The sequence below is a fragment of the Pelodiscus sinensis genome, chromosome 2 (assembly GCF_049634645.1).
Source record: "Pelodiscus sinensis isolate JC-2024 chromosome 2, ASM4963464v1, whole genome shotgun sequence".
Lineage (NCBI taxonomy): Eukaryota > Metazoa > Chordata > Testudines > Trionychidae > Pelodiscus > Pelodiscus sinensis.
In genome coordinates this window covers 85,770,468-85,914,646 of record NC_134712.1, presented here as the reverse complement: position 1 = coordinate 85,914,646, position 144,179 = coordinate 85,770,468, and the positions used below count along the sequence as shown (strand labels likewise).

General features: G+C 42.9%; 3 long non-coding RNA genes across 9 annotated transcripts in view; 1 reads left to right on the top strand and 2 right to left on the bottom strand.

Annotated features, from left to right (window-relative positions):
* Window positions 1-25,679, top strand: part of LOC112544858 (uncharacterized) — a 25,807-nt gene extending 128 nt beyond the window's left edge. Inside the window, exons 2-7 of one of the 5 annotated variants that reach the window (XR_012900964.1) lie at window positions 868-916; window positions 1,839-1,891; window positions 9,832-9,934; window positions 10,819-10,848; window positions 23,970-24,074; window positions 25,110-25,679. This is a non-coding gene — a long non-coding RNA (uncharacterized LOC112544858). Of the gene's footprint in view, window positions 1-867; window positions 917-1,838; window positions 1,892-9,831; window positions 9,935-10,818; window positions 10,907-11,952; window positions 12,179-14,429; window positions 15,740-23,969; window positions 24,075-25,109 lie in introns of those variants that run through there. The other 4 variants (XR_012900965.1, XR_003088187.2, XR_003088189.2 and 1 more) reach the window with 4 other exon arrangements.
* A 6,998-nt stretch (window positions 25,680-32,677) lies between these two features.
* Window positions 32,678-83,048, bottom strand: LOC142826741 (uncharacterized). 2 transcript variants are annotated; one of them, XR_012900962.1, is made up of 3 exons: window positions 82,821-83,048; window positions 33,737-33,908; window positions 32,678-33,081 (listed from the first exon to the last, which is right to left on the bottom strand). It is a non-coding gene; the product is annotated as an uncharacterized LOC142826741 (long non-coding RNA). The 2 variants fall into 2 exon arrangements; XR_012900963.1 differs by having other exon boundaries at window positions 33,752-33,908.
* A 2,110-nt stretch (window positions 83,049-85,158) lies between these two features.
* LOC142827122 (uncharacterized) lies at window positions 85,159-107,383 on the bottom strand. 2 transcript variants are annotated; one of them, XR_012901554.1, is made up of 4 exons: window positions 107,234-107,383; window positions 94,287-94,437; window positions 90,448-90,577; window positions 85,159-88,987 (listed from the first exon to the last, which is right to left on the bottom strand). It is a non-coding gene; the product is annotated as an uncharacterized LOC142827122 (long non-coding RNA). The 2 variants fall into 2 exon arrangements; XR_012901553.1 differs by having other exon boundaries at window positions 85,159-90,577.
* Window positions 107,384-144,179: the final 36,796 nt, after the last annotated feature.

Sequence of the window (144,179 nt, the reverse complement as noted above, 5' to 3'; positions counted from 1 at the left end):
CCTTGTGTAAATGATAGCTCAGAGCTGCAGGTTAAAATTCCTACCCAGAGTAGTAGAGAGAGACCAAAAGTTGTTACCATGTGATGGCTATTCAGTTCTCTGTACAGTGAGTTTGGTGATCTCAGGCCAGTTGCCAGTGAGCCTCTGTCTACATCACAAGTACGAATGTCAGTATTCACAGCACAGAGCCGCTCCTTGGAGTTAATAGCAAAATTACCATAAGATCAACTGTGGCTTTGACACCAGTCTTGAGTAAGGTCCAGCTTGTGTGCGGCCCCAAAGCACACTAAGAGAATCACAGTCTGGTCTCCCTCCCTTGCTCCTGTATTTGGCCCAGATCCTTCCCCTGCCACCATGGGCGGCCGGTATGCTAGGTGGGGGAAGGTGGGGTTGACTACAGAGATTCCCTCCAGGGAAGGCACTTTGGGATGGAAGGTGCGGGGGGGGGTCGATATAACAGGGGTAGCCTGAACTATTGCTGCTCATTCCATGCTTTGTGTATCAAGAGAATTTCAGGTCTGGATCCTCAAAGGATTTAGGTGCCTAACTCCCATTGATCTGGGCATCAGCCCCTTGGCCAGTCAACTCTAGCATTCTTCGTGGACATTAAATTCACACACAACCAGTAAAAGAGAGAGATTTTGCACAATATTGTACAAAATTTTGTAACAGACCTGGGAAAACATACACATTCTGGGACCAGCTCTGACTCTGATGTGTTTTTATAGCACCTATTGGCTTTCCTGGGAGCCCTGTACATGTATGATGGGGCTGGATTAAGCTCCCTGGGCACATGCTACGTAGATAATCACCATCGTAAAGAAAGCCCCTAATATTAATGCCCTCTCTTTTATCTTCATACAACAGATGGTGGTAAGCTGAAGATCTGCATTCATGAAAGAACTAAAATCACAAGGTAACTTGCTTCCAGCCACACATTGAAACAAAATGTAATGCTAGAGAAAATGGTCAAAATGAGAAAAACACATTTGCCAAACAAGCTTGACTGAAATTCTTATCTTTTAGTGTGACAATGTATCTCCCAATTAACAAGCTGTAGCTCTAAATTCTGCCTTCAGTAACATGTAAATCTGGAGGAGCTCCGCTGAGTCGCTGAAATCTGGAGTCACTTCACTGAGCCATTTGAGTGCTGGCAGGGTATGAAACTGGTGTTAGGAAGATCAGAGTCTGACTCATACACCACTTTGACACTGGTGTAACAACACTGACTCATTGAAGTCGTGTTGGATTCATTGGCATTATTTCAGAGTTACTCATGTAACTGAGGTCAGGATCAGGCATTTTATTATACTACCTCCTTGGAGTGAACAGACACCAGGTGACTGGTATGATCTCTTTTGTATTTCATGTGAGGAAAGCCAAAAATCTTTAAAAAAAAAAACCAAAAAACCCTCCACTGCTAGCTAGTATGTCTGAAAGAATCCTGCAGTTGTGCCTTATCTTTTCATAACTGCAAGCCAGCACATTTAAAATTTAATTATTTAGAGAGGAGGGAGGGGAAAAGATGCCTTTTGAAGAAAGTCCCACAAGTTTCCAAACACTTCAATATTTCATCATGGCAATCAGCCAGCTGCCAAACAAAATGCTGGTTTCCAGCAGGGATCTGACAGGTGGCCTTTTCAGAATTTACACACTAAAGTGAGAGCTGATGCTCTGTTGCTTATTTTTCTGCCTTTTAAGTTATCCTTTATTGGAACCAGACTGAACCCTTCTTTCCATGTAACAAAAGATAAGATCTCCCCTTGAACGTTTTGGGATTTCAGATGTGCTTTTCTTTTATCCATATTTATGTGGTGGATCATAATTCACACTTTCAGATGAAGAGATATTGCACGGGAGACAGAGAGAGAAAGAGAGAGACTAACTAAAGGTGAGCAATATAAAGCAACAGTAATAACACAGAGTCAGACTGAACATACATTCAGGACAGGAAACAATCCCACAAGGAGTTTCCTCTTCATTTTTCTGCTGCGAGGGGAATCTGTCCCTGCAGAGGAAAGCAAAGGTCTGGTCCACAAATTGTGGCTTCCCCCTAGTGTAGCTCCATTGAAACTCTATTACCTGGGATTTCCCAACCTGTCTCATCTCTGGGGCCCACGAGGTGGGAGGCCTTTACCATGGAGGGGCCTTGTTGTAGGAGGACCAAATACAGTTTCTGGCTGTATTAAACTACCTTTATCTGTACTGGATACAGGTTTCTCTCCTCACTTCTCTTGCCCCCTCCATGTGTGATCCACCAGACCCATAGACTGCTCTCTGCAACATCTAGGAGAAAAGGCAGGAAAAGTTGGAAGCTCTTCTATGGATGCAGCTGACCCCCACTTTTCATCTGGTTAGATTGAGGCCCTTATTAGCTAGGTCTCATTTATGCACAGGCGCAACTCTCCCAACGGTTCTACACAGGTGTAACTCCCTGGAAATTAGTGAGTTACTGCTGTTATGCAACAGGCATAAATGAGAAGTGAGTCAAACCCACTAATTACATGTAACCAAGAACAAGAAAACTTTACTCAAGTTGCCAGATTCGGGTCCCAGTTTACAGCAGTGTTGCAAATTGGACTAACGTCACTGAAGGCGATGGAGTTGCTCAGGAGGAGATGCCCCAGGTTAATGATATCAGTATGTAGCACCAGGTAATCAGACTTTATATATACCTTGCCTCTACAGGCTCTGATTACAAAAACTTCCCCAGAGTCTCAGATTCACTGACTTTAGGTGGTAGCTGCCGCCATCAAATGATTTTATCCCTAAAACCAGGGACAAACACTTGAATTCTCCAGCAAAGTTACCCCCAAGTTCTTTTGCCTCAAAAGAGCTTGAAAAAAGAAATGCAGACATACACAGACAGGCAGATCTCCTGTACTTTCCAGGACACAAGAATCAAATCACCACCTTAAAAAAGTGACTTTTATTGCAAACCAAAAGATATACTTGATAAAGCATACTTGATTGTTAGATGTTACAGAGCAACTAAGGAAAACAAATTAAAACACAGAGAAAATGTCTGGGAACAATTCTTAGATGGTAAATGGGGAGGGAAGGCATAGATTCACACAGAGCAGTTCAAACCAAACCACAAAATAAAGAAATATACCCTGATCACAACTAGATTCACTTTTCTCTCTTTATTTACTCATAATATTCTCTTTATTCAGTCTACTTCCATGCCCCGAATTCCTTGTAAGCATGGTAGTCCTGCTTGGGTTTGAATCATTCTGTGTCTTTCAACTCCTGATTTAACTCTTCCACACAAAGCAAGCAGGCAAAGTATCTATATCCAATTCAAATTTCAGCACTGTCGTCCAATTGGTTCTCCTGGCCCCCTGCCAACACCCTTGCTAGCTACAGGTATGTCTACACTACCACTCTAGTTCAAACTAGGGTGGTAATGTAGGCAACCGGAGTTGCAAATTTCCTGGGCTTCATTTGGGATTTGAATTTCCTGGGCTTCATTTGCATATTGCCAGGTGCCGCCATTTTTAAATGTCCGCTAGTGCGGACTCCGTGTCCCGCGGCTACACGCGGCACGGACTAGGTAGTTCGGATTAGGCTTCCTATTCCGAACTACCTAGTCTGTGCTGTGTGTAGCTGTGGGGTTCGGAGTCTGCACTAGCGGACATTTAAAAATGGCGACGCCCGGCAATATGCAAATGAAGCCTGGGAAATTCAAATCCCGGGCTTCATTTGCAACTCCGGTTGCCTACATTACCACCCTAGTTTGAACTAGGGTGGTAGTGTAGACATACCCTACCTGAGTTTAATCCCGTAGGGTACGTCTACACTACAGCGCTAGTTCGAACTAACTTAGTTCGAATTAGTTAATTCGAACTAAGCTAATTCGAACTAACGCGTCTAGAACTAAAAACTAGTTCGAATTAGCGTTTTGCTAATTCGAACTAGCAAGTCCACATTGAGTGGACCCTGAACAGGGCTTAAGGATGGCCGGAAGCAGTGCCGGCAGAGCATAAGAGGAGGACTTAGAGCATGGAGATGCTGTCTCAGGCTAGCCGAGGGCTGTGCTTAAAGGGTCCCGACCCCCACCCCGGACACACAGTTCTAAGGGGTGCCCCGCTTGCAAAGAAGTTCTGGCTTGGAGTGCCCGGAGTACCCACACTGGGCACATCACACCACTCGGCCATCAGCCCGGCTGCACTTGCAGCAGGCTGCCATCTGGGGAGAGGGAGTAATTGGGGGGCTGCAGGAGAGCTTCCACCCCCAGAAGCCCGCAGAGCCAGCCCAGTCCTCCCCATCGGGGGCTCGTACCCCATTCCTCCCTCACCTCCTTCCACTTACCCTTCCCTAGCCCCCCTTCTTATTGATGTACAAAATAAAGATAACGTTTCTTCCAACATTGACTCTGTCTTTATTGAACAAAACTGGGGGGAGACTGGGAAAAGGAGGTGGGAGAGGGGAAGAGAAAGGCTGGGAGAAGGGAGGGCAACTAACATGATCAGGGGTTGGGAACAGGTCCCAGATGAAGAAAGGCTACAGAGACTGGGACTGTTCAGCTTAGAAAAGAGGAGACGGAGGGGGGACAGGATAGAGGTCTCTAAAAGCAGGGGTTGGGTGGAGACGGTGCATTCAGAAAAGTTCTTCCTGAGTTCCCATAAAGAAGGATTAGAGGACACCAAAAGAAAGGAATGGGTAGCAGGCTTCAAACTAGTAAGAGAAAGTTGTTCTTCTTGACAAAGCAAATAGTTAACCTGCGGAACTCCTTGCTGCAGGAGGCTGTGAAGGATACAACTAGAACAGAGTTTAAAGGGAAGTGAGATCAAGTCATGGAGGTTGGGTCCATGGAGTGGTCTTAGCCAGGGGGTAGGAGTGGTGTCCCTGCCCAAAGTTTGTGGAAGGCTGGAGGGGGTTGGCACGAGACAAATGACTTGGTCACTGTCTTCGGTCCATCCCCTCCAGGGTCCCTAGGGTTGGCTGCTGTCGGCAGACAGGCTACTGGGCTAGATGGACCTTTGGTCTGACCCAGGACGGCCATTGTAAGCTCAGGGCTCAGGGTCGGGGGTCTCAGTGGACCCCCTTGATTTTCATGCACACCTGCTCCTGGGTGGCCAGGCTGGCAGCTCTCCTGCCCTAGCCGGCCACTTTCCTGTGCCTAGTGCGGAGATCGTGGACAAGGTCCACGATGTCCGCACTAGCCCAGGAAGGTGCCCGCCTCTTGCGGTCCAGGGTAAGCTCCCGGGAGCCGCCAGCCTGGTCCCGGGAAGAGGGAGTGGCCTGGGGGACATCGGGTGGGTGGCTCTGTGCCGTGCCAGGTGCAGGGTCTGCTGGCTGGGTGCTGGCAGGCTTGCACCTGGCACGGGCACCATAGCCAGCCCGTGCCCCTTTAAGGGCTCCGGGGCCGGGAGGGGGGCATAGAGTTTCCCTGGTGTTGGCCAGAGGGGCCACCAGGGAAACCTGGGGAGGGCTAGCCTCCCACTAGTTCGAATTAAGGGGCTACACACCCCTTAATTCGAACTAGCTAGTTCTAACTAGGCTTAATCCTCGTAAAATGAGGTTTACCTAGTTCGAACTAAGTGCTCCACTAGTTCGATTCAAATTCGAACTAGCGGAGCGCTAGTGTAGCGCCTATTAAAGTTAGTTCGAACTAACGTCTGTTAGTTCGAACTAACTTTGTAGTGTAGACATACCCCAAGTTACTGGGTGCTGGCCAACATTCCTCCTATCTATTAACAGTCACACTTAGTGGTATTCTTCCAGAAGTGCATCAAGGAACACAACTAACATTGTCACATGGTGTTTGTCCAGTCAGAGGAGAAATATGTGCAGTGAAATGTCTTGTTTTATAAATGTAGGCATAGACAAGGGACATTTCTGCAACCTTGCCTTGCACTTGGAATGAAAGGTGGTGAGGTCTGAGATGGTCCTTAATCCAGGGTGGGGGCGGGGACAAGTTCATTCCACAGTCTTGAACTGGTCTATGAGAAAGTTCTGTTTCCTGCCCAGATGAGTTTCACCCTCTTTTACAGAGTGTTCCATTGTTTCCGAGGAGCAAAGTTTTTTTGGCCACAGTCTACATCCCTACTTTTCTCTGCTGACATTTTGAGCCAAGAGCATATTACAAATTAAGGCTCATGCTCTGATATGGAGGTAAAATATTCTCTTTGTGAAATCTGGGCTACGCATTGTCCTTGCGGATATTGTCCTTAATCTCTTAAGGAAGCTCCTGCAGCAGGCTAGAATTATTTAGAGCAGCAGATCTAAAGAGAAACAACCTGACAGCCAGTCAGGAGACTTGGCAAATTAGGGCCCCTTGATAGTGCCAGGGTAATATAAAGGAACTTTAGTGTGAATGAGAAACTTTTTTCAAAGAGGGCCAGATTTGAAGAAGTGAACATGCGTGAGGCCCGTCCCCGCACTCTCAGCCCCAAGGCGGAGGGCCCACAGGGTCGGAGGTGGGCGGAGAGCGCAGGGTACGCCGGCCTCACGGTGGCCCCGGGGGCAGGGCGAACCCGCAGCCGAGCGGGGGAGCGGGGCTGCGGACGTGCCCTACAGGGCAGGCTCTAGGACCGCGGAGGCCATGGGCGGCGGCGGCGGCGGCGCGGCCGGAAGCGGCGCGCTGGGCGCGCCAGTTCAAAAGAGCGCCGGGGAGCCAGGAGAGGGGGAGGAAGCAGGGGCCGTATTAAATCGGAACACGGGCCGCAATTGGCCCGCAGGCCGGACTTTGGACATGCCTGCACTATACAAATTCTTCCAGCCCGCCCCCCTCCCCCCCACTAAAGTCAAGCTAGGCTGCATTTACTTCTTCCCCTTATCCACAAGACTGGTGACTCTGTCAAAGAAAGCAATGGGGTTGGCTTGAAACAATTTTGGTTTTGAAAAATTCATGCTGACCTTATCACCTTATTATCTTACGCTTACGCTCTTCTCTGCATCGATGTGTCAGTCTGAGCCAAGGAAAGCCAAGCCAGGGAGAATATTCTGGTGTTACTTCCTGGAGGTCACAGTGACCTCATCTGTTAGTGATGTATTTTCTTTTTCGTGTTCCATGTATTCAGTCAGCTTCATTGGCCTGACTTATATGTTTGGCTTGCTTTGCTAAGGCTTGGCTGTTTCTTCACACTGTTTGGCTTGCCCAGGCCTAGTAGCACTCGATCTATAAAAAAGGCTTTATTTTCCTAATTGGACAATTGTAAGTTGGAATCCATTGACGAAGGTTTGTTGTTACTATTTCTCCCTGTGTAGAAGCTTTATATATTTATCAATTGGTTCAGCCAGCTTGATGCTTTTGTAAAGTTGAACATGCAGCAGGAGCTGATCTAGGACTTTGCTTGGGACTGAGCAGGATGGAGCTGACTAATGCCATCATGACACCTAATTTAATCCCTTCTCAAAGGGTGCTCCTTCAATTGCCAACACCGCACAGCAACAGGCACATTTTCTGATAGGTTCATGGCAGGTTTCACCCCACCCTTTTATGGTGGGGTGAAACCTGCCATGAACCTACCAGAAAATGTGCCTGTTGCTGTGCAGTGTTGGCAATTGAAGGAGCACCCTTTGAGAAGGGATTAAATTAGGTGGACAAATTTAATCCATGGATGGACAAATACCAGCCCGTGACCCAGATTCGGTTCCCCAGAATAAGCCACTGACAGGCCTCTGCCACTATATTTACCTGCACCTCCACAGGTGTGGGCAATTGCAGCTCCTGTTGGCTGTCAGTCTTCCTGGCCAATGGGAATTATGGGAAGGAGTGTCCCATTCCATGCCACTTTCTGCAGCTCCCATTGGCCAGGAACGGCAATATGCAGCCAACAGGAACTGCAGTCATAGACTCATAGAACACTAGAACTGGAAGGGACCTCAAGTGATCATCAAGCCAAGTCTCCTGCCCTCACAGCAGGACCAAGCACCCGTACAGTGCAGCTATGCAGGTAAATATAGTGGTGGTGGCCCACTAGAGGCTAAACCTGCTGGACAACTGCCGTTTTATTGTCCAATCTTGTATCACACGTTACTAGTTGAGCCATTTCTCCATGCAACAGCTCATGCTCTGCTGCCTTGTCTCCACCTGAGAACACAAACAACCACGTTCATCTGAAACAATGGACCTGGATGCCCCATGGATCAAATTGTGAAAAGGAACATGTACAGCAGACACACTGTCCCCTCTCTAGCCAATCCGGTCACCCCTCCTCTTCAGAAAGCCCAAGTGCTCAACTGTCACAGCCCAACTACTGTCCGTACATCTGGGACTAGCAGTTCCTTCTCAAGCTGAGTATCCCTGACTTCCCTCTCGCCACTGTTTTATGCAGTCTCCAGAGGCCCTGATCAGAATTTGAGCCCTAGCATGCCGGGCACTGTACAATCCCAGAGGCAGACCACACACCTGCCCTAATGAGTTTGAAATCTAAACATTCCTGTTTCTTATTTCCATCTTTTTCTTTTCCTTTCTCCAAATTTCCTGTCTCTGCACTTTCTTCTTCTTCTCATGTCTCTGTATGTATCCTTCCCCAAGCCAGACTCCCAATTCTGATTCTTTCACTCCCTTCCCCTTCACCTCCCCTGTCATTTCACTGCCTGTCTCCTAACAAGAGCCCAGACCTTTAACCAGCCCTGGATAATGTAGAAGAAAAAAAGGTATCTTTGGAAATTCCCAAACTCTGTAGGCAGCAAGGATGAGGCCACTGGCACATGACTTTACAGCCTGTTCCCAGAAGTAGCCATTTGCACTCAGTAGCAAGTCCAGATGAAATACTAGTGTGAATTACTGATCAGGTAAGGAAACAAACCCTCTTTTGGCTCGAATCACATAATACAGTGGAAAGTGCTTCAAAGAGTCAGTCATTTTCAAAGATTTCTGTTTTCCTCTGATCCCAACCTGAAAGCTTTCTAAAAAAAGCCACAGCAGCAGAGAGAGTCACTTTCCAACCCTAAATGTTTATTTCAGGGTTTCATCAGGACTCTTTCAGTGCAAAAGTGCACATTAGGCTAAAGTTCTGCTTGCAACTATGCTCATCCAGATTCAGGACAGAATGGATATAACAGAGATCTTTCCCAGACCTGAAGAAGAACTCTGTATAGCTCAAATGCTTGACTCACCAAAAGTTGGTCCTATAAAAGATATGACCTCACCCGCCTTGTCTCTAACTGAGACACAAATTTTACCCAACACAGGCGTCTCAACCCCAAATGAGTGTGTGCTTCTTAAACCAGTGATTTACTAGATTAGCATGTACAGGGTTCCCTATTAGATTCTGAAGTTATTATTGTTCACAGACATTTAATTGCAGACAGTTTTCTGCCAGGGTGGAATTATAGTACAGCAGCACATTGTGAACACTATCTCTGTAATGCCAACAGGTTGGTTTGTTTTGAAATGAAAGCTCAGATGTGGTGCAAGGCATAATAAAACACAAAATCTTGGCAAATGCTGGAGGCCAGATCATGAGAGGCCCATGCTGGGTCAGACAGGAAACCTCTCCCCTTCCTTACACAACTAGGCAAGGGCCTTCCACAATAGCAGATCTGGTATCCCTGTGGCACTGGACGTGCAGGGGCAGCTCATTGCTGCTCTCCCCAAAAGGAACAGTACATTGAGAAGGGGGAGGAGAAGGGGAGGCCTAACTCACAGGCTATCCTTGCTTGTTCTAGGTCACTGTGGCTCTGTACTACCCACCTGCTCCAGGCTTGGCATAAAAGTCTGAATCTACCTGGTCCTTAACTCTCATAATCACTTTCCATTTTATTATATGATTCCAAAGGAAGTTTTTCTTCCAACCTGATATAAATCCTGCAGCACTGATTTTTAATCAGTGGGGGAGTCAGTGGATGTAGGTTTGTTTATTATGTGTCTTACAGTCGTACTTAGAGGCCCGCATCCAAGCATGGAGCACTGTTGTACCAAACACTGTACATGGAGCTGGAAGCAGTACCCTGCCCAAAGAGCTTAGAATCTAAACAGGCAAGAGCCAGCAGGGAACCAGAAGTGAAGTGACACTCCGACAGCAAGTTAGTAGCAATGCCAGGAATAGAGTCATAGGGTACGTCTAGACTACAGGCTTCTGTTGACAGAAGTTTTGTCGACAGATACTGTCGACAAAACTTCTGTCGACAAAGAGCGTCTAGACTACATTGAGTTCTGTCGACAAAGCAAGCTGCTTTGTCGACATGGTAGTGTAGACGCAAAGGAGAGTTTACATGCAATAACACCTTCTGTCGACAGAAGGCGTTATGCCTTGTAAAATGAGGTTTACCAGCGTCGACAAAACTGCTGAGTTCTGTCGACGTTATGTCGACAGAACTCAGTGGAAGTGTGGACGCAGGTATAGTTTTGTCGACAAAAGTCCACTTTTGTGGACAAAACCCTGTAGTCTAGACACATCCAGAGATTCCAAATTCAGAAGGAGCCACTGGGATCAGCTAGCCTGATCTTTCATATAGCACAAGCCTAAGAACTTTCCCCCAAAATACTTCCTATAGCAGTTCCTTTAGAAAATCATCCAGTCTTGATTTGACAATTGCCAACCATGACCTTTGGTAAATTGTTCCAGTGGTTACTCTCTCTCACTGTAAAAATTTACGCCTTCTTTCCAGTTTGAATTTGTCTACCTTCCACCTCCAGCCATGAGCTCTTGTTATACCTGTGTCTGCTCGACTGAAGAGCCCATCCATCAATATTTATTCCTATGTACTTGTAGAGTGTAATCAAGACATTCCTTGCCCTTTTCTTTGTTAAACTAAATAAATCTGTCGAGTCTTTCACCACAGGGCATGTTTACTAATCCTTTAATCTTTCTCTGATCTCTCTCCCATTTTTCAACTTCCTTCTTGCATCGTGAACACCAGAACAGGACACAGTATTCCAGCAATGGCCAGGTCAGTGCCAAATAAAGAAATCAAATAATTTCTCTACCCCTACTAGAGATTCCTCTTTTTATGCTCCCAAGTATAACATTGGCCATTTTGGCCACAGCCTCACACTGGGAACTCACGTCCAGCTGATAGCCCACTGCTTTCCAGGATAGAATCCAAGTAAACATGGCTTACATTCCTTGTTCCTAGATGTATACATTTACATTAAGCCATATTAAAACACGTGGTTTGCTTATGTCCAGTTTACCAAGTGACCTAAGTCAGGGCCGGCCCGAGCCCTTTTGGCACCCTGGGCGCATGGAGCATGCACAGGCTGGCCACGGCCGCTGGCACGCATCCTGGTGCCCGCCCCCCGGGTCGCACGGTGCATGTGCTGCCCAGCCTGGTCCGGCCACCGCTGCTGGTGCGCACACCGGGCCATGCAGGGCCCCGCAGCTGTGGGGGGAAGGGCACTGCTGGCCGGTGCTGCGGGGCCGACGCCGCGGGAACCAGGCATGCGGCACCTGATGGCAGCTGTAAGGGACACCGCGTGCCCTTACAGCTGCCATCAGGCGCCCCCCATTGGTTGGTGCCCCGGGCAGCTGCCCGGCTTCCCCATGCCTCAGTCTGGGCCTGATCTAAGTAACCTGTACCCCCATCCAGAGCCCTAACCACTAGATCACATTGCCTTGTAATAAGACAGAAGAATTTGGTCAATCCTATTTATAATCTGCTTCCCTTTTCTTCCTCCCCCATTCGATTATCCTACTGGATATTTGAAGGAAGATATAGAATTGCAAGCAATAAAAATCAATGAAAAAATAAAAGGTATTTTTATCTGGTGGTTTATTCCTTCAAGAGTTGTAATTATAGTTGAGAGATACATAAAACGGTATGTAAGACAGAAAGGATTGATTTTATCAATTTTTATAAACTGGCTTCACCACAGTTGACAACCTTTGTGCTTACCACTGTCCTGGTCCTAAACTGTGTCATAATCAGAATGGTACTAACAAATCTCTGTTTGAAACCATCCAAGTATGTGTCATTTTGTACCACACAGCAATGTTGGAAGACAATTGCATAATAATGAAATAGCTGACTGAGAATGCACACATTTCTCTCCAGCCACAGGATACATTTGTGGCTTTGTATGCAGAAATGCTGCCCAGAAAAAGAAGGATCAAGCCAATTAACACTCCACAATCAAGGGTCAACAACTGAAAAAACAGATCCATGGTCAAGACCACCAGCATTTCTCTGATCATTGTTATCCTGTTGATGAATAGTGTACTGGGAGAAAGAGGACTCTCCAAATCAATTCCAAGTTTAAATAAAACATAAGGATCTTGCACACTTATGCCCAGTAATATTATGAACATGCAACATTTATTCAGAAACTTGCATGCTTCTTAATATACACTCTCTATATACCCAACAGAACACCTTAATATGTATATTTCAGGAAATGAGACCTTCAAAAATAGCAGGCAAAGACATCTGCAGGAAGATTTGGCATGAGAAAGTTATAGGGAATGTAGCTGAAACTTTTAATGAAGAAACATTAATATCTTATGAGCAAACCCAGAAAAAAATACTGTCTGTACTTGCTCTGAATTCTAGAAAGGTCTACAACTTTGATTCTACAGAAAAAAAAGAGAGATTCATTAGGAAACCTGCATATCCCATAAGAAAACCAAACCCACTATGCAATTTTAACATATGCAAGATAACTTCATTGAAGCTGGAGTTTTTTTAACACTGGATTTTCTCCAGATCTTTTTAGTGTTTAATTCTTTAACATGAGTTACAAAAATAATCCATATACAGGAGCTGAACATCAGTTAAAATAAGAAGTAGAGAAATGGCAAAACCTTATAGCAAACAGACTCAGGGTCACCCTTGAGCAGTGTTTCTCAACCAATGGTACGAGTATCCTTAGGGATACTCGAGAGAAGACTGGGGGGTACTTCAACACAACAGAAATTTGGAAAAAACTGAATTTTGGTTTTAAGTTTTACAGCGCTTTATTATTTTTGTCCTTTTTACACCCAAAACTGTCATCGCCCACTCAGCTATGATTAAGTTGTTTAAACAAATGTATTACAATGGTAGAAAAAAAATTGTGTGTCTGAAAACGGTAGGAGCTGGGGATACTTTTTTTTTTTTTTGAGAAGGGGATACTTTATAAAAAAAATAAAATAAAATAAAAGGTTGAGAAACGCTGACCCAGAGGGCTATACTAAAACTTCTATACTCTAAAAATCAAATTTAAACTTCCATGAACTGCTGCAAAATATTCTGTGGGCTGCTGATAACCACTGGCATGATCAAGAAAAAAGAGGAATGCAGACATAGACTTGGGAAACTTCTTGGTGCAAGGTGAAAAAGAATGTGCAGGTTAGCAAAAGACTGGCAAGAAATTTCTCAAAGGCATAACAAACTCATTCTGGTGGGGAATGTACTCTTGGTCTGTGTCTACTCAGAGATCCCCAAACACATGCCGACTTTGGCAAAATTACAGCAATAGCTAATGATAACCATCTAATCCACAGACACTCCAAAGATAGAAACATACTTACCTATGGAGAATCATTACATTCGATGATGGGAATTGGATCAGAGGGAAAACCCATATATAGGCTCTATGGGTATGTCTAGACTACATGCCTCTGGCGACAGAGGCATGTAGATTAGGCTACCCGGCATAGGGAAATGAAGCAGTGATTTAAATAATCGCCGCTTCATTTAAATTTAAATGGCTGCCGTGCTGTGCCGATCAGCTGTTTGTCAGCTCAGTGCGCTAGTCTGGACGCTCTACAGTCGACATCAGAGGCATTTGTCGACCTCCCCGGTAAACCTCATCCCACGAGGCATGTAGTTTAGACATACCCTATGATACGTTATAAAATCTAAAACATTTTGACAATACAAATCCAAGAGAGGTAGACATCACATCATATTAGATTAATTGCTTTCCCCATAACCTCTGTTTGCTATAATCTGCACAGTGTTTTTTCAAGTATCACATAATAGCTTATGGCAAGCCAAAACATGGACACACAATCATACTATGAGGGTTTGTTTAAAAAACCATTTAAGTAGTGGAAAGACTTCCATCAACTTCAATGAGCTTGGGATCAGATCCTGAAAATCCACTTCAAGGAAATTCTAAAGAGAGATCGTGGGGAGGGAGCACGTGGGGTGATACTACATAGCACAATGAATCAACAAAATGATATTCTGCTAATAGATATCACTAAAATGAAAGTGCTGGTTCAATACTACGTCTGTCCATGATACTATAAGCCTTAAAACCACAAATCTGCCTCAAAAGTTTTCATTTTCAAAGCAGGGCTTTATGGAACAAACTGTTTAAACTAACCGGATACAGCAGGGGTCATAAGCCTTTCCACTGGGTAAATCTTGTATGTTATGTGACACACTAAGGCGGAATGCATATTGAGTTACTTTTATTGCTATTATGTGCTTCTTGTTATTATGTGGCTGATATAAAAGACCTATTACCTTAGCCAGCGCACAGTTAGTCTAAAAGAAAGTTGAATCACTCGATAATTGTCCTGTTCTGTTCATTCCCTTGGCAGTATCTGGCATTGGCCAGAAGACAGGATACTGGGCTAGATGGACCATGCGTCTGATGCAGTATGGCCACTCTTACGTTTTTATACTGAAAATACATAGCGGGAGTCAGCTTCCCATAAGCCAAGCTTGGCACCGTTTTCACACAGGCCCTGTCAGCTTCCCTTCCTCCTCATGACTACAAGGAATATCTGTACCGACCAGAGCCACTCTCAGCACTCAATTTAGCAGATCTTAGATAGACTTGCTAAATTGAATGCCAGAAGATCGATCTCCGGTGTGCAAGTGGAGACGTGGTCTTCGGTAGATGCAGTCCATTTCCATGTGGACAGGAATCCACATCACACCAACTAACGTCAGTAGCAGAGTTGACATTAAATTTAAAGTCTTGTTGGGTGTGGCATCAGCAAAGCCAAATACGGTTTCAGCAAAGAGAGGAGAGTATCCACTCACACTTAGCATGGCCCTTCTAGGACAGAGTTGAAGAAGAGAAGTGAGCCAGTATGGCTAAGATTTGGCACTGCCCCTACAAATACCATGCCTGATATACAGATGAAGGGCTTGCCATGCTGTGACAGTAAACAGGTACTTTTCAAGAGCACAAAATGCACTTTTTAAAAAGCAGAAGTCTGATGTAAATTACGAATCATCACAACATATTTTTCAACGCAAGATAAAAAATGAACAGTAAGGAGGGGTCATTTTGTTCTGTGTGATCATACATCGTCGGAATGATCTTTTAATAAGCACACCATCCGTCACTGGCCAGCAAGATTGCTTTTTGTTCCCAAGGTATGAGGCTAAATGCTATCACTGATAGAATGAGAAAAATGGTCGTCATCATGTTCATTCTGACTGTAAAAATCCATTAACACATACATTCAGCGTTGAGTGGAATCAGCTTCCTCTAGACTTCAGCAGGTTTAGCCAGACTGCAGAGCAGCTCATCTTTGGTAATAAAGAGAAGACAAACCATTCTGCTGCTCCAGAAGTCCACATACTAGCATTGTATGAAGCAACAGCATGGAACTGTGTTCCTATGTGCTACTTCTGTGTTTCCTGGTAAATATTACTTAGTACAATTGTGAATGGTGGGTAGTAGTGCTATTCCGAAACAGAGCAATAATGCAAAAAGGAGGCTTTCTTCTTTGTAGCATATTTAGAATCTGTGCTCAAATTAAATTTCAAAGCTGGTAACATAAGTGGCCAGAATGCCTGAAGCTGACAACTTAAACATTCATCCTGCCATAAGCTAAATTCCAACCATTTCAGAACATATTAGGTCTGATTTTACAGATAAGAAAACGATCACCCTCATGAGTATGTACATGTGGGACTGAGCCACAGCCATCTGAATGGTTGTCCACCAGCCTCAATAAAAAAGATTCACCATCAACAGGTTTTTCATCAGGCTCCTGCTGTGGCAGCACATGCACATCCACAAGCTGCACAGCTAGAACATGCATAACTGCAAGTAATTGCACCTGCATTTGCATAGCTAATGGTGTGTAAAATTGAGCCCACTGTGTACTAACTACCCAACCTCATGTTAGTTGTGGTTGAGACCATAGAAATTCATCCTAAGGCCCTATGATTTCTGTTAAAATCACCAGAAGGAGCGGGGCCAGGAGGCTTCCCATGTTCCCTCGCTCCCTGATTGGCCCGGGGGAGGGGGAAGTGCGTGAAGTCTTTGCTCCCACACCCTAGTGCCTAGAGAGAACCATTAGCTCCCCCGTCCCCTGGTCTTGATTGGCCTGGGGTGTGGGAGTATCAAGGTGGCTGTGGGTTGGATGAATTGGCTTGATGGACTGGATCTGGCTCACAGAGGCAGTCTTGCCCACCCCTGGGGTAAGGGATTTGGGTGCAGGAGGACCTGTGAGGTCTCGGAGGGAGTTTGGGTGAAGGAGGCAGTTGTGACCTGGGGCACAGGATTGGCGTGCAGGGGTTTGGGAGGGGGCATGGGCTCAGGAAGGGGGCAAAGGGTTTGGCTTATGTGGGGTCAGGGTAGGAATAGGAGTGGGGGAGCAGAGAGTTGGGGGAAGGAGGGGCTGCCAGAAGACTTACCAGGGAGACTCCCAGCCAGCAGCCCGCTCATTTCTCAGGCAGGAGCCTGCCCCACCCCCATCCAGTCTGCAGGGCCATGTGGTCTGTGAATAAGAGCCTGAGGGGAGGAGGGAGTGGTACTTCAGCACATTGCCTATTTTTCTAACAGTCATCTTCCATTGGCCAGAAACCAGCCAATGGGATTATGCTGGGAGCAGGAGCAGGAGCAGCCATGAAGCACCACTCCTCCCCCCTCCTCCCCACTGCCCTCGGGGCTCACAGTTTGTGGAACACAAACAGCCCCGCCGCGGCTTTTCTGCGTGGTGTGCAGAGCTGGGGCAAGCAGGGGAGCCTGCCCAAGACTCCCCACTACATCTGCAGGTTGGATCTGGCAGCTTGATGGGCTGGATCCAGCCGGTGGAGGGTATGATCAGCCCTGGCCTGATCTAGGTTCTAATATGGCTCTCACAAATGAGGAATGCGTGATTTCCTAAGTCACAACATGTTGGTTAAGAAATAAAGTACCTATAAGCAAGTGAAAATAGAACACTGCCCATGTATGTGCAGGCTGAACCTCCCAAATCCAGGACTCTCTGGTCCAGCAACATCCATGATTTGGCAAGGCCACAGATGTTGCTGGACCAAATTGCCCAGAGGCCTGGAGTGGTAACCAGCCTGGAAGACGCAGGATCTGGGGAGTCCCAGCTGAGCCAGCAGCAGCTGGTCTGGGGAACCCAGCACCCACCCGGTGTTAGCAGAGCCAGGTGACAGCTGGGGAGGCGGCAGCTGGGCAGCCCTGGCCAGGAAACCCTGGGAAATCCCCAGTGGCAGTGGGGCCAACAGTGGCCACACAGGGCTGGCTGTAGCAGGACATCCCACCAGGGGAACCCCATGGAACCCCTGGTGGCAGCAGGTGGGGAGCCTTGGCAGGGCCAGCATTAGTGGGAGAGCAGCAGTGTAGGGAGCCCCAGGCATGGGAGTCCCAGGGAGAGAAGCCAGCAGCGGGGTAGCCAGCAAGGGGGCATTGACCTCCCTTGATCTGGCAAACTCTCTGGTCGGGGACTGCTCAGGTCCCGAGGGTGCGGACCATGCAGGTTCAACTTGTAGCACATTTTCTTTATAGTTGGGGCCTCTAGACACTACCATAATATAAATGAGACTGATGATTAGAATAATAATGTTCTCATATCAGACAAAGCTCTGCATAAAAGAATCATACAGAGTAATTGGAAAAATCTGCATATGTGGAAGAGGGCCATGTGGGTGTTAAAATATCCATCATAATGCTACTCTACATTTTCTTCCCATTTAATTACAAGATAATACAATCCTCCTGCAAGATGTTGTCAGCAGCAAGGACTGGATTCTACTGCCTAAGTGTTTTTCTTAAACTTAATTTTAACCTCTCCAGCTCAACCCCACACCCAGCATATTCTCAACAGGTAACACTTCCCCCAGGCTATGTCTAGACTACGGGCTTCTTTCAGAAGAAGCGTTTCCAGAAGAGCTCTTGTGAAAAAGACTTCTGAAAGAGAGCGACTACACAGCAAAAGCGCATCAAAAAGCGACCTGCTTTTTTGACAGATAGCATCCACGCAATTGCAGTGTGCACGTGAGGGTTTTGGGGGAGGGAGGGTTCAGAAAAACAGCCGTTTTTTGGAAAAAGAGCTCTGTTGTGTAGACATACCCCGTCTCACAAGCACTGAGTCTGCATATAACATAAGAGAAACTTCACTAGGGACAAGATGACACCACATCATGTTTGGAAAATACAGCGATAACACACATAAATAAATGATATGTAACATTGCCATCTCTACTACATATTTGGTAATAACCCCTTAACTCAGTTCTCCATCCTGGGGTAGGAATATCCAATGTTAATGTGGATTTTTTTTTGTTGGGCCTCACTCATGTGTGGTGTCCTGGCACAGCACAGTCCCAGAATCTAGGAAGGCACCTGGGCAGACCTGTCTTCAGCCCTGATGGAAAGTACTCCTCGTCTGGTCCTCAGGCTCCACCACCTAACCCAGAGCCAGTGACTTCAGAAGTATTGGTGCTTACCAGAGGTCACTCAGTGCTGTTACTACGTTCTGTGGCTCCAACAGAGTGCCCCCACCTCCCCTCACCTTGGTGTCTCTCACTGGGAAGACACATCTGCATCATGTCTCATGGTATGTCACCTCTTTGCACAGTCTGCAGGGGAGAAGGGTCTCTGATCTGTAAAACACTAGAGCAGAGTCCTTGTCAGCAGATTTTTTTCCTTTCCCTCCCCAACCAAACTGGCATTTGTATACAATTCTTCTACCTGCATGGTGGTTTGGAGCACAAGTCTGAGGTGTCACTTCAAGGACTTCTGTGTAGAAAGCTTATGCAGATGAAGCTTTCTGTAGCTGTACTTGCCCTCTGCTCACTGTACAGGGTCACAGAGAACTGCTTATGGAGCTTCTAGAAGTAAGGGTATGTCTACACTACCCCGCTAGTGCGAACTAGCGGGGTAATGTATGCATACCGAACATGCAAATGAAGCCCGGGATTTGAATTTCCCGGGCTTTATTTGCATAAGCCGGCCGGCGCCATTTTTAAATGCCGGCTTGTTCGAACCCCGTGCCGCGCGGCTACACGCGGCACGGGCTAGATAGTTCGGACTAGCAAGCCACTCCGAACTATCTGTATGCCTCGTGGAAATTCAAATTCAAATCCCGGGCTTCATTTGCACGTTCGGTATGCATACATTACCCCACTAGTTCGCACTAGCGGGGTAGTATAGACATACCCTAATTCTTTCCCTCTACTCTGAGCTGATTAGGCCTCAAGTTGAGTATTGCATCAAGAAAGCTATGGAGAAATTGGAGAAGGTCCAGAGAAGAGCAACAAAAATGATGAAAGGCCTAGAAAACATGAACGATGAGAAAAGATTGTAAGAATTGAGTTTGTTTAGTTTGGAAAAGAGAAGACAGAGGGGACATCATAGCTTTCAAATGCCTAAAAGAGTGTTACAAGGAGAAAGGAGAAAAATTATTCTCTTTTAACCTCTGATGACAAGACAAGAAGCAATGGGCTTAAACTGCAGCCAGGGAGGTTTAGGTTGGATATTAGGAAAAACGTCCTAACTGTGAGGGTAATTAACTACTGAAATAAATTACCTAGATAGGTTGTGGAATCTCCATCATTGGATATTTTTAAGAGCAGGTTAGACAAGCTCGTATCACGGATGATCTATATCAGTGGTCCCCAACACGGTGCCTGCGGGTGCCATGGCGCCCACGGGAGCATTTGTGTGCGCCCACCAAGTGCTCGGGGCTGGCCTCACCCTGGGCGTGCTGCGCATATGCAGCACCAGCCCCGGGCACATGGGGAGCGCCGGCCCCGGGCGCATGGCGAATTGGCCTCCCCACCCCTGGGCGCGTGGCTATGGGGGGGTGCCAGCCCTGGGCACGTGGCTATGGGGGGGTGCCGGCCCCAGGATTGCGGCCAATGGGCGGCCCCGCCCATGGCCACGTGGCGCATGGTGTTGCTGGCCCCAAGCACGTGGTTCATGGGGGTGTGGCATATGCACTTCCCCACCCCCGGGCACGTGAGTGTCCTCGCCCCCTGGCACCCGGTGGGCAAACAGCCCCGCCCCCTGGCGCCCGGCAGCTCCAAATGGTTGGGGACCACTGATCTATATGGTGCTTGGTCATACCATGAGGACAGGGGACTTGATTTGAAGACCTCTCAAGGTCCCTTCCAGTTCTATGATTCTATTTATCTGGAGGTCTGGGTGTATAGCTGGGAAATTAAGCAATCCTTGGCATCTGCTCCCCCCTGTTCACCAATAGATGGTGGTGGAGAGCTCCTTCCCATATGGAGCATCTCTCTGTTACCCCCTGTTCACCAGATGGTAGTAGGGAGTGATAGCTTCAGGCTACAGAGCTTACAAAAACATTAAGAAAAGATTATGCAGACTCCAAGTAAAAGCAGTGAAATTTCCTGGCAGAGCAGCAACAAAATGTAGATAAACCTGCTTTTTTCCAAAACCCACAGTGAAGCCATCTTTGCAGCAATCACCACAGCGTCCAGTTCAGAAGATTGCGTCGCCTTTCTGTAACCTACAAGCCTTGAGATATTAATTCACTTTGCCTGTGCTTAATATCTCATGTAAAATTAGTAAGAAAGAAAAAGAGAATGATGTGCTAGTTAACCACCCCGTCCTTCTCAGCGGGAGGATGTAAAAGTTGAAGGCAGAGATAATATTACCTCCCTTGGGCATTAGGACGCTTGGTGTTTTGGAGGCATGTGCCTTTGATAATCAGCATCAGTATCTCTTTCATGTCACTGAACAGAAAATAGGGCCTCTTCAAAGAGACTAATTCAGAAAAGAAATTGTTAAACAGGCCTGACTGGGTTGAGCAATGCTGGAAATTAAGACCCCTGAAGGGCCAGGATTAGTGGGGGAGGTCAGCACTTTTAGGCAGGGCAATGGAATAAATTAATAGGCCTCTGTGCTGCGTTTGAAGCTCTGGTGGTTGTCACAGAATCCCCATGTGTCTCTCCCTCTCTCTTACTCCATATGCTTCCCTGATGATTAGAGTTTTGCTGCCTTGTCAGACTATAGCATGTATTAGTTGGTGGCTAGAAGCTTATTGGCCTAAACTGCTGCAGAACTTCAATTATACACCCTGTCGGATATATTTTTTTTAAACCCTGACTTTTTCTTAAAGTTAATTCACTAGTAGATACTTGTCCTTTATTTGAAACACCAGGATGTCCAAAAATACAGATGAAAGTATATGGAACTTTGTTCTTTTGCCATCAGGAATCCGGCCCGGTGCCTTTCAAATAGGGAATTACTTTATAATGATGGAGTTTGCTTTGCTTTAACCTTCTGTGGGCAAGTAACCAGCTGATCTTGAAGTCTGTACACTTCTGATGTAGGATCATCAGAAGAGAGAAATTACAATAAAATTAACCTTTCCAAATCTCATTAGAAAACCACCTATCATTTTGGTCTAGTGGTTTCAAAGGAGCCCAAGGAAATCAGTTTCTCAGAAGCTAGATGCTTAACTATCTTAGGTATCTTTGATCATCCCAGCTTTTCTGGATGTGAGTGGCAGTTCTCAAAAAATATCTATGTGATGACAGCAGCAAGAAGAGGAGGTCTCTCACTGAGACCAGCAATGATACCTCCGCCGTTGGCCCCTAATGAAAAGGGGGAAAACCCACACACAAGGCCTTTTTGTTTAGATTATTTAAAGAACTCCATCCCCAGCTCACCTCTCCCCAGCACAGAACCAAAACCCTCCGTCGATATCTGCCCTTGGGGTTGGGGGGTGGGGGGTGCCGATTGCATGGTTCGCCTAGGGCGCCAGTTGCTGGCAGCTAGTCTAGGGCCACCCCTGGTTATAGGTATTCCATTTAGACTTCATTCCAGTCTATGTTGCCCAAGGAGACCTTGCCAGATCTTTGTTAGGAAGAACCATGTTGAAACACAATTCTGAGTGACACAGCTTGAGCTGTAGTGTAGACGCCTTCTGAAAGACTCATTCTCTACCTGCAGATGTCTGTGTATGTGCTGATTGAATTATCTTAGGGTACGTCTAGACTACCGCGTTTTGTCGACAGAAGTTTTGTCGACAGATACTGTCGACAAAACTTCCGTCGACAAAGAGCGTCCGGACACATTGAGTTCTGTCGACAAAGCAAGCTGCTTTGTCAACAGAACTCCGTAGTCTGGACGCAACGTTACAGGCAATAACACCTTCTGTAGACAGAGTTCTGTCGACAGAAGGTGTTATGCCTCATAAAATGAGGTATACCAACTATACCAGGTAAAATGAGGTATACATATACGTTATGTCGACAGAACTCAGCGGTAGTGTGGACGCTGGTATAGTTTTGTCGACAAAAGTCCACTTTTGTCGACAAAACTAGGTAGTCTAGACACAAACTTAGGCAATTCAAGGATTTCTTGAGTAGACAAAGGAAGGTGAAAACACTCAAAAGTAAACAGAGAGCATTTCATACTCCACTAAGGCTCCCAGCTGTTTACTTACTCTCTCATTCTCCCTCTCTACTTCTCTCTCTGAATTCTTTTGCACATTCTGTCTCCATTCTCCCAAATATCAAATTTTTTGATTTATTCCAGGAGCACCTTCCTACTCTTTTAACTTCTCTTTTTGGTTTCCAAGACTCCAATAACCAATTCTCAAGCTTTGTTCCAAAGAGGCTCCTAAAACCAGGAGGAAACATGTTTTATAATAACAATAAATTCTGTCCAGGTTCACAAACCTGGTGAAGTTGCTGACGCAGAGGAGAACACATCATGGCTCACAGGTTCTTGACAATGCTGTGCAACATGCTGTCCGCATAAAAGACCAAGCCCCTGTTCATGCGCCCAGTGAAGGGGAGGTCCAGAGGGATTAGGAGAGAATGACTCTCCATGGCAAGCCTAAGAGCAGCAGTGCCATTCCACTAGTTTAGTGCAAAATCACAGGGGAGGGAATTGACTGGTGGAGCTGCATAACCCTGCTGCACGATGCCATTTTGAGGTGCACACATGTGTGAAATCTCTACCTGGGCTTCCCTCCACTTGTTGCCTTACTGCAGAGTGAGTGGCATGACTTCTCCCCTCAATTCACAGTTCAGTGTGTATTGAATAGCCAATGTTCAAAATGGCTCCTTAGCACAGAAATATTATATTTGTTACTACAGTCCTGACCTTTCACCTGAAGATCTCAAAGGGCTTTACAAACAATTAAGCCTTGCTGCATCCCTATGAAATATGTAATGGGAAACAGATGGGAAACTGAGGCATGGTGAAGCTAAGTGACTTGCCCAAGACCATGTAGATGGACAGTGGCAACACAAAGAACAGAGCTATCCTCACTACCTGTCCATACCACTGCAACTGTTAGAATGCTCTCAGCGCCACAAAGCTCAGGAGATTTCTCAGTTAAATCTGCATAGGGTTGTTTTTTTCCATCCTGTCTAATGTAACTGTGGATGTTCTTCATTATCCATATACATATTTAATCCTTGTTTGAATCCCACTGAGCTTTCAGCCTCAATGAACTATTATGGTGGTGGGTTCTACCGGTCAATTACTGTAGAATACTAGGCTTCTTTTTAACAGGCAAAGCAGCATGTGTTGCAAGTTCATCTAAAATTCAAGAAACCCCCTTGGACATGCCTATTCTAGTGTATGCATAAGGGATGCCATTCACCCCTGTGCAGAGGGCCAACACAAGACCCGTGATCTATGTTAGCCTAAGAGCATATGTGTGAAGTGAGCTGTGTAGAGGCCTTGTGCAAGGGCAGCCTTTCTACAGGGTAAATTTAATTCAAAATGAACTACTCTTATTTCTTTCTGATGTAACATGAAAGAAATCCTGTTCAGGAGCCAGAAGTGCTGGTAGGGCACTGGAATCTGATGGGCCACCTGGTTTTCTTTTATCCTCTGCTCTGAAAGGTGACACGAGTGGGATAGTACTGATTTTTTTTCCCCTTCTTCTCTACGCCAGATCCCTTTCACTCACTAGTGATGTTGAATCATAAATCCAGAGTTCTATCTGCTGGCATAGCAACTTGAGTGCTCACAATACTTCCTGGAATGCTGTTACAAAGAGGTGGGTGTCTCAGTCAAACTAGAAATATACAGGTAGTCCAGCATGTATTTTAATATTATCTGTCTCCTTGGGCTATATTTAGATGGATGAAAGAAGCTTTTAAATAAAAAGTTAGTTAATGCAATTAATAGTTTCTCTCCCCTTCACATTGTCCTTGTTACAAATAGAGATGTAAAATCCCATTTAAAAAGTTAACTGGTTTACATTACATTTAACCAGGATCCCACAGGCTGTGTAGCACTGGAACAGTCCTCCGCACCTATAAGGATGATGCTTACAAGTTAACAAGTTAGCCCTTTATATCCTTAGTTACAACACATACTACCCATGACATGCATCTGACGAAGTGGGTCTTTGCCCACGAAAGCTTAAGCTCCAATAAATCTGTTAGGGTATGTCTACACTACCCCGCTAGTTCGAACTAGGAGGGTAATGTAGGCATGCCGCACTTGCAAATGAAGCCCGGGATTTGAATTTCCCGGGCTTCATTTGCATAAGCGGGGAGCCGCCATTTTTAAAACCCCGCTGGTTCGAACCCCGTGCAGCGCGGCTACACGGGGCACGAACTAGGTAGTTCGAACTAGGCTTCCTAGTTCGAACTACCGTTACTCCTCGTGAAATGTGATCGACGAGATCCTCAACTCTTTATATAGAGATTGATTTCAGTGGACTTAGCACCTAAGGACCTGGTCCACAAAATCAGGAACTCTCTATGTTAACAGCTGCCAAGACAGTATATAAACTGGTTTTAAAAAACACATTCTGCTAACAGAGGTGACAATCTTATAAGTAATTTTCAGATCCCCTTTATCAAAGTTATGCTCCATCCACACCCGCCGGCTCAATCATGTCATCAGGAACTGTTTTTAAAAACGCTTGAAAATGGAGTAACTGTGGTATAGATGGAGCATAAATATAAACTCAGGTCAAAGTGTGAACTCAGTCAAGGTCTGATAGGGAATGTTAATCTAGCAGCCCACCATATTCCCACCAAGGCAAATACTTCCCTTTTCTCAGTCTGGTTCCATTTTGTAGGGAGCAACACTTGGGCACTCAGCATGACCATAGATCTTCTGAGGCATGCTGTTGAAGAGCCAGCTGAGATTTCTGGGGGAGCACACGGACAGGATGGGAATGGAACAGGACTGGGGACAGGAGAGCTGCAGATCCATCAGCCATTGGCGCTCTGAAGACGGTGTGCAAATAGGGTGGATGCTACTTCAGTCCTGACCTGAAGTAGAGTGACTGAACAGCTCTGCAACCGGAAGAGGAAATTTTCTTCCCTTCACCCCTTGGAAGGACTGCCCAGTGATGCTCAGGCTACGTGCTGGGGCGGGGCCAGGAATTTCACCAATGAGAGGTTGTGTTTATCTCTATTAGGGGCAATGGGTTAGAGAGCCTAAATCCAGAGGAGGAGAAATTGATTCTAGGCTAGATTCACAGCCCTGCATCACATCTGTTGCTCTGCTCCACTAACACAAAAAGAGAACGGAAACCTCCAGTCAATGCTGGTTCTTATGCCTGCACTTCCACAGACTCCAGTGCAAGGGATGTGTTGGGGTGAGGGGTGGGTGGAGTTAGCTTGTGTCCTACTTCTTTATTTTTGTTCTTCATGGGCATGTACAGTAATAGGTTTTTCCCAACACGAACCCATTGATAATAAATCTACAGGCAATATTCTTACATTCAAATACAGAAAGGGTATATGCATGCATATAGAATATGCACAGTCAGCAGATTACACCTTTTCAAATGATGCCTTAAACTGAGTATTTTGCATAAAGCATTTTCCACTTATGAATATTCATATGCATAAGCATATCGCCATAAAGAATATGAAGTGCACCATCACACACACACAGCACTGCTAACCCATCTGCACAAGGAAACGTACGGGACGACTAGCCTATGGCTCAGTGCAAACAAACCATGCTCACTTCTTCTGAGAGAGCTTGAATACACAATGCTTGTTACATACTGCAATCCTAGTACTTTTCCTTTTGGGGGCAGGGACTTCCCCTGTCCTCCTTTCCACCCTCCCTTCCCTGTCCCCCCTGCACTAACCCCTCTGCCAAAGTACACACACACACATGCACAAACATTGATGAAATAGTTCAAGTCCTACAAAGGACTAGAGCCATCCAGCCTAGCCCTGAAGGGCGAATTGACCCCGAAAAGGAATGCTAAGGGGTTCCAAGATAAATCTGTCAGTGCAGCTTGTGAGGAGGATTTGGTGCCACAGTCTCTGTTCATTCTTACATATTATTGCCTCTTAGAGCGGGATGAGTATCAGCACCGGGGGTGGTGGACCTTTGTCATGCACAAGGAATGTTAACATTATCCAGATTTAAACGGCTCTGTCTGAAGAGTGGCTCGTGTCCTGAAACTCATTTTTCATGTATACATCGTGAGCTCTTAATAAAATCTTTTTAAAGCCTCCTTTGTTGTCTTCTGTTCCCAACAGGGCTGTCTGCTGGCATTTTCCATCACTATTGTTGCATGCGGATTAGGCATTTGAAGTTTACAGTATCAGCCCTACCAAATGAAAGGGACTTAAAAAAACAAAAAACAAAATAAGCCCAAAAGAGAGGATTCATGTCTACTGGAAAAAAAATGCTTTAAGCGGCCTGGGGACTTTTGATGGTTCCCACCCTAACACCCCACCCCTCCACCCATTCCCTGCAGAATTATAGCACCTAGCACAGGACTTTTAATACAACTTCTCTAACTTCATTTAATTCAATAACTCATGTGTCCCAAGCAAAAGATTAACTAGAGAAGTGTGTGTATTTTTCTCCTTTGGGCCCTGATCTGTCATTATCCTAAGTTGTACTGAACCATTTAAAAAGTGCTGGAGAGCAGCCTTCAGTGAAATCCAGCCGTGCTGTTTGTCCCAACACCACTCAGTGTGGGTCATGTTGCAGAAAGACAGCCATTTGAGACAGAGCCCTTCAAAGTGCTTAACACAGCTACCAACGAGGGTCCCAATCCTGAACTGTGATGTATATGGGCAGAACCATGTACATCTCACAGCAGAACTGGGGCCTACATGCATATTGACACTATGTTTCCTTTCGGCCTACAAACCGGCTGAAGGGAACACTTACCTGGAATACACTGCAGCTGTTCTCTCCTGAGTGTGCAGTGCAGCATGCCCTAGGAAAAAAAGCAAGACTGGGGCCAGAGGAAAAGACAAAGCCTTTTTGTGTATTTCCAGCCTGGCCCAGATATCCCCTGAATCGCTACAGTTCTCCTATGTCAGTGCTATGCTTGGGACCTGCCCCAGCCATGGAAAGCGCAAGCCCCCAGCCCTTCAATAGTGTTCACAATGCACTGAATTTTTGAGTTTACTGCTACTAAAGCAGAGTTATTATCTTTTTCCCTGTTGCTGACGAACTGGCTGAGAAGGATCATCAGCAGATACTGAACTCCCTGCTCCCAAGGTCACATCCCTAATTTTCTGGAGTGCCCCACTTTTGTAGAATTAACAAAAAGGGGCTGATGTGGTTCTGTAGTGGGGTTGCATCTATTGCATAGTTACCTTTCCTAATTGTGCCATCACAGCTTACTGGCTACACAGCCAAGCTGCTTCTGCTCTTCTCACGCTGGGGAATAGAGAGACCCTCAGGCAGGAGCTGCCTCACAGTTTCAGCAATCATACAACAGCTTCAAGACAGGCAGAGAAAAAACCCATATCCAGTTAAAGCAGGGGTGGGGGACCTTTCTTTGGGTCAGGTGCCGCTGACCCCCATGCAAGTAGATTTTGTGTGCACCAGCCCCATGGTGGGAGAGCAGGGCGGCTGGAGTGCCAGTGTAGGCTCCCCAATGCTGGGGGGAGGGAGCCCAGAAGGAATAAATGAATGGAAAAGCGGTGTGGTTCAAAGGGGTTATATACCAGCGAAAAGGGGTGTAGCCTACTTAGTGCTCGGCGTTATCAGATGCGGCTCATTAACACTTGGTTACAGGTGCTTTGTATTAACATTACCCGCGGTTCATCTCCCGCGGGCTATATACGTGCGCGGGGTATACAAAACTTTTTTTACTCAATCAGGGAAAACCGTGAGTTATACACAGGTGTGGGTAATACTCATGCACGGGTTATATGCGCTAATTTATGGTACTCCCCAAAGTCATCCAAACTAAATACACCCCGGTGCTTCCTGGCGCTCTAAGTCAAGGTAGCATGCCCACATTAAGGGAGCCTGCCTTGGACTAATTTCAAGGCTTCCCTGTAGGTTTAGACCTGCCCTTTAGAAATAGTTATTTTGGGAATATTATTTTGATACAAGTTATTTATTTGCCCTAAATGGCTAGGATGTGATCAATTGCCTAATTTGGATTATGTGAAGGACACCAGATTCAGTATCCCATATCACGCAAAAAGCACTAGGGAATCTTCAAAGACCGGAAGACGTCTTTGAAGACCGGAAGATGCCCTGATATTACATCCCATCCAGGAGACTGATCTGGGCACTGTAGGCAAAGTATTTTTCAAATCAGAAACGGAAAGCCTAATTCAAATCTCACACCAGTATAACTCCTGAGACCCAATACTTTTCAAAACAGGCTTAAGGCTGGAATGCTGTGATGCTTTGTAAGAGGCTGTATTCTGCAGAACATGATAGGGAGGACTGGTTTGTGGATCAGCTAAGTAACAATGATAAAAATGAGATTGAATACCCATGAACCACACCATCAAATGATTGCAAAACAAAAATATTTGTTCTTGTCCCTCAGGTCCAGATTCTGCTACCTTTATTCACACAGAGTAGCAGTACCTTTGAAATCAACAGGACTCCTTCCAGTGGGAGGGCTACCAAAAGCAGGGTTTGGGAGAAAAACAGCAGTTAGCGCAACAGAGGAGAAATGGCAGAGCCACAGCAAGGCAACTTCTGACACTGGCTGTCTCCTAAGGAAATTAAATATTTCATTCACATATTTAATGGTTACTGGATGTGAATGGCAGCTGGCCCACAGAATGTGTTTGCACTTTGGTGAACATCATGAACCAAGGACCTTCTGCCAATATAATAAAACGAGTCATAAATATACACACTGGAAAACTCATTCTCCAAATGAAAAAAAAGTTTGTTTTGTTAATTACACTGGTTATTAAAAGAGGATCCCCCTGTTACAGAGACTCCCAATTCTCTTTACATTATTCTGTTAATCCTAGCACATATGAAGCCTGCCCCATGAGTAGTAAACTCAAAAATAATGTTTAAACTGGGAAAATGCAACTAGAATTCACTTAGAAATGGTACAAAGAGAGAGTGGTCAGGGAGAAAGGCCTCATTGTGGCAAATGGTCTTTTTCTACCCCCGTGGAGATGTCTGCTATACTTTCATGAAGGCTTCCAATCAAATTCACTCTACTATACGTTTCAGTGCCTGATTATGCAACATGAGGATGGCTGGGCCCATTATTGGAGTGTACCTGGATGCTTTAGAACAGTAACCCACACCCTCTGGGTATGTCTACACTACCCCGCTAGTTCGAACTAGCGGGGTAATGTATGCATACCGCACTTGCTAATGAAGCCCGGGATTTGAATTTCCCGGGCTTCATTAGCATAAGCGGGGAGCCGCCATTTTTAAATCCCCGCTGCTTCGAACCCCGTGTAGCGCGGCTACACGGGGCTCGAACTAGGTAGTTCGGACTAGGGTCCTATTCCGAACTACCGGTACTCCTCGTGAAACGAGGTGTACCGGTAGTTCGGAATAGGCACCCTAGTCCGAACTACCTAGTTCGAGCCCCGTGTAGCCGCGCTACACGGGGTTCGAAGCAGCGGGGATTTAAAAATGGCGGCTCCCCGCTTATGCTAATGAAGCCCGGGAAATTCAAATCCCGGGCTTCATTAGCAAGTGCGGTATGCATACATTACCCTCCTAGTTCGAACTAGGAGGGTAGTGTAGACATACCCTCAGTCTTTGTAGGAAACACTGGTGAGAAGCACCTCGTTTAAAGAGGAAAGCACTCTACCTTGCCTTTGCATAGTAATCCTGGTCGTGGTCCTGAAGGCTGGGAATGGAAGTCGGCGAACCGTTGCTATACCACTTTTTCCATTGGACTGAAGTGAAGAATCTAAATGATTTAGATACTAGTCTAGTCTCAATCATCCTAGAAGGCTTTTTCTACAACCCAATGTCTCTGGTCCTCTTAAATATCACCAACTAATGCAAAACTGATAATGACCAACTATGCATTACAAATCCTTCTACAGACATGAGCAATCATGGCAAATTATTAAACCAACCAAATATGCATCCTTCCATTGCACTCTGCAGTATAGGTTTATCACTGAGCAGCCAACGTGTAATTTTTTTGTAAGTGTTCCATTGTTAGTGCATCCTCCTCCTATACATAAATGCAATATTTGCCTTTGTCCCAAACTTTAGCATAGAAACATTTTTTATTGATGTTAGCACCTGGAATGTGCAGAGGCAAAAGAATAGACATTCTTTTCTTTCCAAAAGAAAAGGACAGAAATTTTGAAAAGCTTTGCTGATTTTTAATGCTTTATCTGCTCTAAATGGGAAACCTGCACAACTGGGTTAAGGCCATTACGAATGGAAAACACCTCTTTCACAGCACACATTTAGAGTTATGAAAATGTACATATTAAAATCCTAGTCTTCAATTTAACTTCACTGAGATATTGTTGGCGAACAGAGAGAGAGAGAGTCAGGGTTAAGTTCCAAAACCTAATGGGGATTCTTCCATAACCTGTACCTGGACTTAAGGAAGAATCATTACTGAGTTAATAGGCTGGACATTTACATTGTAATACAGAATCATGCAGGTGCTCTTCTTCCTACTGACAAAGCGCTTAGTCAGAGACTGGCGAGCTTAAGGGCTCTGACTTGCTGTGTGAGCAGGGGTAAAGGAGAAAGATTTTTGTTGAAGTCTGCCATTCACTTCCAGTCACAGAGTGCTGTGCTCCACACACCTGTCAGCTGATGATCTGGAATCCTTGAAAAGCAGCTTATGCTGTAAAGGCCTAGGCTGTTTCATAGGCGTACACACGTCTATAACTAATCTTTATAAACTTCTTAAACTAGACTGAGTGATGGACTGAAAACATCACAGCCTAATGATGTAGCTCAGAGTTATTACTTGTGAGGTGACCTCGTGGTCAGAGCTCCAAAGAAGAACAGGCAGCTCCAACTGAAGGGGGGGAAACGGATTGTCCCCCCCTGTGAATTGCACAACTCCCAGGGGGTATGGGGCCCAGCTACTGCTCTACCCCATCACTGCAGCTGAATTCACTGTCTTGTTCTCACTCCAGTCTCACTGTGGTCCTCCTAGTACAGTGACTATATTAGGTTTTGTTTCCAGTGGTTCCTGTTCATTCCAATAGATCTCAAAGGAACAGTAGATGCAGTTTGAAGCCTTGATTCCGCAAGATACTTTAACTGTCAGCATGTGTGGAACTATTCGCATACTTAAAGTTAGGCACATACTTAAGTTCCTTGCTGAAGTGGGTCCTCAAAGCAATATCACAAGAGTAATGGTAGTCTGCAAGAGTCAGCACTGAGCTTTTATACTTTAGAAACCGAGACAGAGGTGTGCTCTTTAAAAAAAGGGGGGGGGCAGGGGCTGCTGTGCCTAAATCAGGACATCTGGTCAACGATATTTTAACAGAACAAAGACCCTTTTCTCTGAGGTCTTTAATCTTTTTCCATATGAAAAAAATCTCATTCTTATCAAATATTGGTATATTGTAAAGACGCCTTTATCACCTCTTCCTTCTGATTGAAAGAGCTCCGATTAAGGCCAGCCAATATCAATAATGATGCCCTAAAACTAACACTAAAATCATCCCACAATCTTAGAAGGAATGTATTATTAGCCACATCTGAATAATGCACACAGATGATTACAGAATTTTCAAAACAAATACTGAAAAGCAAAGCTTCTCAGCTATAACATATACAGAGTTTATTTGTCTTTATCAGGCTGAACGATCTTTTTAAAACATTGATCACACGTTAAGTTGCCCAGACTTTCTGTATGCAAGCAGTTTTGGAGGATAAAACAAGAAACCTGGCCCACAATCTCTTCCCAAACAGGAATAAAAAAAGAATCATTTATGAAGTAATGTAAACTTTTCAAATGTTTGTCTCTCATCCCTTGTGGTTTTGGCTCTAAGATGCTAAAGTCATAGAAATACTTAGCACTGACATAGTACTCTATAGCTTCAAAGCCCTGGTCAGACATTAGCAATTGATGCTTGTACAGGGCTTTGAAGTTGCAAAGTTTTCCATATGTGCTAAGACCTAGATAATTATTGGTATTATGGTCAGGTAGTTAATTATACTCATCAACTATGGTCACAGCTGAGGACACAAAGGGCTCATCTAGACTATGCGGAATGGTCGAAAGAGGATATGCAAGTTCCAAAATGTTCAAAATGTTATTAAAAAAAAAACTTTTCTTGTAAATATAACAAAGTCTCTTTAACTGGGGAGAAGGGGGGATGTAAACCTGGAGGAGGAAGGGAGGTTTAGGGCTGAGGGTATCGCCTGGCCCACAAAAGTCTGCCACCTCGGGTCCGTGGCCTTAGACATGCTCAGGGTTGTGTGGGGCCTGGGACAGTAGGGGGCTGGGGAGGCGGGGGGGGGGGGGCTGCAGCTGGGTCTGTGATGGCATGGGGTGAGGGGGGCAGGGTTGGGGGAGGTCAGTGGGTAAGGGGGAGTTAGAGGGGGTGGGGGGGCAGGAGCAGATTGAGCAGGAGGAGCAGCAACAGGGACAGGACCTGGGACACCCATGGCCTCATTGATAGTGCCACAGATTGCTGACCACTGCTGAAGGAGCTCTTCCTGCAAGCAGTCATGCCACCGAGCCTCTTCCTCCATCCTCTTTGCCATGGTCTCCTCCATCCTGTCCAGGGCCTCAACGTGCCTGCGCATGAGGTCACTGTAGATCCGCCAGTGCCTGCGGCTTCCATGGGCCTGGGTGGGTGGTGGTACAGGTGTCACATGCTGGTCTGCTCTGGCAGGTCCGGCTGTGGAGGATAAGAGGGAGAAGTGGTCAGTTATGCATGCACACACCATCCCTGCTTGTGATCAGTGAATAAGTCCTTGGAACAAGGAACACCAGTGTTCTCACTGCAAGCCCATGTCTGGCTTGGCCAGCAGCCCTGGCCTCACAGGGGCCCCAAGGTGGCTAGGGCAATGCACCCCCCACCCCACAACACCTCCACCATAGCCATACAGCCCAGGGAAGTGTCCAGCCACAGTGGATCCCCAGGTGTAGGACAGGGGCCTGGAGCAGCTTGGGTCTCCCAGAGCTCCCACCCACCCACCACTTGCCTATGGCAGCACTGTTTGTGGGAGCGATTGTTGTGTTGCATGTGCATACGTGGCCGAGTGCTATGTGTGACACTTGCAGTGGTCTGTGTGGTGTCATGCATTTGCCCTTGTGACCAGCCTGTTTCCCACAGTGCCTGGGGGGGGGAGGGGTGGACAGCCCACTGTGGGGTCAGACACCCTCCCTGAGCTGTGAGCAGCTGCCCACGTGTGCCCTGGGACTGAACGTGCTTGCACATGCACAGAGAGGTTCAAGCTGTCCAGGAAGAGCATGACATGTGAAGATTGGCCCACATCCCCTGTGCTCCCACCTCCCCCGTTCTGTGTGTGTGGCAACCTGACCGCACTCACCTGATGTTCCCTCACCAGGGTCAGAAGATGCCTGCAAGGCCTCCTGGGTCTGGGGGACCGGCTCCAGGATCAGGGAGACAAGACTCCCGTTGGGGTCCTCCTCCTCCTCTTCCTCCTGCAGCTGCTGCTCTGGGTTGTCCTCAGCCACCTCCTGGCAGCGCTGGACCGATGTCTGCAACCCAGACTGGATGAGCACCCATGCAGAGACGGATTCCCCACCCCCCAGGATTCTGTCCAGCTCCTGATAGTAGGGGAAATAATGAGGCACTTCCTTGGAGGAGAAGCTGTGTTCACAAGCCCTGGCATAGCCCTGCCTCAGTTCTTTTACCTTGGCCTGCACTTGGTCCAAGGTTCTGGGGTGATGGCCTTTTTTGCCAGCCCTTCAGCCATGCAGGCGTAAATGTCTGCATTGCGGCGTTGGGAATGCAGAACCCGCAGGGATACCTCCTCTCCCCAAAATTCCAATAACATCAGGACCTCTGGTCCTCACCAGGCTGTAACTCGCCTCTTTGGCCCTCTTCATGGGTCGTGGGATGGCTCCCTGGAAGGTCCTTGGGAGCCTCGGGGGTCTTGCGCTTGTGCCATGCTTCCTTGGCAGACAGGCAGGGAGAGCCGTGTGGTCAGTGGCTTCCCCTGGCTGCCTTCCTGCCACAATGGCTGCCCAGGGTGCCTGTGCCTTTAAGACATGGCTACAGACAGGAACAATAGAGGTTTTTCCTGCAGATGGACAGGGCTTTTCTCTGGAGGTCTGTTTAAACCCCCCCCCCTCCCCCACATCCACACATGCCTTTTTTCGACGGATCTCTGTCAGAAAAAACATTCTTCTGTGTAAAACTAGGTTTACCGCTGTCGACAAAACCGCTGTGTTCTTTCAATTTACTTTCGAAAGAACGTGGCAGCAGTCAACAAGGGTGATGTTTTTTCGAAAAAACTGCGCAATCTAGACACACCCCAAAAATGAGGTTTACATGGCTTTTCGACAAGAAGGGGGTTTGCCGAAAAAGCCACATCTAAACTGTTTCCACTTTTGAAAGCTCTGCTTTCAAAAGTCCGATCAGAAGATATGCAAATTCCTGCGGAATTTGCATATCCTCTTTTGACCGTTCTGCATAGTCTAGATACGCCCAAAGTGTTAACTGAGTCACTCATTACTATGCAGTAAGTCAGTGGCAGATCTAGGAGCATTTGATACTCAAAGCTGATCTCATTCCTCAAGATTATGATGCCGGGCTAACATTAGAAAGTCTGTTCACACACTATTTGCAAGTTGACCTAAAGCTGTAAGTACACAAAATCTCACAAGCAGAGAGTCAAATATGTTCAGATAAATTCCTGAACTAAATCAAAATGTTTCAGGGGTAGCCGAGTTAGTCAGGATAAACTTAAAAAACAACACATGGTCTGGTAGCACTTTATAGACTAACAAAACATGTAGATGGTATCATGAGCTTTCGTGGGCACAGCCCACTTCTTCATACCATCTATATGTTTTGTTAGTCTATAAATCAAAATGCTTCACCCCTGGTTTTCCCTTCATTAGTAATCATTAGGCATAAGTACAGGTTCCAGCTTCATCCTGATTTACCGGATTATATTTGGCATTCCCTGATGGGCATGGATGGGAAAACAGCCTAATGCCTACTTGAGGGTACCTTCCTTTGATTGTGGCTCCTTTTCTTTCTTCCCACACCCACCCAGTGTCAAAAGGTGGGAGATCCAGGACAGGCGTAACACCAGAAGCTACTTTTAGTCCTTGTTTTAATTGACTTGACCTCAATTGGCTATTGCCCATCACAAATCTCCATCTATGACCTGAATAGGAATTTTGTCTGCGTTAGCAACTCTGCATTCTAAGGGTGGCAGAATCTGATCACATGCAAACAGTGCCTTTATTGGGGCCAGTCATACAAGTCTGCATTACTTCTGTGAGTAATGGGGGTTTGCAGGACCAGGCCCTCAGTTTCAATGCTACTTTTTTAATAATTTTAATGACTAAAATCAATGTTAGATCATTACTGGAAATTTGATACTTCAAACTACTGTAATCAAGAAATAGCTAATCTGAGAGCACTGTTTAAAGAGTCAAAACTTCCTGACTTTTGATATTGAGCTCAGGTGCTAGAAAAAAGGGAGGAATTAAATCATATTAATGGTACAGATATTCTGAATGTGTGAACGGTTGGGTTAAACCTTTGCTCTATGTTATTCAAGAAGTGTTTTCCCCAGATTAAGATGTTGAACTTGAGCTAACAATTCAATTTCATGCTTCATTAATATTCTTCAAAAAGATAAAATACAAACACCAAAAGGAAATTTTTTATGTTACCAGATTATTAATTTATAAGGAAAACAATTGGCCTTAGAAATGTAGCTGAACTAACAATTACAATACATAGTGAATGATCTTAGGTTTTTCTGCAGCGATCCAGAAAACCAAGATAACAAAAATCAATAAAAATATTAGTTTGATGCCAACAAGTTTAGGCTTGAAATTAGATGAAGGTTTCTAGCCATCAGAAGAGTGACATTCTGGAGCAGCCTTCCAAGGGCAGGAGTAGGGACAAAGAACATAACTGGTTTCAAGCCTGTGCATGATACATTTATGAAAGGGACTGTCTGATAAGACTGCCTACAATGGTATGTGACTTGTCCGTGACAGCTAATAACAAATATCTCCAGTAGCTGGAGATGGGATACTAGAGAGGGAGGACTCTATGTTACTACCGAGAATATTTTTTTCCAAAATGTCTGGCTGGTGACATGCTCAAGGTCATATTTGGGATTGGGAAAAAATTTCCCCTTCAAAGTGACAGAGACCCAGGTGAGGGGGGGGATCACTTTTCCTCTGCAACATGGAGCATGGGACACTAAGGGTACATCTACACTTGCACCCTACTTCGAACTAGGGATGCAAATGTAGGCGACCGAAATTGCTAATGAAGCGGGGATTTAAATATCCCACACTTCATTAGCATGATTTCCCCGGCGTGTTACTCCGCTCAACAGCTGTTTCAAAAGTGAAAGTGTGTGCCGGGACGCGCTAGTTCGAACCAAACCCTTTGGTTTGAACTAATGTTACTCCTCAAAAAATGAGGAGCAATGTTAGTTCGAACCAGGGGGTTTGGTTCAAACTAACGCGTTCCAGCGTGCACTTTCACTTTCAAAACAACTGTTGAGCAGAGTAACACGCCAGGGAGATCATGCTAATGAAGTGCGGGATATTTAAATCCCCGCTTCATTAGCAATTTCAGTTGCCTACATTTGCATCCCTAGTTCGAACTAGGGTGCAAGTGTAGACATACCCTTACAGATTTAAACTAGAATAAATGGTGGATTCTCGGTTACTAGGGCTCTTTAAATCATGCTTGGAGGACTTCCATAACTCAGCGAGAGGTGAGGGGTCTGTTATAGGAGCGGACCGGTGGGTGAAGTTCTGTGGCCTGTGGTATTCAGAAAGTCAGACTGGATTATCTCAATGGCCTTTTCTTGTTTTAAAGTCTATGGTTATGTCTATACAGCAATTAAACATCTGTTATTGTCCTGGGTTAGGTAACTTGGGCTCATGCTTCAAGGTTGTAAAATTGCTCTGGCTTGGCATACACTGTGAGCTCTGGGATCTCTGTGAGGACAGAGGTTTCAGAGCCCAGGCGCCAGCCAGAGCCGAAACATCTACACAGAAATGGTTAGCCCCACTGCCCATGCCCTACAAGTCCGAGTCAGCAGATTCAGGCTAGCTCCAGCAGTGCTATCATTCCAGTGTAGAAGTTCCTTATGAATCCAAGAACTGTACAGAGTTCTAAAGTGTCCTGGCAAGATGCGAAGTGATCTGCTTCCTATCATCGGCTGTGTTAGAATGCACTGAACAGAGGTTCAAAATACAGATTATAAATTTCTCTGCATCTTTCAAATTAAAAATTCCCAGAGTTGGGATTTAATCAGTTTGAAAGGAGGAGGTGGACAAACTTGGCTGACCTGGAATCCTCTCAGCAGATATCTTTTTAAACACCTCCGCACTTGTATTAGATTTATTTGAAGTTGGAATTCATTATTGGGCAGAATTAATAGTAAATCATTTTGACCCACAAATGTATTTCCAGCTTTCTACTTAAAACCGGTTATTGATGATAAGACCTGCACATCTGGTCATGTTACTGTTGTAGAAATCAATGGGAAAAATAAAATATAGACATTCCACTTGGCACTAGGTATTAGAAAGTAGTCATATTCATGTTTGCCTTTTATTTAAAGAGGTAGTTAAGTAGATTTTAATTAAATGGCATATTCTTTCCATGCAGAGGTGGACGTTTTGTTGTTTTTCTGTGAAGAAGCTCTCCCAAAGAATTCTCAGAGGGCAAAATCATAGGCCAAGATTTAAGGAGAAAAAATTGAGGACTTGAGCATCACTACCTATATCCCAACTTAAGGCACCTTAAATGGGACTGATTTTTAGTAAGGGCTAAAACAGAAAGATGGTCAGGCAGAGCGTGAGAGAGTCCATGAGAAATTAAATCACTAGCCACCATTATCTGACCACATCAGTACAACTGTGTGCTAGTGCCTGCCTCAGCTATATTGAAAAACCTAGTACAAGATACAGTTCCATATCAACCGTTCATACTGGTACACAGAAGACTAAATATTGAAGTTTCTCTGTTTCCAGGTATGTGGCCCTTAATTCATAACAAGCTGGGCTGGATGTGAACCAGAGAGTGAAAGGAATCCCACATCCTGTTGTGCCTTATATGCCATTCAGGCCATCCAAATGGGGGATAACCATAGAGCTATGGTTATGTTCCTGACATACATACTCCCTTTTTAGTGAGGAAAGTGATCATATGATAACCAGGCTTAAAGATGAAGATCATCAGGGAATTGCAATATTTTCATTGTTTCCATTCTAGAGGCACATAAACCATTTAGCACCATTTGGACTGGATCAGTTGGCCAATCAAGGGAGAGTCCTGTGGATCTGGCAGGTCAGAGCTTTAAAGCCTGAGGTATAGCTCTGACCTGCCAGATCCACAGGACTCTCCCTTGATTGGCCAACTGATCCAGTCCAAATGGTGCTAAATAGTGCTAATCTGTCTGCTAGTTCACTAAGTGGTTCACAGTCTCATTGGATTCATTTCTGTTCCCTGACATCAAATCAGAAGCAGTACCCACACGCCTTTTCCCATCTTCAGTTAGCCAGGGAAGCCGCTCAGAGTTGTATCATCCAATCATTATTGGTGAAAGCCCTCAGCAATGAGAATCCCTCCTGCCAGAACTCAGAATGTTCTTGATTCTAACAAGCTTTAAGACACAATTCAATACTCATCTCTTTGAACAAGCTCTTCTCAGTAATAACAACAGGAAAATGGTCCTGAACTGCCTTCTCTGAATAGACAAACACCAAGTACAGTATTAACACTTAAGAGCCAGGGTCTGATACCTTCACTCACATTAAGTACTCCCTCAGTAGAAGAACAGTCTCACCAAATTCAAAGATGCTTTTACGCACATGGAGCAGTAACAGGATCTTGTTCTTAGAGCAAGGCATAACTCTCCGGAAAGAGTGCATTTTAGGAGAAAAATGATACTTTCACTTAAATTTACTGTATAGAGTTTCAAGACAGGAGGAAGAATATCAGACTAGCAATGTCAAATCATAACCAAAGAATAGAGCAGAAGTCTCCCAAAAATTACATGCATTTTCCCCTCCCCCACACAGCCACAATTCCACATGATGGATTTCTGGCTTATCCAACTGCTTTGTTGAATCCACCAGAGGTTTGGCATCTATAAAATGGGCTTTACTTTGCTATGAAAACTGTTTGTTCAATGATCAGGAACTGAATAGGATAGCAAGATAAGTGTCTTTCTTCCTACATCACTTTTGCATGAATTATTTGCAGTTCCCTGGTCCCCCATGCTCTTTTTTACAAGACAGGAACATATGTTTGAAATGGAGAATCTTCCCTAAACAGTTGAGAGCCCATTGCCCTCGGATTCCTACTGTGCATCACCTAGTCCTGTTAGAATTTGCAAATGTTGCATTTGGAGCCATAGTACCTTTGCTGCACTCTAACAGGAACCACACAGCTGGAAAAATCAATGACTGCATTGCACACTGCTTCATTAGTAGTGTCCGTGTCTTCAATGAGGATCGTGTCTTCCATGGTTGATGGAATCAATGCTGCCAAAGGGAGGATGGAATCCATGCTGCCAAAAACACATATCCACCCACCTAAACAGTGTGATCTAGTGGTTAGGAAATGTGAGTGGGAGTAAGCACTCATGAGCCTATTCTTTGATTCTCCCACTGAGGCTACGTCTACACTGCAGGCTTGTTGCACAAGAAGCTTTTTGCAGAAGAGATCTTCTGCAAAAACTTCTTGTGCAAAAGTGTGTCCACGCTGTATGGACGCTCTTGCGCAAGAAAGTTCTGATGGCCATTCTGTTAATGGCAATCAGAGCACCTGTGCTTTTTCTGATAGGCTCTTTTGTACAAGAAACCCCTGTTGAGCATCCACACACACCTTTTTGCGCAAGAGTTCTTGCACAAAAAGGAGTTATTCGTTGTAGAAAGAGGTATACTTACACCACAAAAAACCCTCTGTTCTGCTGCTCTACTGTAAATTTTCTTGCGCAAAAACGCGCTTGAGGTGTGCTGAGTGTACAGTCTTAGGTAAGTCACTTAACTTTTCTATGCCTCAGTTTCCTCACCTGTCAAATGTGGATACTGTTCTAGTTAGCTAGCCTCCTTGAGCAACGAGAAAATTAAGAAAGTAATGTTTGTGAGGTGCTCTGTGATTACCAGATGAAAAGTGCTCTTCAAGGGCAAAGTAGTGGTAATATTTCAGATACTCCCTTACAAAAAATTGCCAAAGGAGGTTTTGCAAATATTTTTAGATTAACCATAATTCATTTCTTATGAAGAATGACTGGGAATATACTTTCATGGGGAACCCACTTGTTTCACTTCACTTGATTGTGCTAACTCTTATTTCCCTGTGGTCCTGTCACATGTTCACTTTGTTTAACTTGAAGTGACTCTCTCTCCTAGTGACAATAAGTCTGTGGTTATTTTCCACATCTAACATATCAAATGACATTTACAGAGCCACAATTGTTTCTTTTTTGAAGCAATGATTGTAAACTGGGAATACTTTCTGCTTTCATCATCCCATTTGCTGTGGGAAGCAGAGTGGACTAGTTTATAGTGAAAATGTGTCTTCCAGAGAAAATGTCCAATGTCAGAAAAATTCTAAGACTCAAGTGATGGCTTTCAGCTGTTGCTCAGTGTTCCTTCTCTTCCTGAAAGCTGATACTCCCTCTTCAATGGAATTTAAATGCACAAAGTTGGAATGGGAAAGTACAAGTCTAACAGACCTAATAAGACTAAAAACAGTTCCTGTCATTCTCTCTCCACGAGATGTTTAACATCTTGTTAGCTGCCCACAACCACCACAAGTGAGTGGTGCCTGAACAGGCCAGCATTAGAGGAATATGTCATAGGAAGTTCAGTACAAGGACTTGATTATATGCCGTATGGACTTGCCCCAATACCATGGTTCACATGGAAGGTAAACCAAGAAGGATCAATCAATCCTTAATGCAAAGCAGGAGGAGGAAGTTTAGAGCAAATTTTGCCATTCTGCCTGGAAAACATCCATGAGTTGTGGTTAGAAACAAAAGATTTCTTCAAAGCTTTACTAGTATTTGCTAAACCGCATCAGATGAAAAACCCAGAACCACAGAAACACTGGGGTCAACCTTGAGCTGGAACATGCTGGAAGAGCTAATGAAAATAGCTTTTCAGCACTATGGGTGGAAATGTTGCCAGATGTAACATGTGTAAATACCTGAGAAGGTAGAGTTTGGCTTGCCATTTCCCCTATTTGTCAGGAGAGTGAGGGGGAGGGGGAGCAACCTGAATGCTTTTCTAAGCATTTGTGAAATGGAGCAGGTGTTTTCCTAGGACTTTGACCTTTTGACTCTCCTAACTGGCTGGCAATTCTATCCCATTCCTACAGTTTAATAAAGCAGTGCAAATAAAGGGCCAAATTCTATTCCCACTATGCACCCTGGGAAGGGCTGCAAGAAGCAGCCTCCTACTGCTAGTCATCCCAGGGAGGGGCTGGTCATAACCTGGACCTGTGACGGGAAAATGTGCAACCAGTCACACACATAACTTCCTCTACTCAGTCTGCTGCTGCCAGAAGTGCCCTTCCCAAAAATCGATGTTTTCTTCAGCCCACCCTTCTATTTAAATACCTTGCACTATCCTGGCAATCCAGCTGGGAAGCTCTTTCTAGCTAAAAACCTCACACTAAAGCGATTAATGTCTGGAATCTGCAAAATGTTGCAGCAAAACTAGACTGCATCTAGACTACATTCCTCTTCCAAAAGAAGAATGTAAATGAAGGAAATCAAAAATGCAAATGAAGCACAGATTTACAAATCTCGCACTTCATTTGTATAATTGCGTCCGATCGCTTTTTCGGGGGAAAAAGGCAGTCTAGACAAGGTTCTTTTGGAAAAAACCTCCTTTCAGAAGAACTGCGTCTAGACTGCTTTTTTTTCCGAAAAAGTGATCGGATGTGATTATGCAAATGAAGTGTGAGATTTGTAAATCTGCGCTTCATTTGCATTTTTTATTTCCTTCATTTACATTCCTCTTTCGAAAGAGGAATCTAGTCTAGGCTCAGCCCTAGAAAGTGACTCCCTGGAATGGGATTGCAGTAGAAAGAGGAAGTCTATGAGGGAGATAACACTGCCATTTTTTAATCTTCAATTTGCATTACTTAATGGAGCGTGTAGGAAAGAAGGGTACATTTTGCCTAAACCTAGTGGTTTATTTTTAAAGAACTGTGTCCCCACTCCACCCTTCATGCACTTTTCACATCTCTTTTAGCTGTCAGGTATGTTAGTTTTATCCTAAAGTACAGAGCAATTCTGGAGCACCCCAAACAAACATGATTCTGACCCTGTTTTCCTCTTGCACCCTGGGGTGAGTAAGTCTGACTGAGCTGCACTGGCTGGAATGCATTTGCTCCCTGCTCATCTTCACTGACTCCTTCTAGATAGAGTCTCCCCTTAATCCCATTAACACATTCACATCCCTTCCCTTCTCACTGCCCCATTCCACCGCCCTTTCCCTGGCTCTCCATGGCCACTCGTACAGAAAACAGGATGATGGAGATTCAGGGTGCCCAGCACACGAAGACGACGACGACAACCAACATCAGGACTCAGAAAACAGCATCCAGCTGCAGTCAGCAAGTGGCCCCCAACCCTTCCCCAACAGGTCCACACTTGCAGAAATCAGCAGAGGTAGGGGAACTGGGCAGTGGCACATGATCTCAGTTGCTCCCCCCCTCCCAGAATTGCCTTTGTTTAGGGGGGCGATGCCCATCAATATACTCATGTGTCCTAATCACCAGGGTACAGCAGCACTCTCACTTCCTCCTCCCACTGTTTCATGATGAGTTAGGCAGGTGCCTAAGTCATTCTGACAAGGAACGCCTTTGGCACTTGAGCCACCCAACTCTAGGAAATGTATTTCTCGCTGTGGATTGCTGGCAGAGCTAGACACCTCCCTGCAGGCCAGACTCAGGTGCCCATCTCTGTAAGACACCCACCTCTCTTAGATGCACATCTCTGAGAAAGAAACATGCCTGTTATTAGAATCTTCCATTGGCTGGCTTAGTTGGCTCCCTATTTCATGTGCTGGCTTTTGTGAATCACATTCTAAGGCACCTGGTCTCATTCATTGTATAGGGAAGTTCGAGTGTCTTAATCGGCCTTTCTGAATGGCAGTGTTGTTCCCTGACGTTTCTGAGCACCTGATAGGTATTCTGACACTGAGTCACAATGCCTAAGGCCGTTTGTGAATCTAGCCTTGATAACCTTGTGTCCTGCCACAACTATGAGGGACACGTGAACACCGTCTTGCATGTCCTTAGTTAGCAGAAAGGAAAGAGACATAACCAGTCCCAAGAATTTGAGTTGGAGAGGTTAGATGCTCATTTCTTTCATGAAGAACTCCAGCCACCCAAGTTTAATAGCGTTGTCTGCAGGGAACAGTTTTTACAATCAACGCTCTGAATACTGTACTCGAAATAAAACCCACAGACCCTTTTAGGAGAGCTGACCTTCAGTAGCTTGACATGTTATTGCCTTTGTACAGAGGTAAAAACCATCATTTTAATGAGATAATTTAATGACTTCAAGAATTCTGTTTATTTTGATTCCAGCATATTTTTAGCTGGCTCCACCTCCATTCTGTGCTGATAAAAGCACACAATTGTGCAGTGTTACACATACATACAGTGCTGCAGTGTTATAACAACTCAGCTTCCTAATCATCTGCTCCCACAAATTTTTATTTGTTCTCTACAGCCGATAAATACAAGTAAAATCTGAATTTCTCTCAGTCATACACAGCAAGATGGCTTACCATCTCCTCCTGTCTCTAGCAAACTAGATCAGATTTCTTTGTTCCTTTTTTCTTTTTTTAAAATATAGTGAAAGATAATTCTCTAACACCCAAGAAAAGCCAGATTCTGACACCCTTATTTATGTCAAGAGATACGTCACTCTCTTAAAGGGAAGGAAGAGATCAACATCTGTCCCTAAATGTCTGAATTAAAAATTAAATCAAAATTGAACATTTTGATGTCAGACAGGATCCCCAGTAATCACCAAACAGTTTGAGATGGTAGACTACTGCACCAGTAACAGATAGAAAAGAACAACAGCAGATGGTTTCATTCCAAAAATCCTTAACAGAACACTCGAGTTTGAAGGTTTTCATGCTGTGGCCATCTTCCAAAACTATGAAGGAATTTCCAAAGCCTTCATGTTGCAGTTCTAACTACGACTAAATATGGCATGTCTGGTTCTTATTATGGTGGTTGGCACTATAAGCCCTGGTTTAAAAAAAAATATGGGAAGGGAAGAAATAAGGAAAAAGACAAAAATATAACAAAGGTTGGCACATTTTTTGAATTATGATTTCACAATATCATTTTCTAACAAAAGGAAATGGGATGACGTGAACGCCTCTCAACCCAAAAAGTACTTTGCAATCTTCTATGGAATCCAGCAAGACAGAATGAGAACTCTCACTCACTGATTACAACAGCACCACTCAAGTGAGTAAGACCTTGACCAGGGTTTCCCAAACTTCATTGTCTCCTGACCCTCTTCTGAAAACAAAAATGACTGTGTGACTTTGGGTAAGGCCCCAAACCCCGAAGTTCCAGGTGTGGGAGGCAAAAGCCAAAACCTGAGCCATACCCCTTAGGGTAGGCATAGGGTGACCAGGTGTCTAGCTTTTGACTGGAACTCCTAGTTAAAAAGGGACCTTGGCAGCTCCAGTCAGCATCCCCATTAAATGTTCAGTAGGCAGCGCAGAGGGGCTTACACAGGCTCCCTGCCTGCTCCGGCTCAACATGGCTCCTCAGAAGCAGCTGGCATGTCTCTGTGGCTCTTAAACATATAAGCCTCCACTGTACCCCAAACCACTTGGCCCTATCCCAAAGCTTCTCCTGAACCCAAACTCCCAATCTCTGGTCCCACTCCAGAGCCCAGCTCTTCTACCCACATCAACTCTGCCCAAGGCCTGAGCCCTCTCCTATAGACTCCCCTCCTGTACCTCAAAGCTTTCATCCCTAGCCCCATGCCAGAACTTGCATCTCCACACAGAGCCCTCGTGTTTCCCCTACACTCCAGCCCCCTGCTCTAGCACTGAATCCCTTCCTGCACCCGAAACCCTCACACCAGCCCACTGAAAGTCAGAGAAGGGGAGGAGAGGGATAGAGTGAGGGGGTAGGGCCACGATAGGACAAAGGTGTTTAGTTTTGGGCTACTAAAAAGTTGGCAACCCTAAGTGGGGGTTGAAGTCAAAGCTTGAGGGCTTCAGGCCTGGATGGTGGGGCTAGGACTTTTGGCATCATCCCAGGCCTTAACAAATCTAATGCCAGGCTTGGGATTCCAATAAAACAGGATCACAACCAGGTCTGCCAAGGTGGGTGGGGGGAGCCTGACCCAGGGTCCAGCAACTCAGAAGGCCACTACTGTGGAACCCAAAGAAAGAGTGGTTCTTTATACCACTGCTGGAGCTCCAGGTGGCTCTAAGGGCTAGGAAGTCCCACATGGCATGCTCTGGGCAGCTGTAAGGGTTTGGGGGTATACCGCAGTCCAGGCAGCACTGAGGGCTGGCTGCTTCCATCCTCGCCCCTTCTGCCTGAGACTCTATCCCTTCCAGAAGAATGGTGTCAGGACCACCCTTTCCCCCACCCCTCGAAAAGGCTGTTGACTCCCCGGTCACAACCCAATATGGGGTCCTGACTCACTGTTTGAGAACTGCTGGCCTGGATCCGCAGACATAGTTAAGAGCCTAAATACATTTGTGATCTGGGTCTAACAGTTTACCACTCAGAGAGGGATTCATAGTCTCACCCCATCAGGGATATTGTACACCTAGAATTTTCTACATTATGTGCTTGCTTGTGGAGGCCTCAGTCATGTTGATAAGCACCACACAAGGCATCTCATACACAACAGAGGGACTATTTGTGTAAGTAAGTGCTCACTATTATGAGGGAGGCCTTGACAGCCTGGCCTAAGGTGACAGATAATATTTATTGGTCAGAATGTCACTTTAACAGAGATCCTGAATTGCATGTGGACATCATAATCATCTAACCTTACCCTCCTGTCCTCCACTTTCCTCCTGACAAATTTCATTGCAATTCAAAATAAGTTTGAATCCCTTGGCCTAGTTGCATTTTGTTACTAACATCAAGAAACTTCATGTCATGGTATCAAGGGATGTGCAGGTAAAGTGATCAAATAATTTCAAAGATGAACAGTTACATAAATTAGAGAAATACTTAAGCTTGATTTTAGGAAGGCTTTTGACATAGTCCCACATGAGCCTCTCAAAAGCAAATTAGGGAAATGTGGTTATACTGAAATAAAGTATAAAGTAGGTGCATAACTGATTGAAAAACAGAAATCAAATAGCAGTTACCAATGGTTTACTGTCAGACTGGGAGGTTATATCTGCTGTCATCCCTCAGGGTCTGTCCTGGATTTAGTACTAGTCATTAAGGAAAATAAGGACTTGGATACTGGAGTGGAGAGTATGGTTATAAAATGTGCAGATAGCACAAATCTGGAAAGGGTTACAAACACTGTGGAAGACAGAATTAGAATTAAAAATCACTCAGTTAATTTGGAGAATGTCTAAAATCAGTAAGATAAATGTCAATACAAATAAATATAAAATACTTCCCAGAGTATTTGGAGGGGACAAAATGTACAACTAGAAATGAGGAATACCTGGCTAGGCAGCAGTACTACAGAAAAGGTTTGGGGGTGGGAGGGGGGGGAGGTTAAAGTGCATTGCAAATTGAATATGAGCCAATAATGTATGTAACTGCAAAAGAGGCTAATAGCATTCTGGGGTATATTAACAGAAGCGTTATATATAAGATGGGGGAGGTAATTTCCCATGCTACTCAGCAGCTGAGAACTCACCAAAGGAGAGCTGTATCCACTATTAAGAAGAACACCTTCAGAAATACATGAACAAACTGGAGAGAGTCCAGAGGAGAGCAACTAAAATGATAAACAGTTTGAAAAACCTGACCTGTGTGGAAAAGGTTACAACAACTGGGCATATTTAGACTTAAGGAACACTGAAGGGGCACCTGATAGTTCTTCTCACGTATCTGAAGTCTTAACAGGATTAATTTTCTTCAAGGGGAATTTAGGGTTACATATTGGGGGAAACTTTCTAATTACAAGGGTAAGCAAGCTCTAGAATAGGTAACCAAGGGAGATCATGGAATCCCCATCACGGAAGGGTTTTAAGAACAGGTTAGACAAACTCCTGTCAGAGATAGTCAGGAGATACATGGCTGTGCCTCTGTGCAGGGTGATGGATTAGGTGACCTCTGAACATCCCTTTCAGCTCTACACTTCTAGTCTGAGTTAGTTTTATCATCCTGAATGCACACTTCTCAGTCAAATCCAGGTTAACACAAGAGCAGAGCCTGAGTTCATGGTTTTATCCTAATATACGCTCTTAATCTCAGCAGTGAACAAACATATCATTTTAGAGCCCAAGTAGTTTAGCAGCAGGATTAGTAGTGCAGTTGTGACTAGTCATTAGTGAGGCCTTTTTGTACAAAGCTCAATACAAACATATAATAAAAAAATAGATGGCAAGCACTTTGACACAGAATCTAACTAGAAATGTGATACCACAGGCAGAGGAATGCACTGGCATGTAGGAGAGGCCAGGAGCAGGTCTGCAGCAGTGTGACTACCATGTTTAGCTAAGTGTACAGTGTGGCGCCTTCACAGTGTTTTTAGTCAAATAAATGGGCATGGGAAATTAATATGGTTTACCATGAGCATGAGTTGAATCTCAGTGGTTTAAATGACAGGTTAGAGCCTGTGGACTTGGAGGGGGCATTCCTTGCGTAAGGAACAGCATGAGGGAAGACATAAAAGGGCCTGTGGAAGAAATGGATCTCAAGGGGAAATCCACTGATTTTGGTGGCTGAGCAAAGGAGAGAAAATCATGACACGGTGAGAGATTGGTTAACCAAGGAGGAGCTAAAGTGGGAAAAGTCTTGCGGTAAAGACCAAAAGTTTGCATCTGATGAAGCATAACAGGAAGGTGGAACTCCAAGAAGTAGAGATGTGATCAAAGGGATGAACAAGACAGAGGATTTTGGCTGTAATGCAAATTGTCCATGTACAGGCATCCAGCTCCTATTTAGTTCAACTGAAGCTGCCTATGCCAGAGGAGACATTATCCCAGGAGAGGTAAATGACCACTGAGATTAATGAGAAGATATTACTCTTTTTACTGAGTAAATTAAATTCAGAGGAAAGGAGTGGGGGAAGAAACAAAGGCAGGGGCTCACCAAAAGGTCATGATTCTGATGTTTTAGAACTGATTGCCAGATCCTCAGCTGGTGTAAACAGGCACAAGTCCACTGAAGTCACGCCAAGGCCCTGAGTTTTGAAATATCCTATCCATATTCTAATAGGGGGGGTTGTTCTGATGGAGCCATATGTAGATTCAGTGGTGAGTCTTGTCCATCCAAAACTACTGCAGGTCTCATTTTTCAGTCCTGTCTTTGGAAAAATCTCCCATTGACTTCAACAGGAGTTTTGACAGAATAGAACCACAGTATCAAGCCATACGACCCTCAGGGCACGTCTACACTAGGAAATTATTTCAAAATAAGTTATTTTGAAATAACTCCTGAAATGACTATTTCAAAATTGTGTTCATACTACAGGGAAGCCTCAAAATTAGTCTGAGGCAGGCTCCTTTAATGTGGATGTGATACCTCAACTTAGAACCCCAGGAAGCACTGGGGAGTAATCAGGGGCGGATATAGCACAGGGCGAGCGGGGCAGCCGCCCTGGGCCCCGCACTTCAAGAAGCTCCACGCACGTGCATGGCGCCACTGCACATGCGCCATGTCAAAGGGGGGCCCCGCGAAATTGTGCTGCCCTGGGCCCTGCAAAATCGTCATCTGCAGGGCCCAGAGTAATTACTTTGAATGACTCCAGGGAGTAGTTATTTCTAAATAGTAGCAGTGGAGCGTCCACACTACTGCTATTTTGAAATAAACTGTTTCAAAATAAGTGTTATTCCTCATGGAAAGCAGAAGTTATTATTTTGAAATAACCAGCCCCTTATTTCAAAGTAACAGGCTTGGGTAGTGTGGATGCTCTGCTTGTTAATTCAAAGTAACTCCCTCGTGTAGACCAGGCCAAGCATGTAGTGATTGCTGTTATATAACAAGCTTGAACGTTACTAGTATTTCATTCATCTTGTGCTTTTAGTGATGACAGCCAGTTTGCTCTTCTTCATGTTCAGTACAGAACATGTACTGTAACTACACAACCACTAAAAAAACAGATGGGAGAATGGCAAACCTGTAAAGTAGTTTACAGAGTCAAAGCTCCAGAGATTTCCTCAGTACTTTCTGTGTTACACCTCTGTGGTAGGCAAATTCCCTAACCGGATGTCATCTTAAGTGATGAATGAACAGGCTCAGCTTTGTTTGGTTCACTGCAGGCTGAGTACCCCTGTGCTGTACCCCTACCTTACTAGCATTTGATATCCTTCATATTTCCAAGTTTATTAATTAGTGCTGTGATGCATTGCAACAGCTGGGTCAGCTGTTATTCCCTGCACTTCCTCTATGGCTGTCTTTGCCAATTTCTCCTTTGCTGTAGATTTTTGGCTACTGTTCAGCTTGAATACTTTTCATGCTGGTATCCCTTTCTGCCAGAGAGTTTATTGGCAGCATTTCTTTCTATTTCAAGACAAGTCCTAAATGTACAAGTAACATGTAAAGACTGATGTCCCCTAGTTTATAAATGATCTTATAGGATGCCATCCCAGGTAAAATTTTAAAAGGCACCTAATTCAGTTGAGAGCCAAAGTCCCCATTTTAAAAGTGATTTAGGAGCTTAAGTCCCAATGATCTTTACTGAGACAAGCCTAGAGCTTCAAAAGTATTTAGGCCCTGAACTTTCATTCAAATCAGTGGGAGTTAGGCATCTATATGCCTGTAAAGATCTGTGTCTTAGTGCCTAAGTCACTTTTGAAAATAGAATATAAGCACATTTGTAAGTTTTACCCAGTAGAAGAAAAAAAATCTCATGGGGGCATCACAGTTCATTTAACAAATTAGGGCTGTTACCGGAAAATAATCTGATCCCTTTTACACTTTTTTTTCCTCATTGTTTTTATTTCCTTGCAAAAGCAAGTCATGTTCAATCAGTGTAATGTTTTCCAAGATGCTCTAATTCTTCTCCTTCTGGTGCTCAACTGTCTAGTTCCCTAGAACATGTGAGTGACCTCAAATCATATGTTCAGGGCCAAATTCTAATCTCTTTATATCAATGTAATTCATAGGGAGCCACAACTGTGTAATAGAGGACAGAAAAACATCCCAAAAAATATCTGTCCATTTCCACACCTAGAGCAGAACTGTAGTAACTACAACAACATTTCAACAGGTTTGTAGCCAGCAGGGTTTTAGCATGGTTTCAAGGCTCCATAGATCAATAGTGAGCATAGGATAATTAAATTTAACATCTTCATGGGAGCATGTAAAGGGTCCACATCAGTGGGAAGCCAGGCTGACCCCCTTTATTACCCAGTTAAAGGACAGTTGCCATGTCCCAACACAAATAGTTAGGGGTTCAAAACTCTCAGTAGGCTGAGAGGTGGCATATCAGGCCTAGCCTTCAGTTCAGGCAGAACTGCACGTCAAGGGTCAAAGGCCCAGGCTGGGACACAGCCTGGGCAAGCAATTTATTAGGCCCAGTCCTGGGTCAGGGCAGAGCAGGCAAACAAAAGTTTAACACAAGCAGTTTGATAGCAGTTTAAAGTTCCAGACAGGTAGGGGTCAGGTCTCCTCATTGACAGAGAGCCAACAAGCACAGGGGTTTTGCCTCCATAGGGGGAAACCTGCCACACAAGGGAAGGAGTTGCAGGGGGGCCGGGCGTCTAGCCGGTTCAGCTGCTAGGCTCCAACTGAGCTCTGAGTTCTTATACCCCTGGTTCCACCTTCCTGCTTCCTGTGGGTGTGGCTAGGTGAGGCTGGACCTTCCCACCAAGGGGTCTTAGAGGGCCTTTCCTCTTCCGGGTCAGAGGGAGGCCATGTTGCTGTCCCAGACCCATTATAGAGGGATTATACAAAAGCCTACCACTCGGTTACACCTGGGCAGCACCATACACTGGGATTACACAGCTGTAAGTGAGGATAGAACATGGCCCACAGTAAATTCAGTCTGATTTGCATGACGAGTTCCATGCATGTAGATCTTGTTATGGACTTGAATGTAAGCTCTGCTTGAAACTTTCATCCTTAGTTCAATTTTTATTAATTTCTTATGTGCTGTTCTTAATATCTTCCTACCATCCTTGAGGATGAGCAAGGGAACCTTCCTGTCTTTAAATCCAAGATTTAGTGTTATAATGATAAGTAAATTCCATGGCTCTCATAAAATACTTTGCAGTCTGGTGCATAAAGTGTGCACTTTCTCCTGCACTGTTTCTGAAACGGATTCAAATCCAGTTAAAACAATATCATTGTTTTATTGCCATAGCTATTAATGTCTTATCAGAAAGGTAATTATAAATCCGTTTTTCTAAAAGCATCAAAGGACACCTGATCCACAATATTTCACATGAAAAAGAGTATTTCAATCATATAAATATGAGATATTATTTAAAATAAGTAGTTTGGGAAAATTTTCAGCCATTCCAAAGGTCATGTCAAACAAGACACAGTAAATTCAAACTGGGTCCTTCATCTATGTTTTTTTATTCATAAAGCCATGTATGGGAATTTTGAAATGGTGGGAAGGGGAAACAAGTTAGTCCTAACTATGCCTTGTTAACTTGACCATTTAAAGTGCTACCTTGTGCTTATGTGGCTGGTTTTATAGGTATTACATCTTTATATGGCTCAACTGTTCTTTCTCTAAACTTTTCCACATGTGAAATGTTTTGGATCAAATATCGTAATAACTATGTTCTCTTTGAAATTCTCACAGCAAACTCTATATTGGGGCTTTCTCTTCAGACCCTGTAATTTTTAATGATACTAAGGGTTTGTGGATATCTGATCACAAACAGCACAGTCTATTCAAGATGCACATTTTCAACAAAGTCTCTTGTATTTAAGCCAGTGTAAACCAATGAAAACTTGTAGGTGGTCTCTGCAGCATCTATATTGAAATCAACCCCTAAAATCCTGCTTAATAGCTCCAGCAAAATTACTATACATGTATTTTTAATAGTTAAAAAGGTGTAAGAACTAACAGTTTCTTTCAGTGCTTACTGCAAGGTGTTTTTCTTACGACTAATTCCACTCACTTCCATGGGACTACTCAGTGCAGTAACCACTGTGTATGGTAGTAAGGTGCCCTCAGTAAGAAATTCTGCATCTTCCAGAGGCTCTCTCTACCTTAAATGGGAGCTTGTGTCCTAATTCTGGAAAGCATCTCTATTCAGCAAAGCATTAGGCATATGAAGTCAATAGGATCTGAGCACATGCTTAATCATATTCTTAAACCTTTTCCCAAACTAAGACACCACTGTGCACATCCAAGGTAGAACTTAGCCCAGAATGAGGATTTCAGTGATGTGGAAAATGAGGAGCTTAATTTTGTCCTCTCATTAATGCATGTGCTGTATATATATGTACAGACATTCACTCTCGCATATGCATGTTTTGGATCAAATGTTGTAATTGGTCTCTGACACACGGCAAACTCTATGCTGTGGATTTCTCTGCCAACTCTAATTTTTCATGGTATGTGGATATTTGATCACATAAACATGAAAGAAACCAGACACTTTTGAATTTCATAGTGTGTCCTAATTAACACAATACCCAAAATAACTTCATCCCCTTTCAGTGTATTAAAGGTCATGCTCTATGGCACCTCCCACCAGTTCTACAGTCCAAATAGCGACCAAAACAGTGAGACACCTCCAATCATCAGCATCCACTTAACACCCAGAACATCAGGGTGGCCAAAGAACAGGTGTTTCAGCTATGACTCTGGGGCTATGTCTACACTGCTGGCAGAGGGTATGCTAATGAAGCACTCATTAGCATTTGTCATGCTGTCATTAGCATATTCTCTGCCCGAGGCTTTTTGTGCAAGAGGTTTTTTCGCAAAAACAAGCAGTGTAGATGGATCTGTTTTGTGCAAAAACTCCCTTTAGTGCAAGATCCTTATGTCTCATAAAAGGAGGTATACAGATCTTGCACAAAAGGTTTTTTTTTTTTTTACAAAACGGATCCATCTACACTGCTTGTTTTTGCGCAAAAAGCCTTGGGCAGAGAATATGCTAATGACAGTGCGAAAAATGCTAATGAGCGCTTCATTAGCATACTCTCTGCCAGCAAAAGCTGGCAGTGCAGACATAGCCAGACTGATAGACTTGAAAGACAGAAAGGGCAATAGTGATCATCTAGTCTGAGCTCCTGCACATTGCAGGCCACAGAAATCCTCCAATAATGTTTTAAGGACTTCAAGTTGCAGAGAGCAAGGAGAACCCTCCCATGCCCAGCATCTCTGCCAATCTGATGCAGAGGAAAATTCCTTCCTGACCCCAAATATGGCAATCACTTAGACCCTGAGCATGTAGACAGTCGCCTCCCGTCCCAGGCAGGCACCTGGGAATGCCTTCTCTGTGACCTGGAGTTGCTCAGCCTGATCATAAGTGCCATGTCCTTCTGAAGAGCCAATGCTTTGTTGCCATTATCTTCCATTGCCAGCAACAGCTTATGTGGAAAAACACTACAGGGAAGTTGTGTGTTTTACTTGTCTGTACAGTGATGTCGCAGATGGAAAGAAGGTAAAACAATCAGGTAACTAGGCAGTTTGCTGTAGACCGCCAGTTTCCCCACAACTAAAGAAAAGAAACCTCTCTACTAGATGCCCAACAGTGGTGGAACCTAATTGGATTCAACCCTGCCCTTAATACTAAATAGGAAGTCTAAATTCATCTCTCATTGTATTTCCTACTGTGTGTATTTCCAACTTACCTGCTGTATTTAATTGCTAATGGGCTTCATCCATACCCTGTAACCCTAGTAATCTAACCCAGGTTAGAAGTACTTTTGAGTTACCAAGAGCCAATGATTAACTCTTATCTCCTCTTGATAAATTCAAGCTACTACTGGAACTGTGTCTAAGGTTGGTGCGTTATTACTAATAGCCTTTATTTTATTTTCATAGGTGTGGAGATAGCCACAGGGGACCCATAAACCACACTGTTTGTGCCTGTCTCCGATTCAATATCTCTTTTTGTGACAACCTTTGTTACCAATGTTTATGTCAAGTGATTAATTCCACTAATAGCACAGACTGCGTACTGATGGTTTCAGAATGATTACCAGCACAGCTTTATAAAAACAAATTAAAAACCCACAACAATAACACCACCACCCAAACCAAATCCTCCCAATATTGTCAGAAGTAACTTTAGGCAACAGTTCAAGAAATTAGCCACCAACCTTTACTCCCCAGATACTGCACAGAAAAATTGTCACTTTCAGAGATACATTAAAGAGCTTATGTGATACGATTTTCTCTTAGTTCAGTTCAGGAAAGTCCAGAGCATTCAAGTGCTAAGAAGTGTTTTTTCTCAGCTGAGCCAGACCTCAAAGTTTTCATTAAGACTCTCAGTCAGGAATCAGGCAAAATTCACTGATGTCAATGTGACCTCTAAATAAAAATTGATGTCAGGATTGTGAAAGCTTTTCTCCTGTGGGTTGGCATTTACTCATTTGAGTATTCATCTAAATTGAGTAAATATTTGGCATAACAAAGGCGGCTTGCAGAGTCTACTCGTAAATCACAGGATTTGATTTGTTGTAATTCTGCTAAAATCAAATAGTATCATCCTACTTAATTCTCTGATCCAAGACAGGAACAGAGGTGCCCATTCTCTGTGTTCCCAAAGAGCTGGAATCACACCAAGGCTGTGTCTACATTGGCGCGATCTTTTGCCAAAGCGGCCACTTTTGCGCAAAAACATGCTGCCTGTCTACACTGGCGGGGAGTTCTTGCGCAAGAACACTGACATTCTAATGTGTGAAATCAGGGCTTCTTGCACAAGAACTACGATGCTCCCGCTCAGGAATAAGCCCTCTTGCGCAACTGTTCTTGCGCAAGAGGCCAGTGTAGACAGGCAACATGAATTTCTTGCGCAAGAAAGCCCGATGGCTAAAATGGCCATCGGAGCTTTCTTGTGCAAGAGAGCATTTACACTGGCATGGATGCTCTTGCGCAAAAGCACATCTCTTGCGCAAAGGCACATGCCAGTGTAGACGTTCTCTTGTGCAAATACTTTAATGCAAGAACTCTTGCATTAAAGAGTATTTGCACAAGATCATGCCAATGTAGACGTAGCCCAAGAGAATACCAAGCTAAACCACTGAGTCTTATTGATTAAGTGAAACTCAGCACTGCTGTACAGCTGAATGGCTCCTGCCTTTTAAATTGCAGTTAAATCTCAGTCATGCCAGATGATTGCAATAGTGGGTCAATTACCAGAAAAAACAGTCCTTAAATAATGTATTCAAGAAATACTGTCCTTCTTCATCATATATGATAATATTAATAAAACCCTGAATTCCTTTAGAGTGCTCCAAGCATTTGATCAATGTAGAGAGCTAGTCTGAAACCTGCAAAACATAATTTGTCACTTATTCTATGTAAATAAACATTTTCTGAATAATATATTTGACCAGGTGTACTTGCAAAGTGCTCACTGCAGTGGTATGTGGTGGGTCCATGGCCACCTGGGCTAAAGAAAAGGAGTTGCTGCTTTTTTTTAATGGCTCCCTGGGCAACTGGTAGCAGAGAGAATGGAAGGGGAAAGTTTACCCACACAGAGTAGGTAGAAGCAGGAAGCAGCTGGACCAGGTGCAGGGGAATTGCCCTTCAAACTTATCAGAAGGGGGTAGTGTCAATTATACACAGTGAAGCAACAAAGTATTTCTCTTTCACCTGGACCAAGCTGCTGGAACCTGAGAGAGGAGGGCAGAGGGCAGAGGTTATACTGTCTCAATTCAGTACAACGAACTTTGTGGCAGATTTCAAGTGCAGGTTCTCATTATAGAAGGGATTTGCTTATTGGATAAAGTGGATTGGAGGGGAGTGCTCTGCTAATGCCCATGTTTACAATAATTCACATATTAAAAGTCTGGACTCTGAAGAATCTTTGGAGAAAGCTAAATACTGTCCATATGAAACTATAATTTAGATGCAGTTGGCAAAACAAGAGTTACCGGTTAGCATGCTGGAGTGAGATTGTCCAATGTTTACCATCTGTTTCCTAGTAGTAAAGTGTAATTAGATGAATCAGCGTTTGTAAAAAAAATTCCATAGGCTTTTAAGGTGGGGTTTTTTTTTTTTTTTTAGGAGGGAGCATATGGGGGATTTCTTTATTCTTATTTTCTGATGTGATTTGATGTGACTGCTGGTGGTACCCAGTTGGAGCAACAGCTGGGAATGGTCATGTAATGTTCTCTGGACTGCATAACACAAGCCAGTAAACTTTGTCCATCAGCCACCTTCCCCATAATTAGTTTCAGATACACTGTCTAAGTACACAGAAGAGTCTTAATAGTCCAACATTCTGAAATAAAACTTTTCTACATCCCAAGGTAAACTGGAATCATCCTATTTCTTGCCACATTTCATTGTTCACCATAGCAGAGCAATCTTTAATAGCACTCAAGAAGCTATTTTCAGAAGAAAAATGGTAGAATTTTATGCCCATTAAAAGACCAGCAATAGACGTTTCCTTCTGTATCATATCTAAAGCCAAGTCCTTTTCACTTTATTCAAGGACTTGCCCCATAGTTAATTAATAGACTTCCATCACTCTGTAGGACTCTTGGTACATCTGAACTCTGACTAAGGTCACTGGAACAGACAAAGTCAAGGCCTATTGTTCAGTATCCCATACTCAGCCTACTGGTAAAGCAGTCTGAATCATGCCTTAGTAGTCTAAGCAGAAGGTTTGGAATGGCTGGATTCCTTGGCATCACAGTTGGGTCACTTTTTCCCTTCATTCTTCTCTCCTCTTTTGCCACAGCAGCCAATGTGGAATCCATGCACAATGTAGAAGTCTCATATAGCTCTCTCAGAGCTGAGGAACCCTCTTAAATAGAGCATTTCAGGGCAGCCATGGTCCAATTGGGCTCTGGTGAAGCCACACTTTCAGTTTGCTCAGAAGAGAGGGTCCCTTAGATCAGTGAATAGACACAGAACTTCCACACTCATGGGCCTTGTACCTTCAGCATATTCCCTTAAGATCCATTCAGATCTCAAAAGAGTAGGGGACCAAGACCCCTACCTTTTCTGTAGAGGAGTGCATCCCATATTCCCAGGGAAAGAACTCAAAAAAGCCCTGCCCCTTTTCCCAAGGTTCTTTCCTCTGGGATTTTATGCAGGAGAGAGTAATCTTCTCATCATGTTGCATCCCACACAATAGGATTTTGTGGTATAGTGATGGAAACAAGCTGACATTATAAATGAACAATGTCTAGTTATTGCTGTAAAATTTGGTCTAGTGCCCTGTTTGATCTAGTATCTAGATGTCTTTGCATACCTCAGTCACACCCCCTGCCATGCAATGTGGATAAAAGCTACATGAAAGTGTTAATCTTGAGAAAAACAATTTGGATAGCCTTTGTTTTGTCTGTTGTGATGGACCTGATTAATTTGTTTGCCCCATGTAAGGTTTTTCCAGCCTGTATCTATATTTTCCATCACCATGTTAACCAAATTCAGTATGTGGAGGCAGAAAGCTGTTCACTTGGAATCCAAGCAGATGTCCTTGAAAGAGGCAACAATATAATAAATATTAATGAATTTAAAAAAACAGAGCCACAGCTTCAGACCTACAGTTTCAGTTATCCATTTGACAAACATGGTAAGGTTACAAGACTTCAGCATTGTCAAAAGCTTTGCTAAATAAAGTGGGACAGCTCCTCAACTACGGTAAAACAGAGATATGCAGATTTACACCAGCTAAGAATCTAGTCTGGCTTCTGCTTTTAAGTCTTAAGGGAAACAAACCTTTTGAAATTACAAAGAGTGTAATAAAATGTTACAAAGAGTGGCTTCAGTTACAAATATGGGCTACAAACCGAGCACATACCAAGGTTAGGAAAACAAATCAAAAAAGCTTTCTATTTGTTGTGATGGTTTATTTGAGCTTGGGGTATCATTCTATCCCATTTTAGCCCCTTAAATGTTCCTGTCCTCCAGAGAAATCTGAGACTCATCAATGAAGCAGTAAGACATGACAGACCTTTCTGGTGGGTAATTGTCTTATGTGCACTGCGAGGCACAAGGCTAAGGGCTGAGAGACTTCGCCTACCCAAGTCCTTCAGAGAAATGCACTGCCTGGTGTGTTTCATAACGGTTATAGAATAGACATTATAAATAAAACAAAATAAAGGAAAAGGTCAGGCCCCTGGATTTATGTGGGATTACTGTCACTGGTATGACATCACTAACGCTCATTAAACTCCATTTGTACTCAAAGCTCTAAGGCCATTTCACAATCTTCATAATCTAGTATCAAATACAGCAAGACAGCTGTGCTACTGAGTATGTCACTGAACTAAAGAACCGGGACTCCTGTTAGAACTTAGGTTTCTACAAGAGCTACACTTTTTACTGCTCCAAAGCAGGCAGAAGGCCAGGAGAGGATTCTTTCTGTTCTTCAAAGAGAAACCGCTAGCAATAAGCAAATATCTTTTTATCAAATTAAAATAAACAGAGAGGGAAAAGTCCACATGAGAGTTTTGTGCCACAAACCTTTCTGCCATTTCCTCACCCTACTTCTCCTCATTCTCATTCTACCCGGGCTGGCTGCCAGTAGTCGGTGAAGTCCTGAGCCAGGATGAAGAGACTGTCAACGAATCACAAGAAAACAAAGGACAAAGGAGGGTGACTGTTGTGGGGGCTGAGAAGCTATAACCAAGTTTTTTTAAAACACGCTTCCCCCTTTTGCCTGATACACACTGTCACTCCTTCCCGCAGCAGAATCCTCTTTTGAAGTCTTGGCCCTAGCAGCATTTGAATGATCAGCTTCCATTTCAATAACTGAGAGGCAGTAATGAAACAAACAACTGCATATTTTATAGAAGTTCACCCGTAACTGTCATTGATATCACTTGGGGGAAAGGAGCGAAAAATCTTCCTCAAGATAAAATAACCAGATTACATTGCTGGGGGAGGGGACGGAAAGGAGGGAGAGATACTTTTTTTTTAATCTTGAGGAGGATTTTTCACTCCTTTCCCCCAAGTGATATCAATGACAGCTTACTGTCAACGTCCTAAGTTCTAGCAACCCATATCAAATATAACACAGCAATAAACATCATGTGATTCTGAAGGCTCAGGCTAAGCTCTGCAAAAATGTATCTGATGTCTCCAAAGGCCATATGAAGTAGCCATCTTGTACTTGGAATTTGCTGTTGGACTGTGGTGATGGAACTGGGATAATAACAATCAGATGGCTAAAATTAGCCTGCACATTTCTCTCATCTGGAGAAAAAAAAAGCCCCAAATATGGCCATTCCGAGGCCTCTGTTTTGATGAGCACTGTCTTTTAAAATACGGAATATTGTTTGAAAAGAACTGAAGCATCACAAGTCAGATTGTACTTCAAGAATGTGAAAAGTAGAGCAACTGGATTTTCTGCCACCTCATTTGCAAGCACTTAGCATAGATCAATCCACGTGGGTTGCTTTCTTACAGCATACAAGATGGCTTCAATTCCCAAGGGACTTGGATGAAGGATGAGGCCAGATTCTGCTCCAACTGAAATCAGCCACTTACTGTATAAGACAAATATCAGCCACAGTGATGATTTACTGGTTTAAAGCGGAGGAGAAGAAAATAAACACTATAATTAAAAAGAAAAAAGAGTGATTGTTTTATTTTAACTCTCTTTTTATTGCATATCCAGTAAAAAATGCAGAGTTAAACGGCAGCCATCAAATGCCAGAACCACGGTAACAATTTATGATAGAGACACACATGATATTTTAATCTTTCAGCTAAACAGACAATAAAAGCTTGCTGCCACCAGATTGACAGGAAACATGGAAAAACAGAATGCATAGTTTATATCAGAAACTTCCTTTTACAGGTGATGTAAAACTTCCTGATGATGATGTATAGAAATGCACAGTAGGACTAGAATTGTTTCAGAAATCTAGGTAAAATACTATGATGGTTTCCCCCACTTTTTTTAAATCAATAGATCAGTAAATCATAGCTAGGCATTGTTATAGTATAAAAACATGACATATATCATCAGTAATACTGAGCACTTTATAAAGAGTTTTCATTCACAGATCTTGCAGCACTTTACAAAAACGAAGTTTATACCATTTTACAGATGGATAAACTGAGGCAAAGAGACGTTAACTCTTGTTCTAGGTCACACAGCAAATCGGTGACCAAGCCAAGCATGGAACTAAAGTACCCTGATTTCTAATTCAGTGCCCAACCCAGCCTTGTGATGATCTTATGTGATCAATAAACATAATGGAAACTTCCAACAGTGTCAAAGTTTATTTTCTGTCAATGTGTTTTCAATATTTTACTGTAATTAGCAGTATTACATTGCAGTGATTTGACTTCTGTTGGCAAACACAGCTTGTAAGCAAAACAGTGTGAGTGCTGCTGATATATATTTTAAAAGAGAAGAGACCTGGGATTTTCCTTATATTCCATAGCTGCTTGAAATGCCTTTATTCTTCATGCCCTCAAACGAAATAACAGGTCCTAAAAGCTGAAACTGAAAACTAAGGGCTCAGTCCTGGCTTTCTACTACAAACAGTTCTTTTGGCTTCTATGACAGTGTTTCTGAAAGTGTACCGCAGAATCACTTTAACTGGATGCCCCGGTTTGTTTATGTACCGGCCTCACGGCTTCCCATTGGCTCCGTTTTGTCCTTTGCAGCCAAGGAGAGCCACGGGAAATGGCGTGGGCCAGGCCACCACTTCCCATGGCTCCCCTTGGCTGCAAAGGACAAAACGGAGCCAATGGGAACCATGAGGCTCCGTGGCTGCGGCGCCGGTATATAAACAAACCAGGGCAGCCAGTTAAAGTGTTTCTGCGGGACACTTTCAGAAATACTGTTCTATGAGATTACTCACAACAGTGATTACTATGCCTGAACCCCACTGGAGAAAGTACTCAGACTTTAGCAACCAGGACCAATTCATTTTTGGCTTGATTCTCTACATGCACAATGTACAAATCACACTATATACTCTGACATGGCAAGTCACATTCTAAATTTGAACCTGCTCCCATTGAAGTCAATGGAAGTTTTGCTGCTGACTTCAAGTAAACAGAAGTCAAATCCTCCATTTATTAATTTAAAAAATGTTTGGTTTGGAGAAGATGCTGATGAACCAAATACCCTTCATCACTACCAACAAAAATAATCCTACACCTTCCCTTCCCTAAAACAAATAATTATCAATCCAAAATGAAAAAATCCATCCAACCAATACTCCACTCCTTCTTTGTATTCCTCCCCCAAATCCTTAGGAAATAGACGGACTTTGTACCACTCCTAGAAGGTCAGCAGATCTCCTCCTCTCCCTCCCACCCCATTCCATAATACAAACACAGGCCTGAAGTTTAGCATCAGTTCTTCTCAATGTCAGACTGGTGTGGGCAGGCCTGGGTCCTTGGACTGAGATGTAGAGTTGACAGGTGGGAGACTGGGCTGTTATCAGCACTGGAAGGGTTGGTTTGGCCTGATACATAAATCAATCAAATTGTCAAGCCAAGATGGTCGTTTGATCTGCATCCTTTACATCATCATTCAGCCCAATTTGAAACTGGTGATGCTGCACGGCCTCATGTCACTTGTCCACAGGAAGGCAATGGAATTCAGCATTGTATTAAGCAGCTGCTCAACACTCTTGCTGTGGTATTTTCAGCCTGGCTTCAACAGTTTGGCTACACTGGGGGTTACCAAAGATAACTGACATGGCCTGAGTGAACTGATCCAACCGTCCCAGGATGGGGATGGACTCTTCCGAAAGTGGGGAAGCCCAGGGCAAGGCCTCCCTGTTAAGCAGATATTGCTTAATCTTTGGCCCATCCTGAGAGGAACAATTAGTGGGAGAGCAAGAAGAGGAGCCAGCATTGGTTTAGGAAACCTTGAAGCAACCATGGTCACCACTGAACTTGTTTGGGAGCGGGACTATCGGCGCTCAGGAGTAAGTGCTGGGGTTTGCTGGTGATGCTGCTTTGGCTTGTAGGGCTGCATCCTACATCTGCAAAGTGGATACCTGCACCAACAAGTTCTGTACAGCCCCCTCCCCCATCAGCTCTGACAAGGGAAAACAATGCCCTGAGTGAGATCCATGCTGGTGACGTTGGCCCCTAGTCTCTGTGTTGGGCTGCTCAGTCTACAGATAAGCAGGTCTACTGGTGGAAGTGAGAGTTCAGCCTACTAGTTAGAGCTGGATCCAGGGCAGTCAGAGTCCAGGAAACAAGCAGAGGGTTAGTACCAGAGGGACAGAAGCCAAATACCAGATTTTGGGAGTAAACCAGAGACATAAGCCAGAGGAAGAGAAAGCAAGTAGCAGAGAGACAGAAATTAAATGCTACAACCAGAGGGTGACCCAAAGTCATAAGCCAGGTAGAGATAAAGCCAGGGATTGAAGCTAGAAGTTTGAAGCCAGAGGACTGCAGGGGCTGTCAAGTTGGCAGATTCCAGGTCACTTATGACCAATGTTCCCTCTAATTTAAACATGTGCAGAATAATTTTATGTGCACCAATGCACATTCTCGTGCACCACCAATAGAAACAAAAAACCTAGCTATGAGTGCTCTACTAATCACATGGGCCTCTTTGGAATTTCTCCTGAAATTCCCAGCTTACAGGGAACCTGCTTATGACCAGTGCATTTTGGAAAACAAAGGCAGCCCTGGGCTTGATTCAAGGCTATTGGATCAATGGAAAGGCTTGATCCATTGGCTTTGGATCAGGCCCCTTCTCCAAATTATGAAACTCTGGTGTCATGTGCTCCCAGGAAGATAGTAGCTCGATACACTTAGCATGTAACTGGTGTCACATTTTGTACTATCTTCAGCTGCTCAGTTGACTTAAAGTTTGGCACTAAAAAGAGTGTACTGTAGGAACCTAATCTCAAGGCAACCGAGGGATGGATTACAGTAGCCAGATCTGCATGGAAAGAAATGGTTGCAATATCCTAGCCAGAAGAAAATGAAGACATACTGCTGCCGATGACTGCTTCTACATGACTATCTAAGAGCAGCTAGGGTTCCAGTGGTATTTCCAGATTGCAATCTCTAGTAATATAAGCCAAAGGAAGCCAGAAGGTTTATAAACAGGGCTGCTAAAACCATCAGGCCACCCTCAATAAAAGGGCAGATCTTCCTGTTGCTTTCCCAACATATCATTATTACCCAGTCTAATCCAGACTGAGCCAACAGAAAGTAGCCCTCATGCATTTCTCTATGTACACTCACACCCCAAATGTATTCACCCTGTCAGCATTCAGAACCAAACATGCACAACTACAATTCTGGCATTCTGATGCATGCAGTTACAATTTAAAGAAATCCAGATTCAAAGATCCATTAATAAAATAATACAGAGAAAGATGAAAATATCCACAAACACTCGGCTGGTGCTTGCATTGCAAGAAAGAATCTGGAATGAGGTCTCCTAAAAAGTACAATCAAAGCAAAAAACTATCACTCCACAAGCAAGGAACGACTCATTATCAGGGTCATTTCTAATGTGGAAATGGAGCTGTTGCACAGGACACTGCTTTTGGGGGTTCTTCATCTGAAGGAACCATCCCTTCCCTCCACATCAAGCCCACAACAGCTACTGCTTCTGGCTCACCACTGCAACCTAATCACCACTTTGAAAACAAAATTTGAATCCTGTCCCTTCCTGGTCCCTTCTAATGGTAGCAAGCTTGTGACCCAATGCACTTTCACAGCTGATCATGCCTTTTTTCTTGCTGAAAGCTGACAACACGCCATCCACATCTGAAGTGGAGATTTTCATCCTCAAATTTCCCCTGATGACAAGCACCTCAAAAGTGTCCAGATGTCAAACACTCTTGCTACAAATGTGCTATCCAAGTAACTAAAGTCCTGCTTCCCATGTTTCCTACTAGACACTAGCCCTTGCAAAACCTATTGCCAGATGTGCTCACTAATGAATATTATGGATAAAACTATTAAGGGGACAAGTCTCAGAAGAGTATCATGTTAGTCTGTATCTGCAAAAACAAGGACAAACACAACAAAAACAACCTCTTCATCACTCCACTCTATGCATCTGACAACGTGGTTTTTATCCATGGAAGCTTATATCCGTTAGTCTTTAAGGTACCTTAGGACTGCTCATTACTATTAAGGGAGAAATTATTCTAATAAAGAAATCATGTGACTCTAGGATTTAGATTTAAGTAGGCGTAAGGAACCACCAGCTTCCTCCTTAAAACTCACTACTTCTAAAAAGCTTGGCAACACTTTTCCATTTGATAACTCCCACAAGCATGGATTCACATGAGTAACTTTGCCTTCACAAATAATCCTGCTGATGTCACTAAACTGAGTTTTTCCACCTATGTCCATATTTTCAGGACCAGGTCATTAGATTATAAAGCCCTTGCAGCAGATATGTTGGGCTTTATTCTGATCACACTGGTGTCAGGCAGGAGGAATTCCATTAAAGTTAGTGAATTAATGCCTGTGTAAAATTGATGCAAGATCACAATCGAGCCGCTCATCTTTCTTCTTGCCTGTAAAATGCTGCACACATCTATGGCATTATATAAAACAAAATAAGGGAAGCATTCAATTTAAACAATTTTGTAAAATTTAATAAAACTGTTTGTTTTTCAAGTCTTGAAAAGAGCTTTACTAGGGTAGGTCATTGAAATTATGCTGTTAAGCCTCAAACAGCTCCTTGTGTCAAGTGCATTAAACAGAACCATCTCAATCAATTCAAACAGATTAATTCTCAATTAACCAGCTTCCTTTTGACCCTCAGAGAAGGCCCATCTTGCACTTTAAGCAAAAAAATGTGGCAAGGCCTGAGATTTTACATGCAAAGAAGAGCTTTGGAATCAAAGCTATTTGGCTACCACACATAGCCAATTAAAATAGGATGCAGTTTCAGACTTTTCCCAGGCTCTCTGGAACCCATTTCTTTTAGAACTAATTGTGTTTTGAAACAACAGTATGGTGGAGATGCCCAACATGCATTACCAATTATTATCATATGTCTTCTGCTTGGCTAAACAAAAGGAAATTTTGGGTTGACATTTTGTGAATAATCAACACCATCATTAATAAGGCAATCCCTGCATCTTCTGTTTTGTGTTTACTAATACATTTTCCAAAACCAAGGGAGTTTTCTCATGACAGTGCTGAATGGAACACAGTATGCTTAATAATAGTTAAGAACATAATGTTCCTGAAATACAGGATTGTCAGTGTGAGAATGAATCTCCAATCTTAACACAAACAGCTGCTTGTGGAAAAAAAAGTCATCTATAGTACAGTGTCTAGCACAATGAGCTTTAAAGTACTTCTCAAATACAAAGAATAAATAACATGAAGAGAGTTCAGAAAAGCAAATAAGTTATTTTGCTGAGAACTGGAAATCAATCATAAAATACTTAGGGCATGTCTACACTACATGGAAGATCGATGCTACTGCAGTTGATTTTCCAGGATTTGATTTATTGGGTGCAGTATAGACTTGCTAGATTGAACTCAAAGGGCACCCCCATTGGCAGTGGTACTCCTACCCTTTGCAAGGAGTAAGGGAAGCTGATGGGAGCGTTTGCTCCCGTCAACCTCCCGCTGTGTGGATGGGGATTTAAGAGTTGTGTGTCTTACTTGGACTTTCCCATGTTGTGTAAACCAGGCCTTAGTAAAAAGAGGTGGTCAGACTGAACCCCAAAATGATGAGTCAAAAGAGAGAGCAGGGGACACTTTAGTCAACTAATGTTTAACTGGACACAGCTGTCTCATAAGTATTTCATCATTTATAGCAGCATCTTCTGAAGTGTGAGCCAGTGGTAAATGGGGAATTTCAGACAGACTTCTCAACTGTTCAGTCTCACCCCTCCCTTCCTCTCTATAAAAACATAAATGTGAAAAATAGACAAAAATGTAACCTTTGCAGTGATGTCTGCCTGAGTTTGCAGAGAGCTGAGGTATAAATTGCCTCATTTATTTCAACTGGTACTCATTCAGATGTCAATATGGATATTTCAAATATCACATTGTTCATTATTTAACTGTTCATGTAAGAAAGAAAGGAAATATCATAGTCTGAAACCTACTCCACTCACTCCCACTATGTGGTATTAAAGCTCTCCTCTACTCTGAGTACTGCTCATCTGGGGCTTCCTTTTCCCGACTGAGAGCTAAAAAGTTTAGGAAATGGTGGTTTCAGAGATAAGGCCCAAAAGGCAAGTATCAAAAGTGAAGCTGAAGACACTCCCAGCTCTTACTCAAATGTTATTCCTATTGCAAAATGAAAATTTAAGGGGGGGGGGGAATGTTTTTGTTTGTTTTGAATTTTCAGACACAGCATGTCATCGGCTAAACAAAAGTACACCATCCCCGCAACAAACATCTCCATGGGGTCTCCATAGCAACTGCCTGTTATGAGGGTTGAGTGCTTTCACCAACACGCCTCTCATTTTGCCTTTTTAGTAATGCAGTTGGCAGTTAACTGCTTATCCCCTTGTTCTATGTTCTTTCTGCTTCATATCTATAGCTATACCTATATCTATGTTTACCAGTGATCCTCATCTGAGCTACCAACTGATTATATTCAAATGGGAATAGCTTCCCTCTCCCCTCCCTCCCGCCTTTCTTCTTTTTACACTATATGGAGAAGGGTGACAAGACAGAAGCAGTGAACCCATGGGCAGAAGAAAATCCTGGTAGAAGAGAAATCATTTGAAAAATTATGCTTCATAACTAGGAAACCGATATATCAAAACGTATTTGGTTAGTTTAGGGCATTTCCACCATCTCTAATTTAGCCCTGGTGATTTGGAATATTGTTCCTTCACTAGCGGTTTCAAAGTGAGTAGTTCCTATTAAGGTTACGGTCCTATGATTCACAGGCAAAGCAGAATGACTCTGTGCAGTGTATTGCAACATTGGTGCCTTCAGGGCAAGGACACTGTAGTTTGTGTTTAGTGCAACATGCACCTATTGTTAATGCATAATAAACAAATACTGATTCTTTAGAGTTCATGGGCAATTAGCTCTTCAAAATAATTGCTCTCCTTTGAGATGACTTTGGCTGCTTGCTGAATGTTTACATTCCACGCTGTCTGTATGCCATTCATTTTCTCATATTTTCAGTCTAGTTGTTTACCCTGTTCATGAAATGTGTGACTCTTAAGTCTAAAAGAGCCTGGGGCTGATAAAGAAGTGAAGAGTCACTTATCCTAATGCCCCTCAATAACAGTCTAATGGATTTCAAATCCATAGTGTATTGAGCTCTTGTTTGCTATGTTACTGCTTAAATTCCTATTCGAGGGGAAAGGTTTATCCCATAAAAGGAAAAAGGTAAAGTTCAATAAATGAACACCATTTCTGTGCATTTAAATACAAGCAAATAGCAACATACACCCCCTTTAATACCTCTTGAACAGCACTAGCTGGTGTTTTGTAATAATTTAGAACCTGCAGCCCTTACTCAAATGGGCAGTGCCAGCAAAGTGAGTAAGACTGCATATGCAAGTGCAGGCTGCAGAACTAAGCCCATACTTCATTTTTTCAGGGGGATTCAACTTAACACATTTATACATAAAAAGTTCAAATAATCTTTGCCCATAAAAATACTTCTGTTCCTTGAAATATTCCCTCTCATTTCTCAACTGATCAGTAACAGATTTCACCCTAAATATACTGGTCTGAATTTATTGTCCACAGCTCCTTGTTTTCGCTCATTTTCCTTTTACTTTCCACTACCTCTCCCTTGTCTCTATTTTTTATTATTATTATTTACAGTCCCTTTATCTGAGAGTACACTATTCCCACAACTGAATGAGTTACAATTTTTGGAGGCACAGCTCTTAACATCAAATCAGTTCTACTAATCTCAGCATATGCATGTTAGAACAGCAGTATCTGCAACAGCAACTGAAGAAAAACTGGTATTATATGTGTTATTTACATACGCTTACACCATAGCATCAAATGAAAGTATTTCATTATATTACACAGGATATCGGTATGTGCAGCTATGCCCTCCAGTATTAATGGGAATATCCTTCAGCATTAGTTGCTTTTACTTCTGTTCTCTAATTCATTACTTGTTTACTGCAGGCTATTAACTGCCTAAAGATTGGCTTTAATCCTCTGCCAGAGGATTTAAATATCATCAGCAACAGGTAATTATTCACTTTGAACTCTCTCCTTTTTTCTTCTTATCCTGTGAGGTGAAATTTAAGTCTTCAAAATTGGGTAACATTATTTTTTTCAAAGCATCAGAATTAGTAGTGCAAATGTCAAAAAGTTAATTTGCTCACTTTAAAGACAACGGATGGCATGTCCTTTTTCTTTTCTTTTTTTCAACTTTTGACAACAGTTGCAGCCTCTGAAAGTTTCTGATGCCACCAGAACAAGATAGTTCAATCATTTATTTTTCAGAATAGTTTGTGTGAATTGAGTAGAATCACAAGCTTCTCAAGCTTCTGCACTACCAAATGCATGAGGCAAGCCAAGATGGGTACTCTCTTCTGGTTGGACGCACACACAAATCTGCACCTACAAACTGACTGAAAATCAGGCCTTCTATTTTCAATAACTAGTTAGCTTACTCATGCCATATTGAGGAGCATTTCTTACCTTTGGAGTGTCAAACTGATGGACTGTGAAGTATTTCTCAGAGCATAACGGACAATTTTCTTTTAACTATGCCACAGTGCACACATTTAAATGTATTCTACAACACCTTTATTGTGATGTTTTCAACTTCTAAATGTACTGTTAACGATTGCTCAGTAACACTTCATCATAAGTGGATATCAGGATTCAAATTAAATTTATTTAGCGAGACCAACCCCTTAGCTACCAGTTTTCTCCAGCTAGGAAGGTGTATCTAGTGGAGTCCCACAGGCGTCAGTCCTAAGTCTGCTCCTATTCAGTTCTGTCACTAATGACTTGAATAATGGAGTGGAGAATGCACGTATAAATATGCTTACAAAATTTGCAGATGACACCACGCTGGAAAGAGTTGCAAGCATTAGAATTCAAATGGAGAACGGGTCTGAATTCAACAAGATGAAATTTTAAAAAGACAAGACAATTTTTTCTTCACTGGGGAAAGAAAAATCATACACACTGCTTCAAAATGTGGAATAACTACCTGAGAAGGACCTGGCAGTTAAAGTGAAACACAAATTGAATGAAGAAACAATCTGATGCATTTGCAAAAATGCCAATATCTTTCTGTGGTATATCAACAGAAATGTTCTATGTGAGACACGCAAGGGTCATTGTTCCACTCAAGACAGGTGAGGTCTCAGCTGGAATTCTGGGTACTGCATTTTAGAAGAGGTAAACTGGAGAGTCCAGAGGAGAGCAACAAAAATGATAAATGGTTTTAAAAAAAAAACATGACAAAAGATATAGAAAACATGAGGAAAAGGTTAAAAAAATGAAGATAAGTCTTAAGAAAGGAAGACTGACTGGGAAACCTGATGAAAGTCTAACATATTAAGGGGTTATATAAAGAGGATAATGGTCAATTGTTCCCCATGGCCACTGAAGTTAGGACAAGTAATAATGGGTTTTATCTGCAGCAAGGGGAATTTATATTAGCTATTAGGAAAATTTTTCTAATCATAAAAGTAATTAAAATCTGGACTGTGTTTCCAAGGTAGGCTGTGAAATCAAGGTTTACAGGGGGCTTTTGAAAGGGAGGTTTTTTTCCAACATTTGGCCCCATCTACGGGTATGTCTACACTTGCACCCTAGTTGGAACTAGGGATGCAAATGTAGGTGACCGAAATTGCTAATGAAGTGAGGATTTAAATATTTTGTGCTTCATTAGTATAATCTCGCCCCATGCTATTCCGATCACCAGCTGATTCGAACCAGGAAGTGCGCTCCAGGCCGCATTAGTCGAATCAAACCCCTTGGTTCGAACTAACTTTACTCCTCATTTTTTGAGGGGTTTGATTCAAACTAATGTGGTCCGGAGCACATTTTCTGGTTCGAATCAGCTGGCGATAGGAATAGCGCATGGGTGACATTATGCTAATGAAGCGTGGGATATTTAAATCCCTGCTTCATTAGCAATTTCGGTCACCTACATTTGCATCCCTAGTTTGAACTAGGGTGCAACTGTAGACGTACCCATAGATGGGGCCAAATGGCAGAAAAGCCTCTTCCAGGGGAAAAAAATGGAAGAAGGTATGCAAATGCGAGTGCTATTTGCATCCCTCTTAAAAAAAAAAGACAGTGTAGCCGTACCCTTAGAAGCCAATCCCCCATTAATTGTCCCAGACCTCACAGCAAGACTAAGTCAAGAATTCTTGATTTCCAGTGTTAGCCTTGTGCCTGCTTCCCACCAACTAAGACCCATTTGAGTAAGCACCCCCCCTAGTAAGCAATATAGTGAATAATATGATTAACCTTCAATGCATTCTTAAGTCCCATTGATTTCAGTGGATGGTAAGCACATGCTTAAGATTGAGCAGATGCTTCAATACTTTCTTGAAAAAAAAGTGGTAGACTTAACCATATTCATAATTGACTCAAGATCCAAGAAAGAAGTAGTGCCCTTGTTAATCTTTAATCTGGGTCTCAAGCACAAAGGTGGCAACCACCAAACTTTCACCATTGCAAACATGTTTTGCCTACATTTTTTGTATAAAGGAATCTAAAACTCCATAAACAAGGATATAACAACAAAGAGTTACATAATTAAAATAAAACAGATGACTGTAAAGAAAAGTGCCTACTTGTTGGGAAGATCTAAAAGCCTCATAAATGAACAGCAGTTGCTAAAAGCTTTATCTTTGCAAGCAATCATCAAAATCAGGTTTTACGTTTTATGTACTACAAAGACACTGACTTCTGTTCTCTACCCCATCTATGATACCTTAAGATTGAAGAAACCTGTTGGCTTGAGTTCTAAAACCCAAATGAACGCTTTGATTTGTTAATTAAATTTTATTGCATTTATCTGCATTTGATCTCAGCCAACTTGTTTCCATTGCTACAGCCACAACAAAGTCACATCAAAGAGGAGCTCTACCTTCATGACCTGTAATTACAGAATGTATTGCTCAATGACCCTCACTGCAAGATACACCTGCCAGACAATCCTTACCACACTACCTAGATCTAAGAACTTTACTTTCAAAAAAGAGCTACGTTTTGTCAAGGCTTGTCATGAAATATTGCTTGTATTAAGGCTGATATAAGATTCTGAAAATAAAAGCAGGCTGTACTATTGCATTGGCTTCAGTATGAAGGTTAGGACCAAAGATCAAAGCAAAAATTGGGAGAATGAAAGGTAGGAGTGAACAAGGTAGTAAAAGGTGGAACAAAGGATGGACCGGGAGGGAAATTGAAAAAGGAAATTAATAGAGAAGTTATTTTAATGGGAATAAGAGAAAATGGTTAATTAAATGGCAAAAGGGCACTCAAAAATGGGTGGGAAACAGCCAGACATGAAAGGAAAGACGTAATTGAAGAGAAGGAAGTGAACGAAGAGACATGCACATAAGTCAATGTCAATTTAAAATGTGTAGACACATATTTTTCTTTTTAATTAGCCAGACAAGTAATGTAGATACACAAATGAATACCAGTAAAACTTTTGGCCCATATGGTTATCTATTCTATACCATGCTATTTGCGTATTTCGAAACAAGCAGAAACTTCCTGTGACAAATCTCAATATACAGGTTTTACTAAACTTGGAAGCATGCTTGGGAATCCCCAAACTAATTACCTGTGCTCATGTCTAGGAAACAAAATACAGAGAGGAAGAGTAAAATAGGGTAGAAGAAATCACAGGCTAGATTTTAGAGCTGGTCAGAAAATTTTCAACAGTGCCTTTTTTGCAAACTACATTTCTATGGGAATATTGAAATTTTAGTGAGAAAAAATTACATTTATTTCAGGAAAAATTAAAGTGACAGCTCCCTTGCTACATCTATTAGAAATCAACAGTGACTCCTTCAAGTTTCTTGGGGTGAAATATGGGCCTTATTGAAATTCAATAGCTCCCTCTCTACACTAGGGGATAATTCATAAGAACGGCCATACTGGGTCAGACCAAAGGTCCATCTAGCCCAGTATCCTGTCTGCCGACAGTGGCCAATACCAGTTGCCCCAGGGGAAGGATCACAACAGATAATCCTCACGTGACCCCTCTCTTGAGTGAGGGATTGAATTAAGTTCAAATTAAGATATGCAACTTCAACTACATTAATTGTGTAGCTGAAGGTGAAGTATCTTAACTTGAATTTTGGGCCATCCATGCTGCAGAAAGTTGAAGGGAGCATATTCTTCCTTTGACTTCCCTTACTCCTCGTGGAAGTGGGATCACTGGCATTGATGGGAGCACCCTCTCAGCTCAAATTAGTGTGTCTTCACTAGACCCACTAATTCAAGCCCCAGTAGATCGACTGTGGCTACTTCGATCTTATCTGTAGTGTAGCCATGGCCTAGGAGTTTTGCTATGGATTTCCAAATGGACAGGATTTCACCCATTGTCTCTCTACAGCATCAGAAAACTCTGACTCCAATTTCTAAATCATGCTAAAGACCACTCTCTTAGCCCAGCAGAGGAATCTGTCCTCTCTCAAGGACTCTCCTTCTGCCCCATCATCCCTACAAATATGATTCAGTTCTGTGGAGATCTGGAAGCCTATTTTTGCTGCCTTCACCTGAAGGAATATTTCCAACACACCAATGTACAATACACTGATCTTGCTGCTCCCCCCCACCAGTCCCACAAGAGGAAGGCTTCTATGTGGATCTCTACTAATGCTCAGAATGAGAGTCTTGATTTCTACATTGCCTGCTTCTGCAAACGTGCTTGAGCTGACATTGTCAGCAAACAACATATAACAAATAACCTCAGTCATGTAGAAGGCAATGCTATACACAGCCTCAAAAACAACTCTAACATCATAATCAGAGAGGCAGACAAAGGGGGCACTGTAGTCATCATGAACAGAACTGATTATGAACAGGAGGCAACCAGACAACTCACCAATATCAGATTCTATAAGTCTCTCTCCTGTGATCCCACTAACAAATACCAAAAAAAACCCTGAAACAACTGCTCGTTAAGCTCCTTGATGCTGCTCAGGACCAAAGTTACACTAATACTGCCCCCTAATCCACAACCAGGCGTTTTCTATCTGTTACCCAAGATACACAAACCTGGAAATCCTGGATGATCTGTCATCTCAAGCATTGGCACAGTTACTACAGGATTATCTGGCTATATTGACTCTCTCTTCAGACCCTATGCTACCAGCACTCCTAGCTACATTCGCGACACCACCGACTTCCTAAGGAAACTACAAAACATCACCAAACTACCTGAAAATACCATCCTGGCTTCCATGGACATAGAAGCTCCTTACATCAACATTCCACATTAAGACAAATTATGGGCTATCAGGAACACCATCCCTTGTGACAGCACTGTACACTAGATACAGAGCTCTGCAACTTTGTCCTCACCCACAACTACTTCCAATTTGGAGATAATTTATATCTTCAAATTAGCAGCACAGCCATGGGTACCCGTGTGGCAACACAATATGCCAACATCTTTATGGCTGACCTTGAACAACATTTCCTCAGCTCTTGCCCCCTAACAACCTTATTCTACTTACTCTACATCGATGACATCTTCAGCATATGAACCCACAGGAAAGAGACCCTTGAAGAATTTCACAGGGATTTCAACAACTTCCACCCCACCGTCAACCTCAGCCTGGATCAGTCCACACAAGAAATCCACTTCCTTGACACTACAGTACATTAAACGATGGACAAATTTCCACCACCCTATACCGGAAACCTACCGACTGCTACACTTACCTTCATGCCTCTAGCTTCCATCCCAGACACATTTCTCAATCTATTGTATACAGCCAAGGCCTAAGATACAATCAGATTTGCTCCAGTTCCACAGACAGAGACAAACATCTACAGTATCTATACAGAGCATTCTTAAAACTGTAAAAACCCACGCAGAGACGTTGACAGAGCCAAAAAAGTACCCAGACATGAACTACTTCAAGACAGGCCCAAAAGAAAAAGCAACAGAATTCCACTTGTCATCACCTACAGTCCACAACTTAAACCCCTCCAATGCATTATCAAAAATCTACAACCTATCCTGGAACATGACCCCTCACTCTCAGAGAACTTGGGGGAAAGGTCAATTCTCACTTACAGACAACTCCCTAACCACAAACAAATTCTTTCCAGTAACCATGCAACACGCCTCCATCATAATCATCCAGGAACCCACCCCTGCAATCAGCACTGGTGCCAACTCTGCCCACACATCCACACCAGTGATTTCATCACTGGATCCAACCACATCAGCCGCCAAATCAGAGGCTCATTTAACTGCATATCCACTAATGTGATCTATGCCATCCAATGCCAGCAATGCTCCACTGCAATGTATATTGGCCAAACTGGACAGTCTCTACGAGAAAGAATTAATGGACGCAAATCAGATATCTGAAAGAGCAATACACAAAAACCTGTTGGAGAACACTTTAATCTTCCTGGACACTCATTAATGGCTCTCCACATCGCCATTTTGTTTCAGACCAATTCCACAAGCCAAATACACAGAGAAGGGTTAGAACTTAAGTTCATTCTCAAGTTTAATTCTTATGCAATAGTATGAACTGGGATATCTGCTGGCTCGCACATTATCTTCCATTTTCATAATGACTTAACCAACCAAACAAGCAATGAAGGTGCTAATGGTTCTTATCAGCCTCTTTTAACTAGTCTTTAAGGTGCTACTAGACTATTTGGGGTTTTTTTAGTTTTTCCTGTTACAGATTAACTCAGCTACCCCTCTGAAGCTTATCTACTCACTGTCTCTCTTCTTTTCTTCCTCCCCCCCCCTTTTTTTCCTCCTTTTTTCTTTTTTTCCTTCTTCCCTTCCCCTTCCCTTATTTATTCTTGGATCTGGACTTCTAACACTCCTGGCCTCTGAAGAAGTGGGTTGTGCCCATGAAAGCTCATGATACCATCTATATGTTTTGTTAGTTATTAAGGTGCTACTAGACTATTTTTTTAAAGTTTTTTTCTAGTTGAAAAGAACAGGTATAATTGAGATTCTGTAGACATGTAGCACTTGACTGAAAAGAATCTGCTATGGTGAGTCTGAATCTGGGTTTTCAGATCTGGAGCTTTGCCAGAGCATCCCTAACAATACCTTTGCTTTTACACTTAAATCTGTATTCAAGCCAGGTTTGCAGTGCTATCTCATGCTGCCATGGGGACAAAATTCCATAGTCTGGAACTGGTCCATATTCCCATTGAATCCAAAAGGTTTTTCTCAATTAAGGCAGAAGTTGGATCACAGATTTCAATTGCATGGGTATAAATGAGGACAGAGTCTGACTCTGCACTTTTTAGTCTTCTTCAGTGTCACTAGTATTATAATAGCACCTACCAGGTCCAACCAAGATTATGGTCCAATTGTATTAGATTCTGTAATTTCACAGAGTGAGAAACAGTCTCTCTCCTAAAGAGCTCACAATCTAAATAGACAAAGGATGAGAGGAAAAACAGACCTAGAAAAGGAAAGTGACACTCCCAAGGTCATAGCATGGCAGAGGTAGGCTGGAAATAGCACTCAGGTCTATAGACCTCCCTCCACCCCAGTTACCTATCCACTAGACCAGGGCTACTCAACTTTGGAAGTCCCAGCAGCCACAATGATACTCATTAGCACATGCCGAGGGCCACAACTTAAGTATGGGTGCATATACATGCAAATATATATGCAAATATATGCAAATAGCTTCTTTCACACTGATGGGCATGAGTACAAAAATTAAGGCAAGACTATACCACAGGCAGGCCCCATTTATGTCAGTTCTGCTGATATTAATAAAATGCAATATTTACCCAATATCCACCCATATGACAGAACTTTTAATGAGCAATGACAGTGCAGGAATTTAACTACTAAGACGCATATCAACAGAAGACCATTATATTGACTGGTCGTTGTGGACCGTGTTTCCAGTGGAGGCCATATTCAAAAGATCCCACCCACAGGCCATGTGTTGAGCCCCGCGTAAACCCAAACCACACCATGGGCCGTGAACAAACAGGTTGCAAGTCGCGTATTGAGTAGCCCTGCACCAGACCATGTTGCTTGCTTCATACATTTGTACTGCTACTAATGCTCATGATTTAATCCTGAGGGACAGGACTATATTCCCTAATGGAACCAGACTCCCGAAGACCTTCATGGGATTTTCATCCCTGACCAAGAGAAACACCCCTCTTATTGGATGCCTTCCCCACTTTCCCAAATCCTCAGGGAAGAGCAGACAATAAGAACTACTGCAGAGTTCTGCCCTGTCTCCCAAGGACCCAGTAAGTGCCTTGATGGGAAAGGGGGCAAAATTTATGAGGTTCAGGCAAAAGTTATTGTTACTGTGAAAGCCAAACCAACTTTCAGAGGATGAAAAGACAAAATAAATCAGAGACCAAAATCTAGAGTCCCATGGGCTGCTGGAAAATAACCCCTTTGAGTCTTACGTTGCTTCCCATTTGATAAATGTAATGGACAATGGAAAGACGCTTTCATAGAATTTAATAGGCATCTCCAGAGTGAGGACTATGGAACTGTAACTTTTCTTAGTAAATCTTCCAAGTGGAAGATGACCCCAGTCAAACACTCCTTGCTTCAAAGACTCCCCTCTCATTGCATAATTGCCCCCCCCATCTCCGAGATGCCTCCCCAAGTCCCATCACATCTCTCATTGCCTCCCAAGTCTACTACTATCTCCTCTTCCTATCATCTAAGGCACAGAATCTTCCACACAGACCCTTAATAGAAGCTATCACATATATAACCATACAGCGCAGCAGCTTCCCATGTAAGCAGATGGAGCCTAGACAGTCACCATCAGCCACCTCAACAATCTCTCTCCAACCCCCAACTCTTTGTCTGCTCATACCTCCTTGGAGGCTCCTTGCCCAGCACCAGTCCCTCCCAACACCAGCCACCCCAGAATTTTGCCATCCACCCCCTTCCCTTTCACCTGAGACCTCCCTATATCTGAAACACCCCCTTTTTGAAAGCCCCTCAGCCTCAGACCTCCTTTATCACATTCCTGACCTCTCATTACACACCCCCTCAGCCTCAGAATGTTGCTTGTCACTACTGTAGGCTATTCACAGAATCGTGATAACACAATACAATGCAATGAAGCACCACTGAAGGGTTTAAACACAAACATGAGTAAACAGGTGAGGTTTTCTGTCAGGCTCTGGATCTATTTTTTAACTACAAAAGCAACAGTTGGTAGTAAATATTTGGCATATGTGCTTTGTTGCAGATCAGCTCATTCATTCAACAACAAAGAAAAGAAAATGTGTGGGAGGGAGAGGAGGCCCCATTACCCTTGAGAAGGCTCAAAAGCCCTGGAAAATCTGAGATAAAAAATAAATGACATGGTATAGCCAATGGCCATGTTAATTGTCTGCGGTGATAAATGAGAATATATTAAAATGGCCTGGGAAGCTTAATCTGTGATTGATCTACCCTCAATTATCCTTTTTTCTAAATCTCTTTATCATTTAATGAGGTGATTTCAGTGTTCTAATAAAATGTGGCAATGGAATGTTTCCAGATGTCCCATGTACAAGCAAAAAGTAAGTTCTGCTCAGAAGCCATAATCCATGTACTAAGCTAACCAGCATCTTCTTCTCGTTGAATTACTCTTCTATTTCAATTAGAGTGAAAGAAGTTGCCAAAAATCTCTTGAGTGTTTTGACAAATCCTTTCAAGTTGCATCAGATCTGAATAAGAGGGAAGAAAAATCAGCTGACTTTATTACATAAAGCACCACCACAATTTCATCATTACTGGTACATCATCATTTACTGCTTTTTCTTCTCTACCCAAAAACTAGTAGCTTAATTTCACTTGTGTGAATGACCAAACATTGCAAATTGGGCCCTTATGCCTTTATTCTGAGTTGTGTGCGCACCAAAAAAAAGGCTCACTTGAACAAGAACTATAATCTGGTACAAAGACAGGCAAAAAGACACAATCAGAAATTCCTTTGCACTAGGAACATAAAGGTTGCTATACTGGCCGTACTTCCCAGCTATTCCTTCCTTACAGCCTCTCTTTATAATTTCAAGTAAATAAAAATATTTAAAGATTGACATTACATCATCCGTTGTTCATCATGTCCTCAAACTCATTTTCAGTAACAGGTGTCTCAAAGAACAAGCTTAGCCTACAGCTATGCAACCATGTGGGAGAAGAGAAAAAAAACAAGAGAGAGGCTGAACTAAGGGGGCTAGAGAAGCAGATACTGAGCAATGCCTTCATCACAGAGTAGGAAGGAGAAGATTCACCCCTCTAAGGCCAGATAAATAAGTTTTTCATGTTGTGTGGTAAGGATTCTACCCATTGGCAATTGAACTGCTGTGCTATTTCAAGCTGTCTGCCAATTTAGAAAGATTGCATTGTATCCAGTACACTCCCAGGGTTATCCTAAGAGCTAGGTAATTCTGTCAGATTTTGCAGTTCAACACAGACCAGTGAAAGGTTGTGTCACTGCTTGTTCTGTAACCTTGAGTGCCTTAAAGTGCTCTTCTGTTATAGGTCCCTGTCTGGAAGTTTCCAGCCAATATACAGCTCCCCCTATATGTCTATGCATTGAGTCACCTTGGTTCAGCAACTCTGACTTCAGCAGCCAGCCTGTTACACCACAGCCACACTCTGGTCACCAGCCTTGGTGACTACTAGCCAAGTGACCCCCTCACACCGCTAGTCCTGAATTCCCCCAAAACTGTCTGCCTTGTTATGTCCAGCCCTCTCCTGGAATATTCAGAAGAGTGACCAGGTCTATTGGTCCTTTAAAGAGACAAAAGCACAGAAGCTTGTTGCTTTAACCCTAGTTAATAATCTAGGACACCATGCTGAATTGATTTAGAATGAAAGTAAAACAAGTTTATTTAATCAAAAAGAGAGAGGTTTTAAGGGAGTTCACATATAAGGGATAAAGTCAGAAACAGTTATAAACCCTAGAAATGTGAGAAATGCTTTCTGGTAATTAAGATTAACAAAACTAAGGGTACGTTTAGACTGCATTGCTATTTCAGGATACCGAAAGTATCCCGAAATAGCAACACTGCGTCCAAGGAATGGGTCCGCAATTTAGAATTTTTTTTGAAATAACGGACGCACTCTTTCACCATCCCTGTAAACCTCATTTTATGAGGAACAAGGGATGGCTTGAAAGAACACTTTATTTTGAAATTTGGTACCATGTAGACATGCCAAATTTCGAAACAGCCTTTTTCAAAATTTAATTTAAAAAAGATATGCAATTTGCATAGCACAAATTGCATATCTTTTTTCAATTTTAGAGTCTAGTGTAGATGTAGCCTAAGTGAGATTCTTACTACACCTGCTCCACCTGTCTCCCCTCCCCTAGCATACGGGTGGGAAACCTTTTTTGGGGCACGGGTCACTAATCCACAGAAAAAAGAGACAGGGTCCGCACACAAGTGAGAAGCAAAAACAAAACAAAACATCCCCTTACTGAGAAGGAGAAAGATACTCCCCACATTCCCTTCGCACACCAGAGCCTAGGGGGGCCCATGCTAGTAGATTTTACGTGCTCCAGCCCTGTGGTGGGGCGCTTCAGCTCCAGCACAGGCACCTTAATGCTGGGGGAGCCCTGAGCCTTGGGGGCCAGATCCAGGCAAGCTGGGGCCAAATCTGGCCTCAGTGCCTTAGGTTCCGCACTTCTGCCCTAGCACCTCTCACCTGATCAACTCCTCTCTCTCTCTCTCCCACCACTTCCTGCTCACTATGAACAGCTGTTTCCTGGTGTTCAGGAGGCTCTGGGAGCAAGGCGGAGGAGCAGGGAGAAAGTGTGCTCAGTAGGGCAGCTATGGAAAGAGGTGAGGTAGGAGCTTGAGGGGTGGAAAAGACACAGTAATGTGTCTTCTGACAGTGGCCAATGCCAGGTTCAGAGGAAATGAACAGAACTGGGAATCATCAAGTGATCCATTCCTTGTCACTCATTCTCAGCTTCTGAAAAACTACGGATTGTTGCTAGTCATACATGTGAACACCTTGGACTGTTCAAAATAATTAAATACACGTTGAAAGTCCAGTTCAAACATATCCTTCCCTTCCAGTCAAAATAAAAGACCTATGGTTCTAGACAGTCTAGACAAAGGCTGATAGTGTGTAAGACATCCCCAACCCTGTTTTTATTTAGCATACCCAAAGTTTTGAATATGCTAAATAAAAGTTGGGCTGGGGATGTCACTGTTTGAACACACCATTTTTTTTTATTTTAATTTCCAGCTGAAAATAAATATGTTCTATAAAAGTAAGCAAAACCACAACAGGCAAGGTCACTGTGGTCCTTGATTTCAGTGTACAAAAAGAGATCTTACAATAGAAGAAAAAGGGGAAAGAGTGGCCCACTTAACCCTCTCTGTTCTGTAAACAGTTTTGTTAGCTTTCACATAAGGCATGACTCAGATTACACAGGGTAAATATTAACTAAATATTAACCACCACTCCATTCATGCAATAGTAGCAGTCACTGCTCAAGGTTAGTTATATTTATACAAGAAGGTCTACACTGACTTTTCAAAGGTTACCGAACAGGATGGGAATTCTCTGAAAGGCCAGGAATTCAAAATGTGAAGATGGATGATTGGTTGATACCGGCAGGTTGAAACAGCCGAACTGCAGGGCTTATTCTGTTCCATATCTTTGTCTGTTTTACCAGTTAAACAAACAAGTGTGCACTCAAGTTTATTTTAGAAATGGTAAAAGTCTCTTCCTGACTTCATTCATTCATGCTATTTTGTTGACACATCAAAGGCCCCTAATCAAGCTAAAATGTGACCGATTACTGATTTTCTGTACTTTTCATAAAGTTTACAGAAGCATTATCCTGCTTTCCCGGGGCGCACACACACATAATATCTTCTTATCTATCCCAAAGTCGTTGTGAAAAGACAACATAGCCATGATCATGTGGTATTCTTCCAGAGAAACTATTACTTTTGTTGCCAAATATTCTGTGGGATGAGCTAGGGAAGCAAATATAGTCAGTAGCTTGTGAACTGTTGGAGGAACCTAATGGTGATGGATAACAAGCTTTAACAGCCATGTCCAAAAGAGACTGAAGGCATTCTTCCTGACACCATGAAATCATGATGATCCTACGACAAAGTGTTAATGGACACAAATCAGGTATTCAAAATGGTAACACAGAAAACTGTAGGGGAACATTTTAACTTGCCCAGGCACTCACTGATAGATCTAAAGGTGACAATACTATTACAAAGCAATATAAAAACCATCTGGAGAGAGAAGCTGTGGAACTTGCTTTCATTTGCAAATATGACACCTGTAATCAAAGTTTGAACAAAGACCTGACCTGAATGGGCCGTTACATTCAACACCCTAATGACATCAAAAGCTAAACATCGGGCACTTACAGCCCACACTATTAGCCTCATTTAGCATGGGCACTCTAATTCAAAGATTTTTTTCCTTCTCATCCCCTCTTTTTCTGCTATTTATTTGTACCTCTGGACCCCTTTCTCCATTCATCTGAATAAGTGAGCTGTGCCCATGAAAGCTCATGATACCATCTACATTTTTTGTTAGTCTCTAAGGGTACATCTACACTACAACATTATTTCAGGATACCGGAGTATCCCAAAATAGCTATCCCGTGTCTTCACAGCAAGCCCATTATTTTGGGCTCACTATTACGATGTCCCTTGTAAGCCTCATTCTACGAGGAGTAAGGGACGTTTTGGAATAGCACTTTAGTTCAAAATTTGGTGCTGTGTAGACAGTGCAAAATGACAAAATAAGCTATTTCGAAATAGCATTGAAAAAAGATATGCAATTTCAAGTTATGGTGCAGTGTAGATGCACCCTAATGTGCTACAGGACCATTTGTTGTTTTTTAAGTTTTTCACCACTGGGGTGTTTGTCTCACTGTCTTGGTGTGACCTTTCTGTCATAGGCCTCCTTTCAGCCACCTCCTGTCAATGGCTCTCAGGCCAGTCTATCACCATCACCATGGCATCCACCCTGCCAGTTTGTGACCTCCTTGGGTCATAAGGCTCCCCTGGATCCTTTTGGGAATAGTGCCTCTTAATATGGCCCCACTCCTGGCACAAGAAGCAGGCCCCTCACCTTTTCCAGGCCTTGGGCCTCTCTTGATCCTTCTTGGGTACTGCACTCTCTGAGCTACCATGGGCTATACCTTGAGGGAGCTTGCCTGGCCAGAACTTCCCCAGCTCTGCCTGCCTTTCCCCAGCCCAGCTCTAAATCAGTTTCCCTGGCAGCTAGGTCCCTCCTGCTTCACAGCTGGAGGAAGCGAGAGTCTGAGACTTTCCTCCCCTCTAGGAGCCTTTATTTATACTGCCCTCAGCTGGGCTCTAATTTGCTAATACCTGCCACAGCTACTGGCTCTACAGCTCCACCTCTTCAGCCCTCTCCCATGGCTAGGTTTCAACCCTCAAAGGGCCAGTGTGAGGCAGATGCCCCATCACATGCACCCAGGTAAGGAAGGAGCTCAAATCCCAGGTTTGCTTATGGATATTGCAAGTGGGCCACATTTCTGTTGTGTCTAGCCATGGAATTCATCAAATGACTTAGTTTGGGTATCAGCTCCCCATACCATTGCACCTCATGCTGCCACCTTTTCATGATCCAGAAAATACTCCCTGGTGCTTGGATTCCCATTTATCACTGGGAACAAAGTGGGGAAGGTTTAGACTGGCAGAGTCTGTAGTATAATCAGTGAACCTTAGTTCCTCAAAGACATCCCCCTACGATGTCCATTCCCTCTTACTGAATACTCTCAGAAATTGTATTTGCTGCCTCCAAAGAGAGCATGTCAAACTATTAGAGTAACTGAAGACTCACTTATATACACTGAGAAGGTTTTCTAATGACATTAATAAAGAACAGACATGAATAAAGACGGATGCTCTCTCCATCCTCTCCCCACACTGTGGTTGTTAAAGGATCAGTCCTCTCCACTGCTTGTTTAACTTGATGACTTTGTTTATCTTACTTTCATTGTCTTCTATCTGTAACCAAGCCAGTCAAACAGGGAAACCTACATTTCTCTCTAGGGCAGGCTGGGTTCATGTGCTGCCTCCCAAATACATTTTAAGAGCACTGATGTGTTGGAACTATAAATCGTTGTACTCATTATGACAGCGTTGTGGCAATGAGTGTGGAAGGCCTGATGGAGTTACAGTGTAGGGGGCCCTGTGCCAGTTGTCCTGAGTGGCTCTGAGGGTCACCATAGCCTAGTGCAGCGAGAATGTGTCAAGGGTTGTCTTTCCCCGTATCCTAAACAAAAACCAACAGGAAAAGCAAAATGAAATACCATTCAAACCTTCAAACCACCATTTTAAAAAAAGTAAATGATAGAAATTGTATTGATTATCTTAATTTCTTGGTAATTTGAAGTGACATAAGGGTCCTGTAAAAATATTGTTACATATTAAAGTAATTTTCTATTCAAAGAACAGAACCATAAGAAACGTTAATGTCAAAAAATGAGGTAATGCAGACTGAATTTAATTTTCCATAAAATTCTAGCGCTTGTATGTTTCAGGGAACCATCACTAGTATGGTTGCTCTTTCCCAAAATTTTAGGCATAGGTAAGATAGCTTGACTTGTGTACAGCAATCAGAGGGAAACAATAATTGAAAGAAGTAGCCTAATAGCACTTTTCATCTAAATTAAAGGTTTTCTATTAATGCAAAATTGTGCCTAGCCTCCTCCACATTGGAGCAATTATCACATCAGTTATTACAGCAGAAAAATGGAGGGATACATTTTTATGCATCCACAAAACCTCTCCAATTCTGTAGCCAGGTAATTGATCCTGGCATCTTTCAAAATGATATACTTAAACAGGAAGACAGTGTGATGCTGTGACCCCATATTTTTTATAGAAATGTGGTTTTGAATATGCATAGCTCAGATGTGCTTTATTCAGATTGGGGCATGTAACCCATTCTAGAAGAACCTGTAATCCCCTGAATGTGTATATTCTATTTGTGTGCATGTATCATTCCTGTATTTGGAGTTAGAAATATGTAGTATAAATCTGTTTATTAATCTAGGTCTTCTAGTGAAAGCCATTAGCAGTACTCAAGGAACTAAATGGTCCAATGCTTAAGACAATGATCTGAGAATAGTCTTGTTTTTATTGTAAGTTCTGAATTGTAGTTGGTCATACAAACACAGGTGACCATGGCATCTTCTATCTCAAGCAGGTTCCGGGGTGGAGTTATTCATCCCCAGAACCTGCAAAAGTGTCTTTGACTCATGAGCTGTTGCTATGGCTTTTTCCCAGAGCAGGCATGTTGGGTCCTGGAAAGCAATACAGTATTTTCCCAGCACTCAAATACACATGCCCTCTGGCTGCTGAATCCCAGATAAATCTCTCTTATGCTGTATGGAATTCCATACAGAGCAAGTTCATGAAAATTTGCCGTCTTTTTCGGTGTAAAAATATGCTCAGACTCCCCCCAGGTAACTGTTATTTACACTGGGTTTATTAATAAACAAAAGTAATTTTATTAAAAGGTAGGATTTAAGTTAACATGAGAGGTAGCAAACAGAACAAAATAAGTAACTGAGCAAAATAAACAAACATGCAAGCTAAGCTTAATACACTACAGAAACTAGTTACATGTAATATCTCATCCTAAAAGTTGTCCTAATAATCTTCTTCACAGACCAGACATCCTTCCAGCCTGGGCCCTTCCCCCAGTTCAGGCTTTGTTTTTTCTAGCAGTCATCTTGGGTAGCAGGGGAGAACTGGCAACCAGGATTACCTCACTTCTCACCCTTAAATAGAGTTTGTTTAAGGCAGGAATCCTTTCTCTCCCAAACCTGACCCTTCCTTCCCTTCTCGTGGAATAGTACAGAATCCAAGATGGATTCCACCATCAGATGCCATGGTCACAGATTGTTGCAGAGCCAGTAGCCGTTTCTTACAGGTTGATCCTCAGGCTTACAGGAAAACCAAATTCTTGCATAGTTCATTGTGGCCTGCTACTGGCTCATTATGTCTGTGCCTTGCTTCTTCATTGTTGTACCTGATGGGCTGGAATTAGGCTTTTCCCAATATGGCCACATTGATAACAAATCTACAGTCAATATTCCTAACTTCAGATATAGAAATGATACAAATAGGTTAAATACATTCAGTAAATCATAACCTTCCTAATGACATCACACATGAACTCTCACACATAACACATATTCTACTATATTACACTTAAATCATAAGCATATTCCCATAAGGAATATGGAATGCTCGGTCACAGTGCAAAAGCTTAGAAAAAAACCCTCCCTGTGTGCTGAAGGAGTTTGTTTGTGTTGTTTATCACAATGCCCATGAGTGCACTGGTACCTTCCAAAACAGGTAAAAGATATTCCTGCCCCAACCTGCTTACATAAGCTATGATCAGACACAAAAGTGGCAAGAGGTTAACAAGAAAATTGAAGGCGGGAGATATGGGAAGAGTCAGTAAGATAATGTAGTAGTTCTCCAAAACCTGGTGCGCTACACAGTGGAGTTGCTGATGATAGAATTTAAAAAAATCAATACATGTTTTAGTTGCCTAATTTCTTGTAAACTTTGTGGAAGAAATGGATTGTAGTGGGGAGAGGGGGATCTGGAACAAGAAGTTATGTTGGCAGAGCAGCTCCTAGCGCTTTCAAAAAATAAAGTATCAAGGGTCCAACAAGGTTGCAATTACTGCAGAGGAATCTGTGGTATTTTTAAAATCTCTTAAGAGTTCTAATTTCTTCTTTTCAACACTGAACAATTAAGCAAGAACTTGTTTTTTGAAAGAGGAGAAAAATCAGGCTGACTTTCAGAAAAGTCCTACTTTATCTATATTCTGTTCCCCGGAATATTCATTTTCATTTGTGAAGAATGTATTTTGTCAATGCATCCATCTGGAGATTCTCCACTGATTTCACTGGTAAAAGAGAGGGGAAAATTTGGTCCATGGAGTTCTATCGACATCTTCAAAAATCCACAGAGTCATTTTAGTTTTTTAACCACTAATTTGTACATGCATTTTCCAAACTAGCATGTGCATTTCCAACAAACAGGTGCACATGAGATTGTGTGCAAAACAGATCTCAGACCTTGAAAAATTGGGCCCCAATTGACAGTACTTCCATCATAACATTTTCACTTGTTTATATGATAGACTCCTGTGGTTTGTAGGCCTTGTGTTTGTCTGTGGTATCAGAGATTACTCAAGCTCCATGATGATTTTGCATTAGAGATGACTCCAAACTAACGTCTCAGATCTAAACATCTTTAAACTTCTGGCAAGTTCAGATTCGAATCTGGATCCAAATGAAACTTGGGGGTTTGGGACCTATTCCACTTTACACACTACCTCTTTCCTTGGACATTGTGTGCTACTGTAATCAATTCCTAGTGTACTTGGCATCCATTTCAGTAGTTACTGGAAATATGTTAAAGATATAGTAACCCCTGAGTCAGAACAAAGTAGATAGAAAATAATAATTGAGAGGGATATCTCTCTTTGCAAGATAAGATTTGTTTCAGAAATCGAGAGAGTCTAAACCAAAGAGGTTCCATATCATTCCCCTTTATTCGGCTCTGGTGAGGCCACATCTGGAGTATTGTGTCCAGTTCTGGGCCTCCCACTACAAAAAGGATGTGGACGCATTGTAGAGGGTCCAGCAGAGGGCAATCAAAATGATTAGGGGGATGGAGCATAGGACGTATGAGGAGAGGCTGAGGGAGTTGGGTCTATTTAGTTTGCAGAAGCGAAGAGTGAGGGGGGATTTGATAGCAGCCTTCAACTTCCTGAAGGGAGGTTCCAAAGAGGATGGAGAGAGGCTGTTCTCATTAGTGACAGATGGCAGAACGAGGAGCAATGGTCTCAAGTTGTGGAGGGAGAGGTCCAGGTTGGATATTAGGAAAAACTATTTCACTAGGAGGGTAGTGAAGCACTGGAATGGGTTACCTAGGGAAGTAGTGGAGTCTCCATCCCTAGAGGTGTTTAAGTCTCGGCTTGACAAAGCCCTGGCTGGGTTGATTTAGTTGGGATTGGTCCTGCCTAGAGAAGGAGGCTGGACTTGATGACCTTCTGAAGTCTCTTCCAGCTCTATGATTCTATGATTTACACTTTATTACTTAAGAGGGATCCCACATACTTCTCACCATCTAAAGGAGCATTACTTTAAATGCATTCTCTGGACCTTTCTGAACAAACAATGACATGAATGATTGGGGAGGAAGGGAGAAAAGCAGCTCCAGAAGCCCATATTGCTGTCAAACATTTTGTTGAAGAAAAGATGGCAATTAAAAATAGTAATTCTTAGCACTTTATATTTTCAAAGTGCTGTGCAAGCAATTCTCAAAATATGACAAGAGGAAATAAGTTTGAATTAATTAAGAACCACCACCATGAAAATTTCATTTCTAGTTCAGACTGCATTGTAACTGAATCTGGAAATCCAGTCAATTTGGAATAAAAAGGAGTATAAAAGTGTCTTGCCTGCTTCTGAGTAATTTTTGAGGGTTTTATAACCATACTTTCATATTTTAAAAAGATTCTCTCCCCTGCTTTCATTGTATAAAAGACCCACAAAAATAAAGAGGGAGCTGACTATTCAGGGAAAACAGAGAAAGGGTGCTCAAAGTGAATGAAGTGGAGCAAGAAAGATTTTCCTCTAGCCCAAATGTTGCAAGATCTGGGCCCAGTTAAACACATTTAAGTGCTTGCAGGATCATTTTTAGTGACCTCATAAAACTACTTGTAGCAGGCAAGACATTTTAGACAAGCATACAACTGTTACATTAATGATGTCCCTTCAGCTATTAACAGAAGTGCCATAATACCACAAGAAAGATACTGACAGATCAAAAGCAGGAATTTGGGAAATCTTCCCAAAAAGAGCCCGTTCTCATGAGATTGCTAACTCAGTTGCTTAACCCTCTCCGTTCTGGCATTTCAGAGAGTAATCTAGAGATGAAGCTGATTTAGTCACAAAGTGGGCCAAACTAGAGTGATGCAAGTTTCCAGTGAATGGGTGAGGGATTTGTTACAATAAATAAAGGGATAGTTACTTACTGACTGGGCTGCAAGAAGGTTTATATTACATCTTATATGCAGCCCTAGGACCCTTCTTGATCTTTTGAGTGCATGCCTTCTCAGGTTTCTAACAGTCATCGGGCTTGTGTGTATCAATCACGATTACCTCAGCTGGTATGACCATGTCCAATTCTGTTCCCTTCAGAAGCAATGACACTGGCATCCAGTACTCCAACAGCCTTCTTAAAGCAAAGTATCATTTATTAGAACAAAAACATTTAAGATAAAAACAGGTCTTAAAACAATAAGACAGACTATGCACTAGCTTACCAGGTGTTTACCATTCTTTCACATTGGAATTCGTGTAGACTGAAGCTTTCTATAGTCTCCATCTCAAATCCCCATGTCCTCTATAGTCTGAATAGCATAGCCCAGTGCCTTAACTCAAACCAACTCTCTCCCCCTTGCTTCAGAAAGTCTCCTTTAACAGCTGCCAAGTCTTTTTGATCTCCAGGTTCCCAGCCTGGCAAACTAAAGCTTGCCTGTTTCATGGAGCTAGGATATAGGGTCTTCAACACTAACCCCCTTGTCTATCAAGCATGTACCTGTCTGTTCTTATCTAGGACCATTGTGTTGCTTTTATACTTGTTCTTCTCATGACCCACGATGCATTCAAGGATTATAGTTATTTAGTAAATATTCCACTATATCTGAGTTATATAGTCTCTCACTAGTAGGTTACATATCAGTATTCTTATTTTTACTTAGTTGCACAACCATCCCACAGGTACTGCATGCCCAGCAGCAGTGCTGCTTCCATGAATTGTTTCATTCATTTTTCTCTGTAGGAACCAACTCTGAGAGGGTGAAGGAGGCATGAGTAGGTCAGCATCTAGACCCATTCTGTCCCTGGTTTCCCTGCCCAACTCATTTCTAAACATAGTACATTGAAGAGATGAAATTCTATTGGCCATTTCTACTAAGTGCTTTCAACAACAATTGCTGAAGGCAATGGTCCCAGATAAGACCAAGGCATTCTGAAACATGTTCCTACTTGTGTTTTTCCTACTATACTACAGAGTAAAATATACATAATTAATTCCATTAAAAAAACAGATAAAGTCCTGTATACTCTTTTTGTGTCAAAATTAGCTCTGTTTAAACCCTGTGTCTTCAAGTATTGTTTAGGGGAAAAGAGCTGGTCTCTGGTTATTCACTAATCATTCCCATCACACCCTCTACTCTGCCTCCCTTACTGCAGCCAGTCAAGTAAATTGCAGTAGGCAGGCTAAGCAGTGTTGAGAGAGGCAGGACTGGACACACAGCACATACAACTATGTTTATCTTGAGGCTGATTTAGTTAATAGAACAGGCCATATTTGGGATAGAAAATGTTGGGCTAACATGCGCCACGCAGATGATTAATGTGCTCCATCAGCTGAACTGAATTAAACTTCATTTTTCTACTTCAGTGGGATGGGTTCATGTTACACAGAGAAATTCAAAGTTGATTCTTATGCTTAGGTAACTGTTTTCTTTATCCATTTCTTATTTTGAACCATCCTCTTAGAAATGATTACCTCAAAGAAAGTCACAGGTTTCCTTTATCCATGTGGCAAATATATAATCTTTTACCTTCTTTCTTTTCTTCTCCGTCATTCTTTTTTGTAGGAACAGAACTTTCCTTGATATAGTGACTTACCTGAAGAACTCTAATATCATCAGTCTTACTTTTCTAGGATTTGCAGATTTCTAATTCAGTCGGTAGTATGCATAGACCTGCGCACCTGCCTTTAGATCTCTGCTTGCCCGTAGATCTCATAAGTTACAAGCTATTGACAAAAATCAAAACAAACAAGAACAATGGTCATATGGAAGAGAGACAGTGGTGTCAATATCAACAAAAGAGTTATAGTTGGCACAGCAACATGGATTTGGAGTGCTCTTTAAGCCTAGAACTAAGTGATCTTTGGAAATGCTATAGAATTGTTGGACATAATGAGATGGTGAGTTCAATACAAAGGTTTGTCTAAACCAAAAAAAGAGGGGGGGGGTATTTTTTTGGCAGGGAAGGGGAATGCTTTTACACATCCTACTCACATCAGTGCATAGGATGAATGCTAGTCTCTTCCATGCCTCTGTCATTTGTTACTGCTTTAATCTGCTTTCTGGTGTTGAGGTTATGCAGCCCTTCCAGAGAAGGGTTCTTAAGGTTTTGCTTGGGCACCCTCATTTCCTCCCCCCAGTTGGTTTCCACTGGACAGTTTCACATGGGAGCCTGTGTGATGACATCCAGAGTACATGCCCCCCAAAATGTCCAACCTTGGCTTGTTTCCAGTTGTGATCTCTCGGACCTTAGTTAGCGATGAAGTCTATCCAAACCAGTAGCCAGAATCCTTTGTAGGTACTTATTTTTGGAAGGATTCTTGTTTTCTGTTTAACATTCTGGTAGATCTTTAGCTCTTGCAGCCTCATGTGAGCACTGAGAGACTATGTTTGAAATTAAAATTCAGGGATTTTTTCCCCCTCTGGAGCTGTATATTTTTGACTTTTGTATATTGTTGAGTTGCAATAAACATTGTGGATGACTTTCCAATGATGTCACTTCCTTTTTTGAGGTCTGTTAGACAATAAAGTGCTGCCTGATATTCTGTTCTTCTGATGTTGCATTACTGTTTGATGTCTACATTTCATGGATGGCTGTTTTAGCACTACTGATTTTGAACCCTGCTAGGCCTTCTATTTTTGCCAGATTGTGCATGTTAGTTTGCAGCCTTTTGCAGGTGTTATTCAGTAGCACATCATCAAAGTTGAGGTCTGCTAGGCATTTGTTATCAATCTATGCTAGGCCAGCATTTATGTTGCTAATACATTTCTTCATGAGAAAGTTGCATTTATTCTAACCTGTGCAAAAGGCAGCATAGATAAACTAGTTTGGCTTAGAACAGGAATATTGTTATCATATATCTGAGTACATTTCAGCTAAACTGAAATAAGCCATTAAAGTAAGTGTACACAATGGATTAACTGGATCAGTTTAAAAGCCCATTTAAATTAAGCAGCTCAAACTTCATCATGTAGTTCAGGCTGATGTTTTCTGCAAGTGAAGGAGCCTGTAAGATCAGTGCAATGATTATGATAGATTTTGATAGCAATACAGTATTCAGTTACTATGTGTGTGGAATACAGAGGGTTTGAGTTGGGGTTGTGGCAGGCTAGTGTCAATGTTGTACTGGTCATTTGATAAATTTGTTAGGTATTGACTATTAGCACTTTATTGACTGGGTACACAGGTGCAATAAAATGTAAATGCATAGATAAAATAGCAGAGAACATGCTTTTGACAGAAGAAAAGAGCTCCCTTTTTAAACAGCCGTGCCCTTCTGCTATGTATATTGGCCAAACTGGACAGTCTCTGTGCCAAAGGATAAATGGACACAAATCAGACATCAGGAATGGTAACGCACATAAATCTGTAGGGGAACATTTTAATCTCCCTGGACATTCAATAATGGATTTAAAAGTTGCCATCTTTTTACTAAAAATTTTATCACCTGATTACAGAGGAAGACAGCTGAACTGGAGTTCATATATAAGTTCAACACTATCAACTTAGGCTTGAATAAAGATCTTAACTGGTTAATGCACTACAAAGGCAATTTTCCTGCCATTGATATTCACATCTCCATAATAAATGCTGGGAATGAGACATATGCACCCCAACTTTATTAGCGTCATTAACACTGGTCCTACAAATGACAGGTATCTGATTTTGATGTTATATATACCCCCAATTCTGTAATTTCCACTCAAACTAATCTGATGAAATGGGTTTTACCCATGAAAGTGCGTGACTTTAAGGTGCCACAGAGCTGCTTGTTGAGTATACTGAACTGTGTGCAGACGTAATCATTGGAAGTAAGCCTGGAATGATAAACTGAAGTTGAAGTGGACCTTGGATTTAAATGACCAAAGGAGAACATGGCCATCAAATTTAGAAAAGAGCTTGTCAATTGAAACATCTAAAATTGTCCCTTAAAAGTTGGTGGTATAACACTGCCTATTGGGAGTCTCCACAATACCAGACTTCAAAAAAGCAATCACTGAGAAGATGAGATTGACAAGGTAGAAAAACATACCCAGACATTAGCAAACAAAACTGCAGAAATATGGAAAGTATTTAACAAAACTGAAGAAGCCACAAACTAAACTAAATGTTAGAACAGCTAAAGAACCAAAAAGAGTGAAAGACTTCCTCCGGGGCTAGGGATTGTCTCAACATTGTCTCAACGACTTGATTACCTGCATCCTGCTTCAAAGACCTTTTAAGACTTCACTTCGAAGAGAATCCTCTGAACTGTCATTCATGCTTAAATTCGACACTTTACATGCAAATTTGAATAAAGACGCTAATTATCTTACCCATTACAAAGACAGCTTCCCCAATTATCACCTCTAATATCATCAGCTCACAGACATTTCTCTCCCCTTCTTCCTTCCCATCCCCCTTCTGTTCTGAAATTTGATTTGTCCTTTTCATATGTGTTCATTTTTTTAAAATATATCCTTTGGCATATATGGTTGTGACAATTTTCTTCTACTATTTGATCTGAGGAAGTGGGTCTGGCCCACGAAAGTTCATCACCTATTAAACCATCTTGCTAGTCTTTAAAGTGCTCCACAGTCCTGTTTTTTGTTTTAGCCTATATGAGTGATTAAATGGGAACTAGATAACTTTTGGAAATGAAAGCATTTTGCCTTCTTTAAAGTGAAGAGCTGATGAGTGATGAGATTATTTAATTAACCAGTCAAGATTTGTGATAAAAAAAAATGTAACCCCTCTATTATATATTTGAAGGAGTCTGCTTGTCTGTCTGTCCAAGAATTTCCCATAAATGGTAAGAGCTACGATCACCATATTTGGCATGCAAATATCAAAACGGGTGAGGCTTACCATTCTGATTAACTGGTGGGGGTTGGAGCAGCAGGCATGGATGAGAGTTTGCGGGGCCCAGAGCAGCACAATTTCGCGCATGCACCATGGCCACAGCTGACAGGTAGTAGCACATGTGCCAGACCTATTGAAACGTGGGGCCCTATTGAAACGTGGGGCAGCCACCCCGGTCGCCCTGCCCTATATCCGCTGGTGTAGAGCAGCTCCCTGCCCATCACAGGCAGGAAGCTGCTCCAGCCCTGCAGAGCCCACTGCTGCAAGCAGGGCCATTCCAGCCTGGCAAGAACATCCCCTGTCTGTGGTGGGTGGGAAACCACTCCAGCCTGGCCCTCCTGCCCACCTCGCCTTTAAACAGTTAGCCGGTTAAACATTACATTTAACCAGTTAACCAATTAAAAGGGAATTTACATCCCTATTAGGGGCCCAAGCAATGCTGGGTAATCTTCTTAAATTATATTTTAGAGCCAGAATATCTCAGATAAGGACAGAAATAGAAGCTATCCAGGGAAAATGCAGTGTGCCGGGTTTTAACGAAGAGTTACAGGTACATATTTAAAAATATTGTTGCTGAGGTACAAGTAACTCACCTATTTCTGAAGATACTTTAAAATGGATCAGTTCCAGTCCTTGGGGGGAAAAACAGTGGAATATGAAGATTTAAATATTTTAATTTTCTTCCTAGGTTATTTCATGTCTGCATACTGTGCCATTATCACAAATAATGGCAGAGGAGTAAGCCTGTAAGAGACATATTATAATGAGATAATAGATGCTTTTGTGCTTCAGAAACTTATCCCAAACCATAAGATGTTTATAGTATTAAAATTTTCTCTGTGCTCTTAATTTAAAATTTTACTGTTCCATGTGAGTTTTTTGCTGCATAAATTAATTCAAAATGGGCAAGACTACGACTTTGAGTTCCAATTACATGTTTACAAAAATAGAGTCAGCATTAGCTATTCGTCTTCTACAACTCATACAAATACATACAACAGCAAACTGCATATGGGGCAGTGCATCTGAAGCATGCATCTGGCATGACAAACACTTTCATTAGTCCATTCCCATCAGCAAAGATGCAATTCTTCCTGCCAACAAGTGATTTCATATCCAGAGAAATGCAGGAGCTGGTTTAATGCAGAGGTTCCAGACAGGTTTCTGAACTGAATCAGGCCCTTTGGTGCCAGGTTCCTGAACCAGAAAATGGATTTGGCTCCTGATCTACAGGGAGCACTTGGCAGATGAGGGATGAGTAAAATAATTTGCACTTACCAAAAAGACACAGTCTTCTTGCCTACTGGAATCTGGCCTGGATGTCAGACAATTGCATGCTTTCTTAAGCTCAGAAATAATAGTCTGTTTTCTCTCCTTTTTATCCTTCCAGATATATAGCTATCACTTGGTGACATATGGATCAATCCCCAAAGTAACTGACTACAGCTCATCATAAATTCCCGCTTCTAGCAACTTTTAGGAGGGTGGGAATGAGTAGAAAGAAGGGTATTGAAATGCCTATTATGCTATTATATTGTTTTGTGATTTGGCTCCAGAAAAGTGTTTTGGAAACATGAAGCAGAGAATGGTTGATGATTGCTCTACCATTTATATCTATTAGCTTCGAATAATGAACTAGTATTAGTTCCATAGTGGAAATCTTTCAAGGCTTGTCAACAAGTCCATCTTTAAGGATCTGTTCTGGTTTACCAAATTGTACAACGCAGACTTGTATGGAATGGATATGAGATTAAAATGAAGTGTCTTATTTTTATTGGAGAAAATCAAAATAAATGTATTAGTGCAAAATGACATTTCCCCATCTCCTTCCAAACCTTTGGCAATTTGGCATGGCTACACTATAGGACAAGGTCGACTTAGGATACACAATATCAGCTATGTTAATTGTATAGCTGAGGTCAAAGTACCTTAATTCGACTTTTGGCTCTATCCACACTGCAGGAAGTCAAGTGAGAACACTCTCCCTTCTACTTCCCTTACTCCTCATGGAAGTAGGATTACCGGCATCGACCGGAGCGCCCCTCTCTGTTCAAATTAGCATGTCTTCACTACACCCGATCATTCAAACCCTGGAAGATCAACAGCAGCTGCCTTGATCTTTTCTGTAGTGTAGACGTACCCTATGAATACTCTGAAGTATTAGGCTGGGACCCTGCTGCGGAGGAAGAGTGGGCTAAGGAACTGCCACTTTGTGTAGCATCAACTGACAAGTTTGCAGGGGAATTCCTTCAGGAGTTAGTCCCTAATCCAAAACCCACTTCAACTGAGCAGAAGTCTTTTCTGACTTCCATGGATTTGAGACTGGGCCTTTCACACTAATGCTTGAGCTTCATTATCCACGGGCACCACGTTGGGGACCACTGATCTAGGAAAGGAATATTTAGACCTTAAACAGGAACAATCCCTGATCCATTAAAATGAGAATCCCACGTTATATTAAGACTCTACTTATAGTTAGTTTTAAAAGCTTAGTTAATGCTTAATACATTAGCAAGTCATAATTACGCTAATTTAATAATGATGGCATTGTTATGATATCAACGATAGACACATTTAATAACTAGAATATGAAAATACATATATACACATATCCTGAAAATAGCCTCTCACAAAACTAGCAGGGTCCCCACCTCCCAAACATTCACACACACCGACCTCTCTTCAAAAAAACACCCGCTGGCAAAAGCAAAAGTCATCACCTGTGGTTCTAGTAACATGCTCAGTAAAGGGGGTGTTTTGGCTACAGCACAATCCCAGCTGCAATTATTATTTTACGCCTTAGTCAGGGGGATTGGTACATTTTAAGAGGCTCCATTTCAATAGGAACAGGAAGTTACAGCATACACAAACACCCATGTAGTATGTAAAATCAACAGACATCCATCTCTATTACAATAAAAACAATGAATGAAAGTATTGAAATCCCAAACTATAAATATAGCAAATGGGGGAGAATAAATATTGATCTAGTAGACAAGTTCCTGTTTCTAATTAGACCTTAACATCATGCCTCATTGGGTTACTATAGCATTGTCTTCCATTCAGCAGTAGCAGTACTGTGCTTTTAGTTATAAGCTTGAAACTTGAGCCGTGTGTGTCAGAATGTGTCTGCCTTCAAGGTGCTACACTTTTAATATTACCCACTAGACTGGGCACTGCAAACTTGAGACATTTGAGGACAAAATACAGTATGCTTATTGTGTGTGTTTTCATTCAAAATATATATTTGGAGAATTCTAATCAGCCAGAGATCTCTGCTAGATAGTGTTTGGGTTAGTTAAAATGGTGATAACTCATTCTGAATTTTAAAAATCTGATGCTCTCTGCCTAATAAAAGTAAAACTGTTATTTTTTTAAAAACTTCCTTCTCAGGATCTCAAATAATTTTATCAATAAGAAAATGTTAGGGCTGAAAGATAGTTAAGATAAGGAAACTAATGCAGGCTGATTGAGTGATTTGCACAAATTCAAAATGGAAGTCTTTAGCATAGCTTGGAATAGAAGCCATATTCCCTCTCATTTAGCACATGACTAGTCTTTCTCCCATTTCATTGGGTCCCTGAGCCATGGCACTACTGAATGTCATGGTGCCTAATGTAAGGGAGGGGCAGCAGAATTACAGGAAGAACACTTTAATCCACAGAGCTGACTCAGGTACCTGCGGTACAATGTGTTAGAGAGACAGGCATCTAGCAACGGGAGCCACAAAAACCAACATGCTAGGCGGGGAACTAACTTAATTTGTAACAAAAGCGATGCCAAAGCTCAAGAATTTATTGTATTTATTTATTTATTTATTTTACATTCGTAACTGATGCAGCAAGCCCAGAGTTGCTGGGGGCAATGAACTGTTAAATCCTGGCAAAATTAAGCCCTGGGAGAGAGACCTTTACCCCACTCTCTCACAAGAGATAGGCACCTAACGCCTGGCTGCCATAGGCGCCTCACTCTACTTAGTGCAGGGATGCTGGAATAATTCATGTAGTGAAGGGCGCCGACAGCCATTGAACCAAACTCTAAGCCCTATTTATCATGGAAACCACTTTAAACCAGGAGGTGCAACAGCATCCCCAGTCACACAAACAGGAACCTGCTGCCTGGAGCCAGGCAGCTGAGGCACCCAAGACATTTTTTGCAGTGATAAAAGTCTCAGAGGGGTAGCTATGTTAGTCTGTAACTGAAAAAAAAAACCCTAAAAAACAAGTACTGGTCCTGAAGCACCTTAGGGCCATTTGTTGTTTTTTAAGTTCTTGCCGGGATAAGTTAGGCCCCTGCCTCACTCCACACACGTGCCAGCCAGAGGAAGTGGTGGAGGCTGGAAATGGTATGTGCCTTGTAACTTTTGACTCGGTGATTAGAAGCCTTGGCTGGAATATGGGAGATGTGAGCTCAAATCCCCCCATCCCCACCAGAAAGAAGATTTGAATAAGGTTCTCCCATCCTCAGGAGCTACTGAGCAAGGGGATAGTCTGATGTGAGGCTCCCTCAATCTCACATGTTAAATGAGAGTAAATACAGAGTCATCGGGCCAGTGAGGGCTCAGTAGTCAGAGTATGCCCCAAGCAAGTAGGCGATGCCAAGAGCAGAGCCTCTGTTGTACTCACTCAATATTCAACAGTGGAATATCTTCAACAGGAGAGACTGAGGGAGCCCCACAACAGAACATCTCCCAGGCCTCTGATTAGCGCCATCTCCTGAGAAGTGGGAGGCCCCAGTTCAAGTCCTGGCTCTTCATCTAGCAGAGAGAGGGAAATTGCACCTGGATCTCTCACCGTGCCAGGGGAGTGCTCCAGCCATTGTGCTAAAGGTTCTAAGGTGGGTACTGCCTCCTCCACTGGTTGTTGGGTTTTGAATGGGTCCCAATCCAGTCAGTGTGCTGAAAGGCCACCTAGCAGATCAGGCCCCACACCTGAGATGGGCAGCTGAATACTTATCTTCTTTTCGTTTGTTCTGGGGCTTAGATGGGAGATAGGCAACTAAATGCTCAGAGGAGAAGGCAATGTGCATGCTTAGGAAATGTGCACACTTAGGCACTGGGTACGTCTACACAACAACGTTATTTCAAAATAACTTAGTCTGTGTCTACACAGCAGGCAGTTAATTTGAAATAATTTGAAATGCTCTCAAGCTGGAAGACTTCTTACTCCGCCTCCTGTAACTCTCATTGTACGAGGAGTAAGGAAAGTCGGAGGAAGAGTGCTCTATTTCAAAATAAGTGCTGTGTAGATGCTCCCTATTTCAAAATAAGCTACGCAACTGATGTAGCTCAGTTTGCATAGCTTATTTTAAGTTAAGCCCTGCTGTGTAGATGCACCCAAAGAGAAACCCTGGAAACCTAGGCACCTAACTGGTTTGGTGGGATAGCATTGGACCCAAAACTGGGACTTCAACACCTAAGTCTCAGGCTTATGTCTCTAGACACCTTTGTGGATACCACCCACAATAGGTATCTAGGGGTGTGTCTAGACTACACGGAGGCATGTAGATTAGACAGATCGGCAAAGGGAAATGAAGCTGTGATTAAAATAATCGCGGCTTCATTTAAATTTAAATGGCTGCCCCATTAGCTGTTTGTCGGCAGATGGGGCAGTCTGGACGCACTGCAGTCACAAGGAAGCCTTTGTTGATCGGCGCAGGTATGCCTCGTGAAACCAGGTTTACCTGCGCCGATCAACAAAGGCTTCCTTGTCGACCACGGCACATCCAGACTGCCCCGATCTGCCGACAAACAGCTGATCAGCTGTTTGTCGGCAGATCGGGGCAGCCATTTAAATTTAAATGAAGCCGCGATTACTTTAATCGCGGCTTCATTTCCCTTTTTCGAATAAACTAATCTACATGCCTCCGTCGATGGAGGCATGTAGTTTAGACGTACCCTACGAGCATCCAGTTTTTCTCCCCTCTTTTGAACAGTAGTGCTATTGGCAGACAGTTAACAGGCAATCATGAGTGAGATAAGAAACAGGAAAAAAAAAGACCATCAGCTTTGCAAGAGCACAGCTCATAGCACACAAAGCTTCAGGTTCAGCAAACCAGACGGCTGCCCAGACTCAAACAGGAACAGTCCTGAACTCAGGCACAACTCCCAATGACTTCAGCAGGAATTTCACCAAAGAGTTCAGGATTGTTCCCGTAGCTAGAAATAATACGGCATGTGGCCTGCCAAGGCGTCCCTTGGAAAGAGAGGCTTAATGACGGCTGAGTAGGAAGTTTCTCAGAGAATCCCAGGGTGATCAGTGGAGAATACGCTGGCAGCTAAAGTGAAAGTTTCATTATGGTGCACTGAACTGAAAGAGGAAATGAATCCTGGTTTCTCTAAGTCCCAAACAATATAACTCACATAATTTGTCTGATGTAAGAATTCTTTAGTGTTATTAAAAACCTTAAATGTTTGACTGCATTTTTGCTTAGGGAGCATCTCTCACACAAAAATACCCATGGGGGGAAAAACCCTAGAAATAATATTTATGTTAATTTTAAAAGAGAAGTTCCAAGGCAATAGTAATCCAGATCTTTTCAACCTCAGGGAACAGAGCGTTAAAGTCAGTGAAGGGGTCAGTCAGAGGAACAATACCAAAAGAAAGCTTCATTGAGCTCTTGTTTACATCAGTTGCATGCCAGAGTAACTCCACTAACTTGAATGAAATTACTCCTGATTTAAACTACTGTGAGAACAGAATCAGATTCAAGTTGGCATTTGAAGTAAGTTATATAAACAACCCCCATTACTGTGAATTCAGAGCAACAATTTAAGCAGTTATTGGCATGTTTTCAAAACTCATTAACATAACAGAAAAATTGGAGAGCTGAAGAGCCAGCTCACTGAATTTACGCTATAGTGATCAGTAAGGCTATGGTCTAGACTACATCCCTCTTTTGAAAGAGGGATGTAAATTAGACATATCACAATTGCAAATGAAGCCAGGATTTGAATTTCCCGTGCTTCATTTGCATAATTGCATCATGACGTTCTTTCGAAAAACACTATTTCGAAAGTGAAACTGAGGTTTAGACACGGTTCTCTTAAAAAGAAAAACCTTGTTCAAAAGATCCTGTAATCCTCAAAAAATGAGGTTTAGGCAATACAGTGGCTATATGTAGACCCACCCAAAATATTCATGACCTCATTGTGGATGCTCTAAACCAGAAATATTCAAACTAGGGCTTGGGTGCCACAAGTGGCTCTTTAATGCGTTTCCTCGGCTCTTCACACCACATGATATTAAAACAGTGTGATTTCATTATTATCCAATCAGGGTGCTTTTACTGTGTTATTAACCAATTCCATATATGCGATCATTTTCTTGCGAGAATTATAATAAGAAATGAAACAAGGAATGCACCCAATGATGGCTCTTTCATTGATTGGTAATGTGGCTCCTGAACTACAGAGAATTACTGCTCTAGACCAATGGCTATCAGTATTTTGTTTTGACTTTGTTCCCAGAGGAGTTAATCTGCAGTCGCCCCCCCCCCCCCCCAAAATCACTGTTAGGGATTGTATAGCCATCACAGGCCTTAAGCACAGTCAAAGCAAACCTAAGCTGTAGGCTCTGTTCTTTTGGAAGCTGTGTGACAACCCATTGTCACCATTGATCTGAAGGGCCAGCAAGGGAGGGAACTCAAGGATTTTCCACTCTATGGCAAAACTATGATGATGTTAAATCCGAGGACTTTGGAAGGAAAATTGAACTAAACTTTGCTTACCTACCCCATCAACCTCTGAATACCACCCCTTATGCTTACAAAACCCTACATGTTGCCAAATTGAATCATTCAGCTTCCTCCACCCTTTACTTCTCAGTGAGACATGGCAAGAGTCTCCATCCTTCTCCCACATATTTCCTCCCCCTACTCCCGTTGCCCCCATGATTTAAGATTAAGGGCACCCTACAGGGATAGTTTAAAATGTATTCAGTTATGGGAATTTAAAAATACACGTCTCCTTTGTAAGTACATTTTAAAAACACTGGCAACACAGATTTACTACATGCTATTGAACTCTCCCCCCAAAAATGAGTTACCTGGAAAGCCATTCACACATAGTATATATGTACATGGACAAAGTTATCATCTTGCGCTACACTTGAGAATCTCAAAAGGCCTCCTATGTACATGGACAAAGTTATCATCTTGCGCTACACTTGAGAATCTCAAAAGGCCTCCTAAGAACTGGTCCCACATGTACAGCATGCAAGCAGATGACGAATGTGATTGTGAAGCTCATGACAACAGTTTGGTGATGGATTCATCTAAAGCTGACCATATGCACTTGCTTAAATATAAAAATGTGGTTTCCTTCCCTCCTCTCTCCCTCCCTTCCCACCCACTAAAAGCATTAAAACCAAGCTATTAGATATCTAACATACTCGCTGTATTTATGGGGCCTGAATGATGTTCAGTTTCTAAAGAATCTAAGGTTTCTTTATTGTTTTTATTATTACTTAAATTTCCTAAACAGCCAAGTTAGAAAGTACCTTCCAAACATTAACCAAATGTTAACTCAATGCAATGATACCTTCCTGCATCTACAGAGAGCTTAACATGATAGCACTAATAACTTCATCATCTTTCTGCCCCTCATTCCCCTCACTGTTATGATAACATGCCATCATTGGGACTTCAGAATTGGGTCCTCACAATAACTATTGAATTGTTGATCATTTTGAGGTAACAGTTCAGGGCATCAGGGCAAGCGCATGGAGTGTTGTTGCAGAGCTATACAGAGGTCTCAGAAAGAGAGAGGAGAATGGGAAAGAAGGGGGGGGAGAGAGCAGAAATAAATGAAACATTTTTCCATTAATGACACTGAATGTGATAAGGTTCTGAATAGACAATGCAGCTACATTGAGAATATAATCTAACCTTCATATTTGTAAAAATCTCCCATTGAGATCTTTGGGAATTCTGCTGTGCAGAGAGAAAGCTACAGAGCCCTGAATCTATATCATGGCCCACAGACCATCATTAAAAACAGAATTTGGTTCCCACCACACACATGATGCTATTCTTAACAGTTTAGGTTTGCATGCCAGGAACCCGTCAGATCATTTTGAATAATGGCAGCTCTTTGAGCACCTTCCTACCTCCCCCTTAAACCTGCTTTCTATTCTTTACTTTTATTAGGTGCTGTAGTTGACTGCAGTTACCTTCCTGCTATTAACATTCATTTCAAGTTCTTCCTTGGTTTGTAAATTCAAGAGGCTGATGGATCTCCATTGGAAAGGTTTCATCAGACAAACATTAGCTCCAAACAAAGATATGCAATATTTCTCAAAAACCAGAGCTGCCACTGCTCTTTCTCAGGTTGCTTAGCAAATCCACTGCTTTGGCCTCCCAAAACATTTTGAGGGAAGAAGAGTGGTGACTTGTGTCATTCTGACAAGCTCTGACCTTTCCATTTCTAGCTCTGGTCTGTCATGCACATAATGACTTTCTATGCCTGGAATTATTACCCTGGCTAAGGGGCAGCATTCCAGTGCTACCGTGTGCAACAAGTTGATTATAGCTTTATGGGATACATAAATCAAAGTGCCAAGAGTTACTGTTTGGGAACTAGGTGCCTTAATGGTAAGTGCAGGTTTTTTGTAATACAAATATTATCCCTATTAGATAATGGTGTAATTTCACCTACTGCAATCAAACACAGAAGGGGAAAATAGGCCAACATTTGTATAAGAGTCAGGGAATGCAACACGTGTGAAATTACTTTGAAATGAAAAATTAACATTAATTCGCTTGAGTCTTAGTGGTCAATGTAATTTCAACATGATGGGCTGAGTGTGGAGCATTTCAGGACAGTTTTGATATATATATGAGAGCATTCAGCTATTACTTTTTTTATCTCGGAGAGCTAATAGGACTGATTTGGCAAGCCTCAAAACATTTTTATTCTGGCTGGATGACTTTTCATGGGGAAAAAGAATCCACATTATTTGTCAGATGCCTGAATTGGCTTACATAACCTTTTATTTTACTTTGTACAGTTTAAACAAATCTTGAACTAGGATTTTACAATACATAAAAAAAGGAGACAGGAGAAAAAAGTTTAACTGCAAAAGAGTCACAGATGGTAAATGTAACAGCAGGCCAAGTTTCCTCATAATTGTTTCATTTTATGACTATTCTCACAAAAGATAGCAAAAAGAAACCATTTGAACCATATGAAACGCTTCAAGTCTCCCAATACAGCAAATCTGATTGCATAACAATGATGCAGAGAAGATGTGCTTGTGTTTGTTCTTGCCCAACTAGGGCTCTCATTGTTCATATCTCTGCCCTATGCAGTGGCTCTAATCGAAAGGAAAACCAGTCCACAATGGGCAGAGCCATCTCTAGGGTATGGCAAACCAGAGTGACCGCACTGGTCCCTGCACTTTGGGGCTCCACGAGCTGGTACTTTGTTGATGGGGTAGGTAAGCAAAGTTTGGTTCAATTTTCCTTCCAAAGTCCTTGGATCTAACATCAAAGTTTTATTTTTTAATTTCTGATCTCCAAGGAGGTTTAGAAGTTTGTTCTGGAAAAATAAGTAGCTGTGAAGGACAGCAGTTTTGTTGTGGTTGTGAGGGAACCTCACGTTGCTAGCCTCACATGTCTTTAAAGGGCCATGTTGATTCTGGATACAGAATTTAGGGTAACGATGGTGACACGAGACGTGCCAGAGGCCAAAGTACATATTAACAAACATGATTCTATGATCAGAGGGGTAGCCGTGTTAGTCTGAATCTGCAAAAGCGACGAGGAGTCCTGTGGCACCTTATAGACTAACTGAAGTGTAGGAGCATAAGCTTTCGTGGGCAAAGACCCACTTCGTCAGATGCATGCAGAGGAAGCTTGAGTTATGTTCCTCCCATTAAAAAATAATGGCCTATGACCCCAGTCACAGCTATCCAGCAGAGCTCATAGATCAGCTTTCAGATACTGAATAAAGAGTTAATAATGAATAACCTACAAACAAAGAATCATCTGGTGAAGAATTTCAAATAGACAAGTCAAGAACAACCCTCCCTACCTCTACACACACCCCAAAACTGCTTGGGAATGAATCTCTCTCCTTGGGTTAAATTGTTCTATTAGGGTATGTCTAGACTACATGGCTCTGTTGACGGAGCCATGTAGATGAGTTTACTAGACATAGGAAAATGAAGCAGCAATTTAAATAATCGCCGCTTCATTTACATCAAAATGGCTGCCACGCTGTGCCGACCAGCTGTTTGGCGGCACAGTGGGGCAATCTGGATGCTCCGCGGTCGACAAGGGAAGCCTTTGTTGACTGCTCTGTTATGCCTTGTGAAATGAGGTTTACCGGAGGGGTTGAGAAAGGCTTCCTTTGTTGACCGCGGCGCATCCAGACTGCCCCGGTGTGCCGCCAAACAGCTGATGGGCACAGTGCAGTGGCCATTTTGATGTAAACAAAGCGGTGATTATTTAAATCGCCGCTTCATTTTCCTATGTCTAGTAAACTCATCTACATGGCTTCATCGATGGAGCCATGTAGTCTAGACATACCCTGAGTGTATAGCAGGAGTTTTCAAACTTGGGTTGCAGACACACCAGGGGCCTATGACACTTTGTTTACTCTAAAGCTCTGCAGCCACAGAGCCTCGCAGCTTCCATTAGCTTTGGTTTGACATTTCCAGCCAAGAAGAACTGCACGCAGACCACAAACTGCAGCCAATGGGAGCTTCAAGGTTCTGTGGCTGTGAAGCTTTAGAGGAAACAAAATGTTGCGGGCCTGCCAGGGGCATTCACTGGCAGGTCTGTGACCCAAGTTTGACAACCCCTGGTCTATAGGACTCCTAACAAACTGTCTAGAAACAGTTCTTTTAGCCAACTAGTCACCTTCACATGACTGCACTTTGAGTGGATTTGGGTGGAGTGGGCTTCTTAAGACCCAGACTGCAGAAGCTGGCTTTGTAGGCCATGGTGCAAAATGCCAGAAATGGGAAGTAAGACTGCCAGCCTTCCTCTTACAGACACAGAAGCTGGAGAGTGTGCAGGCCACCTCACTGTCTCCCTGAAATGAGACTCCAGCTTTAGAGAGGGAGAGCTGACAGAGTAGGGTTCTCTCCACTCCTAAAATGTCTGCCTGGCATAAAGTAGGAAGAGTCAGTATGGGGGAGGGACCACAAAACTGTTTCTTTTGCCTTTTTTTTAAATTATCTTCATGAAACAATAGATACAATTAATCTCAGGCTGGTGAAGGTGAAACCACTGAACTAAAGATGCTTACCAGTGGCCTGACACAGGGGCTGAGGAGGCAATATGGGATCAGGGGATTCTTGATGCTACCCCTGCCTCTCCAGGGGTAGAGGAAAGATCACACTTATGGAACTGTCGCTAAGGATGCTAAGAGGAGAGGGGCCCTTTCTGCTGCTCCATAGGGAAAGGAGACCCTGTGCTACCACCTCTGCTTCTGTGAAAAGGAAAGTAGCTCTGTTTTCTAGGCCAGATGTTGGCCACGGAGACAGAATTATGTGGACCCCATGTTACAGAATGCCTAGGGTTCCAGCACTGTTTGATGTTGGCAGGATGGCTAGTTCCCTCATTCTGTATTGGAGGTTGAGCATCCTCTCCTAGAATAAAACAGTCAGGCCTGAGACGGAGCAGGCCTCAATGGAGCGTAATATTCCAGATGTCCTGTCAGGTCAAGCTCTGGTACTGTGTTTGTATTTTTGAATGTTCATACGGTGTGTAATATATAACTCAGGATCCTTTCCGAAAATTAGGAGTGAAAGAAACCATACATCGAAGCTCACTGACAGCCTTTTTTAATTAGCAAACAGTGATGGAAGGGGGAGAGGGAAGGGCTGAGAATTATATTTCTGTACTATGAGTCTACTAAACATTTCATAGCTCAGGGCACTGAGTCAGACTTCCAGCATCTAGTAATTATTTTCCTGACGATGCTAAGGTATGTTAATGGACTTTGGCAGTTGGAGTCAGGATATATATTAGCATCTTCCCACCTCAAAATTAAAGACTTCAGTGAAGGACTATGCATGGATATCTGGTATATTATTCAACTGGATTTAGACAGGATAACAGAAATTAATCAGTACTTTATACTATTATAGAATTATTATTGTAATAAGTCATTCATATAAAAAAAGCTTCCAAAAACAGCTAAGGTTGTTAGGGAAAATCCCACTGAACTCAAACGCAACAAAACCAGGAAATACAGAATAAATGAATACACTATACTCATCACCTTCCTATACATATATAATCCCTAATCTACAGTTCTTAGCTATAGTCATGAAGGTGCCACTCAGATAACCTTAACTCTGCCCTTTGCAGGAGAAAAGTGCAAGATACTTCTGTATTTCCTTATACACCGGGATTTGAATTGCCTGATATTGTCTGGTTACATCTTTAACATTTTTCAGGGAGAGTTTTTGTATTTTTGTAATATTAGTGTCACAGGCTCCCAAGCATGCACTGCCCCTCCCACTTTTCTTTAAATAGGTTTATTATCCAAACATAAGTAAAACAGGGCACTAACAGTTCCTCTGCTCACCCTTCGGACTCAGTCCATAGTCAGCCAGCACTACTCTCCTCCAGCTGTTGCTCTTCTGAAATGGACAGTTCCAGGCAGTGTTCCCTCTAAGCTGTGGAGCAGCACAGCTTCACAGGTGATTAATCATCCCCACCCAGTCAGTCAGCTCCATTTCACAGTTATTAAAATAATGAAAAACAACCTATTTAATTAAAATTGCTCAGGGCAGGGAATGTATGCTAGTGGTTGGAACTGCAGGTTTGAGTTCTGTTCCCTGACACATTTTTTGATCTTGAGAAAATCCCTGAAATGCTGTGCTTCAATTTAACCATCTGAATAAAGCCTCATGATTGTGTAACATTCTCCCATTCACCCACCCACCCCACCTTCTGAGTGGTAGCACCTGTCTGGGTCTTGCAGGTTAGCTCCCCACTACAAAGAGAAATCAATGATGTAGAGTCTGGATTTATTCTGGGGTATGTCATTGGACCACATGAGCAGCGGTCACTGAGAAATTGTCTTTCAGTAGGGCAGACAACCTCCTTCTTCCAAGAGAAAAGCTGCAGCCAACCTACCTCAGGAGGGGAAGAAGTAGACACAGGACCACTGGAGAGAAGCTGGAGCAATCTGATCGGCCCTAAGCACAGGCAGAAGAGATAAACCCAAGGGACTAAATTCAGAAGTGATGTAAGGTTATTATTTGTATTATGGTAATGCTCAGGACCCCAAGCAGGATAGGAGATCCTTGTGGAAGATGTACTGCCATGCTGCAAAAAAACGTACAGCCTGAAACCACAGATTAGTAAACATGAAGGAGGGAAGAAGAGAAGCAGGAAAAGAATCTCATTACTGCCACAAAAATCAGGAGTCACATTATTATAATGGGATTACAAACCATGAGATTTTTAAAAAAATAAAAATTAATACAAATATTTGTCTTGTGGTTTCTGAGCTTTGAGTCACATTTTCCAGCTTTTCTCTGTATATAAGTGGGCAAGAAACTTACTTTTTATTTAATGAAAGCTGAGATTCTCTCATAATCAAAAGCTGGAGCTCTAAAAAAACCATCAAATGTGTATGAGACTTGGGATAGAATTTGAAGAACTGTAAAGGCTTTATAGTTGCTTATTTTCTGAGACACTACCCTCTTCAACCCTCTTTCCCCATCCTGTAAAATTACACCATTTAAGCTTTATGTACTGTACTGATATTTAAACTTGCTCCATTATTATATCACCTTTGAATTTGAGTGCAGGAAGAAGAAATTCAGGTAAAAAAATATTCTGAATAGCGAGAAAGGAAAAGAGGAGAAACTTCCTTCCTGCTGTAAACAATTCACTAAACTTCCACCCTAAAATGTCTCATTGTGACATTTATTCTCCTTTCATGTTGTTTAAGCCTCACATCCAATATGTGGTGGATCCACCTTTTTGCAGCTGCTGTTGCAACTGTTGAAACATGATGATCTTTATTAGATAACAAGTCTATCGGTACTTGAATTCTCCTGTGATTTGCAGTTTCTGTGGCACTGTATTGTAGCTTTTATCTAAACAGTCAAAAGAATAATTCAGTCAGCATGATCACATTCATTTTCCACTGTTATAAAAATCGTAATCCCCTGAGCAATTCTGTGGTCTGCCACAGAATTTAGAATTTACATCAGAATTCCGGTCCAAGATATCACCAAGTACACTGGGCTCTGATTGTATTACATTATGCAAACAATGTCAAATGCACAACAAACTTGTCTGTAACTTCAGACTCTCTCTTAATTCTCTTGCTGGCCTTCATTATCATGTTGACAGATCAGTGGTGTTCTGGCTGAAGATTGTTAGCACTGAGAAATTGAAGAGTTGAAGTGTAAGAATGGAGCAGCTCCTACTACACTGTTTATATGCTGCAATAGCTGGTATTGAAATGGAGCCTGTCAGCCTGGAATCTAAGATTTTGCTGGTCGATTATTTTGTCTGATTTAACATATTATTGTACACAAATGTATTCACATTGGAAGCAAACTAAATGTAGACTTAATTTGGGTTGAGGGAACTCCAAATTTCTCAGCTATTTCTGAGAAAGCAACGGAACAAATAGCCCAGATGCTCACACTTCTGGACTTGAATCTGGACCTGAATTATATATATCATCTCTATGATGCTTTCAAACAGCTTAGTTCCACATAGCTCTCCTCCTGCAGTAAACTAAATAGCACAAAACAATGCTTCAAAGTGATGTAATTCAAGTATTACTATTAGACTACAAGATCATGTGTTTTAACTCATATTGTCCAAATACTTTAGACACGAAGGGTGTGTCAAGACTACATGGTTTTGTCGACAAAAGGGGACTTTTGTCAACAAAACTATACCTGCATCTACACTACCGCCGAGTTCTGTTGACATAACGTTGACAGAACTCAGCAGTTTTGTTGACAACGGTAAACCTCATTCTATGAGGAATAACGCCTTTGTCGACAGAGTTCTGTCGACAGAAGGTGTTATTGCATCTACACTGTCCTTTGTGTCTAGTCTCTCATGTTGACAAAGCGGCTTGCTTTGTCGATAGAACTGGATGTAGTCTAGACACTCTTTGTCGACAGAAGCTTTGTCGACAGTATCTGTCGACAAAAGCCTGTAGTCTAGACATACCCATACGCTACAATGGAATGAGGGAAGTGATCAGTTTTTTAAATGAAAAGCTTTAAAAATTATTTAAAACTGGTGTGAATTCTTGCACAAAGGATGTCATCCGTATTATCAGTGTTTAGTTATTGCATGGTTCTGTTTATAGGTTTATTTCTGCAGAGGCATAAATGCTCAATCTCACCCCTTCCCCTCAGTTACTGCTGAAAGAAATCCAGAGTGCCTGGACAAAAAGTTTTCTAAGATCAGCAGAAACTATCTGAAGAAATTGTTTTCTCCTGCCTGCTTGCCTGTTTATTTGATTTTTCCTCTTCTTTCTTGAAGGATATTTAAATTTCAGTTGAACATCAACTGTTCACAGCCTTGAGGAAAAATTGATTAAGACAGTGACTACATGTCCATGACTGGGATTAAGAACCTTGTTACTCCCTTTCTTGGGTTACATGGATCTTGGATTCCAGCATATACGAATATGCATGGTTACTTGTACTCATAACCACTCCCCAAAACAAATGGACAGACCAGATGAGCCTGGGTTCCACCCCCTGCTCACGAGCCAGAATGATTGAGCCAGTCTAAGGTGGCTTGAAATTATTAAACTGTTAAATCATTGCACCCTCCATAGCAAGAGCCAGCAAGGGAGGAATTCTGACTGACAGTCAAGAACATCAGAAAGGTGTTAATTCTAAAAGCCAACTCATCAGAGTGGAGAGGCAAGGGAAGGCAGTATACAAGTTATCTTCTTAAGTCCAATGCAATTAGTGTTGCAACTTGATAGCAATAAGACTAGTGTTACAATTTAGCAAGCTGAAATGAAAGGGGAAATAGCTTAGAAATGCAGTTCCCACCCTTTAAATGTGACCAGGATGGTGGTAAGTACATCTGAACTTTTTTATGCTTTAGTTCCCCGTGACCTGAATTCACAGTAGGTGCTAAGAAGAAAAGATTTCTTCAGGAAGTTCTGGATAGAAAGATCTGTTTTTCTTCTGCAGCTGAATGAAAGTCTGCCAGAAGTTTACAAGCGTGGGAATACTCTATTTATTTTTATAGTGCGGTCATCATTTTTCTCACAACGTGGTTCCAGCAATCTTTAGCGTCTTTTCACTCCTCCAGTCACTGGATAATGGTTGCCATGGCTTATGCTGACGTTTGCCTATCCCCCACAGCATCTCTCCTTGATCTTTCCTTCAGATGAGGCTATTGCTATGTTCTGTTTCATACAATCCCAGGCCAGTTAGGCCAGGAAACTATAAAACTCTGCTGTCAATTGTCCTCTTAGTCTCCATGACTAAACAATGAATACCATCTGCAGTGATTAATAGAATTGGACAAAGCTCAGAAAGGTAAGCTCTGGGACCCAGTGTTGTTGAGTCCTTAGGAAGTGGATATGGCTTATCTTCTTTCGTTGTGGGCCCCAGAGTCAATAGTTAAAAGAAATGCTATAAGTGGATTAATCCTAGAGATTTGCAGGAGTATCCCATCTTGAAAGGCATGAGTTTTTTCTCTCTAGAGACTACAGGATTTTCTAGGGACCTATACTTTCACTACATTTTACAGCAGCTCTCACACAACATTGGCTTAACACGTGGCATCCCTAAGGCAATCTGCACAGCAGAGGAATCCACCATGAATTGTTCTGTCACGGTAACTTCTTTGGAAAGCCTGGGTGAGAGAAACAGGTGCAATGTTTTTGTTTCTTTCACATTGGTCTGTCTGATTTAAATTAATCACAGTCAAGTTCTTTTTCTAGGGTGGCTATAGGAGATAGGCTTGATACCCAACTGCTTATAGTACCCCCCCCAAAAGAAGTATGTTGCTACATACATGCTTTTTTTTATCCTTGTGATGAGCTCCAGGTGTTGGCTTAAGGGTGGCCTTAAAACAAGATGTTTCTGTCTGAAAACATGGTCATTTTATACAGAAATAAACTTGAGTTCATAGGTGGGTATTATCACACTAGGCTTCCTCTGGCTGCATTGCTGGTGAAGATTATCTGCAGTCTGGCACTGCTCCCCATCAACAGATGTCCAGCAAACTCAGACCAAGAGTTTTTTTCTTCTACTGCATTTTCTCTTTTACCCAGTTCAGTCTACAATTGTAGGCATAACAGTCCCTAGATATGAGAAAAACAAGGTGGGAGAAGTAATATCTTTTATTGGACCATCTTCTGCTGATGAAAGAAAGACAAGCTTTTGAGCCACAGAGATTTTTTTCAGGTCTGGGTGAAGGTATTCCTAACTTCAAAGCAACATGCAAGGTGGGACAGATGGTTTAGCATAAGTAGTTAGCACATATTGAAAGTGACTATAGTAGTCATGGCTTCTATTTTAACCACAAGTTTTGAAGAGCCAAACTGTTCGAAGTTATATCTTTCTGTGTGTAATTTGTCTGTGAACCACTTGCAATTATCTCAAATGTATTTATTATTCAAATCACTAGCTAAATTAATTTTGTGAATAGTTATTGTTCAGAAGACTGAGGTTACCTCACTCTGAGAATTCCGTGTTTGAAAGTGAAAATTTGAGCTCTGTTGGTCAGTTCTGATTGCAGATTAATAGGTTGGTCACAGGATAATTTTACTGTTTCTCTGACTGGAAAACAATAACCCTAAAATCAAGTTTCTTAGATAAATACTTGCATTTACAAATTCAAAATCAGCTTGCCATGAACAATTTTTAATTCAGTTTCTTTTTCTTAATATTTCTGCCAGTCTAATAATTTCCTTCAGCAAACAAACTTTCCAGCAGTTTCCTAGTTCTAGCCATTAAATAGACTAAAATTATGTGCAGGGAATAAATATTTCATAGAAACAGGTAATATTACATTGCCACAAAGGAAATGAAATAGAAAAATATTGATTGAAAAACTAATATAAAAAACTGGTGGGTTTAAAAAAGATAAACAAACTTAGATATTGATTTATGTTCAGATTAAGTCTCAGCATGTAGACCATACAATGAGTCAATGTTTGTTGTGCACGTAGAGAGGCTGGACCACCAGGGATTTTTAATTTTGTAGTAGAGGTAGAAATACTAGTGATGAATTGAGAGAGACTTTGCAAATTAATTAACCAAAATGGCACCAGTTCAGGGTGAGCCAGTTTGAGAATAGGCCTCTCTCATGTGCAAGGAATTTTATTTTATATTATTTGATTCGTATGCCTGATTAGTAAGCAGGCATCAATACATAAGGGTATGTCTACACTACCCCGCTAGTTCGAACTAGCGGGGTAATGTATGCATACCGCACTTGCTAATGAAGCCCGGGATTTGAATTTCCCGGGCTTCATTAGCATAAGCGGGGAGCCGCCATTTTTAAATCCCCGCTGCTTCGAACCCCGTGAAGCGCGGCTACACAGGGCTCGAACTAGGTAGTTCGGACTAGGTTCCTATTCCGAACTACCGTTACTCCTCGTGAAACGAGGTGTACCGGTAGTTCGGAATAGGCACCCTAGTCCGAACTACCTAGTTCGAGCCCCGTGTAGCCGTGCTGCACGGGGTTCGAAGCAGCGGGGATTTAAAAATGGCGGCTCCCCGCTTATGCTAATGAAGCCCGGGAAATTCAAATCCCGGGCTTCATTAGCAAGTGCGGAATGCCTACATTACCCTCCTAGTTCGAACTAGGAGGGTAGTGTAGACATACCAGTTTGGGTCGGCTAATGAGAGACATTTGCTATTTTAAGAACCATTTGCAAACTCTATATTGTATGTCTCACAACACTCTTAACTGTCATGTTTTTTTCGCAAGTGCTGAAGATAAAATTATGGGTGTAGACAAAAAGAGAAAGGACATTTATTTCCAAGATGAATGTAGCTTTTTCAAATCTAACTAAAGCATAGTAGCTCAAAATGTAAAGAACCATTTGTCTCAAATGAGAGTTAGTTTGAGTAGAGGAGTAAAGGTAATTCTCTGAAAAATATCCCTCTATTTATAGCTGTCTGTTGTGTCCTGCATGGATAACTGTGAGAAAAAGAGGGAAAAGATACAAGCAAGGTGGAACAGCCATTACAAGAGTTCAGCATGGAGCTAAACAGTTACAGAAGGCTTGAAAGTACTTTAATGGCAAACCATAGTCATGGTCTTGTTGAACTGTTCTCTAGGCTTTCAAGTTTAGGTTTTGTTAGGAATCATGCTTGCTGTACCCTTCTAAGTATGACTTTGGGTATGTCTACACTACCACCCTAGTTCGAACTAGGGTGGTAATGTAGGCATACCGCACTTGCAAATGAAGCCCGGGATTTGAATTTCCCGGGCTTCATTTGCATAAGCCGGCTGGCGCCATTTTTAAATGCCGGCTTGTTCGAACCCCGTGCCGCGCGGCTACACGCGGCATGGGCTAGATAGTTCGAACTAGCAAGCCATTCCGCACTATCTGTACGCCTCGTGGAATACTCAAGGAGCTGATAGAGGATGTATCTGAGCCTTTAGCTATCATCTTTGAAAAATCATGGAAGACAGGAGAGATTCCAGAAGACTGGAAAAAGACAAATATGGTGCTCATCTATAAAAAGGGAAATAACAACCACCCAGGAAACTACAGACCAGTCAGTTTAACTTCTGTGCCAGGAAAGATAATGGAGCAAGTAATTAAGGAATTCATCTGCAAACATCTGGAAGATATTAAGGTTATAGGTAACAGCCAGCATGGATTTGTAAAGAACAAATCATGTCAAACCAATCTGATAGCTTTCTTTGATAGGACAATGAGTCTTGTGAATAAGGGAGAAGCAGACATGGTATACCTAGATTTTGGTAAGGCTTTTGATATGGTCTTGCATGATCTTCTTATCAATAAACTAGGCAAATACAACTTAGATGGAGCTACTATAAGGTGGGTGCATAACTGACTGGCTAATCATTCTCAGAGAGTAGATATTAATGATTCGCAATCCTGCTGGAAGGGCATAACAAGTGGGGTACCACAAGGGTCTGTTTTGGGACCAGTTCTGTTCAATATATCTTCATCAATGATTTAGATACTGGCTTAGAGAGTATGCTTATTAAGTTTGCAGATGATATGAAGCTAGGAAAGGTTGCAAGTGCTCTGGAGGATAGGGTCATAATTCAAAATGATCTGGACAAACTGGAGAAATTGTCTGAGGTAAATAGGATGAACTTTAATAAGGAAAAATACAAAGTGCTCCACTCAGTTTCACACATGCAGAATGGGAAGCAACTGTCTAGGAAGGAGTACGGCAGAAAGGGATCTAGGGGTCATAGTGGACCACAAGTTAATATGAGTTAATAGTGTGACGCTGTTGCAAAAAAAACCATGATTCTGGGATGCATTAACAGGAGTGCTGTCACCAAGACACGAGAAGTCATTCTTCTGCTCTACTCTGCACTGATTAGGCCTCAATAGGCATATTGTGTCCAGTTCTGGGCACCACATTTCAAGAAAGATGTGGAGAAATTGGAGAGGGTCCAGGGAAGAGCAACAAGAATGATTAAAGTTCTAGAGAACATGACCCATGAAGGAAGACGGAAAGAATTGGGCTTGTTTAGTTTTGAAAGGAGAAGACTGAGAGGGGACATGATAGTGGTTTTCAGGTATCTACAAGGGTGTCATAAGGAGGACGGAGAAAAATTGTTCTCCTTGGCCTCTGAGGATAGGGCAAGAAGCAAGGGGCTTAAACTGAAGTAAGGGAGGCTTAGGTTGGACATTAGGAAAAACTTCCTAACTGACAGGGAGGTTAAACACTGGAATAAATTGCCTAGGGAGGTTGTGGAATCACCATTTCTAGAGATATTTAAGAGCAGGTTACATAGACATCTATCAGGGATGGTCTAGATGGTACTAAGCCCTACTGTGAGGACAGGGGACTGGACTCAATGACCTCTCGAGGTCCCTTCCAGTTCTAGTGTTCTATGATTCTATGAGCTTGGAAGATGCACTCGGCAAGAACACTTTTATATGAAGAACACGAACTGCTCACATTGATTAAAGTGATAAGGCAAATGCATAGGGAGGAGGAAGTAATCTTCATTTTAAATCTGAAATACTTTTATTGCTAAAACAATCATTTTTGGCTCTAAAAACAGCCTTTTTCTTTTAACAAGCTTTGAAGCAAAAACAAAAAATGTTTGGGCCCAATTCTTTGCTCAGTTACACAACAGAGAGCAGAATATGGAGAGAGGAATTCAGATCGATTGCAATAGAGTTATCCTGTAGTGATACTGAATCAATGTCCATATAACTGACAACAGACTTTGACTCTGGTTATATGTTTTTTTTAAAATACAAACCCTATGAATAATCTAATTATCTGTAGGAGAGAATGCAGGCAGAAGCCCAGCAGGAGAGTAGGGGCTATTGCACCCAATGTAGCATGTATGATTAACTGCCCTATGGACAGGTGGAGTACATATGCATTTAGTGCAAGGAGCTTCTGGCCCTCAGAGACCGAGTATGGGCTTGAGGCCAGAGTGGCTGAAATGGAGGAGCTAAGGGAGTCGGAGAGGTACATAGATGAAGCTTTCCAGGACACTGTAGAGCTGTCCCACCTCCAGTCAGACAGCCCATGTGCTGTTACGGAGGGTGAAAGGCTCAGGGAAGGAGAGGAGTCAACGGGAGCAGAGGGCAGGGGTGGATGAGAGTTTTGCGGGGCCCAGGGCAGCACAATTTCGCAGGGCCCCCCCTTTGGATACAAAATAGGAAAAAAGCATCTCCTCTCTGCCCACTCCTCCAGTAGCCCCACTCTGATCAGGTGAACTACCCCTCCTCATCCCATCTTCTAACATCTCCCTCTGCACACCTGCCTTGCCTCTCTTCTCTGGAGCTGGTCTCTCCCCTGAAGGTGTCTGCCCTTCTGCTTCACCCCCAGAATCCCCTGGCACCTGCACCTTCCCTTACCCCTGCACCCTCCTGGTGCCTCCCCCTTCCCTCACTACCCCTGTGCCCTTTGCCCTCTTTTTCCCTGATGCTCACCCCTTCACGACCCTCTGCCCCCATTCCACCTATGCCCCTGTGCCCTCACACGTGCCTTATCCATCCCCACCTTCCTCATGCCCGGCCCTCCTTTCAAGCCTTCTCCAGCACCTCTCTCTCCCCCCTTTAGCCCCCAATGCCCTTCCCCTCTCCTCTCCCAGCATCACCCTGTCCCCCCTCCCACTGACACGTCCCCTCCTGCCCTTTTTCTCATTGTCTCCACTTGGCCCCCTGACATTTGTACCTCCTCCACGCTGTCCCTTGGTGCCTTCCCCTCCCCTCAGCACAAGCCCCTTCCTCTGCTATCCACCTTCTGCCTTCCAGTTTGCAGGGCAGCCGTGACCCCGGCCCAGGCTCCAGACCACGTGCCGAACCGAGCAGTGCAACGCTGGGCTGCACGGTTTTAAAGTCCCGGGCCGTGACATCATGCCACGCACGGGCATCTCCCCTCTCAGCTGTTGCGCAGCGTTTCAGCATGCCGCACATGTACTCCCTCGGCCCCACATGGCCCACACTGGCCGGCACCAGGGAATTTAAAGTGAGGGACTCTGGCACCTTGTCACAATCCCCCTCCTCCTCCAGCAGCCACCAGCCAGCTCTTTGGTGGATGGCCCACTGGGAAATTCCCAATATCCCACCGGACCAGTCCGCCCCTGGCGCGGGGCCTATTGAAGCGCGGGGCCCAGGACCGCCACCCCACTCACCCTGCCCTATATCTGCCGCTGGAAGAGGGAAACCATCCCATAGTTGGGACTCTCCTTCCAGATAATGTTGTGGTATCCTCTCACACTGAGGATACCTCTCCAGGGGAAGGAACTCCAGTCATTAGGAAAAGGTACATGTTAGTAACTGGGTAATTAAATCATTAGAAATACAAACAACTGGGTTTGTGATGACCGGGAGAACCGTATGGTGACTTGCCTTCCTGGTGCAGAGGTTGTGGACCTCTCAAGACATCTAGATAGACTTGTGTAGTGCTGGGGAGGAGCCAGTGGTCGTGATACATGTAGGTACCAATGACATAGGGAAGAGTAGGAGAGAGGTTCTGGAGGCCAAATTTAGGCTGCTAGGAAAGAGGTTGAAATACAGGACCTCTATGGTAGCTTTCTCTGAATACATCAGTTCCATGCATAGGCAGGCAGAACTTCAGTCTTAATGCGTGGATGAGCGGATGGTGTAGAGAGGAGTTTAGATTTATTAGGGACTGGGGGAAACTTTTGGGAAAAGGAGAGTCTATACAGGAAGGATGAGCTCAACCTAAACCAAAATGGAACCAGACTGCTGGCACTTAATATTAAAAAGGCCATAGAGCAATTTTTAAACTAAGGGCTGGGGGAAAGCCAACAGATGCAGAGGAGCACATGGATAGGACAGAGACATCTCTTAGGGGAGGGTCTATTAATAGAGATTCTCTATGTTCTAGTAAGGAGGAGAGGATGGAAGATGATAAAGAACGATAAAGATCAGATGAAAAACAATCAAATGAAAAAGAGTCTAACACATTAGGAAGTAGCAGACGGATAAATAGTGACAAATTTTTATAAAGTGCTTATACACAAATGCTAGAAGTCTAAATAATAAGATGAGTGAACTTGTGGGTGTCGTATTAAAAGAGGATATTTATAATAGGCATCATGGAAACTTGGTGGTATGAGGACAATTAATGGGACACAGTCATACCAGTGTACAAAATATATCAGAAGGACAGAACAGATCATGCTGGTGGGGGTTTGGCATTATACATGAAAGAAAATGTAGAATCAAATGAAGTATAAATCTTAAATGAACCAAAATGTTCCATAGAATCTCTATCTGTAGTAATTCTGTGCTCTGATAATAAGAATATAGCAATAGTGATATATTATCGACCACCTGGTCAGGACAGTGATAGTGACTATGAAATGCTAAGGGAGATTAGAGAGGTTATCAAAACAAAAAACCTCAATAATAGTGGGAGTTTACAACTATCCCCATATTGACTGGGTACACATCACCTCAGGACGGGATGAAGAGATAAAATTTCTTGATAGCTTAAATGACAGCTTCTTGGAACCGCTGGTTCTGGAACCCACAAGGGGAAAGCAATTCTTGATTTAGTCCTAAGTGGAGTGCAGGATCTGGTCCATATTTGGACCATTTGGAAATAGTGACCATAATGTAATAAAATTTAATATCCCTGTGGTGGGAAAAACACCTCAGCAGCCCAATGCTGTGGCATTTAATTTCAGAAAGGGGAACTATATAAAAACGAGGAGGTTAGTTAAACAGAAATTAAAACATACAGTGACAAAAGTAAAATCCCTGCAAGCTGCATGGAAACTTTTCAGACACCATAATAGAGGCTCAACTTACATGTATACCCCAAATTAAAAACCACAGTAAGAAAATGAAAAAAAGTGCCACCTTTGATTAACAACCAAGTAAGAGAAGCAGTGAGAGACAAAAAGGCATAATTTAAAAAGTGGAAGTTAAATCCCAGTGAGGAAAATAAAAAGGAGCATCAACTCTGTCAAATTAAGTGTAAAGACAAAAAGGATTTTGAAGAACAATTAGCCAAAAATGCAAAAAGTAATAGCAAAATGTTTTTAAGTACATCAGAAGCAGGTAGCCTGCTAAACAACCAGTGGGGCCTCTGGACGATCAAAATGCCAAAGGAGCACTCAAAGATGATAAAGTCATTGCAGAGAAACTAAATGAATTCTTTGCTTCAGTCTTCGTGACTGAGGATTTAGGGAGAGTCCCAAATCCAAGTCATCCTTTTTTAGCTGACAAATCTGAGGAATTGTCCCAGATTTAGGTGTCATCAGAGAACAAATTGATAAACTTCAAAGTAACAAGTCACCGAGACCAGATGGCATTCACCTAAGAGTTCTGAAAGAATTCAAATGTGATATTGTGAAACAATTAACTGTGATTTGTAACCTATCAGCTTCTGTACCTAATGACTGGAAGATAGCTAATGTGACGCCAATATTTAAAAAGGGCTCTAGAAGTGATCCTGGCAATTACAGACCAGTAAGTCTAATGCCAATACCAGGCAAATTAGTTGAAACTATAGTCAAAAATAAATTTTTCAGACACACAGATGAACATAATTTGTTGAAGAAAAGTCAACATGGCTTCTATAAAGGGAAATCACGCCTTACTAACCTACTAGAGTTCTTTGAGGGGGTCTACAAACGTGTGAAAAAGGGGGATCCAGTAGATACAGTGTACTTAAATTTCCAGAAAGCCTTTGACAAGGTTCCTCACAAAAGGCTTTTAAGTAAAGTATGTTGTCATGGGATAAGAGGGAAGGTCCTCTCGTATTGATAACTGGTTAAAAGACAGGAAGCAAAAGGCAAGAATAAATTATATGTTTTCAGAATGGAGACAGCTAACTAGTGGTGTAAAGTAATACATATTGGAAAAACGAATCCCAACTATACCTACAAAATGATGGGGACTAATTTAGCTATAACCACTTGATAGAGATCTTGGAGTCATTGTGAATAGTTCTCTGGAAACATCCACTAAATGGGAGCAGCAGTCAAAAAAGCAAACAGAATGTTAGGAATCATTAAAAAAGGGATAGAGAATAAGACAGAAAATATCTGAGTGCCTCTATATAAAACTATGGTACACTCACATCTTGAATACTATTTATAGATGTGGTCGTCTCATCTCAAAAAAGATATATTGGCATTGGAAAAGTTTCCAAAAGTGTCAACAAAAATTATTAGGGGTTTGGAACAAGTCCCATATGAAGAGAGATTAAAAAGACTGAGACTTTTCATCTTAGAAAAGACAAAATTAAGGGGGAATGTGATAGATGTCTACGAAATCATAACTAGTGTCTAAAAAGTGAATAAGAAAAATTATTTACTTTTTCCAAAAACATAAGAACTAGGGGTCACCAATGAAATTAATAGGTAGCAGGTTTAAAATGAACAAAAGGAAATTTTTCTTCACACAGTGCACGGTCGGCCTGTGGAACTCCTTGCCAGAGGAGGTTGTGAAGACCAGGACATTAAAAGGGTTCAAGAAAGAACTAGATATATTCATGGAGGTTAGGTCCATCAATGGCTTTTAGCCAGGATGGGTAGGAATGGTGTCCCTAGCCTCTGTTTGTCAGAGGCTGGAAATGGATGACAGGAGAGGGATCACTTAATGATTACCTGTTCTCTTTACTCCCTCTGGGGCATCTAGCATTGGTCACTGTCGAAAGACAGGATACTGAGCTAGATGGACCTCTGATCTGTCCCTGTATAGCTGTTCTTATGTGATAAGACCAACACGCTATGAAAAAAGAAAGTTGTTTGAATGCATTCTTTGATTATTAAAAGTTTGGACATTTAAACTTGGCAGTAATTTTGATAGCATTCTGCAATAGTACTTTCTAGTTATGCTTGCTACTGCATGTAGAGGCCAAAAATCTGCCTCTACTACATCCTATCCAATTTCTTCTATATCAAAAACAAGAGACAGAGAAAAGTATACTCTGGACAAATAAAACATACTTCACATTTTGTAATCATATCAACAACCCTACCTGCACATCTACATATGGTGGCTTCTTTGCTTTATTCCATTTTACCATTTGTAGCTCAAGGTAATATATGTGTGAACAATCTATTGGAAATAACAATACAATAATCTTTTACTTGCTAGTTTTATTAACAAACAGACCACTCTTTAGCCTTCAGTCCCAGAGGGTTTTAAACATTTATTCTAGTCGGAAACTATGACAGTTAGGCTTTTTCTAAAAAGGGATCACTTTTTGGTAATGAAAGATTAAAGTTTTAAAATATGTAAGTACTCTGATTTTTTCCCCCTGCAGCACATGTGGAGGCATGTTGGCAGTGCTGTGAGTTATGACTGTGTTTAATAATTCCATTGACATCCAACTCCAGCTGTCTGGGAATAAAATTGAAGAAAGCGCTGTTAGATATTTTTACCACGTATGATGTGTAACCCACAACACAGAAGGCTGATCAGAGGGCAATGGATGACATCCAGCAAAAACTGTTTTTACAGCTATTTCAAAACTTCAGCTGTCATGTAGGTTTTCCACATTCTGTTTTCTTTTGCACACACAAAAGCAGCATTCCTGTAGGCGAGCTCTGCATGTTCTATTCCACTCTGCAGCTAATAGCCAGGAAATAAAATCGAGAATGTAAATGAATAATCCTCCCGAGACCCCAGTTATGATGTTTGACCTGGTTTGAACCCGTCTGTCAGCACTAAACATGGAGTTCTCATAGGAAATCAGTAAGGCCTTATGCAAAAGCAAATCATGACAGCTCTGAGTTAATGACTCTCACAGTAAAAGTGAATAAGATGGTAGAAGGCAGCTTTGGGCAGGAGAATTACACTAGGATTCAAAGTTCCAAGAAAACCATTCCCAAACTGTTTTTCCCTGAAATACGGATGGTCAAAATACTACCAGAGCCCGGGAGTTTACCAACATGAACAATGTTTCTTTGAAGCCATCTTGCAATTTTCAAATTCTGGGTGCATTGCTGGCTCACTCAAGATGAGGCTGAAAATGAAAATTGCCATCTTGCTTGAGTTTCCTTGCAGACATCATTGAATAGCAGAGGATGTAAATGATTGGCTTGTTCAGTCTCTATAACTTACTAACTTTCCTTTAGATTGGGGTGAGCTATAAGTGGCCCACAGGCCAGATGCAGTTTGCTAAGGTTAGCCTCTGGGTTGGCTGCCAGACACTTTACTTGTAATGGCCCCTCACAGCTCCTGTTGGCCACAGTTCACTGTCATCAGCCATGGGAGCTGTGGTCCGCAGGTAAATAAAGCATCTGGCAGCATCTGCTCTAGGTGCTTGAGATGTTTTTCATCCACTTTTAACCCCACCAGTTCTGCACTACTGTGAGTGTTTCAGGGCTAATACTGGTCATGTTTCTACAATTTTACTGAAGTCATGGAGTTACACTGTTGTAAAATTAGGGTGAGATCAGAATTAGACCTAACGTGAGCACTGTGTCCAAGTGCAGGATGGGACCAACTCCTCCTAGATTATATTGACAGGATACCAAGCAGAATCACTAACACAAACAAATAATCACTTGAAAAAATGATAACACACTCTAACATATCTACATCATATTGGTAGATGTCAGATACAGCTATATTAAAATGGTCTTCAGTTTGCAGTATGTATCATACAAGATGACAACTTCCCTAAGAGATCAGTCAGACCTTATCTGTTGTCTTTCTGAAAGAAAACTTCAACCCCAAGTTATTGATCTTGTTTCAGGAATTACTTATTACCTTTATTAATGAGACGGTCAGATTAAGTTGTCATAATGGTCCCTCTTCTGGCCTGAATATCTGTGAATCATCACATCTAATTTCTTTTATTTCCCAAGTGTTAACAAGGGGGAATGCAGCACTTAATGACACAATGGCAACCCCTTTTAGAAGTCTAATCCCACTTAGAAAGTGTGAAAAAGAAAAAATGTTCCACAAATTCCCCAATAATTGAACTTCAGAATGAATGTACAGCTGAAAGATTTGCCATACGTTTGCCTTCTCCCTTTCTCCAGTGTATAAAGGAACTTCCTCTGCTTTGATCACAACTCCTGCATCAACTGCCATTATAGAACAGTGGCAACTGTAGAGCACAGGACTTCCCTGGTGAGGAACACTGCAGAGAACAGCCCATGTCACTGCTAGTTACCAATGCGTTGAACCAATTCTGTTCTCTCGCCTCGAGCAATTCACAAATGTCGCAAAGGAGAAAAGAACAATGGCTTATGCCATGTCAGTTATTTTTAAACAAGGTGAATATTTACTTGAGGAAACCAACGCACTTTTACCACAATGTTCAAATTTGGGGTCACATCCCCCAGTCTGGTACAATTGCTTTGGTGCCACACTGCTGCTGGTTTCTGCATATAGATTTATGCATATCCCTGGGCAGATCGATTCATGGAAAGGAGCATGGACATTGTTATCTGATCTCCTCCCTGTGACTAGAATAGGGAGACAAAGGGACTTGGCAGGCTTGCCTCTATGCTGAAGAAAAAGTTACTCACCTTGTGCAGTAATGGTAGTTCTTCGAGATGTGTGTCCCCGTGGGTGCTCCACTCTAGGTGCTGGTGTGTTCTCACACCGGATACTGGAGACTCTTCCAGCAGTTTCCACTGCACCACACATGTGCTGTTGTGCCCCCTTGTGCCGTTGGAGTCTGTTAGGTGCGTGCAGCGCAGCCCCTCCATTCCTTCTCTACCCGTTAGAGCATGGGGCTCCAAAGCAGGGGAAGGAGGGAAGGTAGTGGAGCACGCACAGGGACACACATCCTGAAGAACTACCATTACTGCAAAAGGTGAGTAACTTTTTCTTCTCCTTTGAGTGGTGTCCCCGTGGGTGTTCCACTCTGTGTGATTACACAGCAGTTGTTGGCCTGTAGAGGTGGGTTTGGAGCCCTGTGTTAGTCACTGTGGATAGTATTGCTTGTCCCACCACCCTGGAAGATGCAATTGAAAAGGAGAGAGCATAACGCTGTGCGAATGTATGGTCAGATGACCAGGTGGCAGTGTTTCAAATGTCCTGGAGAGGAACGTTGCTGAGAAAGGCGGTAGTGGAAGACATCGCCCTGGTGGAATGCGATGTGATGGTTTCAGGTAAGTTTTTATCATAGAGTGTATAGCATGTCCGAATACAGGAGAAGATCCATTTTAAGATCCTCTAAGATGAAATTGCTTGTCCCTTGGATCGTTCTGCATAGGACAGAAACAGTCTAGGGGACACTCACCAGGCTCTGGTGCAGTCAATATAAAACGCAAGTGCCCTGAGGACATCAACAGTGTGCCATGCAGCATGCACCGGATCAGCATGCGGCTTGGGAAAAAAGGCGGGTAAGTGTATGGGTTCATTGATGTGGAAGGGGGAAGGTATTTTGGGGAGGAACTTCGGGTGGGGTTGAAGTATAACTCTGTCTTTGGTGAACACCGTGTATGGGGGTTCAGCCATCAATGCAGCTAGCTTGTATGTGAGTGCTTGCACCAGTGAGAAAATCTGTTCCATTTATAGAGGTATGTTCTCCTGGTGGATTGTCTTCTACCGTTGATCAACATTTCTTTCACCATTTCTGAACAGTTGTTTTCGGCATCCTGGAGCCATGAAGGAGCCAGGCATGGAGATGAAGCTTGTGGAGTTCTGGATGGAGATTCCTCCCATGGTTCTGCAATAAAAGGTCGTGATGGAGTGGGAAGGCATATGGATCTACCGATGTCATCTTGTGAAGGTAATGATACCACGTCTGTCTGGGCCACGCTGGAGCCTCTAGTATGACTCAAGCCTGATCTGTCCTGATCTTGTTGAGGACCTTGTGTAGGAGAGGAAAAGGAGGGAAAGCGTAAAGGAGAGAAGCATCCCACCTGATAGAAAAGGCATCCCCAAGGGAGTATTTCCCATGGGCTGCTCTGAAGCAATCGAGGTGACACTTCCTGTTGCTTCTTGTGGCAAAGAGGTCTATGTCTGGTTGGCCCCACTGGTGAAAGACTAGATCAAGTGCGTGCTTGTCTATTTCCCATTCATGCTAGTCGTGGAACGTGTGGCTTAGCGCATCCACTGCAACGTTGAGTACTCCAGGAAGGTAGGAGGCCACCAGGGTGACCTGATGTAACGGGCACCAGTTCCATAATTTGATGGCTTCCGTGCAAAGGGATGGGGATCGTGCACCTCCCTGTCGATTGATGTAGTACATGCAGGTGGTGTTGTCTGTCATTATAGTAATAGACTTGAGAGCTATGTAAGGCTGGAAGTGTTGACATGTATATCTGACTGCTCGTAATTCGAGGAGGTTGATATGAAAAGTTTGTTCCACAAAGAACCATTTGCCTTGAGCTGTGATGGTCCCTAAATGGGCTCCCCAACCCATCAGTGATGCATCGGTCATCATTTTAAGTATGGGGGAAGGCCACTGGAATGGTACGCCATCTAGCATGTTTTGCAGGTTTGTCCACCATTGTGGAGAATTGAGGATGTGTGGTGGGATAGTAATTCATTTGGAAAGTTGCTCCCTGGAGGGCTTGTAGGTTGTGGACAACCATGACTGTAGGCCCCTCATGTGGAGTCTGGCCAACTTGATGATGTATGTTGTAGAAGCCATATGCCTGAGGATTTTGAGGCATTCGTGTACCATCATGGTCGGAGCTGATTGTGCACTTGTGATAAAATCATATATGGTATTGAATCTGTGTTCGGGCAGAATAGCCTTTGCAGCCACCGTGTCGATGAGGGCCCCTATAAACTCCAACTTCTGGGTTGGGTATAGCATGGATTTTGCATGGTTTATATGGAAGCCAAGGTTGACCAGAGAGCCCATAGTAGTGTCAATCATGACCTTGATTTCCTGCCTTTTATGAGGCAGTCATCTAGATATGGAAATATCATGACTCCTTGATGCCGTAGTGAGGCCATTATGACTTCCAGAGTTTTGGAAAATACCCTAGGGACAGTTGAGAGGCCAAAGAGGAGCACTCAGTACTGGTAGTTTTAGGTGCCCACCATGAATTGTAAGAAGCGTCTGTGAGCAGGATGGATTGTGATGTGGAAGTAGACATCCTGGAGGTTGAGCGCCGAAAGCCAGTCCCCTTGATCCAATAATTGTTGCTAGGGATACCATCTTGAAACGGTGGTAAGCGATGTATTTGTTGAGTCTCCTCAAATCCAATATAAGTTGCCATCCTTCACTCTTTTTCTGGGTTAGGAAGTAGGTTGAGTAAAACCCCCAACCCTGGAATTCTAGTGGTACCTATTCTATGAGACCCAATTGTAGTAGGTGTGAGACTTCTTGGTGGAGAAGGTTCTCGTAAGAGGTGTCCATGAAGATGGATGGGGTAGGAGGATGTGTGGGAGGCAAGGAAGTGAAGAGGATGGCATAACCACGTTGGATAAGTTCTAGGACCCATTTGTCTGATGTGATTTGGGTCCATTGATGGAAAAAAGCTCGGAGACGATGGTTGAACTGAGGATGACTGGGGGCGAGTGGTATTGAGGTGGTTTTCTGGATCTCAACATATTTTTCAAATTTGTCATTTGGCTATGGGTGGATGGGTCGTAGAGGAATGTTGTTGCTGCTGGAGTTGGGGTCTGTGACATTGTGGCCTTTGTTATTGGCAGAGATCATATCTGGATTGTTGTCTGTATGGTTCCCTGGGTCTGTATGGCTCCCTCATTCTCTTAAAGGGGGGAGTGTACATTCCCAGGGTCCTGAGAGTGGTGCAGGAGTCCTTCATGGAATGTAATACCTTGTCTGTCTTAGCAGCGAAGAGGTTGGTCTTGTCAAAAGGCAGATCTTCGTCCTTCTGTTGTAAATTTCTTGGGACTCCGGATGCCTGCAGCCATGAAATCCTGTGCAATACGATGGCAGATGCTGTTATACGGGCTACATATATGTCTGCTACGTCCATTGCAGACTGTAGGGCTATACAGGAAACGGTGTGGCCTTCCTGCATGATGCTAAGGAGAGTTGGTCTTTTGTGTTCTGGTAAATGCTGAATTAGGTCTTGCAGTTTGGAATAGTTGGCATGGTCATAATCTGCGAGCATCGCCGTGTGGTTTGCTGCTCTAAGGAGCAGGGTGGTGGAGGAATAGACTTTATGACCCATGATGTCAACTTTTTTATGGTCTCTGTCTTGAGGAGTAGTCCTGAGGTTAGGTTGTCTTCCCTTATATTGAATGGAGTCTACCACTAATGAGTTTGGTGGGGGATGGAGGATCTGTTTCAGCTCCGAGTGGGCTCTCTTGTGTGGTGCCAGCATCTTGGATGGTGCTGTTCCAGATGTGCCAGGCCTATCTGCGGTGCTGACCCTTACAGATGTCGGTGCCAAGAGTAGCGAATGGGCTGGAGAAAGACCCATTTTCGACACAGTAAGGCCAGAGGGGGCAGAGGGACAAGATTTATCCATACCCTGGCTCTGGGAGGCCAGTTTTAGAGCCACTGATGCGTCCTCTGACGGTGGTCAAAGCGACTTCTCATAGAGGAGAGTTTTCAGTCAGTTCGCTCGATCATGGCGCACTCTAGCTGTGAGTTTCGAGCAGTGGGGGGGCACTTTTGTGTCTGATGCGACTCTCCCAGGCACTTTATACACTTAGAATGCCCGTCGGAAATGGGCATAGCATCCCGACACATCTCGCACCTTTTAAAGCCAGGAGATCCTGGCATGAGGCGTGGGGGAAAGGCGGCAAGCTGCAATGAAATTTTTTTTTAACTTTTTGATTGGGGCAGGATGGTAGGGGTAAAATAACTTGGATACTGAGGTAACTAATGGGATTAACTGGGTTTTTTATGGTTTTCTTTGACAGAGGTCGAGAGGAAAAGAGGCTCCATCTGCTGCTGAAGATGGTAGAGAAGGAACTGAGGAGCTGCACCGCGTGCACACCTAAGAGACTCCGGCGGCACAAGAGGGCGCCACAGCACATGCGCAGCGCAGTGGAAACTGCTGGAGAAGTCTCTGGTCACCGGCTCAAGGACCACCAGCACTCAGAGTGGAGCACCCACGGGGACACCACTTGAAGGAGAACTGCAATTTATCCATGGGAACCAGAGAAAAACTCCATGGCACCAGGATCAGGTGAGTAGAGAGATGACCATGGTGTTACTCAATGCTGCACATTCCTAGCTGATCAACATTGATTTATCTTGGTCAACTAATATACTGTCTGGCCACCCTAGACACAGTCTCCATTCTTTCCAGCATAGTCAATTGTCTGGCTGACAGGAAGAATAAGAGGCATTAGAAAGAAATAGAGTAAGAAAAAGCTGAGGAGAGTGTCATGGGGTAACCGGTCCCTTTATGGGGAGATGTCTGTTATAAATTAATTCGCTGCTCCCCAGCCTGAGGGAGCAGGACTAAGGAGAGTCAGATGACAATTAATAGACACCTGGGCCTTATAAAAAAGGCTGAGTGGAAGGACCTGAGTCAGGGTCTGCAAGAGGCCAGGTCCACCAGGGGAATCAAACACTGGTAGAGTGCCCAATCCCAGAGCCAGAAGGAGTCTCACAGATAGTCCAAAAAGGAGCTAGGAATCAGTCACAGAAGGCAGACTGAAAAGAAGGCCTGGAAGAGGAAAAGACTCTTCGTTTGATGAGTTTCTTTAGTTGGACTCCTTGCTACCCTGGAAGGGATTAGGTTTGTGTGTGATTCAGACAGAATCTTAAGCCACATCTCCAGCACCAACTGGTGTTTGGAGAGTTGAGGAGACCCACCTTAGGGAAGGAAACTGAGGCAGAGTGTCAACAGTCCCACACTCAGCCAGAAGATGGTGCTATAGAGCAGGTAAGGGGACAAAATATAGGCTTAGGAGAGCAATACAGGACTATTCACCATCACGATCCTTCTCCTAGCACAGGGGTGCCCAAACTTTTTTCAAAGAGGGCCAGATTTGATTAAGTGAACAAGCGTGAGGGCCGACCATTTTGCCTGACATTCTTTGAACCATTAAAATGAAATGCAAATTAACTATTTTATAAAAAGTTTATTGCAAACGGCATACTTTTCATTTTGTCACATGGATGACAAATCTAAACAGGTGTTAAATCACTCTGCCTTTCATATCTGAAGGCCAGATGAAAAAAAAATCCAGGAAGCTGAAATATATGTCAGGAACATTGTAAAGTACATTTCATATTATTGGTAATAAAGGTTGTCTGTCAACTTTTAAGTTCAAAAAATATGAACAGGAACATAACACCAAGTATACATGTTGTGTCCAAATATATTTATAACTGATTTAGACCAACTGACATTAACTGAGATTTTACAATGTATTCATCTCAATACATATGGATTCGTTGGGGGCCATAAAAGATAGATATTGCCAAATTACCTGTGGGGCCGTATTAAACCGGAACATGGGCCACAATTGGCCCGCGGGCCGGACTTTGGACATGCCTGTCCCAGCAGCACAGATTGTCCTTCCCTACTGTATCAATCTTAGCAAAGCAGAACTTAGCAAAGTTCCATTAGCCTAGAAGGCAACATATTATTTATGTCCTTATACATGGGGCATGTATTCAGGAAATATACAAAGCCAGTGGGAGAAAGTGTCTCAGTTTTAGTCACTTTGAAATAAATACGTCATGAGTCTCATGCATTCATACAGCAACAGCCCAGTCATTTTCAACAAGCTTGAAACAGTGCCTGTCCATCCAAAATATTTCATCTGCAAAGCAACTTTCTCTTCTTCAAAGGCACGAGGAGAAGTTCTAGTGAAAAACAGAACTTCCACAGCTCAGACTGAGGGCTCATTCATTACTCAATTCACCTGCCATCTTTGGTAAAAATCCTTATCGCTTTATTCCCTTTGTCAGCCTACTAGCAGTAATGAACTAAGCAACAAGGGGCTTTCTGGGTTTAAACTAATTTTCAGCTATGCCAAGTGCAATTATAAGCTTTGGCTTCAAATATATTTCAGCATTTGTATATGGGGAGAGCTGCATTTCACCCTGGGAACAGTCACGTGACAGCACTGCAGAAAAAGGCTGCAATTTTTCTTTAAAGCTCCTCCCTTGTCAAAATAAATCTTGCAACATGTTAAAAGATTTGCCTCCAACAGGGCACAAATGACCTTGTTAGGAGTTGCCCTGCAATTTCTCCTTCAAAAACAAGGTACATTTCCAGGGTGTAAAATCAGAATTGATCTTTCTCCTCCTTGAATTCTGCATTTTCACAGTCCTCATTGCTATGATTATGGGGGCTGATAGAGTGGGTAGGGTAGGATTTTCAAAAATACTCAGCATTGCCCTGACTATATTCCCTGTGAAGTCAATGGGAATTTTTCCATTGGTTTCACTAGCAGCAGAGTTAGGGAAACTCTGAGTGCTTTTGAAACCCCATACTCAAAGCTTTGTCATACATGGCTAGGCACCTACCAAATTCATGATCCGTTTTGGTCAGAGGATTTTAAAAAATCATAATTGTCATAATTTTAGCTATTTAAATTGACATCTGACTTTGTAGTAATTGTAGGGCCTTGACCCAAAAAGGCATTGTGGGAGGCTTGCATATTGTAGCGGGGGTTGCAATACTATTACCCTTACTTTTGCACTGCTGCTGGAGGTGGCTCTGCCATCAGCGCTAGGCAGCTAGAGAAAGGCAGCTGCTGGCCGGGAGCACGGTATGGTATTGCTGCCTTTCCTTCTGCTCTATTGCCTTCAAAGCTGGACCCTTTGTCAGCAGCTGCCACTCTCTGTGCACCCACCTCTGAAGGCAGCTCAGATGTAAGGGTGGCCTCTCATATAAATATCCTTACAACTCCCCTGCAACTCCCTTGGGGTCAGAACTGAACCCCCCAATCTGAGAAGCACTGATTTTCCCTTCCCCCCATGAAATCCATCTAGTATAGGGTAAAAGCATATTAAAAGGCCAGATTTCATGGTGAGACCAGATTTCATGGTTTTCATGGCTGTGGATTTGGTAGGGCCCTATACATGGCAAAATCTCTTTAAAAGGCTTCTGTGGTTTCTCTGTTGTTTTAATGTAATGACAAATAAAGAATGCCTATGGTGATTTGAAATACAGCTGTTTTTCTGTATAACAGTACTTCACATTTCCAGAGCATCTCGCATCAAACGAGCTCAGATGGCTTTGTAAACACGGGTGGCGTCTCACAAACATCCCCCTAAGATAGCTAAGCATTACTGTATCCATTTAATGGTTAGGCAAACAGAGGCACCAAAGAGGAAGGGAACTTGTCCAATTTACATAGCCAAGATGGGGGTTCAGTTCGGACTAGAATGCCAGAGTCCTGAACACCTGCCCATTGTTCTAGCCATTGTAGGCTACACTCCTACGAATAACTTGTGATCATATGAAACACAAGAACAGGACAGGGTGATACAGAACACTGGCCAGCTCAACTTTGCAGCTTCTCTGTTATCGCAAAACAAATGTGTATTGCTTATATAATGGACACAGTAATGCTTTCTCCTTTCAGTAATGATTAATCATGTAAGTATAAGTTACATATTTGAGTCTCTGGGCTATGCAGTTACCAGGTTGACTTAAATGAATCTTTGCTTTCCCCTTTCTACTTATTGTTTATACAATACCCTAAAGGAAACATGACAGACTGAGTCAATACTTCTCTTCCAGAGTTCTGTGTGCAGCAACCAGGCTGGTATATATGTTTACTTTACTCTTCAAAAAATAAGAAATAAAGGAACCACAAGGCTGTTACATTCACTAGCTCTTCAGTAGTTGGGACAAATTATACTATAGTACTGTGAGCATCCCAGAAAGTTACTGCATGCTACCTGTCAGGACACCAGACAAGATGCATTACCAACTAGTTTCAAAGGAAGTACAAAATAAAAAGACTTTGTTCTACAGGTGAACAAGGGCCAGCCCGTAATCTGACCTTCAGCTAACATTTGGCCATTCATGAAGATTCAGAAGTGGAAGAATAACTTTGAATTTTGTAAATACTTAAAAAACAACAAATAGTCTTGCAGCTCCTCAGGGTATGTCTACACTACCCTCCTAGTTCAAATTAGGAGGGTAATGTAGGCATACCTCACTTGCAAATGAAGCCCGGGATTTGAATTTCCCGGGCTTCATTTGCATAAGCCGGGCGCCGCCATTTTTAAATCCCGGTAACGGTAGTTCGGACTAGGAAGCCTAGTCCGAACTACCTAGTCTGTGCCGCGTGTAGCCGCGCGGCACGGGGTTCGAATGAGCCGGGATTTTAAAATGGCGGCACCCGGCTTATGCAAATGTAGCCCAGGAAATTCAAATCCCGGGCTTCATTTGCAAGTGCGGTATGCCTACATTACCCTCCTAGTTCGAACTAGGAGGGTAGTGTAGACATACCCTTAGAGACTAACAAAAAATGTACATGGTATCATGAGCTTTTGGAAGAAGTGGGTGGTGCCCACCAAAGCGCATCATACCATCTACATTTTTTGTTAGTCTCTAAGGGAGCGTTTACACTCCAGAGCTTAACTCAAAATAAACTATGTAAATTGAGCAAAGTCAATTGCATGGCTTATTTCGAAATTGGGAGCATTTACACAGCATTTATTTTGAAATAGAGCACTCCCTCCGACTTCCCTTACTCATACAACGAGGGTTACAAGAGTCAGAGTAAGAAGTCCTCCAGTTTGATAGTATTTCAACATTATTTCAAAATAACTGCCTGTTTTCACTGTGTAGACGTGGACTAAGTTATTTCAAAATAATGTTGCTGTGGAGACGTACCCTAAGGTGCTACAAGACTATTCATTGGTTTTTAATTTTTTTAGTTACAGACTAACACAAATGTTCCTCTGAAACATTTGAATTTTGTGTAACGGAAAAGTTTCAAAATAGGAGAGAGAAATCCAAGCACACACTCTCTCTCTCTGGGTATGTCTACACTACAGCACTAATTCGAACTAACTTAGTTCGAATGAGTTAATTCGAACTAAGCTAATTCGAATTAGCGCATCTAGACTTAAAAACTAGTTCAAATTAGCGTTTTGCTAATTCGAACTAGCATGTCCACAGAGTGGACCCTGAACCGAGGTTAAGGATGGCCGGAAGCAGTGCCGGCAGGGCATCAGATGAGGACTTAGAGCGTGGAGCTGCTGTCTCAGGCTAGCCGAGGGCTGTGCTTAAAGGGACCCGACTCCCACCCCGGACAGACAGTTCTCAGGGGTTCCCCGCTTGCAAAGCAGTCCTGGCTTGGAGTGCCCTGAGCACCCACACTCGGCACATCACAGCACTCGGCCATCAGCCCGGCTGCACTTGCCACAGGCTACCATCTGGAGGGGGGGGTCAATCAAGCGGCTTCAGGAGAGCTTCCACCCCGAGGAGCCTGCAGAGCCACCCCAGTCCTCCCCATTGGGGGCTCATACCCCATTCCTCCCTCACCTCCTTCCACTTACCCCTCCCTAGCCACCCTTCCTGATGTACAAAATAAAGGATACGTGTGTTCAAAAATAGAAACTCTCTTTATTGAACAAAACTGAGGGAGACTGGGAAAAGGAGGTAGGAGAGGGGAAGAGAGAGGGTGGGACAGGGGAGGGCAACTAAAATGATCAGGGGTTTGGAACAGGTCCCATATGAAGAGAGGCTAAAGAGACTGGGACTTTTCAGCTTGGAAAAGAGGAGACTGAGGGGGGATATGATAGAGGTCTATAAGAGCATGAGTGGTGTGGAGAGGGTGCATAAAGAAAAGTTTTTCATTAGTTCCCATAATATAAGGACTAAAGGACAGCAAATGAAATGAATGGGTAGCAGGCTTCAAACTAACAACAGAAAATTCTTCTTCACAAAGCAAATAGGCAACCTGTGGAACTCCTTGCTGCAGGAGGCTGTGAAGGCTAGAACTAGAACAGAGTTTAAAGAGAAGTGAGATCAAGTCATGGAGGTTGGGTCCATGGAGTGGTATTAGGCAGGGGGTAGAAATGGTGTCCCTGGCCTCTGTTTGTGGAAGGCTGGAGATGGATGGCACGAGACAAATGGCTTGGTCATTGTCTTCGGTCCATCCCCTCCAGGGTACCTAGTGTTGGCCGCTGTTGACAGACAGGTTACTGGGCTAGATGGACCTTTGGTCTGACCCAGGACGGCCATTCTAAGCTCAGGGCTCAGGGTCGGGGGTCTCACTGGACCACCTTGATTTTCATGCACACCTGCTCCTGGGTAGCTATCCTGCCCTAGACGGCCACTTTCCTGTGCCTAGTGCGGAGGTTGTGGATGAGGTCCACAATGTCCGCACTAGACCAGGCGGGTGTCCGCCTCTTGAGGACCCAGGCAGGCTCCCAGGGCTCGAGCCGTGCCAGGTGCAGGGTCTGCTGGCTGGGTGCTGGCAGGCTTGCACCTGGCACGGGCACCGTAGCCAGCCCGTGCCTCTTTAAGGGCTCCGGGGCCAGGAGGGGGGCATACGAGTTTCCCTGGTGGTGCCCAGAGTGGCCACCAGGGAAAGCTGGGGAGGGCTAGCCTCCCACTAGTTCGAATTAAGTGGCTACACAGCCCTTAATTCGAACTACTTAATTCGAACTGGGCGTTAGTCCTCGTGGAATGAGGTTTACCTAGTTCGAATTAAGCGCTCCGCTAGTTTGAATTAAGTTCGAACTAGCGGTCTGCTAGTGTAGCACCTATCGAAGTTAATTCAAACTAACGTCTGTTAGTTCGAATTAACTTTGTAGTGTAGACATACCCTCTCTCTCTCTCTCTCTCTCACACACACACACACACACACACACACACACACACACACACACACACACACAAACAGAAGCTAGAACAGAGGAATCAAGATAGAATTCATAAATTTTATTCCCAGATCTACCACTAATCTGCTGTGTTACCCTAAAAAGGTCGCAAAGCCATCAGAGTACATCTACACTGCAACATGCTTGAGTCTGGGCTCAAGCATAACAACTTTTGCATCTAAACTGCAATTGCACCAACCCAGAGTTTCATGATCCTGAAAGAATGGAGGGTCCAAATTTAAAATAAGCCAGAAGCAAGGGTCTATGCCCTATTTTTCTGTGTATTAGATGCAACCAAACTTGATTCAGATCCTAACAGTCAGCCAGAAGTAACCCCCTGTTCCATGAGACAACTTCCATAGTCCTCTCTATCTCACCAATCTCCAGTCTACTCTACTAAAAACCCTCTTGCAAACAGCAGCAGCTCAGGTCAGTGTTAACTTAATCTCTTCTGGTCACTGAGCTGCAAGTACACATGGGGTATGTCTAGACTACAGGCTTTTGTCAACAGAGGCTTTGTTGACAGATACTGTCTACAAAGCTTCTGTCGACAAAGAGCGGCTAGACTACATCCAGAGTGTAGACGCAAAGGACAGTGTAGATGCAATAAAGCCTTCTGTCGGCAGAATTCTGTCAACAAAAGGCGCAGTTCCTTATAGAATGAGGTTTACCGCCGTCAACAAAACTGCCAAGTTCTGTTGACATTATGTCGACAGAACTCGGTGGCAGTGTAGACGCAGGTATAGTTTTGTCGACAAAAGTCCATGTTAGTTGACAAACCCCTGTAGTCTAGACACACCCTTTCAGTAAACCTCCTGGGATTGGACTTTTGCAAAGCAAGCTGCTGCCTGATACTGACTGCCCTGAATGTTTTCCCACAGTGCACCATGGTCTGATGGCTAGAACAGCTATATTTTGGGAGGTGAGGGCCAGGGGGTAGCCATGAATGGATCAGGGTAGGCCGAAGTCCATGCACTTAGCATACAGGCCCTCCTGCCCCAGCCCAGCCTCTGCACCCTCCAGAGCGTGCAGCTTGCCCCTCTCTGCCAGCTGCTCCAGTTGGGCCAGTGTAAGGAGTCAGGGGGCCAGGCCAGCCCTGCTCTGCTCTGCACACCCAGTGCTCCTGAGAGGGACCATAGTGAAGGGACTGCAAGCCTCTGTGTCCCATTCGGTACCCACCTGTACCTTTCTGGGTATGTAACTGGAAAGAGCACTTGAGGCTCTGGGATATGGTTACTCTGACTCAGGTTCATGCACTGCAGTGTGGACACCAGAACACGGATTAGAAAAGTCTTAACCTAGTGTTAAAATACCATATATATGCTGAAACCCTGAGTTCCCTCACATGGGTCAGCTGGTTTATATTGAAGAGTAGACACGCCTTCAGTGCCTTAGGCCATGTCTTCACTAGGGGAGAAGATCAATGCTGCCATGAGCAATCTTCCAGAGTTCAGTTTAGCAAGAATGATTGTTCTTGTTGGCTTCCCGTTGTGGGGATGGCGGAGAAACTCAAATCAAGATATATCAACTCCAGCTATGTATTTAATGTAGATGGAGTGGCATATCTTACTTCTACCCTCCCCCTTCAGTGTAGGCCTGGCCTTAGTCAACCCATTGTAAAGTCAGCGCAACTGTCCTTACCTACCACCTCATAGGGTTATTATGGCACTACTTGGTTTTAAAGCATTTTAAGATCTGCTGCTGAGAAATGCAATTTGAAAGCATACGTAAGAATTAAGGATACGTCTACACAGCAGTTTTATTTCGGAATAACTAACATTAAGAGCACATCTACACAGCAAGTCATTATTTCGAAATAATGTCGAGCCGGAGGACTTCTTACTCCGACTCCTGTAGCCCTCATTTTACACGGAGTAAGGGAAGTCAAAGGAAGAGTGTTCTTCCTGCACCAAAAGCCGAATTAAATTATTTCAACTTCAGCTAAGCCACGGATGTAGCTGAAGTTGCGTAGCTTAATTCAACTTTTGACCTGCTGTATATAAACGTACTCTAAGAGAGCTTTATGGAGAAATTAGCACAATGCTAAGAGTATTTTGTGATGGCTCTCAATCTTTCTCATTTACAAGCCATGCATTTACCCATCAAGTGTTCAAAATTACATATTGAACTGTGCCTCATGGAAAATCAGGACTAGCATCTTTTGTTATATTTGGTGTAGAGAGGGCCACAAGACACAGAGAGCACAGCTCTCTAGTTATTTTTATTTGCAAAAAGCACACTATGGAGCTAAGCACTGTGCTGCTCCCAGTTATATGCCGCAATGTACACCACATACACAAAATTACAGCATGGAGTGGGGGAAGAGCCAGTCTGAACAAGGGAGAAAAGAGTAAGAGGGAGAGGGAAATTACAACCAAGACATTTAAAATAAAACTTCTAAAGCCCCTTTGAATTGTAACATATTGAATAAAGAAAAGCCTGAATTATGTAAAAGCGGGCAGGGAGCCAACATCTGGCAATGCTAAGACTGTTTTGTAAGCAGGCAGTTTCCACTCTGCCAGCAGACCTGTGTCCAGCAGTGGAGAGAATAACGAAGCTGAAGATGTTCATAGTCCCTGGCTGCTAGAAGGATACCCTGAGCTTTGAGTGAAAATTTTCTGTCATTTGATCTCCTCAAACAGCCAGCTGAGATGAGTTATATTCTCCCTGCCAGGAACCTCGAAAGAATTGTTCAAACCATGTGCTCATTCCTGCTGAATTGGAAACAAATGCCATGGCTTCGCTGGCAGGCTTTGAAATCAAATTCTCTCCAGCTCTTCCCAAAGTTCTTGGGAGGAAACAAAACTCTTTCCTGTGTCTGCCACTTGAGTCTTTGTAGAGAAACCTCCTTCCCCTACATTGCCCCCACCCCACTTCATACACCCCCCCACCCAAGACTGCAATCTGTCATTCCAGAAAGCCACATCACAAACTTGTCCCATGTGTTAACTATCTTCTGTTTGCTGCCATTAGACCTTGCCATTGCCAGCACAAATGGAGTCATTTAATTAGGTCCAGAGTGCTGGAGAATAACTAGGCCATTCACGATGGCACAAAGCCAACTGCGGCTTCTCCCAGCTTTTTTAAAGAGGGAAAAATCCCAGCCTTTGGCTGTCCCCTGCTCTTGCTCACCTCTAAACACCACAGCAAAGTTTAATAGGTTAAAGAAAACACATACTATATGAAATTTGATTAGGCACAAATAGATATTTTTTAAAAAGGCAAAGAAAATCTGCCAAGTAGGCTTTAGATCAGTCTAACTAAACTCTACAGGCCTAAAATTTACCCTTTAAAGATGAAGCAACCGCAGCGGCAAATTAGGTTGAATGGCTCAAAATAAGGCAAGGGCTCTGGATGTGCGTGGTTGTGAGTTTATATGCAGCACATCCACATACAGCAGAATGAGAGAAAAGAGACTTGAAGGCCATTCTCTTAGTTACCAGAGCAGTGTCTGGTATGATTTAGATTTCATTCCAGTCTTCATAAAACACACAGTTGGTTCCTCTTAAGTCAACATCAGTCAAATCACTTCTCAGATATTTAACTTTAGTAGTACCCTTGATGACATCTCTTCATGTGTGCTTCATTTCTAAAAGCCTGGCTGCTTTTTTTTCCCCCCAAATTAATCTTTTGCATATACAGAGATTTATAATTTCACAGCTCTATCACTGCAAATCTAACACTCACCTGCTGAATAACTTAACCACCACATTGAAGACAGATGCTGAATTTTATCATTTAATGTCTAGCTTTCATTTCCTAGAAAGATTCTGATAGCGATCTAAAATAAAGCTGTAAATCACCCAAGCGGTACAACAGCAGTATAGCATACAACCACCAGCCATTAGCTGGCATTTATAAATAATATGTGTGTCCATTTAGCAATATTTATTAATCTAATCCAAACACATAAAACAATAGATTTCATCTGGACATGTGTGACATTTTCCCCTAATTCTTATTATTTTATCAGCTTTATTCCTTGTTCCTGTATAAGTTCCACATCACCGCGTTAGAAGTACAAGATTTTGTTCTGATTTTAACGAACCCATGCAAACCTTTATTCTGTGGTACTCCCTGACTATTTACTGCAGAAACTGAAAAAGACTTCCTACTCAACACAACGCTAAGCTCTTCAGCAAGCCTTTCAAAGAATTTTCCATGAGCCATGGGAAGACTTTCCTTTTCAGCAATAAATATGAGCCCAGCAGAACCGTGCAGCAGCAGAAAGGAGGCTAATGCTATGTCTACATTTAGCATGAAGAGTGCATATACAGGCAGTCCCCGGGTTACATGGATCCGACTTACATCGGATCCCTACTTACAAACGGGGTGAGGCAACCCCGCACTAGCTGCTTCCTCCCAGCAGACCAGGGAGACGCGAAGCTAGTGCCCCCCCCCCCCCAGCAGACCAAGGAGACGCGGAGCTGCTTTTCTCAGCAGACACCTCAGCTTGAGAATAAAGGACTGAGGGAAGTGAGGTATGGGAGAATAAAACTGAGCTCTGGAGAAATGTTTGGCTAGAGTTTCCCCTACAATATGTACCAGTTCCGACTTACATACAAATTCAACTTAAGAACAAACCTACAGTCCCTATCTTGTACATAACCCGGGGGCTGCCTGTACTGCACACCCAGTTACCATGAGGATCAATAGCAGTATGACTGTGGAGCACTATTTAGACAAGTAAAAGCATGCCAGAACCTTAAGGCACAAACCTACATGGCTTTCTATTTGCCCACACAGTGCAACACCAGCTACGCTGCTATCTTTAGCAGTATAGCTTCTTGCTGCCGGAGCCTTTCCCCATTGCAGTAAAAGACTCTGGCAGCCAGGAGGCAGTGGAGAAAAGGGCCTGCTAGAACCTGCTGCTGGAGATTTTCCCTGCCACCTCTCCCCTGCCCCAGCTTTCACTCCTGAGGCTTTGCCTACACTAACCCCCACCAGCCATCTAATCTGCGCAACTTCAGCTACACAAATAGCAGAGCTGAAGTCAACATACTTCTGTGTGGTAAGATTGGTGGGGGCTGCTCTCCCATTGTCTCTTCTCGTCCTGGTGCAATACTGAAGTTGACGGGAGAACTCTCGAAGATCATTTTATTGCATCGAAGCAGATGCAATAAATCAATAGCCAGTCGACCAATCACTGCAGCATCGACCCACCATGTGGTAGATGCAAGCCCTGAGAACGCAGCTACACACATACCCCACCAGTGTACAACTTTGGTGATGTACAGTGCTGTTTGCTGTGGTGTGTAGCTTCATGTACCGTACCTGTTACTGCCAGTGCAGACAAGGCCTTCATTTGTCATTTTGTTTTATAGACACATCTAATCGGTCTCTGAATCTTGATTCTTACCCACTTAATGCATACACAAAAGCTAAGACGTGTAACTCAATTTGCACGTTAAAAATCCTCAGGGGATAGCTGTGTTAGTCTATAACTTTAAAAACAACACGTAGTCCTGTGGCACCTTAGAGACTAACAAAAAGTACATATATTATCATGAATTTTCATGGGCAAAACCCACTTCTTCAGACGAGCTGGAAGCTGGACTAGAAATAAACAATTTGCATGTGTTCCAAGGACAATTGAGTTGTTTACAAATGATGGGCCAGATTTGTGCACCTTTGTGTTCACAAAGGAAAAAAGAGGGCAGAAGAAGATGGTGTTCCTCTACAACCACATGCCAGGCATGGGCACAACAGAAATCAACAGGAGTTGTATGTGTGTATCTGAGGGCAGAATTGTTATCAGCAAGCTAACATGAGGGGAAGACCAAAAGAAAACAAAATTATAGCTAGGCATTCTTCTACCTCTTTGAAATTCAGAGTTTGTGCTCTAAACCATGGATGGGGAACCTTTTTTGGGTCAGGGGCCGCTGATCCAAATTTTAGATGGGGGCCATACACAAGTGAAATGCAAAAAAAAAAAAAAAAAATTAACAGGCTTGACCCCCAAACTGAGGGTGTGACTAGACTACCTAGTTTTGTCGACAAAAGTGGACTTTTGTCGACAAAACTATACCAGCATCTACAGTACTGCTGAGTTCTGTCGACATAATGTCGACAGAACTCAGCAGTTTTGTCGACGCTGGTATACCTCATTTTACGAGGCATAACACCTTCTGTCGACAGAACTCTGTCGACAGAAGGTGTTATTGCCTGTAACGTTGCATCCAGACTACGGAGTTCTGTCGACAAAGCAGCTTGCTTTGTCGACAGAACTCAATGTGTCTGGACGCTCTTTGTTGACGGAAGTTTTGTCGACAGTATCTGTCGACAAAACGTCCGTCGACAAAACGCGGTAGTCTAGATGTACCCTGAGACACAAAGACACTCCCACATTCCCCTTGCACAACAGAGTCTGGGGGGCCCAACCTAGTAAATTTTGTGTGCTCCAGCCCAGTGGTGGGGGGGCTTGAGCACCAGCGTGGGCTAGGGCAGGACCAAGGCAAGCTAGGGGCTGCATCTGGCCCCCAGGCCTGAGGTTTCCCACCCCAGTTTAAGCAGCGATAGCAAATCAAGAGAAGAGTTACCAAACGAAGAAAGCATCAAGAAAACCCTTCCCCATCCACACATTTGGACCGAGGCAAATGCCGCACAACATTTTCCTTGGCTGTTCATTCTAATTGTATACACATTCCTTGTATTCTCTCTCTCCAAATATTCTAGGAGTATGCTGAGAGGAGAAAAAGGGATATAAATCTGAAATTTGTTTTCTGGAAGTAGCTGCAACAGTTCACCCTGGTGGTGTGAGAGTCTAAGACTTGTGCTTAACTTGTCAGGAAGGAAATGTACACCAAAGTCACATGCTACAATCAAAACGGCTTGATTTTCAAATTTTGTATATTCCCTCATCAAAATCACTTCTTGGGGATTAGTGACAGGGAAAGAATTGTTCACAGAAATTATTCAACAAGTAATTTCAAACAAGCACATTTCAGAACAATCAGACTATGGTTGTTTATAGATTTTTTTTAAAAAAAGGCAACATTTATTGAATAAATTTTACAAGCTATCTATCCACCTCTAACCAGACAATTTATGCTCTTTAGATAAACAGATACTTTATATTATACATTGGAGTGAAATACTGATGAATTTTGCTAATTACCCCAAAAAGGAAAGCCTGACATTACTGCCATTAAAGGAGACACTATCAACCGTTGAGGTACTTCTTTCATCACTGAAATTACCAGTAGAGTTATTGAAGCAACATTACAGTGCAAACACTGAGGCCATGTCTACACTACCGAAAAGATTGAAGCTGCCACAGTCAATCTTAGCAGGTCTAGTGAATATAGGCTAATTTGAACTGAGAGGGCGCTCCCGTTGACACCAGTAGTCCTGCTCCTGTGAGGGCAAGGGAAGTCGAAGGGAGAGTGAGCTCCTGTTGATCTCCCACTGCGTGGACAGCACCAAAATTCTATTTAAGATACTCAACTACAGCTTTGTTAATTATGTAGCTTGAGTCTAAGTCTCTTCATTCAAATTTATCCTCGACCTAGCCTGAGAGTCTCCTTTCTCTTCAAACTACAGAGATGCCTTGGTAGCACTGCTTTTACTAGGACCTAGGTTGCTTACACATGGATCTGGTAGTTCTTTCTGCAGGTCACTGCATTCAGGGACTATCATTTCCATAATTTAAGAGTAGGTTGTCCAAGCATATTTTAAAAAAAGAATCATGGGTCAGATCAAGCTACTGTTCTGCGATAAATTTATGCTCTAAAAATTCAAAGCCTGCTTTTTGCACACTGCTGGATTGGAATGCATGCTCGCTTGTAAAGGCAGAACAGAAAGCTGTGTTCACTAGAAAGTTTTAAGTGTTCCATTAAAAACATATTTTGATAGTGGAATTTTTTAATAGGAAATCGCTAATCCTGTGCTTATGGTTTTCAAAACACCTTCAATACACACAGGTCTTTTCCTCTGGAGCACATTGAACATGTCTAATACAAATCCTCAGTAACTTAAAGTATTTTTATTTTTTAAAGCATTGAGACAATTTAACAAAACTCACATAAATGATCAACAAGATCCCTTTTTAAAAGAACTCTACAAGCAAGTACTTGTGAACCCAACTGAAGTTCAGGTAGGGTCAAAAGAAGAAATGTAAACATTTAAAGGTAGTTTTTGGTATTCACAAAAGTAAACACTCAGATTATAAAATATTAGTGAGTGTTACTCTGTGCTGGTTTCAATTTGGATAGATAGACAGACAGACAGACAGGGGAAGAAGAAGAAGAGAGATGGGAAAGTTATAAACACTAAATGCTCTTTTTTTCCTGTTTATACCTGGTACTATTTTGTCACTATTATAAACACCACCTCTCTGACTGACAAATTCAGAGACGAAAATAAGGGAAAATGTCAAACTGAAATCTAGTCAAGTTCAAAATATAAATAAAATGTGGTCTCTGATACTGTCCACGCATTTGAGTACCGCTGCCATTTTTGTGGTTTCACAGTCATTTTCCTACCTTATCACTATTATTTTCTTGTGTGACAGACACACACAAACAAGGGAAACTGTTACTCATCAAGAGAAACAATAATTACACACAAATTGCTGTCAAGGGCACAAAGTAAACAAACTTTTTCAATTATGATCATTCTATAGGGATTTTTTGTAACAATAGATGAGCTGTTTTCTGACAGAAGTATGATTTTTTTTCCAACTCATTGAATGTGCTGTTCTTCAGACATTCCTCCACACCCCAGCTATTCTTTCTCTGACTCATGCTGGTTTGTCCTTGGACAGACTTCACTCACATTCCAACCAGCAATTATATACAGAAGGATATCATGTGGCCCAATCATATTGTTCAAACTGTTACCTTTTATTTTTTCATTCCCATTGGCTGATTCACTGCCTCTTGTTCCTCATTGACTGTTACCTCCTCTTTCCTTTGAAATATCCAATGCACCTTTTTCTTGCATCCAAAGATTAATTTGAGGCCTAGTTTCATAAAGTCTGTCATGCTCAGGTGCACTCCAGATTTCGTTTTCTACCAGAGCTCACAACATTTAATGGAAAAATGCCACACGAAGGCCCCCAGACCAAGCAGGTCTCCAAATTCACCTTTTCAAGAGTGTTATGAAGGGAAGAATTGTTGTGGTAGGGTGATGGACCACTAGGCAGTGAAAGTTTCACCAGCCAATCCTCTTAGAAAAAAATCATCAGTTCAATAC